This window comes from Rhizophagus irregularis, chromosome 25 (genome assembly GCF_026210795.1).
Source record: "Rhizophagus irregularis chromosome 25, complete sequence".
Lineage (NCBI taxonomy): Eukaryota > Fungi > Glomeromycota > Glomeromycetes > Glomerales > Glomeraceae > Rhizophagus > Rhizophagus irregularis.
In genome coordinates, this window is record NC_089453.1 from 3256806 (window position 1) to 3394394 (window position 137589).

At 26.7% G+C, this 137589-nt stretch overlaps 16 protein-coding genes across 16 annotated transcripts; 7 read left to right on the forward strand and 9 right to left on the reverse strand.

The window, feature by feature from the left end:
- Nucleotides 1-290: 290 nt before the first annotated feature.
- Nucleotides 291-1362, reverse strand: OCT59_017118 (uncharacterized protein; the record flags this gene model as incomplete). Its single annotated transcript, XM_066146150.1, has 3 exons — nucleotides 291-329; nucleotides 418-545; nucleotides 1149-1362. The coding sequence occupies 3 exons, from the start codon at nucleotides 1360-1362 to the stop codon at nucleotides 291-293; spliced, it is 381 nt and encodes a 126-aa protein (XP_066003871.1).
- Nucleotides 1363-25527: 24165 nt separating this feature from the next.
- Nucleotides 25528-27217, reverse strand: OCT59_017119 (uncharacterized protein; the record flags this gene model as incomplete). Its single annotated transcript, XM_025320133.2, has 3 exons — nucleotides 25528-25972; nucleotides 26153-26271; nucleotides 26345-27217. The coding sequence occupies 3 exons, from the start codon at nucleotides 27215-27217 to the stop codon at nucleotides 25528-25530; spliced, it is 1437 nt and encodes a 478-aa protein (XP_025172105.2).
- A 5669-nt stretch (nucleotides 27218-32886) lies between these two features.
- Nucleotides 32887-45580, forward strand: OCT59_017120 (uncharacterized protein; the record flags this gene model as incomplete). The annotated part of the gene is made up of 13 exons (XM_066146151.1): nucleotides 32887-33273; nucleotides 33595-33780; nucleotides 34171-34673; nucleotides 34745-36505; nucleotides 36621-38502; nucleotides 38578-39742; nucleotides 39834-39990; nucleotides 40055-40589; nucleotides 40675-40729; nucleotides 40826-40931; nucleotides 41012-42091; nucleotides 42180-45405; nucleotides 45479-45580. The coding sequence occupies 13 exons, from the start codon at nucleotides 32887-32889 to the stop codon at nucleotides 45578-45580; spliced, it is 11145 nt and encodes a 3714-aa protein (XP_066003872.1).
- An 8044-nt stretch (nucleotides 45581-53624) lies between these two features.
- Nucleotides 53625-54421, forward strand: OCT59_017121 (uncharacterized protein; the record flags this gene model as incomplete). The annotated part of the gene is made up of 3 exons (XM_066146152.1): nucleotides 53625-53669; nucleotides 53795-53846; nucleotides 53931-54421. The coding sequence occupies 3 exons, from the start codon at nucleotides 53625-53627 to the stop codon at nucleotides 54419-54421; spliced, it is 588 nt and encodes a 195-aa protein (XP_066003873.1).
- Nucleotides 54422-59276: 4855 nt separating this feature from the next.
- On the reverse strand, nucleotides 59277-59522 carry OCT59_017122 (uncharacterized protein; the record flags this gene model as incomplete). The annotated part of the gene is made up of 1 exon (XM_066146153.1): nucleotides 59277-59522. The coding sequence occupies one exon, from the start codon at nucleotides 59520-59522 to the stop codon at nucleotides 59277-59279; it is 246 nt and encodes an 81-aa protein (XP_066003874.1).
- Nucleotides 59523-61217: 1695 nt separating this feature from the next.
- Nucleotides 61218-62696, forward strand: OCT59_017123 (uncharacterized protein; the record flags this gene model as incomplete). Its single annotated transcript, XM_066146154.1, has 2 exons — nucleotides 61218-61964; nucleotides 62106-62696. The coding sequence occupies 2 exons, from the start codon at nucleotides 61218-61220 to the stop codon at nucleotides 62694-62696; spliced, it is 1338 nt and encodes a 445-aa protein (XP_066003875.1).
- Nucleotides 62697-66526: 3830 nt separating this feature from the next.
- OCT59_017124 (uncharacterized protein) lies at nucleotides 66527-68059 on the reverse strand (the record flags this gene model as incomplete). The annotated part of the gene is made up of 7 exons (XM_066146155.1): nucleotides 66527-66702; nucleotides 66770-66877; nucleotides 66959-67190; nucleotides 67256-67455; nucleotides 67532-67631; nucleotides 67697-67809; nucleotides 68020-68059. The coding sequence occupies 7 exons, from the start codon at nucleotides 68057-68059 to the stop codon at nucleotides 66527-66529; spliced, it is 969 nt and encodes a 322-aa protein (XP_066003876.1).
- A 254-nt stretch (nucleotides 68060-68313) lies between these two features.
- Nucleotides 68314-70219, reverse strand: OCT59_017125 (uncharacterized protein; the record flags this gene model as incomplete). Its single annotated transcript, XM_025308412.2, has 6 exons — nucleotides 68314-68966; nucleotides 69048-69098; nucleotides 69224-69617; nucleotides 69698-69802; nucleotides 69883-69936; nucleotides 70025-70219. 6 exons carry the CDS (start codon nucleotides 70217-70219, stop codon nucleotides 68314-68316), a joined length of 1452 nt encoding a protein of 483 aa, XP_025164236.1.
- Nucleotides 70220-80545: 10326 nt separating this feature from the next.
- Nucleotides 80546-80896, forward strand: OCT59_017126 (uncharacterized protein; the record flags this gene model as incomplete). The annotated part of the gene is made up of 1 exon (XM_066146156.1): nucleotides 80546-80896. The coding sequence occupies one exon, from the start codon at nucleotides 80546-80548 to the stop codon at nucleotides 80894-80896; it is 351 nt and encodes a 116-aa protein (XP_066003877.1).
- A 2754-nt stretch (nucleotides 80897-83650) lies between these two features.
- Nucleotides 83651-84611, forward strand: OCT59_017127 (uncharacterized protein; the record flags this gene model as incomplete). The annotated part of the gene is made up of 8 exons (XM_066146157.1): nucleotides 83651-83789; nucleotides 83878-83889; nucleotides 83976-84017; nucleotides 84088-84153; nucleotides 84222-84275; nucleotides 84354-84389; nucleotides 84458-84526; nucleotides 84601-84611. The coding sequence occupies 8 exons, from the start codon at nucleotides 83651-83653 to the stop codon at nucleotides 84609-84611; spliced, it is 429 nt and encodes a 142-aa protein (XP_066003878.1).
- Nucleotides 84612-85279: 668 nt separating this feature from the next.
- Nucleotides 85280-86806, forward strand: OCT59_017128 (uncharacterized protein; the record flags this gene model as incomplete). The annotated part of the gene is made up of 1 exon (XM_066146158.1): nucleotides 85280-86806. The coding sequence occupies one exon, from the start codon at nucleotides 85280-85282 to the stop codon at nucleotides 86732-86734; it is 1455 nt and encodes a 484-aa protein (XP_066003879.1). The 3' UTR covers nucleotides 86735-86806.
- A 2125-nt stretch (nucleotides 86807-88931) lies between these two features.
- Nucleotides 88932-89345, reverse strand: OCT59_017129 (uncharacterized protein; the record flags this gene model as incomplete). Its single annotated transcript, XM_025330870.2, has 1 exon — nucleotides 88932-89345. The coding sequence occupies one exon, from the start codon at nucleotides 89343-89345 to the stop codon at nucleotides 88932-88934; it is 414 nt and encodes a 137-aa protein (XP_025167178.1).
- An 11124-nt stretch (nucleotides 89346-100469) lies between these two features.
- OCT59_017130 (uncharacterized protein) lies at nucleotides 100470-113205 on the reverse strand (the record flags this gene model as incomplete). Its single annotated transcript, XM_066146159.1, has 13 exons — nucleotides 100470-100568; nucleotides 100636-103867; nucleotides 103946-105025; nucleotides 105113-105218; nucleotides 105319-105373; nucleotides 105462-105993; nucleotides 106068-106224; nucleotides 106316-107483; nucleotides 107556-109506; nucleotides 109579-111345; nucleotides 111439-111989; nucleotides 112312-112421; nucleotides 112785-113205. The coding sequence occupies 13 exons, from the start codon at nucleotides 113203-113205 to the stop codon at nucleotides 100470-100472; spliced, it is 11229 nt and encodes a 3742-aa protein (XP_066003880.1).
- A 5147-nt stretch (nucleotides 113206-118352) lies between these two features.
- Nucleotides 118353-131002, reverse strand: OCT59_017131 (uncharacterized protein; the record flags this gene model as incomplete). Its single annotated transcript, XM_066146160.1, has 13 exons — nucleotides 118353-118448; nucleotides 118519-121783; nucleotides 121863-122945; nucleotides 123023-123128; nucleotides 123223-123277; nucleotides 123357-123891; nucleotides 123952-124102; nucleotides 124186-125314; nucleotides 125443-127243; nucleotides 127364-129130; nucleotides 129212-129759; nucleotides 130115-130257; nucleotides 130585-131002. 13 exons carry the CDS (start codon nucleotides 131000-131002, stop codon nucleotides 118353-118355), a joined length of 11097 nt encoding a protein of 3698 aa, XP_066003881.1.
- A 4711-nt stretch (nucleotides 131003-135713) lies between these two features.
- On the reverse strand, nucleotides 135714-136244 carry OCT59_017132 (uncharacterized protein; the record flags this gene model as incomplete). The annotated part of the gene is made up of 2 exons (XM_066146161.1): nucleotides 135714-135949; nucleotides 136115-136244. The coding sequence occupies 2 exons, from the start codon at nucleotides 136242-136244 to the stop codon at nucleotides 135714-135716; spliced, it is 366 nt and encodes a 121-aa protein (XP_066003882.1).
- A 63-nt stretch (nucleotides 136245-136307) lies between these two features.
- OCT59_017133 (uncharacterized protein) lies at nucleotides 136308-136532 on the forward strand (the record flags this gene model as incomplete). The annotated part of the gene is made up of 1 exon (XM_066146162.1): nucleotides 136308-136532. One exon carries the CDS (start codon nucleotides 136308-136310, stop codon nucleotides 136530-136532), a length of 225 nt encoding a protein of 74 aa, XP_066003883.1.
- Between the last annotated feature and the right edge of the window lie 1057 nt (nucleotides 136533-137589).

Below are 137589 nucleotides of genomic sequence, written 5' to 3' on the forward strand. Positions count from 1 at the left end.
TTAATATAAGAATAATGAATATTAATAATATGGAATCAAAACTCTGATTTTCTTTTGTTTAGTTGCTAGTTTCACCCCGGCAGAATTTGGTTGAAAATTTTCATAATCAAATATGAAAATCCCTAAAAGTATGCATGGATAGTAGAGAACATTTGATAATAATATCGATAAAAAAAATTCGTAAGTAATCGTTATGATCTATAATGCTCTTTTTGTCAAAGGTTGCAAAAGCCAAGATTTTATTTATTCATTTACTTACTTTTTATTAGGAAGTAAAAAGAAAGAATCTACTAAATCAGTTTAATAAAATTAAGACACAATAATTGTTTCTAAACCATGGTAAAATGAGAATTTTCCTATTAGAAAATAAACTTCATAAGGATAGCATAGTCATTTACAGCAAAAATCAATACTCACATATTGATAACAGGGGATCGACGCACTTTCTAATTTCTCAACTTCCGCGCTGGCCTGAGTTTTAGTTTTCGTTCCCAAAGTGCAATCCGCCTCTCTCCTAGCTCGATTTGCGATATTTTCTAACTCTACTTAAGCACTGGCTTTACATAAATTGACTCTCAAATACATAGATTATGAATACTAAAATTTAATGATCTATTTATTGTGCGATCCTCGCTCTCTATCATCAGTTCTATACGTTTCGGTATAGATTTTACTAAATTAAGACATAAATTCCCATAAATTCCCATAAATGGCCTCCCATTACCTTGCTATTGTTGACATATAAACCACTTGGGTTGATGGGATGTTCATAAATTTTCGATAGTCAGTCAAGAAGGTTAAGTTTAGCTTGGTGCTTGGATGTTGAAATATCCACACGAGTTTGCTCAAATAAATTTTGAGTCAAAATGTCACGACAAAGTCCACCATTTATATTTTTAGTTAAACATGTGAAAACCAACAGCTCCTTTTTCTCTACACATGAACTTTAAAGGGTGTTTTGCTGTTTCACGAGCTGGCCTTAGTTTCCACTTCTATAGCGAACTTGAGTTGTATTACAAAACATTTGTTTCGTCAGAAAATATAGCTTTATTTCACCTTTTTCTTTGATGAGCTTTTTGCCCAGTAAGAATAGGAACTGGACGAAAAATACAAACTTTATATTCAAGTTTCTGATGATTTTCTCTTACTGTTCGTGGTGCAACGTGGTGCAATATTAAGACTAGGATAAGAATTTTCAGGAACTTCAACACTTGACGCATCTCTGTATGATTTTGTGGCACGACCAAGGTAATAACATTTATTAGGGGATATGACGCTTTGGATGACCTGAATGATTTCTTGCTTTAAGTCATATAACGTCTTTTGAAGGATTGTTTTGGTGATACAGAAAAACTGGATCATCCGACCAATTTTTTTTCTAAAAAAAGTAAATGAGTCTTGGACTTATAATTAATTCTGAAGAGAGTTGTTTTTCTTCTTGTAAAGGGATTAAAGATGTATTCCTTTCCATGACATCTTTTTATGAAGTGATATGTTGCAAAATAATACAATGAATATTAAGTTCGCTATCCTCTTTTTTTTCTTGGAATTTCTTTTCACTATGCGTGATAATAAATGTGTTGTTCAGCACCAAAAATTCAAAAATTAACAAAAAATATTTATTACTATTAAAAATTACCTTGGACTCTTTTAAAAAAGAAAGCAGAAAGAACATTAAAAAATGCTCAAAATTGTTCATCAATATAAAGAAGATAAGTTTTGTTTCTTCCAGTTGAGGATTATCTCATTCGCCTTATTATTTTTCTCTTCACTTGTAACAGTCACATCATTTATCTTCCAGTTTTCTGCGGCACTATTATGAAAGTATTTGTGTTTACAAAAAAAAAATTTTTTTTTTTTTAATAAAAATCTGGTCGCATTTTCAAGATTAAAATAGCTTCTTGTTTATTGGTATTAGAGTTCTAAGTATGAAGAATTCCAGACAAGAGTATGAAAAGAAAAAATAAGATAGCTATTTATTGTTTACATAGTTTACTAATCAAAATTATACGATGTAAATATGACATCAATATTTACTAATCAAATTGTATGATATAATTATGACATCAATATTTACTATTCAAACTGATTTTTTTTAAATAAAATAAAGAATTTATTTGGTTTAAAATTATATGTAAATACATAATAGAAATATAATACTATTTGTGAATATTCAATAAATTTTGTATTTTTCATTAAGTGAAATCTAACCGATTTTGCAAATCAATTCAAGTTAATGCATCAATATTATAATATTGTTAGTAAAGATATTGTTAATAAAGATGAAACTAACCTTTAAATTATTTTTGTTTGCTAAAAAAAGAAATCACTTACCAATTTTAATTTATTCTCCATGATTTTTTTTGTTAAGAAAAAAAAGGTTGATAGTAGTTTTTATTAAAACAAAAATAGACATCACTTTCCATTTTTAATTTATCTTTTTTTTTCTCATCTTGTAAAAAAATATCTTGAAAAATTATTTTTTATTATTCTTTTTACAAAAGAAACAGTCGCATTAAATTTATAGTTACACACTGGAATCAATATAATAAATTGTGCACAAAAATGATTGAATCTAATGATTAAATCATTTTGTTGACAGGATAATCTAACTTTTTTTTTTAATTATATAGATAAATGATATATTATTCATTTATAGTCTAAGTATACAATTCAATTTTATTTTAAAAGATTGTGGCATGACTATACAATAATATTTCAAGTCCAAATTAAAAATTCAATCTTGAATAGTTTTTTTAATAATATCAACGTACACCTCTTTCCTTACTCACATTTTATGAAATACTTCCTATATTTCATTGCTAATATAATTAGTCACAAAATTGTCTCAAATTAATCTTGAAGTTCGTATAAACTTATTATAATTTTGTTAATTTAAAAAAATATTTGTTTTGATTATTGAATTATTTTCATTTACTGACAAAAATCAGATTAGTTATTATACAGTATATCTTCTGTAATTTTAGGTCGTTCTCCATTAAGAATTTTATAAATAAAATTATGAACATGTTTAACATTATCAAAAATATCATTTTTAAATAATTTGTCTTTTTCATTAAACCTCTATACAAACTTTTAGAATGTTTAAAGTATATGATATTTTAAGGGAAAATTTAACTTTAAGTGCTGTGCCACAAAGTATACATTCTGAACATGCCTACATAGATAACACGTGATGATATATGTTATCTCTTAACTTCTAATAAATTTAAACAGCGGCAAACCACAACAGATAAAAAAAAATTATATTCTCATTTTTTACGCAATAAATTTAGGCTTTATTAAAATAAATTAAAGGACTTCGGATTAGAGTATCAACACCCCAACCTATCCCAGTTATTATTTTAAATAATAATATAATAAATTAATAATAAAATTATTTTATGACAAAATCTAAAATATATTATGAAGATGACTTATTATTGCTTGTCACAATCTTGAATATTTACAAGATATACAGTATATACAGTACAAAGAAAAGAAATAAAAATGTATTGGACCACATATAATTCGTTATTATAGTCATGCAAATATGCTTTTAAGTAAAGATTTTTTTTTCAATAATTAGCCTGCCTTTTATACTATAAGCAAAATTGTGCCACTTTTTGATAGTACAAACACAAAATAAACTACTATAATTTCACAAATAATACGATTATTAATAATGTATCCGCTGACAGCTCTTTCAATCTAAGCTGCTAGTACAGCAAATCCGCGAAAAATTTTGATGAAACAATTAATTTCATTAATTTGTGCAAATGAAGTCAACAACATTAGTTAATACACCTGAACTGTTAGATACAGCAGAAAATCCAGGATATGACAATTCCATTTTAACTCTTGAATTATAGAACGATATAGTTAAAGAAACCCAGATTTTGAGGTTGAAATGAAGTTGCGAATAAAGTTACTTGCGATGAGATTTAGAAGAGTTAATAGTAAAAAAATAAAAAAAATAAAAAAATATGAATCTGAAAAATTGCAATAGTCAGTAATTTTAAAATACAAGAGCTAGTATTATTTAAATAGTGTGAGTTGGTATTAAAAATAATCTATTTACACATATCACATGTTATTTATATTTTTTTAATAACCTGACTACTAGCTACCCGATAACAAATTTCTCAAGTGTCCCATCGCTCCTTTTCGTCTCCTATCACTCCTCTTCATATATATATATATTATTTTTTTAATTTTAGTAAAGTGTCCCATATATTTTGAATTTTGCTGTAAAGATTATAGTATACTAGAACAAGTTTAGGGATATAGGAGCGCAAATAATGATGTCATCAAATGATCTATGATCAGCAGAAGATTTGTTACAGAAAGCCAAGGCGGAAAGTAATTTTTTGTTTCAACAACTAAGCAGTTGGTACTCAATGAAAGAATGGCTATCGTTCTTTTTAATAAATAAAGGAAAAATAGTAAAAGAGCCTCAAAAGGATGCCTTTTGATTAATAATTCTTTTCTCAAAATTAGCATTCTCGAGATTTGGCACTGATTAGTTCATGTATCGTTGTAGCATAATAAGTTGTAAAAACATAATTAATACATGGATAACAAAAGAGATATATCTTTAAGCATAAACAAAAACCATGTTTTAGTCATCTCACGTCTAACTGAAATATGTTAAAATATGTTATGTAACGTTCTAATTGAATATAAGAAATATCAGAAACAGTGGCTCTCATTCTAGACGTCACATTAACGCAAGTAAATAATCAAAGTCTCATTTTTAAATAAAAAAATCTCAATTTAATATTTACTATTAATATCGAAAAAGCTCAACATGGAAATAAGATTTTTTTCAGTTTACTATGAAACTCATTCAAATTTTAAATTTTAAATTTTATTTAAATGTAATTAATACAACGAATATATCAAATCTCAAATATAGAAAAATAATAAATATAAGAGGTAATAAAAGTATTGTCTAACTTGTAAACTTCTTAAATTTTTTAATCAAATTTTTTCTTGTGGTTGATGAAGATGCAGATGTAAAACTTTCATTATTTTCTTCTCCCTTCATTGTTTTCTATTTATATTAATTAATAAATATTAAAAATAAATTATTTTAAAAATAAATTCAATAAAATTCTCTTAAATACATACCTCAATTTCACTAACAATAAATGTGTAAGCATTATAAGCATGAGATACTAATAAACAAGTAGGAAACAATTTTTCAATCAATTCTTGCTTAATATCACCAGTCCACAAATCTAAAGTGAAATCCAAAATATATGTATTTAAATTCTGATCTTCAATATTAAAATTAACTAATAAAAATCTATAAATAAATCTTTTTAAAGCAAGAGCCAATGCTTTAGCAGGAATAAGTTGTTGACTTTGACTATTATAACTCACAACCTTATTGATTGAATCCTTCATTTGCTGCATTAATGGAATTTTAAATTTATCATCTATATTGTGAATTATTGAATTAGCAACTTGTTCTTCAATTAATTCATAAAATGCAATAATATGTTTTAAAGAAAACTCTTTAAGTATATCTATAGTTGCTATATTATATCTCGCTAATTTCAACCATTGGTCAACAAAATCTAAAATAGGTATACTATTATTTTGAATTGATAATTCTTTGATAAAACAAAGCATTATTTCAAAAAGAAATAGTAATTCAGATAGATTAGCTGAATTTGTTGAACTATTTAAAATTAATGAAGAATTTGATTGCTGAAAGAATGTCAATATCATTAGAATTTTATCTCCCGGGATAGGTACTTGTAGTAATACTTTTTTAATATCAAAAAGAATTTTTGGAGAGTTATGAAATAATTCATATTTGAATGAAAAGTTTTTTAAATAAAATTGATTATTTTCCATTTTAAAATAAACTTTATCAATAACTAATTTTCTTGCTAATTTCATTTCGATTTTTTGTAAATCAAATATAAAGTTTACATTTCCCTTTATACCCATATTTCTTTGATTATACTTTAAAATCTTATCATTCCATTCATAATTAATAAAATTATTATCTTGTGCTTGTGCTACTGTAGATATAATAAAATACGTTTTAGAATTTAAATAATTCCAAGACAAATTCTTTATAAAGTCAAGGCTTTTACATTCTTCAATTGGAATATTTATAATATCGTCTAAAAATTCATTGTGTAATTTAATTAAAAAGTCTAAAATTGCACATAAGTAAATTCCATTATTTTTTTGTTCAACTAATCCAAAAATTACAGGAAGTTCAAGATTCATATGTGGCTTATTGAGTAATTCTTCAGATTGATATTGATCAATATGGCTGATAATAGAATTCCAACTAATAGCAAATTCTTCAAATAAAGATTTTAAATTAGCATATTCATTATCATCTGCAGATTCTTTTTTAATAAATTCATGAAATGTCATAATTTGAGCTGTTTTTCTAGTTAGATGATATTCAAGTTTAAAGCTTAAAATTTTTACAAATCTAATAATTGGATGAAGGTGTTTAATGAAATTTAAGTTCTTATTATGTTTAAAAAATACTGAAAGTAAAGGATATTTATCCAAATTATTATTATAATATGTATGAAAATCTTTAAAATTCACTTTTATGATTGATTTCCAAAGTTTAGGAGGAAAATACATTTCCATATTGGTAATTGACTCTATATTAGTAAAATTTTTAAAAAATGTAAACTCTTTCTTTAATATTTCGAGTTGCTTTATATCAAAAGAACTTTGTTGATATAAAATTAGCATAAAATAAGATCGTATTGAATGCATAAATAGATTACCACTGATTTTCATAACATTATTAATTTCTTTAATTAATGACTTGGATAAAGAATTATCTTTTTGGAAGTAATTCTTCCAGTATTTATTTATAAATTCTTTTAAAAATGCAATTGAAGTTATTTGTTGTAAAGGCAAATCTTCTTGATTTGTAGATGATTCAATTGAATTCTTAAAATAAGGTAACAATTCATTTAATTCAAATTGATTGAAAATTGATTGAATTATTTCACAGCAAGACTCAGCCATATTTGAGTTGATGTCGTTAATATTATCATTAATAGTTTTCAATCTAATTGAAAGTTGTAAAGCCCTTTCGGAATTTTTAATTAACATGAAAAATATTTGTTTGTTTTGTTGGATTTCAGTAGTAAATATTTTTTTAATTATACCATTATTCATTAGTTTGAAAGAATATTGTGAAAATATATGTTTGTAAAGAGTTAAACGAATTTCTGATTCCAAAGAAATAAGGTTAAGGCTTCTTTTAATAAATGATGTAATAGGAATTTCATTATTGTTATTGTCTAAATTACTAAATACCAAATTGATAATTTCAGTTGTAATAATTTCTTGGTTTTTGGTGGATTTTCCTAAATTAATAATTTCTTTGATTTTTTCTAATGGAATTGTATTAATATTTAATAAATCATTGCATATAAATAATAAGTGCAAGTTTGAAAAATTCTTTGAATCATTAATTTTATAATATATGGATGAAATAAAATCCATATCTTGTTTCCATGGTTTATCATCACATATATTTTGTAAAATCAAATTAATTGATTCTTTGAAAAGGTATCGATCAAGTTTACCATATACAATAAAATCATTCTGAGCTTTTGTAATAAGATCTGGAAATGTTTCAGCCAATTTTAATTGAATTAGAATTTCTGCAGCATATTTCCACCAATGAGTATGAAGAATAAATGGATTTACAATTTTATCATCAGTTATTCCAATTAAATGTCTTAAAATAAAATCCAATTTCGTTGAATAAATTGATAAATTTATTTTAATAAAATCATTATAATACAACTCTGAATATTTTTGCAAATATTCAAAATTTGGATATATAGAAATCAAATTGTTCTTAAAATCTTCAAGATGATTTTCAATTAATCCATCATCATTTTCTAAAACTTGCTTTAAAATATCTAGTTCCTCATAATATACCCTTTTATAAGAATCAATTTGATCAAAGAAATAATATGAAAAAGGAAATTCGAGATCATTAATAATTAAGTGAGATATTTTATATATAGAAGGTTTTGGTTCACATAAACTATTAATATTGATTATTGTATTATCCATAAAGAAATGTTTCCATAAATCGGATAATTCATTTTTTATTTTAGATTCCTTATTGTTATAATTGAAAAATGTAGCTACTGCTGATAAATTTTCAAGTGAATATATAATTTTAGCAACAGTCTGCTTAATAATTATTCTTATATAATCTTGTAAAGCCAGTGATAAGCAAGTAAATTTTGATAAATACGTTTTATCTAAAACTATTTCATATTGCCAATTTTTGCAATTTTCTAAAACCCATTCAAAAGTTTTAGTTTTAATACAATTTACAAAAATCGAATTGCTTAAAATTTGATTACCCAACGTACTACAAAAATGAAATTTATACAATAAATTAGTAATGTTATAAATAATCTTCTTTAGTAAGACATAAAGCTACCATACCTGATATAATTTACATTGGAATGTTGATATTTTATACATGATAAACACCATAATAATTCATTTTTAAGAATTTTTTCAAATGGCATTGTTGAATCAACTATTTTTTCAAAAAGCTCCGAATTAATTGTTTTATATAATGACTTATCCAAAAAATTCGCTAACGGTGCCTCTGATGATTTTAACGATTCAATAGTAATTTGTTTCCAGCCGCAAATAAAACTAGATTTTATTAAATTTGATTCATAGTCTCGTCGAATATGAAATATTATACATGCATGCTTAATAGTCGTATTTATTTCACATGTTTCTTTTTTGGCCAAAAACTCGCTTCGAAACTGTTCAATAATATACTTCACTAATTTGACACATTTAATATTAATAGTATTAATATCACACTGAAGAATTAAAACTTGATCTATTGATTCAAAAAAGAAATCTTTTACAATTTTCGATATTTGAACTTCGGTCTTAATGGTCGACAAATTATGTACTTGATATCTTAAATAATCTTGTAAACAAGATTTAAAATCTACTGTTATCTTAGAAAATGTGTTTATAATCACTAATTGTCCCTTAGGATCTGAACACAATTTATCTTGATCAAATAAGGCGTCAAAATAATTGGAAAGGCCATTATGATGTTGTTGATTGAAATAAACATGTTTCCACCGATCAACTTCATCTTGTTCTAAAATTGATAATCCTGCTCTTATAATTCCATCAGCAGATGCTATTGCAATTAATGATTCTTTACATTTTTCTAAAATCTCATTATCATTAGCTTCGAGATTATTCTTTGTAATGTAAAACATTAAACTTTGTAAAGTTTCATCTTTATTAAATCCAATGAATAAATCCCTTCGGGTGAATCTATTATTTAAGTCAATCCCTGAATTAGTTTTAACCAAAGTTGACATTTGCTTTATCCAATTGTCTAAATATTCAATAAGTAATTTTTGTTTATCGTCAAGCATATCATTTATTGACAATTTTTGCTTTTCAAATCGATTAAAAAGTGAGGGGTTAACCGAAGTTAAATTACTCTCATCCATAACAACAATGCATTTAAAATACTGCGAAACGTAACTAATAAAAATATAGATTAGAAGTTTTCTTTTGAATATGTATTTAAAACTCATAATGTAAATCATAATTTCAATGACTACTCACAGCATAGGATTAGCATACGCCCCAAGTGCCACTCGTGTAAAGTATTTAGGATTATCCTTGTCTCCTACTACAATATAACTTTGATTCCATAAATCATAAAGGTTTCCTATTAAGCAAAAAAACAAATAAAACAAATTTATTTCTTTGATTAATGAATTCACATTGGATATTTCATATCTGAAATGTTAGTAAAATTTAGAAATTACCATAAATTATTTCTAAGTCTGTTAGAATCAATGGTCTACCTGCTTCTACACACATCTGAAATAATAGTATACATCAATACATACGTGTACAACAAATAGATTAAAAAAAAATAAATTACAGTGGAAAAATAAATAATTATTTACCATTATTCTACTTAAAACACTGTAAGAATAATCATCCTGATCGTCAGGAAACTGTGATCCTAAAATTACAACGGGATCCAAATCTCTTCGTTTTAACTGATAAGTTAATAAATTTACGATCGAGTCACTTTTACCAATAACCATTAAATGACGTGCATCAGAATCATCTAAATTTGAATTGATCAATTTTTTAACAGAAATTTGTTTATAAAACCATGGTTTATGATTATTAAATGTCTTAAGTACGCCTCCAAAATATTTTTCGTATAATTTGTTATTTTCTGTTCCTCCAAAATTGCGAGCCAATGCCACTTGTATATTCTCTGGAGTCATTTCATCTAATGAAAGCTGTTTGACCAATGCGTAATAGTCGCGAAGACCATGAAAGTTAGGCAAAGCTTGGCCATTTTTTTCGTAATCCATATATGCTTTAGCTAAAGGTTCCAAAGCGTCTCTTTGTCCATAACCAATAACCCTTGTATTTAATAAGCGCTCAGTAGTATCAACTAAATCATCTAAACTAAATTGTGGCCTATAAAAAAATATAAATGTTATATAAGAAAATCTTGCAAAATTTTATGAATTAAACTGATATAATAATACCTCTGAACGAGTAATGCGCGGCTACTTTTACTATTATCTAAACGCCAACTAGATATTCCTATCACTGAAACAGTTGGTCCTGTGGCCGGATAGCTCGGCTCAAGCAGAGAATGAAGTACTTTTAATGGATTAAAAGGACTTGTTTCAGCCAAACCAACTAATAAAATAAATTCGGTCAACTTCAATTAAAAACCCAACAAAATAATGCAATAAAGATCGCAAGGGAAATGAAAATTACCTTCATCAAGTAAAACAACACTGATAACAGGAAATTGTTTAGAAGTCGTTTCTTGATATTCATTTGCCTTAACAAAAACTTTTATTAAACCGTCAGAAGTTGAAGATGAAGATCCTTGATATGGAATCATGTAAATCTGTGGTAACTTTCTGAAATATTTATCATTTGAATCAGATCCGCGTAAATTCGAACTTATAAGACGAATTGCCAAAGATTTTGAAGAGCCAGTGGTCCCTATAAGAAACAGTGGGATTCGTGTCAAAATGCATACAATCATAGCAAAAACATTCTCTAATAAAGCTTCATTATATGCCGTATTAAGTGGACATTGCATCCTGTTAATATAATCTTCTTGTTCTTCGCGAATAATTTTGGCAAACATATGCTCCCCTATATAATCTTCATGATTTTGTAATATTTGTCCCATTTCGCGACGATATTGTTTGCGTAAATTTTGATCATATAATCGAGAATGGTAACAGAGACTAAGTGCTAAAACATAAGATCTAGTTGTTATAGTTGGATTTCCAGGTGGTGGATATTTGTGACCCTTCTTGTAAACCGGACGATTTTCAATAGAATTATAAAAGAATTTCACCAACGTTATAGCTCGTTTAACATCACGTAAGCTAACACTATATGGTTCTTCAACCTTTCGAATAAATTTTTGAGAAACAAATAAAAGTTCGGCAAATACCGGATGTCCTAATTTTTTTAATTCTTTTTCAACCATGATTTCAATATACTTTAATTCGTCTTTTGGTCTTAATACACCATAGTCCCATACATAATCCATAATTTGATCGGGAAGTGGTTTGACTTGATAAACAAGATTGCTATGTTCTTCATACCTTTTCACCTTATTTGTCAAACCAGCTTCACTTTGAATTCTTGTATGATTACGATATGGATTGCAGGCAGAGAATAGACGAATATTCGGATGTATAGGTTTGCCCTTAAGCATTCGATGAGATATTAAATCTGCAAGTAAACCTATATGATTGCAAGTATTGATCTCATCAAAGAATAACCAAATTTCTCCTTTTTCTGCTTTTTTCAAAGCATCATTCATAAACCTCATAATAATTCCTTCATCAATTCCAGCATGAAGATTAAGAGCTAAGAATTGAACTTCGACCATCATAGCCAAATAGGTAATTAAGCTTGTCTATGTATGAATTATGAAATTGTTAATAACAGAATAGATAAAAAAATTAGATTAAAATAGATTTTTTTTACCTTGCCACACCCTACTTCACCACAAACTATGACCGGAATGTTTGCACGTGTTCTTAGAAGAATTAAAGCCATCTTTATTAAATTATCACCAGACAAAGCATATTCAGGAAGTTCTAATTTTTCCGTCGATCTTCGTGCCAAATATTCCAACCTTACGAAGAGGGCATTTGTGGACATCGAATTATAATCATCTAGTTCCCATTTTGTTTGATCGCCAATTATTTGACTTTTTAGTAAAACCTTAACATTATCATGAACCTTTTTTCTGTCACGATATAAAGCTGAGATGGTATTTAGTTTTTGAGAATTGAAGAATCCTAGAATATGGTTCGAATCATCCCATTGAACAATTGTACTAAGACGGGCATTGTTAGCATCTGCAGCTATAGATTCTAATTGTGCCACTTTGGTCTTAACCGATCTGGTCGCGAAATCTTTTGAAACATCTATTAAGCTTTTTACTATTAAAGTTTTAATATTAGTTTCTTTTACCATTAATGTAAGATTGTCTACAGTAAAGAATTGACTTGATGATAGGCGAAGCAATTGATCAGCAAGTACATTAATAAATATTTCAACAAATCTAAATGAAGAAATATCTGCAGCATTTTTGTTATTAAAGAAATATTTTGCAATAAGATTTTGACAGCGTTCTATTGGTAATGGGTTTTTGATTGTCTTATCTATCCGGAAAAGAGTTTCTTTTGTATCTATTTCATTACGATCTAATAAATTCAAGTAACTACAAGCAACCTGCATTGGACTGTTGATTTCTTGAGAAACTCTCAAATTCTTAATATTCCATGACAAATGATTGAATAGTAAGTAACTTGCCATAGGAAGAGAATTAAGTAAATGTTGCTTTGTTGTTGAAGCTATTTCAATAAATATATATGTGGGCGTTTCCGAAGGAGGTAAGCAGGCTATATCAACATTAGTAAAAACTATACCCAAAGTTAATAACTCAAATAAGAACATGTTAACATCCTCAGGATGGTCTGATGATACTATATTAATATGTAAGCTTTCTACGGGTCGGAGTTTACATTTTTTGAATTGACGTACAAGTCTACCGAACTCCATATCATCACTTATTAATATGCTACGAGGAATTTTCTTTTTAGCGAAACTAGCTTCTTTAATCCATTCAGTTTTACCTTGTCCTGATAAGTCGGAAGAAACACGTATAACATTCTGACACAATTCTCTATAAATTTGGCTCATTGTATCAGTAATTAAACCATTGGTTGCATGAACATCCAATGAAAATTGATCTAAAATATGATGATGCATTCCAGTTTCCCTACAACAAATAAGCGCCAAAAGATATTCCTTATCTTGATCATGTATTCTTTGCATTGATCTAATTTGGTTAACTAAATTATATTGTAGTTCAAATTCCAATAGTTCCAAATTTGCAATACAAAATAAGTGATTTTCATATCCATTTTTTGATGCATAAAAACTTCTTTTAATGAAAATAGTAAGTTCTTCCATTGTAGTTATGGAAGTACATATGAGGAGTTGCCACGGCTCGGGATAATATCCATGATTAGTATACAATGACATAATAACATTTGAAACTCTTGATTTGTCAGTACAAGCCGCAACAAATAATTTTCCCTTTGTAACAATATCTGACATTACGCGTTGCCCAGCAGCTTTAGGTTTACGAGATTGTTTTGGAACGTTTCTAGAAATTCTTTCTAATTCATTTCCAATTTCGGTAAGAATTTCAAGATAATTTTTAGATCCACGTAAAATTTTTTGTATATCCTTACGAGTTGTCGGTAATTGGGCTTTACTATTTACAAATCTAATCAATATTTTGCATTCTTCTTCATTATCCTTATCTAATTTTTCTGACGTGAAATAATCATAGAATGCTAAAATGTGGCGAGCGAAAAAGAATGTCAAATAATAACATCTTTGTTGTGCACGATCTACTATACTTTGCCTTAAATTTGTAAAAATTACAAACTCGTTAATTTTCTTACAATAAAGAATAACAAAGCAATAATATCAAAAAAATAATTGAAATTCACCATTCTTTAAGTTCTTCCTTTAAAAATTTCAGGTAATCTTTCATATTATCCGTTCCTTGTAATTTATTTTCGAATTTTCTATAACCAAAATGCCCCATTAGTATTAACATGGACACTATGTTAATTATTTCTTGAACAATATCAACTTGGGCAACAAATTTATCCATAACATCTTTGGACATTTCTGCCTCTTCGTTATTTATTATATCCGAATTTTTTTGGTTTGCAATCAAAAGAGCCCGTCCACGTAAATCTAATATTTCGTTTAGATTATATTTCACATTAGATTTAGAGGGATATTGTAAAGAAACTAAGCATTTGTCTTCTTTTTGGTTAAGTGTAAATGTGAAGGTCCCATTAATTACGGCATTCTTGATTTTTTCTTTAGTAACTTCTCCACGATTTTGAATATTATTGTACATATTTTGCAGCGCCATATTGCTACTATTACATAATGCAATCTTTTCTCCTAAGGTATAGTTCTTCTTAATGACATTTAATAGTTCTTTCAACAAATCAGAAATAGCTTCCATATTTTTATTCATAAGAGGAAATAAAAATTGTTTAACTTGGATGAGTGATGAAACAGTATCTTCTTGAATCAATCTTTCCTCCGAATGATCATACACACCATTAATCAGATTTTTAATATCATGTTCGGCAATTTTTTTTAAGAAACTTAAAAATTCTTCAGCGCTTGATAACTCTTTTATCAATTTCCAACAATCTTGATTAACATTAGAAAGATTCCTATCAAGGTAATCGAAAAAATTATTAATTTGCCCAAGGTGCATGGAATCATCTTTTAAAATACGAATTGCTTTTGATAGCCAATCATCTTCATTGTGTGGTACTTTGAAGATTTCCATTTCCACGACCTTTTCTAGCTCTTCGAGTCGTTGGGCCCAATGAGGAATTTTTGAAAGATAATCAAGAGTCTGCACAAACCTTTGACTTTTAGAGATTATACAGCCTTCCATCAAATCAAGCTCCGAACTAACATCTGTAACATTTTTCCAAAGCAAAGATGCTTCTGAGCATTTGAACTTTTCCCAATCCTTAAGTTGTATACACATAGCATTATACTTTTCAAAGACAATTGGAATTAATTTTTGAGCGATGTATTCTACGTTTATTGCAGCAGCGTCTTCCTTAATACAAAAATCGAAGATATTTCGAAAAGCTTGAGATCGATTAAATTTGTAGCAATTTCTTGCACTGTCCATAGTTTTCTCATGGAATGCCCAATGATCTGATAAGAGCACTTGTTTCACCTTTGTTTTATCTGAATTTTGCAAATGTTGTTTTAAATCTCGAATATAATCAGCTACATCTGTTACTTTATCGTTTGGACAAAATCCGTTATAAAATTTGGAAAGTACATCGAGTTGATTTTGATAATTATTACATATCTTTCTAAGTTTTGCAATTTCATCTCGAGAAACGATTACGTCTCCTAATGCTTTCTTCTCAGCAACAGCCGCATCAAAATGTCGAAATAGATATTCGTCATTAAATTCTAAAATTTTTTGCAATAATTGGACATCAATAGTTTTTTCAAGAAGAAATCCAGCAAGTTCATTAATAGACATTTTAATAATTTTAACAAATGGGTTTGAGTTAAGTTTTGCGACGTTTCCAATAGCGCGTAATATAATATTCCAAAATTTACTAGCCTTTAAAATATTCAAATAATGTTCTGAAGCGCTGGATACAGTCGATTGGCTTTGCAATATAGTCATAATATGATACAAAATATCTTCGCTTATCCTAACGATTTTTTAATAACAATAAAAAAAAAAATATTAAAGCATTAACATATTTAAGAGACAAAAAATTATTACAAAAAAACTTACATGTTTGGAACGTCCAGAATCTCGGCTGTTTCGCAATCGCAAATAATGCGTATCTTATTCAACAGCTGATCATAAGTTTGTTGAGTAGACTTATTTAACATGTCTTTTACCATCTCTAAAAATAATACTTCAACATTATCTTGCTTTATTTGTACTATTAATTTTGTTGCAGCAAAGATTCGGTCTTCTGAACAATTCTTCACTCTATCTATGGCAATTGTTGTCAAATCTCGCCAAATATTAATCCTTTGGCAAAGCAAAGGATGCATAAGTTCTAATTGTTGAAATACCAAAAAAATAAAATTGCTCTCGTTTTTATTACTTGTGCTTGTATCGAGTTTGGAGAGAAGATTTTTAAACCAAATTACACAAATTTTTGGTATCTTTTTCTCTTTGGTATCTGAAAAATCACTACGGAACCAATCGTCTAAAATTTCAGGAAATATTTTTAATAATTCCAAAGTATGTGACTGAGATATTAGCTCTAATGATTGAATAACTTCATCTCTGTGCCAAACCAGACTATTATCATGTAATAATTTTTTAATAGCATCGATATTTTCATATGTCCACTTTTTATTAGGACTTTCAAGTAAAGATATAACTTGATTTCGGACGATTCCTGAAACACGGTCTCGATAATCTTTCGAAAGGCTTCTAAAGTAGCATTCTAAGGCAACAGCATCACCATGAGATCGAATTTGTCCAATAAAACACTCAAAAAGATTACAATCAATTTCGTTGTTATGAACAAGAACATCATTCCAAATTTTTAAAAGAGAGTCAATATTGTGACATAATTGGAGTAACCACTAAAAATTTAAAAAATGAGTAATTAAAATCAAATCAAATCAGAATTTAAAAATTTTTATCCAAAATTTACCTTTGCGATTTCAACATAAGATTCTAATTTAATATTCTCAGTATAAGTTTTAATGATTTTATATCTTTCAATAAATTTTGTTAAATTTTCATTAGAATACTTTAAGCCTTTTAAGTGATTAATGAAGGTATAATTGGGATCAACGTTAGTCGCAATTGAAAAGATAATAAGCCACTCGAATTTCATCTGAAAAGCATTATGCTGGATTAAAGCTAAAATAGCAGTGTACATTTGATCTTTGGCGTCTAAAGGCAAACTTTCTTGTTTATAATTCTCAAGCGCGTTAAGTAATAAGTTAGATGGGAAATTATCCGGAAGTTCATAGGACAAGCCTTCTCTTTTTGAAATATAATACCCTAAGAGAATACATAAGAACAGTCGTTTTTCTGTAATATTGTCATCAATTCGATCGATAATAAATTTGGGATTTGATGCATGAATGGTAAGATCACTGTGGAGGGTCAATAAGTGTTGATAGTCTAAAACTTTATCTCTAAGGTTATTAATTTCGATAGAATTATAAATATAATCTATAAAAGAAAAATCATCACGTATTTTCCATATATCAAATTGATCGTTTCTCTGAACATCCAACGTACGATTATCTCCAGCATCAATTTCATTAAATCCTTCAAATTCAAAATTTTCTCTTCTGGATGTAGGATCAGATTTAGGTATATGAATAGCATATTTGTATTGAATACTAGATATAATAGATATCGAAACAGGATCAGATTTCCAATAAGTTCGATTTTGTTGACGAAGTTTTACAATAGGCCTTCCCCACGCTCCTAGTTCGTCTGCATCACCAAGAACTACGGGCTGCCCAATTTTTTCAATATTTTCTGGCAAGTAAACGTGAAAATTAAATGTTTTTTTTCTTTCCATTAAAATTAAAGTTTACATGAAATGCATGAAAAGCATGAAAAGAAAAATAAAAAAAGTGAGCAGCGATTTTTATTATTAAATATGTTACACGAATAACCTGTGCCACATTTTCATATGACGAATCCATGATGATTAATAAATAATTTTCAGTAGCACAAAATCCGAAATGATTAATAAATGAGATAATAAAATTTAAAACAAAGTTTAAAAAGGGAAATCCAAAATTATCTTAACCCAACGGATTAGCAGTATGTCTGTATATGAAAAATGAATTCATAGAGAAGACTCGATCGAATAAACAAGTGATCCTAGAAAAAAAACTTTGTGACATAATTCTCTTGCTATGTATTAATATCATTTCGTAGTTCATCTGGCGATCAATCGCCCGAATTTGAATGCTTTATTGTTGTTTCGCTTTTAAATAGCAACTGGGATTTCGATTGTAACACGTAAAATATTTGTCAATATATTTCGAGTATATAACACTTAATGAAGGCAGTGGAAAAGAATTATTTTATTATCGAGCAATCACAAAAAGGTATTTCGCAATAACAAATTCCAACAAGACCAAATATAATTTGTTCGTATTATGCTCATTGCCATGTTTCATTCAGATATATTAATATCTTGTCTATATTAACTTTCGTCTTTCCTTTCTCTTGTCTTATTTTTGTTATTTTCGTTATTTTTTTATTTTGTTATTTTTTTTTATTTTAAAAAAAATTTTCTTTCTTTTCTTCGTCACCCCCCTTTAAAAAAAAAATTTTTTTTCGTACCTCCCTTTAAAAAAAAATTTTTTTCGTCACTCTCCTTTAAAAAAAAATTTTTTTTTGATTTTAATCTTTTATTCTCCACTCGCCACCCTTTCTTTTTTTTTTAAAAAAAATTCTTCTTTCTATTTCCTCTTTATAAAAAATTTTTTATTTCCCCAACCCTGACGTTCTTCCTTTTAAAATAAAAAATTTTTTTTAACTTTCCTAACTTTGTCACCCCTCTTTTTTTAAAGAAAAATATTTTTTTTTTGATTTATTATTTTATTCCTCACTCGCTACTCTTTCTTTTTTATTTATATTATTCCTTTTTTTATTTCATAGGCCAGCAGATTTTTTTTTGTGGGAAGATTCGGTTTCTTTTTTCTTTCTTGTAGATTAGTTTGGGAGTCCTTTTCTTTTTGTAGGATGGGGATTTTTTCTTTTTTTTTGATAAGTTGGGTTCAGATTCTTCTCTTTTATGTAGGTTAGACATTCTGGAGTTCTCTTTCTTTTTGTAGGAATGCTGACACTTGGTAACTTGGACGATTGCAGATACTACATGGGGGTTTTGGTTTCCAATTAAGTTAGACGTTCTTATGTTTCTTTTTTTTTTTTGTTTTTTAGGTTGTTTGACTCTGAATGAACCTGAACTTATAGATAACTTTGGTTGCAATAGGTGGTTTTGATAAGGGACGGAATTTTATAATGTATTTGTATTTTGTTTTTTATTTTTATTTAATTTAATAAAGTAGAATTAAATTTATGTAAGTACAACTATAATAAACTGTAATATAAATAGTAAATTCAGTGCCACATCCGGCACATCGTATATGATAAAATCGGTGATCAAATCATGTAAATTCCATACGAATCCTATATTTTTATTTTCAACGGACTATTATGATACGTTATTTCTAAGGTAAAAAACGTATCCAATTTTTTTATAGGGTTTCTAATTTCTATAGCAAATTTTATGTTCCATATAAAAATTACATTTTGTTTGGCCAGTACTAATTAGAATGCCCTTTTTATAGCTAATTATATAATTAAATAAAATTCGTTATTTCTTTTTACCTTTACATTGTTGATCGTACCATACCAATTACATCATATCGTACCGTACTAATTTACTATATACTCTTTCTAATAAAACAATATTAATAAATGAAATGAGATATATGTTTCATTGTTTCACCACACCACACTGACCAAATTTGATGCTATTGTGATTGATGCAACCTATGGAACTAATAATTTGTAATGGGAATTGTATGCAATCATGGGTGTAATTGATGGCATTGGATTTCATCTCAGCTATCTCTTAATTTCAGCTGGAAAAAATAGAAATATAACTAACGGCCATTTTATGACTTTCCCAGCGTAACCTGAAAAAAATGTCATGAAATCACGTGATGTTTTTTTGCCACAACCGTCACACCCCACCGCGTTGTCATTTTCTATAAGTATCTGAGGGACTTAGTTTTTTCGAGTAGGTAAAAACTTATTCGTCACACATTATTCGTCACATGTGTGCCACACTTAATTTCAGTCAAGTTGCGTAATGCCGGCCATTTCGTGACATTTTTTCCAGGTTACGCTAGGGAAGTCCCATTTTATTAGCTGCGGCAAGTATTACAAGAGTTAAAATTATAAACTTATACTATAAATAAACTAACATCCCACGATAAGCCACTTTAGGCCGTTTTTACTATATCCTAATGTAGGGTGGGAAATGGGAGGGTAGTGTGATTATACTTGTCCTACGTTAATCATTGATTTTAAAATGCATTTCGTAGAACTCATACATTTTATAAAATCAATATCATAACTTCGGATTAAGTATAATCACGTGCTACTGCGGAGATTAACTAAATATCCATCGCATCAAACTCGTTTTTGTTTTATCATGACATCAATTGTTTTTTCATACGAGTAAACAGTTGTTTATATAGGCTTCAGAAAATTGGATAATGATGTTCGCTCGTCATAATCCGAATTGCTAAAAAAAATTGTTGCCACATATTTTGTTAGAATTTTTTAACCATAAACAAATAAATTACGTCCTATTTTTTTAAATGTATCCAATAAACACAAATTCATGTTTATTTATGAATATACATTGTATTATTTTTGGTCAGATTGAAGGCCTCGGTAAGTTCCACTAATACTAATAAATAATAGAGTAAAGTTTTTTTGTTTTCAATTATATTTAATAAAAATGAAAAATAGCGATTAATTTAAAACATAAATAAAAATTGCGATTTTAGTTACATTTAAATAAAAAATTGTGCTAATTGTGTTTTTATGTTTTAAAATATTAATTATTATTTGAATGTCAATTAAATAATACTAATAATTTACTTTTTTGTATTTGATTTTGGATTGACCGGATAAATTAATGGATGATCTTCTCTAATTAACCGGCTGATCAACTTTTTTTCGTCATAATAAATGAAAATTTTATTAAAAAGGATTTAAATGATAATTTTTTTATCGCGCTTTTCAAAATTCTGCTACCCCCATACAAATCACCTAATAAAAAGGTTTATCAGATTATCAAATGATCAGAGATTATAGCCAATAAGCGTCTACGGGGTAGCAGAATTCTGAAAAGCGCGATAAAATAAAATTTTTTAAATAAAATATTAATATTTTTTATTCGTAATTATAAATATTCTTTGATAAAAATGGATCTACCAAATAATCTGACGTAATTAACTGGGCGATTTGATTTTTAATAAAAAGCATTTTTTTTTAAAAAAAATTAAATATTAATAATTTTTTCTTATTTTTTAAGTGGAATTACAGATATTTAGATTCAAAACACTTGCAAATCACAAATTAAATTTTGATTACAAAAGAAAATTTCTGTAAAAATAATATATAAGCATCAAGCATGTTTAATACATATCTTAAAAATTAATATACTTTAATTTGTAAATCTGTAAATTAATTTATATTTAATTTGTATAATTTGAGCAGTAGTAGATGAAATGAACGTATTTCTTACAGCTAAGTCTGAAAATGAAATTGATTCATTATTTGATAAGATTCAAACAGCTGAAGAAAATATGTCTGGTTTGTAAATTTTTGTAGTTTTTTAATATAATTTTATGACAATATTATTTAATTTTTTTTATTAGATTGGATTTCATTTTATCGGCAAAAGTGGGTGATCGGATCTTAGATATGAGATTTGGATAAACACTCCTAACAGCACCAATGCTGCAGAAGCTGCGCATGCACCAAGTAATCATAGAGAAAGAATCTCAAATTAGTTACAGCAATTTTTCAGTATGTAGATATTTTTATTATAGCAAAAAACAAATATAATAATATATATATTTTTTTATTATTAATTATAGAGGAAGAAAATTAGATAAGGAAAGATTTACTACTATTCATGTTCATAAAAAATTTAATGTATTACACATGACTCTCAGAATCATCATTCAACTCTTCATTATAACTAAATATTCTTACAAATTTCTTGTGGGACATCTATAAATTAAAAGGGATGGTTAGTTTTCACTAAGTATTAATTTCATCCCACCATCTGGTAGTGACGTGAGGCAGTATCCTTCTAAAGTATCAAGTTTCATAACGAAGCAGTTCGGATCTTCTTCCTATATATTAGTGTCGATATTTTCACCGTCCGTTCCTGAAAATTGCACAATAAAAGGTAAAGCTACGAGTATCTGTTTGAAAGAACTTACAAAAACACAGCTTTAGGTTATTGTGTCCTTTCACTGACATCTCTCCTGGACACACAAAAAATTGTTATCATCCAGAAATTCTGAAAACAGAGAAGGACGTTCACAGTAAAACTGTGGCCACGAAGCGCTTCCAGTTCTCTGAATCCAAAAGTCCTCAATGAGAACAAATCAATTGCATGAGTCAAAGTTGAGGAAGACACATAACTATTCCTCATTGCGGAACAGTAGACCTCAACACTGAGAAGATCTTATTCGTATCTCAGCCAGGTCCGTCAGTTAACAGAGTTATCATAGATAGACCTGCCAGCTCACAAGGTTGCCATAACTTCCTTGATCATTGCATCCACTTGTTCACCTTACCAGAAATGAGGGCAGGCAAAGCCCACTCTCTTTGACTTTATGAAAACAGTTCAACATACCTTTATACATCTGAAAGTCTAAAAGAAGTAAAGGAAAAGCTAACAGAACTGGTCTGCTGACTCCATCACAAAGTTCGAGGCAGAAGTTGGTGACACTATTGGAAAAGGCCAGAGAAAAGAAGGTCCGGAAGAGGGACAACAATGAGAAATAATGCAGTCGTTGCACCCAGTCTCGAAGTCACGTGATTTCGCATAAAAATTTTTCCGATAACAAATTGTTTTTGGGTGCAACGAGTGCTAAGGGTTTGTTGAGTTCTTGGGATACTGGGCTGGACGACTCCTCCCAAACCAATGGTGTTTAACTTTGCGGGATAGTGAGGATCCTTTCTAAAAATCATTAAAGTCTTTTTAATATATTTGATCTTTTTAATAAAAAAAATATATATATAAATAATATCAAGGAAATTGATGATAATATTTTTCATGAAATTATACCTTCTTTAATATACTAACAAGTGTACTAAAATAACAATAGAAAGTCTTGATTAATTTGACCAAATTTTTTTATCGTATCATCACACCTTGGTACGTATATTAGAGAGCTCTTTGCTGTAGGTCACGTAACTTTTAAGTTCGTGCCTCTAGATATTTCTAAAATTAATATATATACTCGTTTCTTAAAAAATATATATTTATATTTCCTTAGACAAACAGTGAAAAGAAAAATTATAAAAATCGACTATGGGCTAGAGGAAGGGGAAGAGACTAGTGGGAAAAGGTGAGAGAGAGAAGAGAAAGAAAGTGAGGATAGAGGGTTTTTATATTTACATCATAAAATTTTTCCATAAAAGATGACTCATAATTATATTCGCGTCGTGTATAATTATAATTAGGAAATTGTAACTGATCAAAATCACAATTTGAGGTTCCGATTTCCGCAGTTTTAGATATATTAGTATTTGTAGTATTTGTTTAACAAAATTAATATTTGGTATACATTGTACTAATTGTAGTATAAACAAAGCTTGTATAAAACACAATAAAGGTGGCTGATTTCGGGTTGTCAAAAAGAATTGGATTGGCGTCCAAACAATTAAATCTATTTGGAATAATTCCTTACGTCGATCCAAAATTTTTTAGTAAACGAAAAAATAATAAAAATTCAACACAATTATTCTCATATAATGAAAAGAGTGACATATTTAGTATTGGTGTATTGCTATGGGAGATGTCTAGCGGGAAATCTCCCTTTTCTACCGAAGAATATGAACAATCTGCAAAACAAGGATTTCAAAGTGCTCAAAATAGATTGAAAAACTTAAAAAAATAATTCATGTAATATAAGAGTTAATTTATATATTTGTTTTGTATTTTATAATATTTTTATTACAATCATATGTGTCTAAATTGTAAGTTTAAAATATGATTACAGTTTTTTGTTTGAACTATATATGATCCAATTCAACGATTAACCTTTCTACATTTTAGTGACATAATGTTAATTTAGATCTATCAAATGTTTCGAATTGGATTTATTCTAACCTATAGTATAATATATTCGGCTTTCTCCGTTTCCTTCAGAAAATTCGCGAAACGAAGGAACCAAAACCTTGCTTTCGATTTATTTATATCCAGTTCCTTCATATTATTCGAATTTTAAAAATCGGATTTAAATCCGAAGGTCGAATATAGGTTCCAAACCCTATCTAACAAACAATTTTTTCCAAGCTTCATAATTGATATTAAAGATTTTGTTGCAGTTCCTTTTAGAATAAAATGCTGTAGATTCTGCAATTAAATGACCTTTTAAAATATAAAATTATTTATATATTATCGTTATACATAAATACGTTACACTTTTTTGAGCTTTTATTATCAATTTACTAAAAGGGCAAGTCCTAATTAGAATTAAGAAAGAATTTAATCAGAAAGATAAAACCTTAAATGATAAAATAGAAAGTGGAAGATGCAAAGCGACTTGTATTTGCTTGTTTTTCTTAATTAATAAAAATTCTTTTTTTTTTAAAAAAAATTTTGCTGTTACATTATTATCCTAAATTTCCCATATTTCGTCATCTGGTCTGGTCATTAGTTCAGTTTAATTCTTTATGATAATACTATTAGCAAATTTCATCATGATGAAAGAATATTGTTGAAAAGGTTTCATAATAAAAAAAAAATAGAAGATCTTTGATGGATAATTTTAATGACGTTTGATCAAGTTAATTGTAAAATTCGCTATAAAAAAAATTCATGTAAAGGCGGGCTATAATATTAAGACACAATCTACAATTAATGTAATATCACGCTATAGACGGACCCGTCTTAGTTTTTTTTAGTTACTCTTATATCTATTATAATAAAAAATTATTTTCTTTTTTATTCCATTAATAATTGCTTTTAACAAAATAAGTTATTTAAAATTTATTTTATTTTTAATTTCCATGTAATGAATTTAAAATAATATAAAATACTTTTACCAACAGATTCGATGAGCGGTCACATGATTAATATTGAATAATTTCATGAAATTAATTTTAAATTTCACAGTCTTAAGAAACGAGTACATCTAAAGCTTTCTTTTTAGAAATAACTGAATCAAAATGTTTGTTTGAAATGGATATTAATGTTATGAGTTAACCATGTCAAATACTGCGTCAATAACCATATTGTCATGCATGATATCTTCATCTCCATTCAATATATTTTCAATAATTAATATAAATTAATGGGTATAAAACTATAAATCGTTAAATGGAATATTTATTATTTAGATTTATAACGTAATATAATATCCTAGCCCAAATAAATTAATAAATTTCGGAAGAATTATTGAACTTATGATCTATTCATATGATACAAATATTTTCGTTCATTTTAAGTTATTATTTTAATAAAAAAAATTTAAGCACTAAAAATATTTATTGTGTTTCTGCTAATATAATTGCATATTCAGCTAATCATTTTTTGGATAGTGTTTGTTTAATATTTCTTTTACCGTGTCTAAAAATAATTTTTTAACGTCATTTTGTTTAATTTGTACTACTACTAATTTTATTGCATCAAAGATTTGATTTTCTTGACATTTCTTTGTTCTTTCTATAACAATATCTGATAAATTTTGCCAAACATTAATCCTTTGACTAAGAAATGGATGCACAAGTTCTAATCGTTGAAACATTAAAAAAATCAAGTCGCTTTCGTTTGATGAGTTGAGCTTGTCTATAAAGTTTTTAAACCAAACTAGGCAACATTCTGATATTTTTTTCTCTTTAGTATCTGTAAGATCACTACGGAAACAATCATTTAAAATTTCTGGAAATAAATTCAATATCTCCAAAGTATGTGACTGAGATATTAACTCTAATAATTGAATAACTTCATCTTTACTCCAATGCAGACTATCATTATTTAGAAGGTTTACAATGGCAGTAATATTTTCATTCGTCCATTTCCTGTTTGAACCTTCAAGTAAGAACAAAGTATGAGATCGAAAAACTTCGGACACATCATATCGAAAATCTCCTGGAAGTCTCTTAAAATGGTATTCCAAGGCAACAGCATCATCATGGGAGACACACTTTCGAATTTGGTCAATAAAATGCTTAAAGATGGTTCTATCAATTTCGTTATTATGAAAAAGCACATCATTCCAAAGTTTTAAGAGAGAGTCCATATTGTGACATAATTGGATTAACCACTAAAAAAAAAAAAATTAAAAAAACTTTAATACGATTTAATTAAAATCAATTAAGTCAAATTTAAATTACTACCTTTGTAATCTTGATGTAAGATTCAAATTTAATGTTTTCATTATAAGGTTTAATAGTTTTACATTTTTCAACGAATTTTGCCAAGTTTTCATCAGAATATTTTAAGGATTTTAAACGATCAATGAAGGTATAATTGGGATCAATTTCATTCGCAATTATAAAAATAATGAGCCAATCAAATTTCAATTGAAAAGCGTTATGATGAACTAGAATCATAATAGCGGCATACATTTGATCTTCTGTGTCTAAAGGCAAAGCTTCTTTTTTATGATCTTCAAACGCATTAAGTAATGATCCAGATGGAAATTTATTATCCAGTACATCATTTGTTCTCTGAATGTCATATCCCAAGAGAAGACATAAAAATTGTCGCTTTTCTTTAAGTTGATCATCACTATGACGTAAAATGAAATGGCGCCGTGATGCGATAATAGTAAAATTATTGTAGAGAGTTAACAAATGTTGATATTCCAAAATTTTATCTTTAAGGTTATCAGAATTGAGGGAATCATAAATATAATCTACAAAAGAAAATCTATTTATTTTCCATATAGCAAATTGGCTGCTTCTATTAAAATCTAACGTGCGATTGTCTAGATCGCTAGTTCCTTCGTATATAATAACTTCTTTTTTAAGTGACGACTTAGGTACATAAATAGCATATTTGTAGTAAATATTTCTTTTATCAACAATATTTATAGTGACAGGATCAGATTGCCAGTAAGTTGGATCATGAGGATATGGTTGACGAAGTTTTACAATGGGGGTTCTCCACATCCCCAATTCTACTACACCACCAACAACTACAGGTTGTTCAATTTTTTCAATATTCTCTGGTAAATGAACGTTAAATATAAATTTATTATTTTCCATCATTAAGACGAAATGGAAAATATATAATAAAAAAATATGTAATGTGGTTACACATGTTTGCGTAACATTATTACGATAAATAATATGAATCATATCCAGACTAAACCTGCGATGGATGATCTACGTAATGAGGTGATCCAAATTCAAAAGAAAACTTTAATATAACGCGGAAATTATTTTTTTTTTTTTCCAAAAATAATACTGGCATGGTGAACTGTGGGGTCTCCTCGATTTGGTAATGTAAATATTACAATTTAATAAAAAATTTTTAATGAAAAATTAATAAATTATTTATTTTATATCATATTTATTTTTTGAAAATTGCTAGGCGATTATCGCCTGGGACCTCGATCACGTGACAGAATTAATATTTTGATTGGCCAGATTGGCCACATGATCGCGTCATGTTTGTTTATCGAATCTCGTTTTTAGTATAGGTTCGTTTCCTCAGTTTTTTCGGTCTCAGTTTTTTTCGGTCTCAAGGTATTTTTCTTTTCTTTTATTTTTATTTCTAACTTACATTCTGCTTACACTTTGTTTCTTACTACTCTATTTCATTATTTTTAGGTCCTTTAGTCCTTCCGGTTCTGCAATTAAGGTTCAGTTGTTTTTCACTTTACGTTTCGTTTCTTTATTTTTTTATTATTTTTATTTTGTTACTGTTTCATATTTCGGTTTTCAATAATTTTATTTCATTTTTTTTTAGATATTTTAGTTCTTTCGGTTCTACAATTAATAAAGGTATGTTTTTTTATTTTTTATTTTATTTTTTTTATTTCGTTTCTATCTTATATTTCGTTCCTTACTAACTTCAATTTTTTTTACTTTATGGTTTTATTTTTTACTTGGTTTCCTATCATTACCCAACCTCCTATCATCATCATTTTTTTATTTTTTGTATTACTTCTCATTATTCCATCCTTTCGTCTCCCATTATTTTCTATTACAACTTTTCATTTTCTATTATCTCTTTTTCTCTCCTGTTTACTTCCCATCATTTCCTTTTGCCTCTCATCACTCCTTTTCGTCTTCCATCAACTCCTCTTCATCTTCCCATCACTTCTTTTCGTCCCTCATCACTCCGTATCGTCTCCCCTTACTCCTCTTCATCTTCCCATCACTTCTTTTCGTCTCCAATCGCTCCTTTTCGTCTCCCATCACTAATATTCGTCTCCCATCACTTCTTTTTGTTTCTAATCACTCCTTATCGTCTCCCATCACTCCTCTTCGTCTCCCAACGCTTCTCTTCATCTTCCTATCACATCTTTTCGTCTCCCATCACCCCTTTTTACCTTTAATCACTCTTCTTCGTCTCCCATCACTTCTTTTTGTCTCTCATCACTCCTTATCGTCTCCATCACTTCTTCTCATCTTCCATCACTCCTCTTCATCTTCCCATCACTTCTTTTCGTCTTCCATCACTCCTTTTAATCTCTCATCATGTCCTATTTCTCCTTTTTGTTTCCTATCACTTCTCATTACTCTTTTTCATCTTCTATTACTTTCCATTACTCCATTGTTGTTTCATTTTTTTTATTAGCATCTTTCTTCTTGATCATTGTAATTTACTTATCTTTTTTATTTATTGTTATTGTTTTTTTTATTTGTATTGCTTCATTAAAAATAAATACGGTGATTTTTTTCTTTAAAATCGTAAATGTGTGACTTAAATTTTAATATTTGCAAATAAAAATAAAATTTCATTAAAATAAGATTTATTTTGAATAAATGTGTTTGCAAAAAATTTTTTTAAAAAATATCTTCGCAATAAAATTTTAAGTTTAACCGATCAAAAGTTAAAAAAATCAGCCATCAGCCGATTTACTATATATTGTACATCATGTGACATATTTGAAAAAAAAAACCCAGATGATCGCCCAGGCGACAATCACCCAGGCGAGGTTAGCAATTCCCTTATTTTTTTACAGTTGAATATCAAAATTGGAGAGTACATATGCTATAAAGACAATAATGGAAGAAATTGGGACGTCTTTTAGTTATTTTGAATGATGATAATAGCTATAAATTAAAGGTACAACGTATACTAACTTATAATGAACTTCCAAGACAATTTCAAAGCAATTTTTCCATTACTTAGTGCTAACTTACTCATGAATTCAATTGGCATAGTACCATCCCAATTCTATTTAAACATCTAAATGACATTGGATAAAAATTGAAGTTTCTGCAAAGTATGAACTGTTTTATTAGGCTTTCATAATAGGTATTTTTTAACAAATCTCTTATTTAATCAGTCAACTCTTGAAAAATATTGATTAGTCTCGAATTATTATTTCTTTTTTTTCAAATCACGTGGGTAGCTTACAGGTATATGTTGCGCAGATACGTCATTGAAATTAAGTGACGTTTGCTGATAAATCCGGCTTCTATTGCGAAGAGTCTTCATGGTATTGCAAATAAAAAACTAAGTGACCCGAGCAATGTAGTCAAATATTTTTCTCGTGGCGGTTGGTACAATCTTTTAGACCGTACATGCTGATGTTTTATTGCTCGAGCGTATATGCATGTTAATACAGGGTAATTTAAGAAATCTGGATCGGCAAATTATTGAGCTAGCAATATGATTGCCAGCGGGACTTTTATTCTCGCATATTCTCAAAATTATTACGTATATTATTGTCCTTAATGATCTTTATATATGGATAGCAGTCCCGTTGATCAGATTTTCGTGATGCGATCATATTAACGTAATCCCCCGAAAGCGTAAAACAAAATCGATCCTGTGAATTATATAAAAAGGTGATGCCTGGTTAGTGAATCCTTTTATCCCCCTTGTGCAAGTAAAACGAAAAAATCAAGCGAAACAATATTATTTACATCATTAATATTATCATTCAAACGAACGAGTATACTCCGCAAAGTAATAATAAAGTAAGTTGGCTTATTGCTCGGCTAGTTTCTTTAAACATGTCATCACGATGTTAATCGATTTTCCCGCCTCTTAGATGTTCCAAAATAAACCAAGACATATTACTTCCTCCGGTTCCTCTTATATATCGGCATTTTGATCTTCGCTGAAAAAATCCTTGATCACCTTCACGCGTATAATAAGCGCAGTGAAATAATTAGCTGTATCACGAAAATATAAAATTGCTGTGGCTTTCCATCATCTGATTTCTAGCATCAACAAAATTTGGCACAGTATATCATCCGGCAATGGCATCGATGTTTGGCGCAGTATCGAACTGACGATAAAAAAATCAAAATATTATGAGGTGGTATGGAATGTTATTAAAATAGTGGTAAGCGTGAATTGGAAGCCCTCACCTTGCTTTATTCTTCCTATAGGTTCGAAATCATTTCATCTCGGGGAAGTTCTCTTGTGGGAAATAATCTATTACATAGTCTATGAGTGGGAGTGATTTAGATAGACGAAAATTCTGTATATATAAGTGGTGTAACTTATTTCGAAATTCTAGTGCAGAGAAAGATTTCGCTGAATATTATCTGAAAAATATAAAAACGTTAATAAAGTTTGCTTCTTAACTTTTGTAAGCATATATGTTAAGCGAATAAATTCATTTTTGCGAATCGCTATTGCAATTGAAATTTGAATAACAGAAATCTTTGTAGAAATCGAAAGAGTCGGTTCACGATAGCAATATGGCACCACACTGTGGAACAGTACAGCAACCCATCACCATTTTTGCGAAACGAATTACGTCGTGAGCCCGCTCCTTAGCACAACACCTACGAGCAGTCTGGGGAGCGAACATCCCAGTCCCCGCAGGTCTTACAAGGCCAGGATACGCCTGTAGAAAAGCAGGTAGACTGAACACACATAATCATAAAAAACACTTTCCTCCTGAAAGTATCGTTTTACTATTGTCAAGATAGGGACTTCTTATCGAGCTGTTACAAATAAATCAATTAACCGTTCACTAGTGCCGAAGAAAAGCCCCGAGTTCGGACTATCAATGACGAAAATTAATAACGTAAGTTCATCTACATGTAACGCATTTTAAAGCTTTTACTTTAGATAATACATATTTATTACTTAATCGATTAAATGAATATACTTTTAAAGGATCACAAGAGGAAATGAAAGGTGAATATTTAATGTTTGATGAAACTAAGAATAAAAAACACAACAACATTCGGAATAGGAAGATATAAATGTTGTGCCTCAGATTGATTCTTGCCTCAGATTAAAACTCACGCTGCGTGAGATCAACACCAGATCACGTGCATTACATATATGGTAATTTTACTATGTAGAATGTAGATCATCACGTGTATATACATAATTCGTCACATCCTATTGGTAGTTTTAATCTGAGGCAAGAAATCAATGAGGCACAACATAAACAACCTTAATGCAAAAACTAAAACTTATTTCATAATATAACACGTAAGTTATTTTTTGATCCTATTATTATAATAATTGCATATTTTAGTGATGACCCAATACCATTCCCGCTAATTAAGATTTAAATTAGTTACTTTTTTTAATAGATTAAATTTTTTTTCTTTATTAATTTATTTAATAAATAATCTATTTAGTACATAATTAGTTTTAGATTACTCCTTTTTAATTTAGTGGATAATATACTTTTAACAGACTCTTGATCAGTGGCTTGTTATTACGCGATAAATAGATGAAAATAAGATTTAATTTAATGATAAACATTGCCATATACTGTATAGTATTACAATCTCTGGATTTTCAAATTTTGTAACAGGTAACAATTTAAAGGTTAAGTTCGCTTATCTGATTATCTTACAATATACAATTGCAGATAGAGAAGCTAAGTAATAATTTTTTAGAATTTTAATGATATTCGAAATTATATGAAAATATAGTATAAAAAATAATAAAAATAGTATAAATATTAAATTCAAAGTTACAAGCTGCACCGCTGCGTTCGAGATGCATCTTCTTTCACGTGATTGAATACAAAGTGATTGAAAAAAAAAAATAATATCACAATAAGCGGAATCAAAAATTCTGATAATGACGACTGCGGCTTAAATAGTATTGTCCACATTCAAATATTAATTTATCAGTTAATAATTATCGCTTTATTAAAAAAAAAATTGGTCAATATATATGTTGAGACAACTAAAGTCAAGAAATTATAATCTGTTATTACTCGCTATTAAATTATTGGTATCGAAGGAGTTTGATTTTAATTTTTCTATTCTTCTTTTTTTTAATTTCCCTTTTCTTTTCTTTTTTTCATTTTTTTTCTTCTTTTTTAGGTTTGTCTCTTGACTTACCTTAAAATTATTTGTAGTTCAACAAGGTGAAAGTACTCCTTTGAAATAGTGAGAACGAGCACGTACAATTACCGAATGAGCACGAAATTATTTTCATCGACTTGAATCAGCATCATTTAAGGAAAGATATTGGAATAGGATAATGATGTCATTTTAAGAATAAAGAGATTACAAATGGAAAAAAGTTTTTCATTGAATGATTTATTATTGTTTATTGTGAAACTTAACTAGTATTTAAAAATTATTGATCGATGAGTTTTTACTGTATATAGTGAACTGCGTATGATCAGCAGCAGGCCTATCCTATGTTTGTATTGTACAAGATTCTCAGCCTTTGTGAAACTAAGTATAGTATATTTAATCATTTTTTGTTTTTAATTTATCTTATTTTATTTTTTTTTTACGTTCTCATAACGAAGGAAGGTCGTATGGAAAATAATACATTATCATTCACATTTCATATTCTTTTGCCAGAGAACATTGAAGAAAATGGTCAGCCCGTAGTTCTTGGCAATGTAAAAGAATTAGGATCTTGGAATAATCCTATCGTAAAACTTCGTCAACCATTCCCTCAAAATCCAACATATTGGAAATCCGATCCAGTTGCTATTTCGGTATCAAATTTTGGAAATGTTCAATATAATTATGCTATTCATACACCTAAATTCACGTTATTTGGAAGAGAAGGAAAAATTATATTTGAAGGAATTGATGTTCAAGATAGGCGCACATTGAATATTAAGATAACTGATCAATTTGATATATGGAGAATACGCGGATTTGCCTTTGTAGATTATATTTACGATTCTACTGAGGTTAATAATTTTAAAGATAAAGTTGTGGAATATCAACGTTTATTAATTCTTCATAATGATCTAACGATACGCGCGTCAAATCCCAAATTTATTATCAATCGAATCGATAATAACCTTAAAGGAAAACGATTATTTTTATGTATTCTCTTAGGGTATTATATATCAAAAAGAGAAGGTTCTCCTTATGTATTACTTGATAATTTCCCATCTAACTTATTACTTAATGCTTTTGAGGATTATAAACAAGAAATTTTACCTAAAGACTCCAAAGATCAAATGTATACTGCTATCTTAACTTTAATCAAGCATAATGCTTTTCAGATGAAATTTGATTGGCTCATTATTTTTACAATCGCTTCTGAAGTTGATCCTGATTACACCTTCATTGATCATTTAAAAGCCTTAAAATATTCTGATGAAAATTTAACAAAATTTATTAAAAGTTGTAAAATGATTAAATCTTATATTGAAAACATTAAATTAGAATCTTACGTTAAAATTGCAAAGGTAAATTTAGTTTAAAATTTTTTGTCAAATTTTGATTCAATTTGATTTTAATTAAACATTTATATATATATATTTTAGTGGTTAATCCCATTATGTCACAATATAGACTCTCTTTTAAAAATTTGGAATGATATTCTTTTTCATAACAACGAAATTGATGATAGTCTTTTTAAGTGTTTTATTGACCGAATTCAAAAATTTATTTCTAATGATGAAGCTGTTGACTTAGAATACCACTTTAAAAGCCTTTCAAAAGATCATCGAAACCGTAGTTCGGGAGTTTTCCGTGATCAAGTTATATTTTTACTTAAAAATCCAAATAGAAAGTGGACATATGAAAATATCGATGCTATTAAAAAATTATTACATGATAATAGTCTAAATTGGCAGAGAGATGAAATTATTCAAACATTAGAGTTAATATCTCAGTCACGTACTTTGAAATTATTAAATATATTTCCAGAAATTTTAGACGATTGGTTCCGTAGTGATTTTTCTGATACCAAAGAAGAAAAGATACCAAAAATTTGTGCAATTTGGTTTAAAAATCTTCTCTCCAAACTCAATACAATTACAAACAATAAAAATGATAGCAATTTTATTTTTTCGGTATTTCAACAATTAGATTTTATGTATCCTTTGCTCGGTCAAAGAATTAATATTTGGCGAGATTTAACAGCAATTGCCATAGATAGAGTAAAGGATTGTTCAGAAGATCAAATATTTTCTGCAACAAAATTAATAGTACAAATAAAGCAAGACAATGTTAAAGAACTATTTTTAGAGATGGTAAAGGATATATTAACTATTCAACAAACTTATGATCAGTTGTTAAACAAGATACGCATTATTTGCGATTGCAAAACAACCATGACTTTAGACGTTCCAAACATGTAAGTTTTTTGTAATAATTTTTTGCTTTTAATATGTTATTGTTTTAATATTTTTTTTTTATAATTGTTAGGATAAGCGAAGACATTTTATATTATATAATGACTTATTTACAAAAAGCATCTAAGACTTCGGGACACCATAATACTATTTTAAAATACAGCAACTTTTGGAATATTATATTACGCGCTACTGGAAGCGTCACAAAACTCAACTCAAACCCATTTATGAAAAATATTAAAACGTCTATTAACGAACTCGCTGGATTACTTATTGAAAGGACGATTGACCTAAAATTATTACAACAAATTTTAAAATATGATGACGAATATCTTTTTCGACATTTTGATTCGGCTGTTCCAAAAAAGAAAGCTTTAGGAGATGTAGTTGTTTCTAGAGATGAAATTGAAACACTTAGAAAGGTATATGATTATTATCAAATTAAACTCGATATGCTTTCCAAGTTTTATAGCAGATTTTGTCCATCCGAGAAGGTAAAAGATGTAACGAATTATATTCGAGATGTAAAACAGAATCTGCAAAGTTTAGATAAAATAAAGGCGAAACAAGTGTTCTTATCGGATCATTGGGCATTTCATGAGAAAACTTTAGACAGTGCAAGAAATTGTTATAGATTTAATCGATCTCAAACTTTTCGAAATATCTTCGATTCTTGTATTAAAAAAGATGCTGCCGCAGTAAACGTAGAATACATAGCACAAAAATTAATTCCAAACGTTTTTATAAAGTACAATGCTATTTGTAAACAACTTAAAGATTGGGAAAAGCTCAAATGCTCAGAAGCAACTTTGTTTTGGAAAAATGTTATGGATATTAATGTAGAACTTGATTTGATAAAAGACTACAAAATCTCTAGAAGTCAAAAATTTATGCAAACCCTTGATTATGTTATAAAAATTCCTCATTGGATCCAACGACTTGAAGAGCTAGAAAAAGTTGTGGAAATGAAAGTTTTCAAAATACCACATGATGATGATGATTGGTTATCAAAAGCAATTAGTAATTTAAAAGGTGATTCCATGAAGCTTGGGCAAATAAATAATTTCTTCGATTGCCTTAGTAAAAATCTTTCAGATATCAATCATGATTGTTGGAAATTGATAAAAGAATTGTCAAGAGCTGAAGAATTTTTTAGTTTCATAAAGAAAATTGCCGAACATGATATTAAAAATTTGATTAATGGAGTGGATGATAATTTGGATGGAAGATTGATTCAAGAGAATACTATTTCATCTCTTATTGAAGTTAAACAATTTTTATTTCCTCTTATGAATAAAAATATGGAATCTATTTCTGATTTGTTAAAAGAATTACTAAATATCATTAAGAAGAACCATACATTAGGAGAAAAGATTGCATTATGTAATGGTAACAATATGGCATTACAAAATATTTACAATAATATTCAAAATCGTGAAGAAGTAACTAAAGAAAAAATCAAAAATGCTGTACTTAATGGAACCTTTACATTTACACGTGACCGAAAAGAAGACAAATGTTTAGTTTCTTTACAATATCCCTCTAAATTTAACGTGAAGTATAATTTAAAGGAAATTTTAGATTTACGTGGACGAGCTCTTTTGATTGTTTCAAAACCAAAAAATACTGTTGTGATAAATAACAAAGAGACAGAAATGTTTAAAGATGTTATAGATAGATTCGTTACCCAAGTTGATGTTGCACTAGAAATAATTAGCACTGTATCCATGTTAATACAAATTGGACATTTTGATTTTATAAAATTTGAAATTAAATTACAAGGAACTGATATGAAAGATTATCTGGAATTTTTAAAAGAAGAAATTAAGAATTGGTAAATTTTCTATTTTCAATTTTTTAAACGTTACGAAACTTTTTTTAAATTTTTGTAATTGCTTTTGTATTCTTCCAAGTAAATTGATATAGTTTAATTTTTGCAAATTTTATAGGCAAGATGTAATAGATCGTGCGCAGGAAAATTGTTACTATTTAACGTTCTTTACTGCTCGTCATGTATTGTCATTTTATGATTATTTCACATCGGAAAAATCAGATGAAGAAAATGAAGAGGAATGCAAAACATTGATTAGATTTGTAAACAGCAAAGCTCAATTGCCATCTCATAAGGATATTCAAGGAATTTCACGCGAATCTAAAGATTATTTCAAAGTTCTTTGCGAAATTGGAAATGGATTAGAAAAAATTTTTACGAGTATTCCAAAACAATCACGTAAACTTAAAGCGACTGGACAAGGCATAATTATAGATCTAGTTAGGAAGGGTGAATTATTTGTCGCTTCTTATACTGACAAAACACGAACTCCAAATATTATCATGTCATTATATGCTAATTATGGATCTTATCCCGAACCGTGGCAACTTTTGATATGTACTACTTCAACTACGATGGAAGAATTAGCAAATTTCATAAGAAGAAGTTTATTCGCATCGAATAATGGATATGAAAATCGTTTATTTTGTATTGCAAATTTGGAATCGTTAGATATTGAATTACAATATTATTTTGTAGACTATGTTAAAAAAATGCAATTGAAATATACAAATGAAAGTTACCTTTTGGCATTTCTATGTTGTCAACAAACTGGAAGATCTACTAATTATATTTTAGATCATTATTCTTTAGAAGTTCGAGAGATTGACGAATTAAATGTAGCAACATTGCAAGAAGTTTATCAGGAATTGTTTTCAAATATAACATGTGTTTCTTCCGATTTATCCGGCCAAGGGAAAACTGAATGGATTAGAGAAGTTAGCCATTCTAAACTAAAAATTCCACTTTTCTTAATCAGCGATAATATGGATTTTAAATATCTTGCAAATAAACTTAAAAAATGCAGCCTCTCACAGGAACAAAGTTTACATATCAATATTTTATCAGCTGATTGTCCTGAAGATGTGAATTTATTTTTATTTGAATTATTGACTTTTAAAATAATTTTACATGATAATGTAATAGTCTCAATTCCTGCTGAAACTTTTATTTTTATTGAAATAGCTTCTTCAATAAAACATAATTTGCTTAATATTCATCCTTTTATAAGTTATTTACCTTTTAAGCATTTATCTTGGAATATTAAAGACTTTAAAGTGTCTCAAATAATAACAAGTCCGATTCAAGTTGTTTGTTACTTTTTGAATTTATATGATAATGGAAAAGTTGATACAGAAGAAATTTTCTCTGAAGGAACAGAATTTATCGAAGATCCTTTATCAGAAGAAGTATGCCAAAATCTTATTATAAAATATTTTTTGAGTGAAAGTGGCAAAACTAAATTGTCTTTTAAATATATTGAGATTTTTGTCAATATTTTAGCGGATCAATTAATTAGATTCTCATCAAATAAGGATTTCACACTAAACAATTTGATAGGAGAAACTAGCGCCAATATCGCTAATTCCAGATCAACAATAATTAAGTTATTATTATACACCTCAAAAGATTTAGTAATCCAAACTATTAAAGCAAAGTCAGACCAACTTAAATTTTTAACTATTAAATATGAAGATGAGATTGTTCGATCTTATGATTCAAACGATTTCACATCATTTTTTGATTATCAAAATTCTCTCTCATTATTTTATCATTGTAAAGATAAAGTTCCCGATAACATTAAATTATTGCTAAAACTTCAGTCACCTGGTGATGGGGAATTGGCTGATTTTAGTACAAATATAGAATTAGAAACAATATTAAAGGAACTTCCTAATTATGCTGTGACTATGGATAATCAGATGAAGATGGCCTTAATTCGTTTAAGAGTAAAAGCAAACATTCCAGTTGTGATTTGTGGTGATGCAGGATGTGGCAAGGCAAGTTTCACTTATATTACAATTTGAGATTAAAAACAATTTTGATATTAATAAGATTTTTGTTGGGTTATTTAGACAAGTTTAATTGCCTATTTGGCATTGGTTGTTGAAGCTCAATTCTTGACTCTTAATCTTCATGCTGGAATTGATGAAGAAACTATTATGATATTTATGAATGATGCTTTGAAAAAAGCAGAAAAAGATGAAACGTGGATATTATTTGATGAAATAAATACATGTAATCATTTAGGATTACTTGCAGAGTTATTATCTAATAAAAAATTTAAGGATAAACCTATACATTCAAATGTTCGATTATTTGCTACATGTAATCCATACCGTCTTTGTACAGGAATTCAAAGTGAGGCAAGTAAAGATAAAAGATATGATGAAAATCAAATTAATCTTGTTTATCAAGTTAAACCACTTCCTGATCAAATTTTGAATTATGTTTGGGATTTTGGTATTATAAAATCAAATTATGAACGTAGATACATTCAAATTATTGTTGAAATGGAATTAACAAATAATTTAGCACATCCCGTATTTTCTGAACTCTTATTTGCTTCTCAAAATTTTATACGAAAAGTAGAGGAACCATATAGTGTTAGTTTACGTGATATTAAACGAGCTATAACGTTGGTGAAATTCTTTTATAATTCCCTTGGGAATCGTCCGGCTTACGAAGAGGAACATAAATATCCACCACTTGGAAATCCAACAATAATAATTAGATCTTATATTTTAGCACTTAGTATTTGTTATCATTCTCGATTATATAATCAAGACTTACGTAAACAATATCGTTGTGAAATGGAACAAATATTACGAAATCACGAAATTTATATAGAAGAAAATATGTTTTCTAAAATTATTTGTGAAGAACAAGAGGATTACATTAATAGAATGCAATGTCCACCTGATGTGGCAAATAATGAAGCTTTATTAGAGAATGTTTTGGCTACGATTGTATGCATTTTGACACGTATCCCTTTGTTTCTTATAGGGGCTCCTGGTTCTTCAAAATCTTTGGCAATTCGCTTAATAAATTCGAATTTACGTGGATCTGGTTCGAATGATAAATATTTTAGAACGTTACCACAGATTTACTTAATTCCATATCAATGCACTTTATCTTCAACTTCAGATGGTATAATGAAAATTTTTGATAAGGCAAATAGATATCAAAAAACGGCCTCCAAACAATTTCCCATTGCTAGTGTTGTTTTACTTGATAATGGTTATTGTCACTTTAGTTAATCTTTTTTTTGTTATTGTTTTTTTTAATTGAAATTAACCAAATTTGTTCGTTATGATTTTTAATTTATTAGTCGATTTGGCTGAAGAAAGTCCTTTTAATCCATTAAAAGTACTTCATTCTCTACTTGAACCAAGCTACCCGGCTACAGAACAAGCTGTTTCGGTGATTGGAATATCTAATTGGCGTCTAGATATTAGTAAAAGTAGTCGCGCATTAATTGTTCAAAGGTATCTTTGTAATTTGTTTATTTTTTTTGCAAAATTTTCTTATTAACAATTTTTTTTTATATAGGCCACAAATTAATTTAGATGATTTAGTCGATACTGCTGAATGTTTATTAAATACAAGAGCTATTGGACATGGACAGAAAGTTGCATTAGAACCTTTAGCTAAGGCATATTCAAATTTTGAAAAATATGATCAAGCTTTGTCTAACTTCCACGGACTTCGTGATTATTATGCACTGGTTAAACGGCTTTCAATAAACGAAATGACTCCAGAAAATATTCAAATGGCATTGGCCCGTAATTTTGGAGGGACACAAAATCATGTCAAATTATGCGAAAAATATTTTGGAAATGTTCTAGAATTATTTAATAATCATAATTCATGGTCATATAAACAAATTCCAATCGAAAAATTAATTGATTCAAATTTAAATGATTCAGATGCACGTCATTTAATGATTATTGGTAAAAGTGATTCAATTGTAAATTTGTTAACTTATCATTTAAGAAAAAGAAATTTGGATTCAGTTGTAATTTTAGGATCACAATTTCCTAATGATCGGAATGATTACTCTTATAATGTTTTAAATAGAATAATGGTACGTAAATAATTTCAATTATTTTTCATCTTATTCATTATATTTTTAATCATACATATTTATATTATTTATATTCTTTTTTTAGATGTGTGTCGAAACAGGCAAATTATTGATATTAACAGATTTAGAAATTATTTATGGTAATTTTTTGATTTTATAATAATTTTATTAATAATTTTACAGCAATGAAACTATTATTAATCAAAGAAATAAAATCTATTTAAACTTAATATTAGGTAATCTTTATGATTTATGGAATCAAAATTGTATTGGAGTAAGAGATAAGGAAAAGATTAATTACTTTACACGTGTTGCGCTTGGAGCCTATGCTTATCCTATGTTGTAAGTAATATTTGAAAACTCAAATAATGATTTTTTAAAATATTTTCAAAAGAAAACTTCTAATTTATGTTTTGTTATAGTTATGTTTCGCCAAATTTTAAATGCATTGTTGTTATGGATGAGAATAATTTAGCATCAGTCGATCCTTCGCTTCTTAATCGATTTGAAAAACAAAAATTATCGATAAATGACATGCTTGATGATAGACAAAAGTTGCTTGTAAAATATTTATACAATTGGACAAATCAAATTACAACTTTGGTTAAAGCTAATTCGATGACTGGCTTACATAATAAATTCGCCCAAGAGGATTTATTCATTGGATTTGATAAAAATGAAACTTTACAAAGTTTAATATTTAACATTACAATGAATAACCCTGAAGCTAATGATAATGAGATTTTAGAAAAATGCAAAGAATCACTAATTGCAATAGCGTCTCCTGATGGAATTATAAGAGCAGAATTATCAATTTTGGATCAAGATGAAGTTGATCGATGGAAATATGTTTATTTCAAACATCATCATCACAATGGCCTTTTCAATTATTTTGACGCTTTATTTGATCAAGAAAAATTATCTGCGGATTCCAAAGGACAATTAGTAATTATAAACACATTTTCTAAGATAAATATAAAATTTAAATCTTGTTTACAAGATTATTTAAAATGCCAAGTATATAATTTATCGACCATTAAGACCGAAGTTCAAATAACAAATGTAGTGAAAAATTTCTTTTTTGAATCAAATGATAAGGTTTTAATTCTTCAATGCGATATTAATACTATTAATACTAAATGTATCAAGTTAGTAAAGTATATTATTGAACAGTTTCGAAATGAATTTTTGGCTGAGAAAGAGAAGTGTGAATCAAATATGCCTATTAAATACGCATGTATAATATTTCATATTCAACGAGATTATGAACCAAGTTTGATAAAATCTAACTTTATTTGCGGATGGAATAGAATTACTATTGAATCTTTAGAACCACCGGAAATACCATTAATAGATCTACTGGACAAATCTTTACATGATATAATTAATTCGGAACTTTTTGATAAGATAGTTAATTCAACGATGCCGTTTGAAAGAATTTTAGAGGAATTATTATTGCAAGAACATTATCATTCTAATGAAAGTCATATGGACCCTATTAGGTATAATTAATTTATTTTTCTTTGCTTCATTTCGTATTATTTCAATTAATTTAATACATGATATTATTAATTTCTATAAAATATTAAGGAAAGAAATTTTAAATGACTCTCATATCATGAAATGTATAAAAACAAAAACGTTCGAATGGATATTAGGGAATTACAAAAATTGGCAATGTGGAGCAGCTCTAAATAAAAAGGATTTATCAATGTTTACTTGTTTTTCAATAGTACTACAAAATTATATAAAAAAAATTATCAAGCATACAATTTATAAGATCTTATATTCAATTGAAAAATTACCGGAAATTGAAAGAATTTTCAAAAATGAAAGTAATGAAAAAGAAGTCGTTCATCTATGGAAACAATCCTTTATAGATAAAATAGTTAAAATCAATTATTTATTTGAGCAAAGGTTATCAGTAGTTCCATCTGAAATGATTGAATTTCCTTTTTCATATTATTTTCTAATTAATTATTATAAAAGGTATTATTATGAAGAATTGGATATATTAACACAAGACTCCGAAAATATTCAGGAATTAATTGAAGATCATATCGGAGATTTTAGAAATAACTTGATTTTTATTCATCCAAATTTTGACAATCTACAAAAATGCTCAGAATTATATTATGATGATTTTATTAGAATTATTTTATCAACTTATTCTATAAAATCAGCTAGTAAAGAAAAATTGGATTTTATTTTTAGGTATTTAATTGGAGATAAATTTGCTGATGATCCATTTATTCTTCATATTTATTGGTGGAAGTATGCAACAGAAATTTTAATTCAATTGAAATTAGTTGAAACATTTCCAGATCTTATTATTAAGGCTCAAAATGATTTCATTGTATATGGTAAACTTGATCGATTTCTTTTCAAAGAATCAATTAACTTGATTTTACAAAATATATGTGATGATAAACCATGGAAACAAGATATGGATGTCATTTTATCAATAAATAATTGTAAAATTGAAAATTTAAAGAATTTTTCAAATTTGAACCTATTATTAATATGTAATGATTTATTAAAAATTAATTCAATCCCATTAGAAAAAATCAAAGAAATTATTTATTTGGGAAAATCCGCTAATAAGCAAGAATTTATTACAACTGATATTATTAATTTAGTATTTAGTGATTTAGATAATAACAATAATATAATTCCTATTACATCATTTATTACAAGAAGTCTTAAACTTATTTCTTTGGAATCAGAAATTCGTGGAACTCTTTATAGAAATATATTTTCACAATATTCTTTCAAACTGATGAACGATTGTATAATTGAAAAAATATTTGAAACCGAAATCCAACAAAACGAACAAATATTTTTCATGATAATTAAGAATCCTGAAGAAGCTTTACAACTTTCAATTAGATTAAAAACTATCAATGATAATATTAAATACATCAACTCGAATATGGCTGAGTTTTGCTGTGAAATAATTCAAAAGATTTTCAGTAAATTTAAACTAAATGAATTGTTACCTTATTTCAAGAATTCAATTGATTCACTTATGAAACAAGAAAATTTGCCTTTGCAACAAATAACTTCAATTGCATTTCTAAAAGAATTTATAAATAAATACTGGAAAAATTACTTCCAAGAAGATAATTCTTTATCTAAATCGTTAATTAAAGAAATTAATGATATTATGAAGATTAGTGATGTCCAATCAATAAATTCTTATTTCATACTAGATTTGTATAAAAAAAATTCTTTTAATATAAAGCAATTTGAAATATTAAAGAAAGAATTTATATGTTTTGAAAACCAAAAGTTTATTGATATAGAAACAAATACCAACACGGAAATGAATTTACTTCCCAAACTTTGGAAACCAGTTAGAAAAGTAGATTTTAAAGATTTATATACTTTTTATATTGCAAACTTAAATGAATATCCGTTTCTTTCATTATTTTTTAAACATTATAATAGATTAAAACTCATCAAGTATCTATATCCAATTATCAGATTTGTGAAAATTCTAAACTCTAAACTTGAATACCATTTAACTAGAGAAGCAGCTCAAATTATGTCATTTCATGAATTTATTAAAAAAGAATCAGTAGATGAAAAAGAATATATTAATTTGAAATCTTTATTTGAAGAATTTGCTTTTGGCTGGAATTCTGTTATTAGTCATATTAATCAATATCAATCCGAAGTTGACAAACCATTTATGACTCTTGATCTTCCTGTGATATTTGGATTGGTTGAACAAAAAGATGGTGGAGTTTATTTATGTGCAATTGTGGAATTTTTAATTAAATTACATAATGAATTTTTAAATGATGTTATGGCTATTCCAATTGAAAAATGTAAAAGTTTTAACTTTATAAAAGATTTTTCTTGGAATTGTTTGAATTCTAAAATATATTTCACTACATCAACAGTAACACAAACACAAGAAAAGAATTTTATTAATTATGAATGGAGTGATAAAATTTTAAAGTATAATCAAAGAAATCAAAGAAATCTGAACATTGAAGATAATGTAGACTTTATATTTGATTTACAAAAAATTGAGATAAAATTGGCAAGAAAATTGATTCTCTATAAAATTTATTTTGAAATGGAAAATAATCAGTTCTATTTAAAAAATTTTTCATTTATGCATGAATTATTTCATAATTCTTCAAGTATTCTTTTTAATATTAAAAGGTTCTTGCCACAAGAACCTATCTTGGCAGATAAAATGAAAATTGTATCTTCAATGTTTCAGAAATCAATAATTTTAAATAATCCATCCAATTCGATTAATTTATCTGAATTATTGTTACTTTTTGAAATTATTCTTTGTTTCGTTAAAGAATTATCGATTAAAAATAATAATATTCTTATCTTAAATTTAGTTAATCAATGGCTAAAATTAGCAAGATATAATGTAACATACACAGATATATTTAAGGAATTTTCCTTAAAACATATTATTGCATTTTATGAACTAATTGAAGAACATGTGGCTAATTCTGTAATTTGTGACATTGATGATAAATTTAAAATTCCATTAACACAATATATAATGGATTCAATTAATAATATTATAGATTATCATAATTCAGAAAATCAACAACTTATTCCTGCTAAAGCATTTGTTCTTGCTTTAAAAAGATTTATTTATAGATATTTATTGATTGATTCAAATATTGAAAATATGAGCTTACATATATATTTCTTGGATTTTACATTAAATCTATGGATTAGTAATATAAAAGAAGAATTAATTAAAGAATTATTTCCTACTTGTTTGTTAGTATCTCATGCTTATAATAGTTATGTATATTTACTTGATGAGATTGAGGTATGTACTATACACTATATAATTATTTAATTCTTTTTTTAATAATAATCTAAGATTAATTTATTAATTTTAGAAAGCATCAAATGAAAGGCAAAATAGCAGAAGCTTTGCATATACATCATTAACAACAACTAGGAAAACATTAATTAAAAAATATAAAAAATTTACTGATTAACTTTTATTTACTTTATCTTTTAAATTAGAAGACATTAAAAAGTTGTATCTATTGTTGTTTTTTTATTTTAAATAAATTTTTGTTATTTTATGAATATTATGCTACTAAAAACTAAAAATTTATGTCTATCCTAATTTAAAAATTTATAAATGATATTAATTATATATTAATACTTGATTTTGGCATAATGAAATTTGTAAATTGGAATTAATTTGTAATTCTTTGTAATTATATATCAGTATAAATGTATAATCTAAAATTATTATTAAAAATATTATTATATACATCATATACTTTGCAGAAACCTTGAATTTTTGCAAGGTATCGTTATATTGTTACTAAAACATACATAAAATATATTTAGTGATGATCCTTTTTTTTTAATGAATTGTTCCGACATTAATCCAGTATCGCAATGGGATTTCACATGACATTTAGGCTGTACCAAAACAATTCTTTTTATAATATTGTTAATTCATCAAAAATATATAAAAAAAAAGCATATTATAGGTAGGGATCGAAAAAGATTTGATTAAAATCAAAACTATCAAAAATTGATAAGAATCGATTTTAAATCGAATCTTGAATAAAAATCGAATCTACTTATTGTGGCGCAGTTTTGTTAATTAATGACTGTAAATTATTATTTGTTCATAATAGTTTATAAAGGTGGATCCCTTAATTTTAGCCAAATTCATAATTCTGGCCATGAATCACATGACAGAACACAAACTTCCTAAAAAGAAAATTTTATCTCAATAAAATTCAAGTTGCTATCGCACAAGGTTGTACAAATTTCCAAAAAAGGAAATTTGTTCATCAATCACAGTTAATTTTGTAATCACGTGATATGTGTTTAAACACCTCTATTATAAATAGTATAAAAAAAAATTGGTGATTAATCATGATTAAATCGAATTCTAATAATAGGAATCAATTCCAATTCCTAATTATAGGTATTGTCACAGTATTTTAAAAATATCAAAAATATCTTAAAATTTTGGGAAAAGCTCCTAGTATTTATATATCATGTGATATGCCACCAGTTTGATCTTTTTTTAATATGAACTATTTTTTAAATTTTTTTTTTAACTTCTTTCACTCGCTTTTTTCTTTTTAAAATAAACTTTTTTTAACTTTCTTTATCTCCCTTTCACTTGGTCTTTTTAAAATATTTTTTTTTAACTTTTTAACTTTCCTTTCACTCGCTTTTTTCTTTTTAAAATAAACTTTTTTTTAACTTTCTTTATCTCTCCTTTCACTTGGTCTTTTTAAAATAATTTTTTTAATTTTTTAACTCCCCTTTCATTCGCTTTTTTCTTTTTAAAATAAACTTTTTTTAACTTTCTTTATCTCCCTTTCACTTGGTCTTTTTAAAATATTTTTTTTTTACTTTTTAACTCCCCTTTCACTCGCTTTTTTCTTTTTAAAATAAACTTTTTTTAACTTTCTTTATCTCCCCTTTCACTTGGTCTTTTTAAATAATTTTTTTTAACCTTTTAACTCCCCTTTCACTCACTTTTTTCTTTTTAAAATAAACTTTTTTTAACTTTCTTTATCTCCCCTTCCACTTGGTCTTTTTAAAACAAATTTTTTTAACTTTTTAACTCCTCTTTCACTTGCTTTTTTCTTTTTAAATTTTTTTTTTAACTCACTTTTTCCCTCCATTATTTCTATTTTACTTCCTTTATTTTTCCCTTTGTTCCTTGTACTCTTTTCTTTCCTTTTTTCATATTTTGTTTGATAAAGAGTTGGAAAGTACCCATAAAAAAAATCAAATTCTATAACATTATAAAGTTTTATTTTTATTTTTTTTTAGGTGGCTTCTGGACGTGACATTTCATAAGTTTTTAAAGAACTCTTTTTTCTTAAACATTATTTCATAGATTTTCTACTTTTTTTATTTTAATTATTATTTTGATCAAACGTTCAAACATTTATTACACTTCTTGCTTCTCTTCTCTTTAGACAGATTGTGTTTCAGTATTTGGTTGCATGAAATCCTTTTTTTGAATATTTCAGTTTGCTTTCTTTTAGATGGGTCTAGGCACACGGAATTTAGTTGGATTATTTTGTTTTTAGGCAGCCAGTTTTTTGATCCCTGGATCTTCTTAGACATGTTGGTTTTTGGGTAATATTTTGTTCTTTTTTAATTTGTTTATATTAACAAACAGGTATTCATACTTCATTATTTTTTTCTTAGATAGCCTCTTCTGGTTTCTTTTTACAGGATTTGGGAAGTTTTTTTTTCATTTTTCTTTAATATTATTGATGTCTAAATGAAATAAAATGAAGAATGGTAAAGGCGAAACAAAGTAGTAACTGCACAAAGAAAGAAGAAGAAACTTGGTTGCAAGGAAGAGAAAGAAGAGAGTAGTGCAATAAGTTTATGATAAGTGAAGTCCTTAGTAAGATTGGAAGCATATTTTGTTAAACTACTACTAAAAAATAGAAGTAGGGGAATAGCAGGAAGAAAGTAGAGAAAAGAGAAAAGAGGTAGTAATATAATAATGGATACATCTATTTGAAGGAAGCAAAAATAAATTAATAACTTCAATTCTTTATCTGCAGGCATATCTAAAGAGATCAATCAGGTGATACTTTTGTCCAAATCAGGTTCCCATCTTGTTATAGTTGTGTCACCAGGAGTGCTATGTCAACGGAAATTTAGTATGTTGATCACTTAAAAATCTGTGGCTATCCAATTATAACAAGAGGAAAGAAAAATAATGGTAATTGTATAGTGATGGGATTAATTTTTACATTAGATAATATATTTATAATGTTGGTGCTGTATTTGACACCATATACAGATCACACTATATAGTTAACGATATTAGGTGATCTTCATTTTAATAGTGATAGTCCTTGTAATTGGTTGTTATGCTAATCGTGCTATCCTGGAAAGGAAGGAAAATTTTACTAATTTGGTTAGCTCTTATGCGCTAAGTATAGGGTACGTTTTTATATTATTGATATTGATATTGATATTGATATTGTATTGAATTGATATTGAATTGATATTGATATTGATATTGAGTTGATATTGAGTTCAATATTACGAACAATGGTCGTTTATATAAAAAAAAAAAAATTAATCATGATCTGCAGCATGATCCGAATTGGTTGATCAAAAATCAAGAGCTAACCATATATTGACATCAAGGAATTATGAATTGTCAATTTGGCTGGCCAAAAATCTGGGAGCTAACTACATATTAACATCAAGGAAATATTTATTATTCGTACAGTATACATTGTTCAGGAGGCTAATTTTTGGGATTAATTATAATAGGAATTGAAGGAAATTAAATATATAAAGCGAATAACATTCTTAAATGAACCTGATCAAATATAAAAAAAAATATGTCTGAATTTTATTAAAATATACATATATCCAAATTATATAAAAAATATATATATCCAAAAATATATATATATCTGAATTTTATTTTATTAAAAAAAAATACATCTGAATTTTATTAAAAATAATATATATACCCGAATTTATTAAAAAAAAATATATACCCGAATTTATTAAATTTATTCATTAAAAAACATTATACGAGTTTATTTATTAAAAAGCATTATACAAATTTAATTATTAAAATATATATTACATGAATTGATTTATTAAGAAAAATTATATATCCGAATTTATTAAATTTATTTATTAAAAAAATATTTATTAGTAAAAAATATAATTAAAAATATAATACAAACTTAATTATTAAAAACATTATATGAATTTAATTATTAAAGAAAAATTATATGAATTTTCTTATTAAAATATATATTCCATGAATTGATTTATAAAAAAATTATATATTACATGAATTGATTTATTAAAAACATAATATGTGGACATAGAATCGTCCAAATTTGATTTGAAATATCCTACAATATTAAGTTTTAATCATGTGAAATAAATTTTATTAAATTATTTTATTTTGGTTAGAAAGTAGAAACGAAAAAAATTTTTTTAAAAAATTGTTTTTTATAAATTCTTCTTTTAAGGCCAATTACAAGATTATTAAATCAAAACGTAAAAAACAAATTAAAATATTTTAGATGAAAAAAAAAATAAAATAAATTATTTATTTATTTCAAATTATATCTTATCAATACTTTTGTTTCTGCAAATAAGTGTTAAAATTTATGGTATATATCATACTCTTAGAAAGGGCCGGTCACCGGCCCTAGGGTATGACTCTAGTTTATATAATAAATATATATGTTAATAACAATTATGATAACAATGTAGCATTAATTTTACAATACAGCATTAAATTCTCAACAATCATAATACGATGTCTTTAAGATTCATATAATAATATAGTAATGACACTCAATGATGTGCATTATTTTTACCGTTACTTAATGGTAAGTGTTTCGTGATATATCATTATAGGAATATAAACTGGTTAACATCAGGAAAAATTTTATAGTTTCTGCAAAGTACAGTATAACACTTTTGATTGATTTAACGTCAAAAAATTTTCTTGGTATGCTAACAATGAAATCAGTATTCCTTTAATTTTAAAAGGTCTAACAGAAACTTCATATGAAAGGGGTTGATTAACATGTTGGAGGGAACTTGGAATATATATGAAAAGGTTAAAGGCAGCCAAAAAATTTTACTATTAGTTTCACTCAAAATTACTACTATCCAAAGCAAAAGTATAGTAACTATAGCAATATCTGTCCTTTACTAATATTAATTTACTTTAAATTTACCAGCACTGAAGCTTTTGACCAGATATTATGAAGTTAAAGAATTCATTTGTAATAATAATATTTTTTTTAACTGACCAGGTGATAAATTTGTAACAAAAAGTTTCATAATTGATATTATTGATAAATTTGTTTAATTTTGAGATATAGATTTTTTAAAAATTGTGTAACAATAATATAAAAATCTGAATTTTCATTATCATCTGAAAATTTAAAATGCAATATAAATTGTAACAAATTGGATAGCTTGAATTTTAATAAGCAATAAATATTATTAATAAATACCCTAATGCAAAAACATATACCAGTATGTAAGAATGAAAATAATGAAAATTAATATATTTTAATTTAATTATTGGTCAATTTAAAGGCCATTTTTTATAATTCGTAATGAAGAAAATTTATTTTTTAAAAACAAGATCAGCCAGTTAACCTAAGATTTATTTATTAGAAATACACTTGTTTATTGAAAATTATTTAAAAGGCATTTTTTAAAAAAAAGGTTAAAAAAATCAGCCAATTGATGGTGATTAGAAATCCATTTTTTATTTTTTTTTAAAAAAAAAATACAAAATAAAAAAGCTTATTTTTAATTGTAAAAACATTTTTATTATAAAGCATTAAAAGCTATTATTTGCATAATTAACACCATTATTCTTATTTTTTTGATCAGTTCATTGTAAACAGTCAAATATCAAGTATGAAAAGATGATAAAATTCATCACCAAATATAATTGCCAAATATTAAGAACGAACAAATTGATTGTGAATTGGCATAGATGGATAAATGATTAGCCGAAAAGGATAAACATTTAGGAAGAGTAATGATCTACATGATGTAATATTTATCGAATGATTAACAAAGAACCAATAGAATAATTAGAGTTGATCAATTGCGGCTTAGCAATCTTTAACAATAAGAACAATTAGAAAGAATAATTATAAGCCACAAAAAATGGATTATAAGCAAAACACATAAAGTGGGAAGATAGCGAATTAAAAGAATATATAAAATAATGTCAGAAAGATCAAAGAACATAAAATAATATAAAAAAAGATAATATAAAGATAATATAAAAAGATAATATAAAAGATAATATAAAGATGGAACATAAAAGATAACATATTAAAAAGAACATATATAAAAAGATAACATATTAAAATAGAAGATACATGCATATTAAAAGATAGCGTATTTAAAATATAGATAGCATAAAGATAGTTCAAAGATAATATGTAAAAAGAATATAAAAGATAGTATATAGATAGCACATATTAGAATAGAAAGTATCATAAAATTTGTTTAAATAGAGAGCGGAATTCAAAGCGAATTCCACAGTTAGTCAATTAGTTTCGAAATAACTCAATAAAAATATAAGTTAAATTTAATTATTTGTTAATAAAGTATAATATTAATTAAAGGTAATAGGTTCGCCCTAAACTTTAATTAATGTTCGCTTAATTAATTTTAATTGAATAAAATAAAAATTTTAAGATGAATTAAATATACCCTTTTGAAAAGTAATAATCCGTAGTGAGAGCTATCAAAGTTTGAAATTAAAGGTAAAAGTGGATAGAATTTGGGAAAAATTTAGAGAAGTTAAATTTAATTTTATGTTGCTTGATGTTTTATATTACTAACGTTATTTATGTTGTGAACCAAGAATGTTGTTGTATGTTGTTGCATGTTGTTCGTTGATTATGTTGTTTGTAAATTATGTTGTTGATTATTTGTTTGTTCATTTATTTGTTCGTTCGTTCGTTTATTCATTTGTTTGACCATGAGAATGCCTATTCGACATGGCAACTCTGTAAATTGATGACAGAGGAAATAGGGGGATCTTATCGTGTTGCACACTGGATGTTACAATGATCCAAATTTTAATGATAGTAATAGGCCCATCTTGGATGGTCAATTCGAGCAAATCAATCCTAATTATAAAAGCATTAGTAATAATTTTATATGAAGAAAAATTTTGTTATTATTATTTTTTTTTTGATACCCAGTCCTGTGGTGTAAAAATTTATTATTAAATCCACAATTATGTAATTATAATTTAAAATAAAAAAAAAAGTTTATTTGGTTAAATATAGCGATATTTAAAGGTATTTATTTATAATTATACCTTCTAAAAATAATCATTATAAAACATTTTAAACTATATAGCTCAAATAAAATAAAATATTAAACGAGGCTTAGGAAAATTGAGGCTTAGAAATATCAATAGATGAAGAAAATGCTAAAGAGCAAATTTCAAGGCTTCCACCTCAGGGTTCTGATTTAGGCAAAGTTTTTCAATGTTATCATTTATATATTCTAGTGAATAAGGTTGCTGGAGAAACTAGGGGTTTTGGCAAGTTGGTGAAATGCCAAAATAGCAAAACTTTGCCAAAACTATATGAAAGTCTTATTGAAAAGTTAGCGAAACTTTAGAGAAAAGCGAAACCTGACGAAACTTATTATAAATGCCGAAACTGCCAAAATCTTGCTGAAACTATAATAAAACTATAGTAAAATCTTGGAGAAACTAATCATAAAATTTTGGAAAGGTTTAGGCAAGCAACCTTACTAGTGAATAGCATAGTGTCCATAAAATAAAATAAAATAAAATATTAAATGAGGCTTAGGAAAATTGAGGCTTAGAAAATATCAATGAATGAAAAAAATGCTGAATAATAGTATAAATAAGAGTGAATTTCAATCAAGGAATAATAACCCTTTTTACCCTTACTATTATATTTCGATTTTTTTTGCCTTTTTCTTATAATGAAAAAGTGCTTCCTTAATAAACTTAAGGATTGATAGAATGTCTTTATGATAGAGTAATATTACAAGTATGAAATTATTATATAGTATATTTTATTATTGAATAAAGGAATAGAATTTGGTAACAACTCAATGTGGTTACAATCACACCACAGGATTGAACGTTACAGCATGATTTGTTACAAATGTACGAAGTCAAAAATTGAATCTTAAAAATCCTAAAAAAAAAGATTAATAACATAAAAAAAATAATAGATTACTAATAAATCCTAAAAATTTTTATTTTTTTTTGTATTTGTAAATATAAAATTTATGAACAATTTTATTATTCTTTCATTATTATTATTATTATTTTTTTTTTGATAAAATGCAAAAAATTTTTTTGTGCTATTCTTTTTTCTTTTGAAAAAATGTAAATCTCTTTTTTTCATTATTTATTTAGATCATCATGATAATCTACTTTTTTCACCTTAAAATTTTTCTTACAAAAAAAAAAAAAATTTCCATTCAAAAAATTCTTTTTCTCAATACTTTCTTTATACAATGACTTCTACTCTTATAGTTATTGGTCTTATTACTTGTTTAAAAGTATCTGACAAAACTTTATTTGGTGAAGCAATTTACAGAGAGAAGATTTCATCACAAAATTATACTTTTGAAATAAAACAATTTACAAATGCTTAAAATGAGTACAATGAAGTATTTAGTGAAAGAGATCTTGTTCTTCTTGGTGGAAAATTTACATTAGATGGTCAGCAAGTAATGGTAAGTACTTGTTAAAAGTCAATATCTTAATGATATAGCATATATTAATAGTAATTTTTTATATATATTTGTTTAAACAATTAGCTGTGAAGATGGCCTGCATTTTGGATCCCAAAATAGATTCAAATGGTCAACATTTAGAATGGGATCCTGCAACAATTCCTTCTACTAAACCCTTTATGCATATTTGTACTACTTTTGTACCACTCCATATGACATCATTTGAGGATATGAATTTTGTAAAAACACGATCTTCAATTTTTTCATCTTTTCACAAAGATACTCATTCTGTTCACTTTGAAATTGGATACTCTAAAAGCTCCAAATGGTTTGAATCCATTAAGGATAAGTGGAACAAATACACAAATTTCTACATTGGAGAGTTTTTAGAAGCTGTTTATTTATCCAGTGAAAAAAATACTGAAACAACCTATGCACAAGTTGACGTGAAAATTATTGATTTTGATGTCAAATCTTCTCAACAAAATACCTCAACTTTTAGTCCACAATCAACATCTATGAAATCAGTTAATAACACATTTACAAAAAGAAGATTTCAAATTCTCAATCCTTGACCAGTTCACCAGTAAAATCATCCACTTCTAAATACAAAGATTCTAACAAGTAACATTAATAATAATTTAGTAATCACAATAGATGATCACAAAAATGATGATCCTCCTAAAGATTCAGTTAATTGTTCAGATAATGAATTAACTATGCAATTACCAAAATGCACTAGATCAAAAAAACAATTATCTGAAAATCAGATTAAGATGACAATCATAATCAAGAAGAAAAACCAAATGATAAATAAAAACAGCCTTATAAGAAGCTGAAACGTACTTATAAAAAAAATAAATTATACTTATATGATGAAAATACTTTATTATTCTGCAGTGATCTATTTTTTTATAGGGCATTGCTAAATTCCATCGCAGGTGATTTTCACCACACCATCATTAGCAGATGAAAGTATATATTATGTATATATAATATTGTTAGCTGACGAAAAAAAAGATAATGAAAAAAAAAGAGGGGTAGCAATTTATAATATCTCAAAATATGATATAACAATAACAAGAATAGTTTTTTTTTTGAACATTTTTTAAATGTATACAAATATATACAGTATAAATAAAGTTTCATATTTTATATAAAATTTTCAATTTTACTATTTCTTTTTTCTAAAGTCTTTAGATGAACAAAATTGGTAAGTTTGTCCAACTTTAATAATAAAAAAAAAAATATTTTTCTTAATAATATATGATTTTTTTTTCCTTCATTGCCAAAATATTAGTTATATAAAATGATGTCAGTAAAATTCATGTTAATCATTAAAATTGTTGAAATTGGTAATTTTATATTAATTTATTAATAAAAAATTAATTAAATAAAACTGGATTGAAAATGTATTGAAAATGATATGTTAACGTTAACTGAATTTTTACCACCAAAATGTTATGCAACTTTTTTTCGTTAAATTAAACAAATTACTGAAAAAAATAATTTTGTTGATTGATATATTTTCAATGTAAAATTTTTTTTAAAAAATTTACTGTATTTTATTTAATTAACTAGTTATTATTAGAAAAGATCTGATTGAAAAAAAAGACTGAAAAAAATATTATTATTAAAAAAAAGATCTAATCTTAAAAAAAGAAAAGATCTGGTTTAAAAAAGACTGATAAAAAAAAATGATCCAGTCGATTAAAAGTTAAGCTTTTACAAAACTCTGCAGAGCTCTGAATCTGTCTTGACAGAGTAGCATGATATGATTGTTATCTTCGTACTAACTCCAATCTTATAAAAGTAACTGAAATTGCGAGAAATTATGTATCAATCACACAGAGTGAAATCCCGCCTGATAAAGATGGGCCCTTTACGATTAATTATCAAGAAAGTGAAAAAGAGGAGGCTTATATATGTTGTACAAAAAAATATGAAGACTAAGACTCTATAGCTAAGTGTAGTAAGTATACAATTTTTCAATGTTTGTATAATGTTCATTTGTCCTCGTGGCTTTCGCTTTAACTTTTTATAATACTAATCATTCTATTAATTTTTTCTGTAGCTTTTGACCATCCCAAGATAGTATATAACGAGGAGGTAGCAACATGAGATGGTCGTAAAATAACTTGCAATTTTTACTTTCCTTCAAAATTTATTGTTCAAAATTTATCTACAAGAAATTACGTTATGTTATTACACTGAGAGCCTATTAGGGAATTGCTAATGTTGCCCTATAACCATTTCAGTAATGAGATGTTGTTAAAGAATATTGATTTTTGGAATGAATTGTTGAATCAATGGTGACGCTTGACTTTCTATTTAATAGCACTTAATTATGGTTAATGGGAAATAAAGCATTTCTGGGACAAATACGTCCAGTCATGCATGCCATGCACATGTACATCTATATTTTGATAAAGAAGCTTGGAATGATGTAAAAAAGTTAGTAAAAGACCATGAGATAATAGTAAAGATGAATGCCCGAGATTATCCTGGGAAAAACTACTTACTTGAAAATTGTATATATGGAGCTGGAATAGCAACGTTTACTATTGGCTAAGCATCAGTACATGTTAAATATTAATAAGTCACTCGTTAAGATGATTGCACAACTTTCAGAAGATTTGAAATATAATAATAATTCACTCATTACTACAATTACAGATACTTGTTGGTACTAAGGTTGCCTGCCTAAACCTCTCCAAAATTCTAATATTAGTTTCTCTAAGATTTTACTATAGTTTTATTATAGTTTCAGCAAGGTTTCAGCAGTTTTGGCATTTATAATACACAGGTTGAAAAGTGAAAAATCAGGCACCAATCGGTCACCAATCAGGTAGTTGATTGGTGACTGATTGGTGCCTGATTGATGCCTGATTTTTCACTTTTCAACTTGTGATAAGTTTTGTCAGGTTTCGTTTTTCTCCAGAGTTTCGCCAACTTTTTAATAAGACTTTCATATAGTTTCAGCAAAGTTTTGCTATTTTGACATTTCGCCAACTTGCCAAAATCCCTTAGTTTTTCCAGCAACCTTAATTAGTGCAATTACAAATCTTTCAGAAAACATTGGGAATTCAGTTACTCCTAGAAGTTATCATAAAAAGGAGGGACTTTTTGTTTATCAAAATGAACAATTTTTTCTATTATCTGTTACACACTCTGATATTCTATAGTAGTAGAAGGGAAAAAATTATTTTTATAACATATATAAAAAAAGGTAATAATGATATTCAAGTAGAATTTAGTATAGAAAAACATAATAATAATTTGTACTTATTTTTCATGTTATTCACGCTATAATGTAATAATAAAAAACTGCTATAAATTGCATTTTTAAAAGTCTCTTTTCAAAAGCAAATTATTTCAAACAGTTATAATAAATGAAGCTTCATATATTGGTGGCAAGATGGATGTGGGCCATATTCTATCCTACTTTATTTTTAGAGGATCTATTAATAAATCCGTTGGTTACTTTCATCGTAAATTTTAATTGTACATGCAACAGGTTCGTGACATTCTGAGCATAAAAGTGATTCACAAATTCTTCCAGTTAAAATATCCTACATGAAAGTACCTATATCAGGCCAGGACTCTCTAAAAGCATTAAATGTAGTACATATAATATGATCCATGAAATTATTTTATTTATATTATGTGTTTAAGTAATAAAATTGCAATACTCCAAGAAAATTTTTTATTAATACATGTGAAAATAAATACATTGTTTGGGATTGCACCTGTAATACATATTATTTTTTGATAATTTTTTTGATCCTAGCCCTCTTACTAGTTGGAGAACTATTTACACTAACCTTATCCTTTAACAGCCCAACAATTATACCTATTACCCTTTTAACATCGTTTTGAAGTAAATTGGGATTTTTTTTGACAGAAGATTTTGTTAAATTGATTTGATATTTGCTTCCACTCGTAGAATATATACCATCAGGAGTATATATGATAAAATGCCACTCATACCCATAGTCATAATACCATAGATATAGTCAAAATAGTTATTCCCAAATGCTTGATCCGCAGTCCATTTCTTTTTATTTGTCTGAAACGCACTTTCAAGCTGTGCCAGATTCTAAGAGATAAAATACATCACCATTTAGTCTTGTTTCAAAGCTAATAGACTGAGAAGACAAACAGTCTTACCTGGGCATATCCAATCTTAATATTACGCAGTTTTCCTTCAGTAATACAAAGGAGATCTTCCAAACTTTTGATTACGTAGTCTACACGACCTGTCGCATCCTTACTGGAAACATCCTTTTGAAATACTATAAATATATCTTGGTAGGTAAGTTTTTTAACTATAGTGATGGATGCATAGAGAATTGATGAAATAAATTCACAGCGCGTCACCTCATTGGCATCAGTCATAGTTTCTACATTCAAAAGTTTTAAGATAATGTCCTCCATGCAGTGTTGTGTTCAAATGCCTTATCATCATCATTAATCTCCTCGAAGACTAAAGAGAAAAATAAAGTTAATATAGCTATCTAGTCAATTTGAAAATTAATTAATTATTTACCAGGAGTAAACTGCTTGATGTTTGTTATATCTTCCCTGTTCACCTTATTTTTATGTAACATTTTCTTTAAGTTGTTGAGAATTTTAAGCGAGGAATAGTTTTGTAGCTTCTGGCTGAGACCTTCGATAAATTTTGCAAGTATTGTTGCTGGTCTAATGTAAAACCAATACTGCAAAATTTTTCTTCTGTTAACTCAAGGAAGGCAAGACCAGATATTTTCTCTTTACAAAGAATTTTAATATCATCTTCATCAAGTTTCAAGTCTTTCCTTCCCAAATAATCGATAAGCTCCTGTGTATTAAAATCTTTAACCACGTCCGACATTGTTCTAGTGGAAATTTCTTCTGTTATTGAGATGGGTGAAGCAGGTGAAGAAGCTTGTGAAGACATGGTTTTTATATGTATGTGTTTGTACTTGCAAAAAAAATATGCACTTGACTGCAGTTACAGGTAAAGCTGGTTTATGGATATAAAAGTATTTTTTGTTTCAGTGCTTGGAGAGAAATGATTAATTTTTTTTTTGTATCGATTCATAATGCTTTTGCTATTACCAAAAACAACTGCTAAAAAAAAACACCTGCCACAACACCTGCTGTGATCAGGCGTGTATCTGCTGCTGAACCTGCTGCACCAATATATATGCAATTAAGGTGTAGTACAGAATTATCAGACGATTATATTACATCATTACACATGACATTTTCAAGATTTACAACAAGAACATAACTTACATTACATAAAAATTACAAATATATCGCTACATGATACAGAAATTATTTGGGATAAACAGTGAAATGGAAGTGCTCTGCTTTAGGTTCCTCAGTAAAAATATTGATAAAATCATCATGCATGTCCATTTCCATTTCAATAATGCTTCCAGCTCAAATTATACAAATTTTGAGAGGAATTTTATTAAATGGTGCCCCTAATCTACTTTGAATTGCAGTCTCAAGATTACTATAATGACCACCTCTGTGAATTGTAATCGATTGCATTACTTTAATGCATAGAATATTCATAAGTTTGCCTATAGGAGCGATAAGACAATTGATAGTAATGTTGTTATCATCCATTTTGACTCCTAAATGCAAGAATCCAATAGTGAGAAAATTGCTTGGCCTACTCATATTAAAGAATATATACTACATACCTTATTTTGCATTATTTTTTACGGAATGTTTTTTGCGAAAAATATTTTGGAAATGTTCTAGTCACTTCTAGAATTATTTAATAATCATAATTCATGGTCATATAAACAAATTCTAATTGAAAAATTAAATGATTCAAATTTAAATGATTCAGATGCATGTCATTTAATGATTATTGGTAAAAGTGATTCAATTGTAAATTTATTAACTTATCATTTAAGAAAAAGAAATTTGGATTCAGTTGTAATTTTAGGATCACAATTTCCTAATGATCGGAATGATTACTCTTATAATGTTTTAAATAGAAGAATGGTATGTAAATCTTTCAATCATTTTTCATTTTATTCATCATATTATTAATCATACATATTTATATTATTTATATTATCTTTTTAGATGTGTGTCAAAACAGGCAGGTTATTGATATTAACAGATTTAGAAATTATTTATGGTAATTTTTTAATTTTATACGTCTCATCAAAACGAGTCAAATGGTGGTTAGTTCATGTCTCTAGCATCGATAGTTCACGTGATAATTGCTAAAACGTCCAAATTTTTTTAAATTAAAAATTCTGGCTGGAACACATTTATGACTTTATCTCGCCATCTAGTGATTCAAATCTGACGATTAAAGACTCATTGGATTTGTCTCATTGAGACAAATCTAATAACGACTAGTTAATGTCTCCAGGTTCGATGGATGCGGAGATATATTTAAAAACAAGTTTTGGGCTTTTTTGCAATTACATCGTGTCCTATTGTGCTAGAAGTGCGAGCTGACCACCATTCGATTCCTCTTGATGAAACGAATTCCAATGAGTCTTTACTCATCAAATTTGAATCACTGGATGACGAGATAATCACAAATGTCCGGATAATTTTGGCCACCCTCTGTAGTACTCTTTTTTGATAATTAAAATTATTACACTTTGGACCAACAACATTACCAGGGCTTGGCAAAAATGTGCACTTTTTTCTCATAAATGATTGAAAAGTTGGTATTATTATACAACAAAGCTTTCTCACACCACCAATTTACTATGTTAACTATACTATATGTTTTGCATCTAGGGTAATTGGAATTGGTCTGCAATGATCTAAGACGTAACATTAGCAAATAAAATTACGTATATCGTAAAACCATCAAATTCCCATGAGAAGAAGAAAAGAATGACGTGATGATAAGTGGATACTATTAGAGAAACAACTAGGTCTTTAAGATGGTGACAGGAGCAAAGAAAGTAACGTTCTGCTCATTGTCATAATTGGTGCATGTTTATTTTAGTTACTTGTAATTGTATTAAGGTTAATATACAGTATATACCCAATTGTGTGATTAAAATAGTTTGAAGGATATCATCCAAGAAAATTATTATTAATATATAACTTTTTGTAAATATTGAGATCTAAATAACTCGCGTCTAACTTAGGTGCAGAAGGTTGACTCCTTACATGAATCCCAACCACCTTTGGTGTATTGAAGCCAAGAGATATTTCTGGTTCAAAGTCACAATCAAACGCGTCCCCCAGTGTAGGTATTTACCATATATATTTTGGTGAAACATTATCAATCAGCATCATGGTTGTACAGTACATCGGAGTTTCATATAATATTGATTTTATTTATTTGTTCTTTTTATCCTATTATTTATTCCTTTTCTTCAAAAAAAAAAAATGTCTAAATTTAATAAAGATATTCTTTTCTTAATATTTGAGAAATTACAAAATAATTCAAAAAATTCAAAATTTCTCTTTTCATGTCTAATGGTTAATAGAATTTGGTGTGAAACCATGATTCCAATTTTATGGAAGAATCCTTGGTGCTATTCTATTAATTATTGTAATAAAAATTCTTTATACTCCATTATTACTTCTTATTTATCCAATGATATTATAGAATCCTTAACAAAAAAAGAAATTCTAATTTCAAACCAATCACTTGCATTTGATTATTTGTCTTTCTGTAGAAGTATTGATACAAAAATTATAGACGTTATCATTTCCATTGGATCATCATCAGAATATGATCAATTTCTTTTACAAGAGGAAATTTACAGTTTATTTATAAAGAAATGTCCAGAAATAAAGTATTTGAACATACGTGGTACCTATGAGATAGTATATCTTCCGGAAGCAAAGTTCCGTCTTGAATCACTTTGTGAATTAACTTGTGATACATTGATTGATCCTAGGTACTTTTACAGATTAGCACATATCTGTCAACAAATACAAAGAATCATCATTATTAATAAAAACTTAAAAGCTAATTATGGAACTATTAAGTTAATAGAACTTCAAAAAAATTTAAAATATTTTAAATGGAAAGATGAAGAATATTTATCAGAACTACTATTGGAAGACCCTTATAAAGACATTTTTAATATATTAAAAAAACATGCAAATACCCTTAATCATTTTGAAGTAAAGCTTCAATATTATTGCGGTCGTCACATTAATTTCTATGATATTTACGATGATTTTGATTATACATTTCTACAATATACACTCTGAGAACTTCATAATTTAAAAATATTGGATATTAATTCTCCAATATTTTTAAAGAATAATGATTTTAATGAAAAATTAGAAAAGGTGGCTTATCGTGATCTTGAGATCCTAAAGATAGATTTTATAGAAATTTATCAAGTTAATTACATAATTAAAAATAGCTTATATCTTAAAGAATTATTAATCAACGATTATCATTGGGATGAAGATAGTTTTAATGATGACTCTATTAATTTTATACGTACAATTTATGAAAATTGTTTTTTAATTGAATGTTTATCAATCCCTATATTTCCATTATTGGAGAATCATTTTATCGAATTTGAAAAATTACTTAAAAGATGTCAAAATTTGCGATCATTATATTTTAAGGATACATATTATAAAGCGAGAGAGTTAGAATATGGAGATTATTTGTCAAATTCGTTAGTTAAAGAAGCATCAATTAATTTAAGAGTAATTAGAATTTCTTATGACATTAGATTTTCTTTAAAAGCTTTTGAGACATTCTTTGAAAAGTGGAAAGGACGACCTGCAGTGTCCATACATTTCGATGATTATTATTTTTATCATAAAAATGGTTTATATATGAATCTTATCAGTAAATATAAAATTGAAGGAGTAATTAAAGACATAGGCGTGTAATTACTCGTTTTAGTATTAATTATACATTTTATGTATTATGGTTTATGAAGGCAAATTCAATAAAAGATTTTCATTTTGCAATTAAATGTATCTCAGTTTCTGATTTATAATATAAATACTGTAAGGTATGTTTAAAATTAATTTATTTTGAATTTAGAATATTTTATTTGATTTTCTACTTTAAGTACAATTATTATAATAACCTTTATTTATTATTGCATTAAGAGTTATATGTGATCGCTTTAGACGCAATAATTTATTCAAATATGTTAGACGACAAAAATGATGATTTTTCGATATTAATGTAATTGTCATCAATTATGATATAAGCGATTTACTTAAATAATAATTTTCATTGAACGAATCTATATAACAAATTACAAATTTTATGACTTTATGATAATGAAAGGGCTTCAAAATAAACCATACAATTCATTTAAATACTCAATTGTGGATCAAAGATTAAGAATTATAATATTTTTTAAACTCTATTTATTTTTATTCATATGAAAATTCAAGTTTCCTATTAACATGATACTATTATCCGAAATCACATGTAACCGGCATGTTGTAACACTTTTCGGTGGGCGATGCTAGGTCGTTTGATCGCGCCAATAAGTCACGTGGAAAATTTGGAAGATGATTTTTCGATGAATGGAATTTTGATAAGAAAACTTGATAAAAAATATAAAAGATGTGATATTTTGATAGATTTTATTTCGCGTGATATATTGTATATTATATGATTTTATATTAAAAAAGAAATATTTTTTATATTTGAGAATATTTTCATCAATCCTAAAATTAATTGTTTTTTTCTCTATACTACAGTAAGTCTAATTACTAATGTACTCAATATGTTTTCAATTTTCTTAATAAAGAAATAAAAGGATGGAAGACATTATGTTTTTAATTAGCAAATTGTTAAAATGGAATGGTTGAATTTAAAAATCATCTAATCACCCCATTCGCCTGATCGGCAAAGGATATAACCTTATCCATCGTGTCTCAAATGCATAGGTTATATCCTCCATGGAAACCACGGTTTTTATTGGCCAATACTAAGCAGTGATCATGTGACCTTATAAGTGTAGACATTTTATCCTCGTAACTTAAGGACATAATTGTCTTAATAAATTTGAGGACATTTTTGTCCTCATAATTTTGAGGGACATATTTGTCCTTGTAAATTTTGAGGACATTGTTGTCCTTGTAAATTTTGAGGACATATTTGTCCTCGTGATCTTGAAGACACTGTTGTCCTTATAATTTTTGAGGACATGTTTGTCCTCGTAATTTTGAGGGCATTGTTGTCCTTGTAAATTTTGAGGACATTTTTGTCCTCATAATCTTGAGGACATTGCTGTCCTTGTAAATTTTGAGGACATGTTTGTCCTCATAATCTTGAGGGACATTGTTGTCTTTGTAAATTTTGAGGACATATTTGTCCTCGTGATCTTGAAGACACTGTTGTCCTTATAATTTTTGAGGACATCTTTGTCCTCGTAATTTTGAGGGCATTGTTGTCCTTGTAAATTTTGAGGACATTTTTGTCCTCGTAATGTTGAGGACATTGTTGTCCTTGTAGATTTTGAGGACATGTTTGTCCTTGTAATCTTGAGGACATTGTTGTCCTTGTAAATTTTGAGGACATTGCTGTCCTTGTAAATTTTGAGGACATTGCTGTCCTTGTAAATTTTGAGGACATGTTTGTCCTTGTAATGTTGAGGACATTTTTGTCCTCGTAATAATCTTGAGGACATTTCTGTCCTTGTAAATTTTGAGGACATGTTTGTCCTCATAATCTTGAAGGACATTGTTGTCCTTGTAAATTTTGAGGACATGTTTGTCCTTGTAATCTTGAGGATATTGCTGTCCTTGTAAATTTTGAGGACATTGCTGTTTTTGTAAATTTTGAGGACATGTTTGTCCTTGTAAATTGTAATGTTGAGGACATTTTTGTCCTCGTAATAATCTTGAGGACATTTCTGTCCTTGTAAATTTTGAGGACATGTTTGTCCTCATAATCTTGAAGGACATTGTTGTCCTTGTAAATTTTGAGGACATGTTTGTCCTTGTAATCTTGAGGACATTGTTGTCCTTGTAAATTTTGAGGACATGTTTGTCCTTGTAATCTTGAGGACATTGCTGTCCTTGTAGATTTTGAGGACATGTTTGTCCTTGTAATCTTGAAGACATTGCTGTCCTTGTAAATTTTGAGGACATGTTTGTCCTTGTAATGTTGAGGGCATTGTTGTCCTTGTAAATTTTGAGGACATGTTTGTCCTTGTAATGTTGAGGGCATTGTTGTCCTTGTAATGTTGAGGGCATTGTTGTCCTTGTAAATTTTGAGGACATGTTTGTCCTTGTAAATTTTGAGGACATGTTTGTCCTTGTAATCTTGAGGACATTGTTATTCTTGTAAATTTTGAGAAATTTTGAAATTGTGATTCTCGTAATTTTGATGATATTGCTATTCTCATAATTTTGATTGTTCTTGTAAATTTTGAGGACACTATATCCTTATAAATTTAAGGACATTTTTGTCCTTATAATTTGAAAACATTTTTGTTCTTGTAATTTGAGAACATTATTGTCCCTATAATTTGAGAATATTTTTGTCCTCATAATTTCGAGGACATTTTTGACCTCATAGTTTGATGATATTGTTATACTTGTAATTTGAGCTTGTAAATTTGAGACCATTTTTGTTCTTGTAATTTTAATTATATTGCTGTCCTCATAATTTGAGGACATTTTTGTCCTCATAATTTTGATGATATTGTTGCCCTCGTAAATTTAAGGATATTATTGTCCTTATAATTTTACAGACATTTTTGTACTCGTAATTTTGATGGTATTGCTGTCCTCATAATTTAAGGATGTTTTTGTCCTTGTAATTTGAGGACATTTTTGTCCTTGTAATTTTGATTATATTGCTGTCCTCATAAGTTGAGGACATTTTTGTCCTCGTAATTTTAATGATATTGTTATCCTCATAATTTGAGGACATTATTGTCCTTGTAGTCTTGCCCTATAAAAAAATTTTGTGCTTTATTTGTGCCAAATGGGTTAATCATATGATATTTATTTAGAATTTGTTTGAATTTTATATAATTTTTAGTACAAATTTCGAATAAATATTGCATGATTAGCCCATTTGGCACAAATTTAGCACAAACCTTTTTTATAGGGCTGATGATCATTGTTGTCCTTGTAAATTTTAGGACATTAGTAAATTTGAGACATTTTTTTATGTCCTCATGATTCATATTTTTTGTATAGTGGTAATTTAAAATTAACTTTTATTTCATTATTTAAAATGTTAAAATGTATTAATATTATTCCCAGTAAATAGTTTTTGTATTAATTTGTACCAAATGGGCTCATCCATATATAATTTGGCTTAAATTTGGATTATTTTTTGCATAAATTTGAGCTAATTTCGAGCCAATGAGCCCGTTTGGTATAAATTTATACAAAAACTATTTACTGGGATTTAATGGACATATCACATATATATACACATATATATATGAAAAGCTCTAAATATTACATAAAAATAAGACTTTATAAATGCAAAAAAATTTGTTCTTATAAACAACCTGTAATGTAAGAAATGCGGAAATCAATTTTATGATTATTTAATCAATCTTTAAGATTATTATTTCTCTTCATCTGTTTATTAATGAAAAATTAATTAATTCAAATGTATTGATTAAATTATAATATAGCAACAGATTTGATTACATGAATTAAACTTGTTGAGTATTTTATTTATTATTGATTAATATTATTATTCTTATTGCACTAATTAGTTCACTAATATCCTATTCATTTTGTTCAAATCTAATGTTATAAAGTGAATCCAGAACTTTAATTCTTTCTTCTTCTTTAAGATTAGAATAATCCTGAAATTCAACATCTAATGGCCATCCTATAACTTTATATGAAGTTTGTGTTTTCCATCTTTTATATGGTATATTATTACCTTTTACATCTTGTTCTATAATATAATTACAGTAAATGTTATTTTTAAATTAAACTTGAATTAAAATTAATTGAATACTTACCAAACTTTTGCCGCAAAATAAATCTTACTTTATTTCTTGTTTCAATGCTATTAGGTTTTGAAATATTGATAGCAGATAGATTAAAAGTATGTCCAGTTTCAGATTCATCTGGCAAAATTTCAGATGACTTAGTTTCAGCAACAGATTTGATTACTCCTTCATTTTCTTATATACAGAATAAATACATACAGGTTGTTGTTAAAAAATCAAATGTAATATATAATAATATATGAACATTATATCCCTTTTTTTTTAAAATAGAGAAACAACGAAATGGAATGATTGCATCACTTAAGTTGCTATAAGTCTGATAAAATTCTTCACCAATATTTGATCCAAACCAATGACTTCTAAGCTCATCATAATTGGATACAGCCAATGTAATAAACTCCATGCCACAAGTGACATGTAAAGTTCGAAACTACAAGTTGTAATTTATTATTATTACAAAATTAGATTGATACTACCAAGATAATATTAATTTACCATTTTTCGGATATCTTGAATTCCATTATTTAGTTGTGTTTTTCGTGATTTTGCATTTGTAATAAATGAGTTTTGCTCTTTAACACGTAAATTTGCAGCATTTTTAGCTTCTTCTTCATAATATTTACGTGTATCATTATTTAATGCATTCCATGCATCTGCACAGAGTTTTTGGGACCCTTTATCTTTAATATTTAAGCCTTTAAAATAAAGTAAAATTGTTAAAACATTGAAATTTAAATTTTAAGTAATATAAATCAGTTTATATATACACACCTTTTCCATGTGTTGCCCACCAATTAGATTGCCAAATATTAAATCCACTGATTTTTCTTTGTTTTCTAATAGCAGGTTCTCTATAATCTTTCATTACACTCTAATATAAAATGAGCATTTTAAATATCAAATTTTTAAGGATTAAACATTATTAAGTTTGCCTACCTTAATAAAATATGAATGCACATTAAGTTCATTAGCTAATAATTCAATTTCAGAATCATGCTGTTGCTGCAAATTTTTAATTTTTGCAAATGCTTCTACATTTAATTCTGAAACTATAAATTGTTAAATTATTAGTATTTATTCCTTTTTTAAAAAAAATTACTAAATAAAATATTTTATTAAATTAAATTTATAAAATTTGCATTTAATAAAATCTAGTATATCAACCCATTATACTGTTTAGCCAAAAATATATTTTAGTTTTTTTATTCTATTTTTCTATTCTTTGTTAGCATATATTCTTGTATTTTATAAATATTTACCACTTAAGTCAGAATCTAAGTCAAAGTTATTATTTTCCATCTCAATGAACGAAGCCAAGAATAACGCGTAACAATGCGTCATAATATAACATATATATATTTGCCGATCAGTCAGGTGATAAAACGTTATTTCAAAAAATTATATATCTTAATGTAAATTTACAATCTAAACAAATTTATTGTATTATCTCATAGTAAATCCACCAAATTTTATTGATTTTATTTAATAACAAGATAGAATAAAACAAAAAGAGAAAGTACATGTAAAAAAGTAAATAATAATGTCTAACTACTTTAATTTGCAACATTGCTTTCGTTACTTTCACTATCTTCCGTATCTAGATCCATATTATCTTGCATATTAGGATTTTGAAATAAAATTTTGATCGTTCCTAGTTTTAAATCAGTCAAAAATATATCGTAATAATAATCTGTAACTTCAAAATTTGAAATGTTAAGACCAGTATTTACTAACTGATCAAGCGTAATCCCAATATTAATTAATTTATATATTCTAAAAGCACTTTTCTTTTGTCGCCGTTCAGTTCTAGTATGAATACCTAATTGGGTGCACATAAAGTTTCGTTCAAATCTTCTTTGTTCTCTCTCATCATTTGGATGTTTTTCCACTGAAATGATATGTAAATCATTGTAAATATAAACAAGTGACATTCGATGATAAAGCTTATAAGCTTTAGTAGCAAGCTCAACTTGTTTAGAATGATTTTTTTGATCGACCCATTGCGTAATTCTTTCCTTAGCAGACTCTTCATCTGTAATTTGAATTGGTTCTGAAGTCATAACTTTTAAAGCCTGGTTAAAATTTGTGCGAATTTGGTAGTCTTTAATTTCTACTAAAGTCTTGTTCTCAATGGTTTTTACTACCAAACTATTTAGACTTTTTCCAAAATTAGAATATTTTTTTTTCTTTTCACTTTCTTGTGATTCTGTTATTTAATTTAAAAAATTCAATCAAATTATAAAAATTAAAATAAATTTAGAATTATCAATATTTTAATGTCATTTACCTTTGCTAGCAATAACTTTTTTCTCAAAATTTTCAACTACCATATTACGACCTTTTTTAATATAAGAATATAGATTGATTAATTATGGTAAATTTATAATATCAATATATTTTAATAAAACAAATAAATTAATATAAGCCATATAAATAAATATTATTGCTACTTGAAATTCTTACCTTCTTCCTTTTTTTTCATAAGAGTTATATTAACTTTATTAATCCAAAGTTCAACAAGTAAATAATATTGATTAAATTTATCCCAAATTGTATAAGAAGGTAATGTTTTTTCTGCCCATCGTAATTCTTCTATATCAGTTGATTCTTTAATAAGTTCTTCAAAACCAAATTTTTCATGACAACGTTTATTTAGTGACTCCCAAACATCATCTGGATTGCTTTCTATCGTAAATCCCATTTGATGTAAATCATTTACAAGTATATTAATATGGTCATTATTTCTTTGTAGTGAAGTATTATCCTCATCTTCACTATCTGAACTAGAAACTATTGTTGAAGAGCTTTTTGACATATTAATTTGGTCGGATTTTCTTCTGAACTTATTGATTTTTTTCTATTTGCAATTAAGAATTTCATTAAATTGAATTAATCTTTAAAACGTAAAAACTAAATTTAATATGCATTTACATTTACCTCAAGATTATGATTATAAATTTGCAATGAATTTAACTCATCATTAAGTTGCTTATTTTTTATTTTTAATTTTTCATAAGTTTTTTCGGCAATTAGCAACTTTTCCTAATATAAAATTAAATTATAAAGATAAGCTGCTTAAATTAACGTTAATAAACAAGGTTTATTATATATGTAAACCTTACTTGCAATTGATCTATTTTCTTTACATGCTCAACATCGCAATTTTTTTCAGAATCCTAGAAGTTAAATTATTAAAATGATTACCATTTAATACTTTTATTAAAAAATTACAATATATATAATTAAAATATTAATTATATGAACCTGATCGGTTATAATATAATTGGAATCTTCAAGGTTAACTGTTATCCTGTCAATACGTTTACCATAAGAAATATTTGCAATATTATCTGTTATAGTAACATTACGTAACCGATATTTAGTTCTTCTCCAAATTAGTGATAATGCCTTGCTAATTTGAGTTATGTCATCTTCACTTAAGGTAAATATTTCTGCCATATTTTTGTTATCAATAATACAGACTTGCTTATAATACTCTTAAGAAAAAATAAGGTCATAGTATTTCCTTTTAAAAATTTTTGGTTTTATGTATATAATGCATATCCACAATACAAAATATAAAGCTTACCAGTTTAGCTTTTATTTTGAACTTTTAATCAAATAGAGCATAGAGCAAAAAAAATAGACGTGATGTTTATGGTCAAATAGAGCAAAAAAAAAAATAGACGTGATGTTTATGGTCAAATAGAGCAAAAAAAATAGACGTGATGTTTATTTTATATTCTTAAATGTTTCACAAAATGATACATATTCTGAAGCATTACGCACCTGTGATAAAAATAGTTTGCTATTTTTAGTATTGAAAAACGCGTTTAACTCAATAAACATTTAAGATAATACTAAAAATAGTTTACTATTTTAGTATTGTAAAAACGCGTTTAACTCAATAAACGTTTACTATTTTAGTATTGAAAAACGCGTTTAACTCAATAAACATTTAAGATAATACTAAAAATAGTTTACTATTTTAATATTGAAAAACGCGTTTAACTCAATAAACGTTTGAGATAATACTAAAAATAGTTTACTATTTTAGTATTGAAAAACGCGTTTAACTCAATAAACATTTAAGATACTACTAAAAATAGTTTACTATTTTAATATTGAAAAAACGCGTTTAATTCAATAATGAGATAATACTAAAAACAGTTTACTATTTTAATATTGAAAAACGCGTTTAACTCAATAAACATTTGAGACTATTTTTATATTTTTAGTATTGAAAAAACATGTTTAATTAGATATCAGACAATAAACTTGTCCCAGATTTATTAGATTTATTTGAGATGATACTAAAATTAGTAAACTATTTTTATTACAGGTGTAAAATTATTTACTCCATATTCCAATCTGCAAACATGGTAAATTTTTTGTAGACATTTGTACAGCTTTTTAAATGATTATTTTAACAAAATATTGCTAATGTTTCTTTTTTTCTAGATTTTAGGTATTTCTTTAGATGGAATATTGACATTTTGAAAGAATTTATACTAAAATATTTTTTTTTGTTGCTTCTTTTAATAGAATGTCAAATAACATTTTATTTTATATTTGAACATTTCTATATATGTATTTCTACATTTCAAAGGTATATACCAAAATGTTTTTTTGTTTTTGAATGAAAAGTTAGCTAATGTTTGTAGGACTACAGAATTTAAGCATGTGAATTTTATTGTTCTTTTACCTTTTAGACATAATTACTTTTTAATCTTGTTATTTTTTATCTTTGGAATGTGATTTTTGTTGTTCTTCATCTTTGGGAGTAATCATTTTTTTTTTAATATTACATTAAAAAAATATAATTTGACCAGTACTCTAAATTATCTCTAAATAAATGTTTATCAAAATGTAAATGCATGAATGAATTACTGAAATAGCTATAATATTAGTGTCTATATCATTGATTTACCTTATCACTATTTTCGCATTTTTTATTAATTAAAATATTTGTATTTTTAATAAAATTTCGCTCAAAAACATATAAAAAATTTTAACACAAAAAAATTTTTTTCTGGGGTCTGAAGACCCCCCAGACCCCCTCCTTAGGCCTTTTTTTTTTTATCATTTATTAATTTTTTTCTCAAATTTATTATTATTATTTTTAATTTTTTATTATTTATTTACATTTCTTATTCATTGTAAAACGTGAAAGCTACAATAAAATAAAAATAAGTAATAATATTATTAGTATAGTAATATTATTCATATATACAGTTTTTAAAAAAAGTAATCAGAACTATAAAAAATGCAAAAAATAAAGAATCATAATTAGAATACCTTTAAATTTTGCAAATTTGTTAAAATTTTAAAAAATACTTAAATACTTACTTAAATATTGTCAATCTGCCTATATTTTTATTAAAAAAACTATAAACATAAAGGGTTAATTTATTGAAAAATTTGTTTTGCTAGTTTTTTATTAAATTAAAATTAAAATTGACTCAAAATTTAAATTTTTAAAATTAAGATAAATTTAAATATATTAAACTTAAATTAATATTTTTTTTATTTATTTATTTTGAAAATTATTGATTAAAACTAAATATAAATGTTGATCATCATGATTAATTTTAATATATTAAACTTAAATTAATAATTTTTTTTTTATTTATTTTGAAAATTATTGATTAAAACTAAATATAAATGTTGATCATCATGATATTTTCAATAACTATCAAATAATAAAGTGTTAAACTTTTTTTAATAAAATTGATAGTATAAATCAAAATTTTAATTATTCAATTTTTAATAAACTGGCAAATTGAATGCTTTATAAAAATTTAATATTTTTCATAGCTTAAATTTTTAACAAATTTTTTTTCAAGATAGAAGGTTGAAATTTTATACACATAAAGTTTGTAACTTTGTATATTTAATAACAAATTTATAAAATTTGAAGAAGCCCTAATCACCAGTTTTTTATTTTTTTGCATTTTTTTTTGTAATTCTAATTTCTAAATACTTTTTTTGAGGAATGTAAATAGGTTTTTGTTAATTGTATATTTATAAAATGTATTGCATATTATTATACATTACTGTACATCATCATACATTGGTCACTATATAATGCATATTTTCTTTATGCTTAAAATAGACAACATTAATACTAATGCATATGATTATAAGTTTTCTAGTCAATCCTTTTTAAAAAATTTTAACCAGGCTTTTATTTTTTTTAATAAGTATTAGGGTAGTATGGTTTTGTTTAATAAATTTGTTAGAGAATTTTTTTAAGAATTATTTCATTGGAATTTTTTTTAGGAATTTGTTTTACTAATAGTTCTTTTGTCAGAAGATAAATTTTATAATTTGAATAAATTTATAATTTTAATTATTGTTTTAATAAATATTAAAAAATAAATTACTAATATGTGAAAAAATCAAAAAAAGGATACAAATTTAAAAACAGTTTGTAATGAGTAAAAAAAAATGCTTTTTATAGCAATTATTGTTATACTTCTAATCTTTTTAAAGGTTTCTGCTATCTATTTTGTAATTGATATCTTTATATACCACAATAAAAAAAGCAAAGACAAATTGTCTATTGTCCATATAGCTTATTTATTAGAATTCTATTTTAGCTTAAATTCTTTTAATTTTATCTTTAGTTAATCTGTTATGTAATTTAATTTTATTTTCATTATCTATTTCAGATTTTTTTTAATTTTATTTCATAATAATATTTTTTAATTTATCTTTAATTAATTATTAATAACCTTTTTTGTATTATTTAGTTTCAGATTTTTTTTAATTTTACTAATTTTATTATATTTGTAATTTATTATTTTCTTAAATTTATAGTTAATTTACCTGAATAATTCTTTTAAATTATTTTAGCATTTTTATTTTTATTTTTATGACACTTTTATTTTATTTTTTTAACTCCATTTATTTAATTTTATTTAATTAAATTTATTTACTGTTTAATAATTTTAAAAATACTAATATCTTCATAATAAAAAAATCAACATTAAAGGAAAAAAAATTAGTATTTTAAATTTGAATATTAGGAATTTAAATGCATATTATTTAGTGTGTTAAAAGCATATTTTTCATACAATAATTACTAGTAATTTAATCAGTTGATAATTATTATTTAATAAATAGATAAAAGTTTATTAAATATATCTAAATTTGAGTTTTATAGCAAGTTTACTTTTTTTGTTATCTAAAATATGGCTGCTTTAGCTTGGATGCAAAAGTATTGATCTTGACCAATCAGATGGTATTTTCTTGACACATCAAGGAATTTCTTATAATTCCTAGTACCCATTAAAATTTAAAACCTTGATCTTTTATTTTTATTAATTAAAAAAGGCATTTGAATGCCATCATTTAAAAAAATAAATTATACAGATATATCATTAAATAAATTTTTTTCTAAGTATTTTTTAACAAATAATAATAAATAACAATGAGTTCACATAATAATAATCATTATTGAAATTTTTTTTAATTTTTTTTCTAATAGTATAAACTGGTATGCAAGAAAAATTCATACAAAATTTTCTTTTTTTATAATATATAATACAATAATATGTATAAATTTATTGTTGTGTATACTATGCTAAATATTCAAATAAATCACAAAATGAAAAAGTAAAAATGTCCAACTGAGGTAAAAGTTCTGGTATCCACCTCTTTCAATATTTTTATAATCATTATATTATTACTTCTTTCTGTTCTTTAATTTTATCTTAATCTTCATTTTCCTCTTCTTTATTTTCTTTTTCTTCACTCTCCTCTTCTTCACTCTCCTCTTCTTCATTTTCTTCTTCCTTATCCTCTACTTCCTCATTCTCTTCTTCATATCTTTCTTCTTCATCTTCCTCAATAAAGTTAAAATCCTCATCATAAATAATATTTTGATTATTATCATCGTCTCCAAAAATCTTATTTTTCATATTTTTAGCTATTTCTAAATTTAATGATATCTTATCTAACTCTTTCATTAAATTGCAATATATTCCATCCTAAAATAATAAAATTTATTAATTTATTAATAAAGTAATTCAATCATATAAATTTATTTACCTTTTTTTCCTGAAATTTAATAGCTTTTTCAATGAGTTCCTTTTGTTCTAACCAAAAAATAACAAGTCTTGTAATTTCAGATTTGACAAGTTCTTGCTCTTCTTTACTTCTATTAAGGTTATTGAAATTTTGTATTGCATTGTACATAATAATTCGTGGTATATTGCAATTTTCATCTAAAATAATATCTAGTGATATCCAAAAATTAGATTGATTATCTAAAACATTCTTGATTGATGCTGTTAGATATTTTTTCTTTTGTGTAGACGATAAAAATTCTCTTGTTTGATTATAATTTTCAATTGTCTTATTTATATTGGTTAATGCATTAGCATTCAAATTTTTAATTTTTGATGCTAACTTTTGACCTTTTAAAAATAATATTATAATTAATATATAATTAACAATTTATACATTACATATAAAAAAATTTTATTACCTTTGTGAAATTCATTATATAAATAAGATGAATTGAATAAATATTCATTTCTTTCTTTTCTCAATCCATCAATAAATTTAGATAGTTGATTAATACAATAAAATTCAAGATATGCACTATATTTTGAATCCATAGGATCCCACCGATGTGTTTTAGGTATACTTAATGATATTTCATAATTTTCAATTTTTTTAAGTATATTATCATGTTTTTTTCTTAAAAGTTCTTTCTTCTTTATATTATTAATCTTTGTAGTTTCAATGCTAATAGTAGAATTATAAAATTTTAGTATTCTATTAATAATTGCAAATTATTACAATATATAATGCAATACACTAACTTAATACTTCTTAATTCCATTAATAATTCAAAGTATGCATGTTCTCCTTCTAAATGATGCTTAAATGCTAATGGTAAAAAAATATTAGTTATATACAATCTAACATATTTTAATAATAATATTTATACTGTACCATATTCAGAAGTCTTTTGTTTTTCTATTGTTTCTTCAATTAACTTGAAATCTATATTATGTTGTTGATTTAGAAGACTTAATTTTTCTAATGATTCATGTTCTACTTTTTTTGCATTTTTGTATCTCTTGAACAGATTATTTGCTATAATAAATAAATAATAATTAGTAATTTACTTTTAGAAAATAATTATAATCGATAATATACATTTCAAACCTAATTTTTCTACAGATTTTTGATAATGAAATTCAAGTGCTGTTCCTATAATATCCAATCTATGACCAAATTTCATATATTTAGTAGTTTTGGCAAATTTACCAAGGTAAGACCACAATCTCTCCAGTGATTCACCATCAGTAAGACCTACTGATTTAATTACCCTTGGATGGTATTTTTGTTGGCATTTTGATGTATGGGCATATGCATGAAATATAGAAACTGCCCATGTAAATCTTTCACGATAAGGGTAAAGGATATTGTTTGGATTGGCAATATGAGCATCAAGAAAACAAGCAATATCATATAAAAATATAAATTTCTGATTTGATTTTGAAAATTGCTGTTGAAAATGATCAATTAAACATTCTGCTAGAACATATCTAATTAAATTATTTAATAATTATTAAATTAATATGAATAATAATATTATAATAGTCAAATTTATTTATTACCTTTCACCCATATTACGCAAATTTAAAAATTTTAAGGGAATTCCATGCCGACATGTACTTCCAAATATTCCTGTATCATCTAAATGTTTAAATTTTTGAAGAGATTTTATTTGGTTAGTGGCCTTAAAATTGGATTCACATGATGTTGGCCCGGTCTATTTTTTTAAAATAAATAAATAAATAAATAAATAAAAATTAAAAATCTGATATATGTTAATAAATATATTAACAACTTATATAGCTTATAAATAAATTAATATTTACCTCGGATTTATTGTTATTATTCATTAAGTGAATATTAGTAGTTGAAGCTTGATTATTTGATAACAACCAACATCTAAAATTATCTTCAGAAATAATAAATCTATCATTAACTAATCGATTTTCAACATCATTTCCCGCACTTTTTAATCTTTTTAGCTGAAAGTTTCCATCAAATGCTATAATAGTATTTGAATTTTCTTCATTTGGCTAAATAAAAGTTGTAAAAATATTATAGTTAGCTTTTATTAATTATATTGATTAATGTTTTAATAAAATATTGGTCTAAAGAATGAATATAATATTTTTATACTATAAATATGAATTATTTATTTTGTTATAAATAAGTAAAAATAAAAATATACTTGTGGACATGCAGGACATCCAAACTCATTATCATTATTTTTATAAGCTTTTCTAAAATTAGTCTGAATTCTTGATTTCAATCCAAGATATTGATGAAATGAAGAAATAAATGAATGATATATATTCTACAAATTATATAAAATTAGAATTATTACAATAAAATTTTAATATATAAAGCTGAAAAACTTACTTGTGTTATAATTTGTTTACTTTGTAATGCTTCTAAAACTTTGCAAAATGCCAAATATGGCACATGTGCTTCAAAAAGTAATTTATAATAAAGTTCAAATACTTCAAAATCAAAAGCAAGTGAAGGGTTGCAAGGTGTTGCAGGAAATAATCCATTTTTGATTAATGAATTTACATTTCCATCACATGCTGGAAGCTGAATATAAAACCATCCTAAAATATAAACAATTAGAATTATAAATTATTAAATAACTGAAGTTTAGAAAAATTAAAGTTACTTTAGTTACCTTTTAATGTAATTGTTAAAATTCTAATTATAGAATGCTCACAATTTCCTTCACATAATTGTGGCAATTTTACATCATTTGATTGAATTTGAAAATTTTCAAATATAAGAGTACGATGAAATAAATTGACCTTGTGATGAAAAATATTAAAACATGAATTACAATAAAATATTTTTGTTCCACAATCCAAGCACCTTAATACAGCCAAATTATTACAATTAATGCAAGTTGCATTGCTTGGAATTGCTTCATTTTCTAACATAATATTATAAATATCATCCATCCCCATTTTCCAATTTGTTGAAAGTGTAATTTGTCTTTGTTGATAACTAATATTTTTGTGATTGGATTTATTATCAGCAAATTCTATTTCACCAGTATTTTCATATTCATCATTCTTTGCTTCTAAAATTTGCTTAACTTGAAGTTTTGTATAACTGGATGCTTTATACTTATTTATTCCTTTAGAAAATTTATTGTTTATAACTCTTCCAGCATCTTTATTATTAAAGGAAACTCTATAAGGTCTATAAAATTTTGGTCCTTTAAATGTAAAATAAAGCGGAAAATTGTTATTACATCTTAAAAAATTTAAACTTTAATTATATTGACTGACCTTTTTTTGTTTTAGTATTAAGAGTATTTTTCTCAAAATTCATAGAATTTATCTCTTTAACCTTAAATTTAATAAATAAAGATGTTTATATTAGTATTCATAAATTATTTTTAACATTATTAAAACATACTTTGTTGAAATCTGACATTTTATTAATTAAAAAAAATCGAAAAAGATCAATTATTAAGATAATCTCTTTATATGATATTAATGAATGATCGGCAAACAAAAATGCAAATCCAACTGTTACCTACGTAAATGATCATAAGATTAATATGAATTATGGAAAATGATATATGAATGTAGTCTATTTAATTAAGATACAACATATAGATAAAAATAATCTCTAATAATTAAATCCAAAAATGTGAGGCAACTCAAGTAATGAAGACAAAATGTTTTTAAAATTATGAAAACACAAGTTACAAGGATACAATATCTTCAAATTATTACAAGGATAAAAATATCCTCAAAATTATGAGGATAGCAATATCATTAAAATTACAAGGACAAAAATGGCCTCAAATTTACAAGTACAGCAATGTATATTCTCAAAATCTACAAGTACAACAATGTTCTCAAAATTATAAGGATAGCAATATTATCAAAATTATAAAGACAAAAATGTCCTCAAAATTATGAGGACAGCAATATCATCAAAATTATGAGAACAATAATATATATTATCAAAATTATGAGGACTAAAATGTTCTCATTACAAGGACATCAAATTTATAAGGACAACAATGTCTCAAAATTATGGGGACAGCAATATCATTAAAATTATAAGAACAAAAACATTCTCAAATTACAAGGATAAAAATGTCCTCAAATTATGAGAATAGCAATAACATTAATATTATGAGGACAATAATATCATCAAAATTATGAGGACAAAAATGTCCTCAAAATTATAAGGACAAAAATGTCCTCAAAATTATGAGGATATATAGCAATATCATCAAAATTATGAGAACAATAATATATATTATCAAAATTATGAGGACTAAAATGTCCTTAAATTGCAAGGACATCAAATTTATAAGGACAACAATGTATGTTCTAAATCTACAAAAACAACAATGTCTCAAAATTATGGGGACAGCAATATCATTAAAATTATATGGACAAAAACATCCTCAAATTACAAGGATAAAAATGTCCTCAAATTATGAGAATAGCAATAACATTAATATTATGAGGACAATAATATCATCAAAATTATGAGGACAAAAATGTCCTCAAAATTATAAGGACAAAAATGTCCTCAAAATTATAAGGACAAAAATGTCCTCAAAATTATGAGGATAGCAATATCATCAAAATTATGAGAACAATAATATATATTATCAAAATTATGAGGACTAAAATGTCCTTAAATTGCAAGGACATCAAATTTATAAGGACAGCAATGTATGTTCTAAATCTACAAAAACAACAATGTCTCAAAATTATGGGGACAGCAATATCATTAAAATTATAAGGACAACAACATCCTCAAATTACAAGGACAAAAATGTCCTCAAATTATGAGAACAGCAATAACATTAATATTATGAGGACAATAATATCATCAAAATTATGAGGACAAAAATGTCCTAAAAATTATGAGGATAGCAATATCATCAAAATTATGAGGACAAAAATGTCCTCAAAATTATGAGGATAGCAATATCATCAAAATTATGAGGACAAAAATGTCCTCAAAATTATGAGGATAGCAATATCATCAAAATTATGAGAACAATAATATATATTATCAAAATTATGAGGACTAAAATGTCCTTAAATTGCAAGGACATCAAATTTATAAGGACAACAATGTATGTTCTAAATCTACAAAAACAACAATGTCTCAAAATTATGGGGACAGCAATATCATTAAAATTATATGGACAACAACATCCTCAAATTACAAGGACAAAAATGTCCTCAAATTATGAGAACAGCAATAACATTAATATTATGAGGAAAATAATATCATCAAAATTATGAGGACAAAAATGTCCTCAAAATTATGAGGACAACAATATCATCCAAATTATGAGGACAAAAATATCATCAAAATTATGAGGACAAAATATCATGAGAACAAAAATGTTCTCAAATTTACAAGGACAACAATGTATGTATGTTCTCAAAATTTACAAGGACAACAATGTTCTCAAAATTATAAGAATAGCAATATTATCAAAATTACAAGGACAAAAATGTCCTCAAACTTATAAGAACAGTAGAGGACAGCAATATCATTAAAATTACGAGAACAATAATATTATCAAAATTATGAGGACAAATATGTCAGGACATCAAATTTATAAGGACAACAATGCATGTTCTCAAAATCCACAAAGACAACAATGTCCTGAGGACAGCAAAATCTTCAAAATTATAAGGACAAGAATGTCCTCAAATTACAAGAACAAAAATGTCCTCAAATTTACAAGGGCAATGGTATTCTCAAAATTTACAAGGACAACAGTGTCCTCAATATTTACAAGGACAACTATGTCCTCAATATTATGAGGTCAAACATGTCCTCAACTTACGAAGACAACAATGTCCTCAAGATTATGAGGACAAACATGTCCTCAAAATTTACAAGGACAACAATGTTCTCGGACAAATATGTCCTCAAAATTTACAAGGACAGCAATGTCCTCAAGATTACGAGGACAAAAATGTCCTCAAAATTTACAAGGACAGCAATGTCCTCAAGATTATGAGGACAAAAATCTCTTCAAAATTTACAAGGACAACAATGCCCTCAAAATTATGAGGACAAAAATGTCCTCAAATTTATTAAGACAATAATGTCCTTAAGTTACGAAGATAAAATGTCTACACTTATAAGGTCACATGATCACTGCTTAGTATTGGCCAATAAAAACCGTGGTTTCCATGGAGGATATAACCTATGCATTTGAGACATGATGGATAAGGTTATATCCTTTGCCGATCAGGCGAATGGGGTGCATCTAATAATCAATTCATCAATGTAATATATGAAAATCCCTGCGCCTGATCTATTCCTTATTTATCTGTTATTATTACACTAAATTGCTAAGTACCACACAGAATGTAATTTATGATGTAATAATTTCTTTCATTTATTTTTTTTTATTAACCATTACCCATATATTTTGTTCAAACTTATATTACTTATATTTGCGATCATTATTATAATTCTACAGAAATTCTTCTCTTAGATATGACTTTTTTTTGTAGAAATAATAAGTTGAATGATTTCTTAATCTTTCACGCTCGTTACTCACCAATTATTTAAAATAAATTCAAATTAAAAAAATTGACCTTTCATCAATCATGTTCATATTAATTTTTAAGTAAGATTTAAAAATAACAATAAATTAATAGTCTATTAAATAACAACCATTGATTTTGTTTATCAAATTATTTGAAATATTAATCAATAACAAGGATACTCATTTCATTAAGTATGACAATCAAATTTGTTAAACATAAATTGTATTCGCTGAAAAAAAAAAAATAAATAAAGTAAAATTTTAATTTTAAGTTATACTAAATATAGAAAGTACAATAATAAATCGTAGTATATTTTTCTTTTATTGGTTATGAGGCGAACTACCCCAGTGGCACCGACAAAAATTTAGCGATCACGTGACCAATTTTGTCGATCTTTCCCAAAAATGGTAAGCAGATTTAACGAAAAAATTTATTGTTATTATTTTTTTTGAATAAAGCTTACTACAGACATTTTCTAATTTTAAAATTCGTACACTATACCTAAATTTGCTTGATCTGCAAGTTTACATAGGCAATAAAGGTAGGTTTTGAATACAGAAATTTGTAAAATTAATTATTTACGAATTATTATATAAAAAGTCAAAAATTTATATTTAAAATGTATTTTTATCGTCTAGGTAAATTTGTAGAGCGTTCAAAAATACACATACCATGTAAGTTTAAAAAATTTATGGCATTTATATTGTGTTTTATTCTTATTTTTTTATTTTTTCGTTAAATCTGCTTACCATTTTTGGGAATGATCTACAAAATTGATCACGTGATCGCTAAATTTTTGTCGGTGCCACTGGGGTAGTTTATGAGGCGTAAAATACTACGCCTCAAGGTCACAAGGGCACAACATGAGTTTGATCAACAATTTGCATTTCACTAATTTATCTCGGAGTAACGAACTTAAAAATAATTATTTCTTTCTTTCTCATTATGTTCACTCTTCGATATGAGTTAATTTATGCAACAAAAAATAGAGCAACAACGTTAACAGATACTAATATTTATAATGATATACACAAACAATTTGAATTTAAAAAACAAACAGTCCTTGCTGATAAAATTCTTACAAATGATGAAAAAACTTATGCAATAAGATTATTAGTTGAAAATTATGATCGAAATAAAGTTAGAAATAATTCAGGAACAAAAAGAATTTGTGAAAATTGTAACCAAGAATGTTTAGCCACATTATATTGTGAATATTGTGTTCGAAATTATTTACAAGAAAATTTTCCAAATTGGACATCCGGGAATGATGATATTGATAATTTAATACAGAAATGTCAAATGGAATCTCTTGGACCAGAGAATATAGTTGAATGGATCCCATATAGTAATTTAGAAAATATTAAATATTTAACAAAAGGTGGATTCTCAGAAATTTATACAGCAGATTGGATTAATGGAAAGTATAAAGAATGGGATTCTGAAAAAAAACAATTAAAAAGATTTGGAAATTTCAAAGTAATATTAAAAAAATTAGAAAATGTTGAAAGTGCAAATCAAAGTTGGTTTGAAGAGGTTTGTATAATTATATTCTAAATTTATTGCATGAAATTATGCACACTTTGTATTAATATAAGCATTTTTACAAATTATTGTTTTTTAGGCTAAATCACATTTAACTATAAGTAATAAATGGGCAGATGTTGTTCGATGTTATGGTTTAACACAAGATCCATCAAATGGAAATTATATGCTTGTAATGATGAAAATGGATATAGATTTAAGAAAATATTTACAACAAAATCATAATCAACTTACATGGAAAAAAAGAATTAATATTACTTATGAAATAATCAATGCAATTCTTTTTATTCATAAAGAGAAAGCAATTCATAGAGATTTACATTCTGGAAATATATTATTTTCACAATATAATAATTCTTGGTGTGTTAGTGATCTTGGATTTTGTGGGCCTGCTGATAAATCTTCAACAAGTATATATGGAAATCTTCCTTACATAGCACCCGAAGTTATTGTTGGAAGAGAATATACTTTTGCATCTGATATTTATAGTATTGCAATTCTTATGTGGGAAATTTCATCTGGACAACCACCATTTATAAATTATGAACATGAAAATGATATTGTAATGAATATTATTAACGGTATAAGACCAAAAATTGTGCCAGGAACTCCATTAGAATATAAAAATTTAATGAAAGAATGTTGGGATGCTGATCCATTAAAAAGACCTGACGCTAATACACTTTGGGAAAGAATGCAAAGATTTAATTTAGATTATCAAAATATGTCTGATGAATTATTCAAATCAGAAATGGATAATTTAGAAATGAATAAAGCAGAAGAAAATTATACGAGTAGCAGATTATTTACAAGTAAAATTCACAACTTTGGAAATCTACCTGAACCAAGAAATGCAACAGAAGGTATAAGTGTATAATATTTATTAATGAATGTATTTATTTTAAAATATATTATTAATATTATCTTTTTTTTGAATTTATATTATAATAGAAGAACAAGAAGGTATAACCATATAAATAATGATTTCTACAATTTTTTATAATAATGCAGTTTTTAAAATACTTAATACTTTAATTTACTACTTATAGTGTTTCATAGTAAATTGTATGATTTTAACATTCCTAACAATAGTAAGTAATTATTAACATTACAGCGTTGGATTATTACATAATGAAGTTTAATAATTGTTATTTATTTTAGTTAATAATTTTAATAAATCAAATAAGCGAAATAGCAAATCATCAAAAGTAATTTCTATTTTTAGAGGTAATGTATTTTAATTATTGCCAAATCGAGATTGATTTATATATTAAATCTAATATCTTAATTTTTAGATAGTAATAAAAAATTATCTAAATTATTTAAAAAGTTGCAAATAAAATCAAATAGTAAGTAAATAACTAACAAAATAAAATCATCCATTTTATCAAATTTATTTATTAAATGCGACTTTATTTAAAATTTAGATGATGAAAAGGTAATAACTCAACAACATGTCGATGGTAGGTGAAAATTTTACGTAATAACAAACAATTTTTATACTATTTTAAGTATGTTTATTTTCTTATAGATGAAGACGAAGTATATAATAATCCAAATCTTCATTCGGAAGAACAAGATGAACTGGAAATTCCTGATGGTAAGTTCTTAAATAAATTAAATTTCTTTTTAAAGCAAATAATTAATTAATAATTTTTTATTTTTTAACTTTAGATGGATTTTGAATCATTTATTAATGTTTTGTTATATTTTAAATTATTATCAATTATTTATTTATCTATCTATTTATTTATTTTGGGTTATTTAAACACTAAGGCTAGAGTAGTAAATGTTTTACAAAATTCTTAGTTTGTAATTTAAATAATTTTAATAAATTTATTCAAATTAGTAAATGTATTTACTATCGTATATTGATTTAAAATTAAGTAACTTAACGTAAATTTATGTCATAAACCACGATAGATTATTCCATTCGTTATACATGAATTTATTAAAACAAGTTCTTTAACCTCATGAAAGTATGACAAGAAGCGACGTAAATATTGTGCACACGTTCTTTATTTATAATAAATAATTTAGATTGTACAATAACAACTTGTTTAAACTTATAAGTTTCTTAATAATTTAACGTATAATCAATATTTATAAGTTAGTTAACATCAAAATAAAATTATAATCCTTAGTTATTTGATGGTATGCAAAATAATTCACATAACAAGTATCGAAACATTTTTTTTATGAAAATCACATCTAAACTAACAATTTTTAACGCGGTTTTTTACATCGGTGAAACATTGTCGATCAACATAATGGTCGTACACCGGAATTTATATAAATATGTATTCTATTTGTTTATTTCCCCCCCCCCTATTTTTTTTTTTTTCAAAGAAAAATGTCCAAACTTAATAAAGATATTCTTTTCTTAATATTTGAGGAATTACGAGATAATCCAAAATTCCTCTTTTCATGCTTAATGGTTAATAGAGTTTGGTGTGAAACCATGATTCCAATTTTATGGAGGAACCCCTGGCACTATTCTATTAATTATTATAATAAAAATTCTTTATATTATATTCTTACTTCTTACTTGTCCAATGATATTAAAGAATTCTTCACAAAGAAAAAATTCAACATTCCAGGTCAATCACTTGCATTTGATTATTTGTCTTTCTGTAGGAGCATTAATATAGAAATTATAGATGTTATAATTTCCATTGGATCATTAGAATATAATCGATTTCTTTTACAAGAGGAAATTTATAGTTTCTTGATGAAGAAATGTCCAGAAATAAAGTATTTAAATATATGTGGCACCTATGATATACTACACTTTCCAGAAGCAAAGTTCCGCCTTGAATCACTTTGTGAATTAACGTGTCACACATTGATTAATCCCAAGTATTTTTACAGATTAGCACATATCTGTCAACAAATACAAAGAATCATCATTATTAATAAAAACTTAAAAGCTAATCCTGGAACTACTAGATTAATCGAATTTCAAAAAAATTTGAAATATTTTGAATGGGTAGATGAATTTGAAGTAGAAAATGACATGTATTATTGGGAAATGTTGGAAGATCCTTATACAGAAATTTTTAATGCATTAAAGAAGCATGTAAATACTCTTAATCATTTTCAGTTTGATAATTCATTAGATAATTACCATGATGATGGTGATTATACATTTCTACAAGACGCACTCCTAGGACTTCATAATATAAAAATATTGAAAATCAGTTCTCCTCTATTGTCAAATAATGATGATTTTAATAAAAAATTGGAAATGATGGCTTATCGTAACCTTGAGTTTATAGAAATAGATTTTATATATATTTACCAAGTTAATTACATAATTAAAAATAGCTTATTTCTTAGAGAATTAAGGATCAATCATTTTTGCGTAGAAAAAGATTCTTTTATTGATGATTCTCTTAATTTTATTCGTACAATTTATGAAAATTGTTTTTTAATTGAATATTTAACAATTCCTATGTTTCCATTATTGGAAAATTACTTTATTGAATTTGAAATATTACTTAAAAAATGTCAGAATTTACGATCTTTATATTTTAAAGAAAAATATGAAAAGGGGAAAGATTTAGAATATGGGGATTACTTATCAAATGTGTTAATTAAAGAAGCATCAACAAATCTAAGAAAAATAGGGATTCCTCATGGTATTAGGTTTTCTTTAGAAACTTTAGAGGCATTCTTTGAAAAATGGAAAGGACGACAAGCAATTTCCATTCATTTATTTGAGTATTATATTTATCAAACTGATTCATATATGAAACTGGTCGATAAATATAAGATTGAAGGAGTAATTAAAGATATAAACATATAGATAATTCAATTGTATTATTGAGGGAATTACTACTCATTTTAAATAAAGACTACAAATTTCGCGATAATCGAATAAATCTCAGTTTCTATTCTTATGAATAATATATTTTTTTAATATTCTAGTCCTTTTTTATATTGACTTATCATACTAAGGCTGATAAGTATAAATTGATCGCTTATCGATTACAGTAAATAAGGTTAATGCGGAAAATGTTTTCAATAAACGTTTTTTTATATTATTTTATTGTAGGGAATCGGTTATATTATATTATGAATATATCCCTTAATTACTGTTTAACTAGATTAGGTTGATATGCGGCGTCTTCGTCGCTGCCTTTTTCCATATAAAAAAAGAAGAAATAAAACGCTTGTAAGTGTTTCATTAAAAAAAATGGTTTAAAAAAAAAATGCTCAAGTTCCCACCTTCAAACTCATCTAGAAAAAAATTCCTGAGTCAAGTAGTATTTTAGCCGACTATCCAAAATCCCACATCCTGTTTCTTCTTATCTTTGTTTCATAATCTTTTCAAAAACTTCTTGATATTTCCTGTGAATATAAGGGTTAGGTGACTAGGATATATATCTAAGGCTAAGTAGTAAAGCTGATTTTTCACCAAATCCCCATGTGTCTAGACTGTCTAAAAAAGAAAGTTCAAACTGTTAATAAATATTTCGTTACTGTAAAAATAAAAAAAAAATAAGGAAACCTAATAACCTACCCACTAAATTCCAACACGCTTAAAGGCCAAAATGAGACAAACTCTAAAAAAAATGAATTAGTACTAAAGACGAAAAAAATAAATTAAAACCCCCAAATTTACTTACAATTTCATAAGAGATCGCTAAAACTAAAATGTACCTATCTATAATTTTTTCACGTTAAGAAAAGTGGTTAATTTAGGTAAAAGTGAAGGATGAAAAGAGGAAGAGAGGAATAAAAAGAGAGGGAGAGAACAAAAAAAGGAAAAAGGAAAAAATGGGAGAGGAAAGGAAAATAAAAGACAGGTAAAAGGGGAAGAACGAAAAAAAAAGAAAAAGAAAAAGAAAGAGAGGGGGGGAAAATGAAAGAAAAGTTTTGTTAAAAAAAAAAAAGTTAGATCAAACATTAGTATTAAATCACGTGATACGCGTGATACATAATTTCGAATCCTGAATGTAAAATAAAATTTCTATTTTTGTGCAAAAAATTAAAATTAATGGTTAATTTCCATTTTTTTGCACCACTTACACATGAAACTGTGCTGCTTAAAAATGAAATATATGAACAAAATTCGGTTATATGCATACGTGTTAAATGAATATATTCTTTACAAAGAAGTCTTACATCAATTTTTTATAATATAATCCATTATCCGCAGCGGCATGTACATTATAATTGTAACTCATAAAAAATTTTCTTATTATAGTATACAGTATTTCAGCGCATGGACAAAATTATCCTTTATACATTAATCAAAAAAAAAGAGGAAACCATTGAATTTGAGTTAATAACATTTAGAGTTTCATTTATAATTTTGATGGTATGTTTTTCTTCAACTACCATAGGATATATTTTCCAATTACAATTGGGATACGTCTTTTGTGGGGCTAATCGTAGGAATATCAGCAAAGTAGTAATGGAATCGACATTAGTGATATTGGAAAATCAACTGGAAATTTAAGAATAACTGGGAAAATAAATCTATTTTAGAAAAATTCTTCGCCTTTGCGTGGTTTTCTGAATATTCATTTGGTGCTGACCTTCTCAATGATAAATCTTAAAATTTGATGCAAGAATTATACTTCATTTATTTAAAATATTACTCACGCATTTGATTCATAATTTTTTAAAAAATTATTATATCGCTTTTAAATATTTATGTACCGTATTATTTGCAATAATGTTCAGAACATTCGACCAACTTAAATCAATGATTCTTATGTATTTTAGTATCTTTATTAGAGTTTTTAAGAGCTAAATAGTAAAATAGAGGAAGCTACCAATTATTCTACTATAGCTTATAAATAAATAATATTTAATTCACAAAATCATCAACCTTACTTTCATCGTCAATATCTATAGTACCTCTTAATTGTATTGAATTAGATACTTCCAGTCGATTAATTGAGAGCCACAAACTATTGAAACAATAAAGTTAATAAAGTTAATAATTATTTAAGTAAAAATAAAATTTTTAAATAAAATATAAAATACCTTCATTATTGACATATGAAGTAATAATGGGGTTTTGGTAATACATTGCCAAATATAAACGCTCTACTAGTATATACAGCATCAGAATTCTTTTCATACGAAGTTGAGATGTTTGGTATTTTCTTATCAACTTCTTCAAATGCTGCTTTAATTTCTTTTCTTTTATAACCAAATTTTTCTACTTTACCATAACTACTACCTCCAATAGAAACATCCCAAAAATCAAATATATTTCTTAATTCTTTGGTTGTTGGTCTTTCATTTGGATTAGCATCCATGCATTTATAAGCTAATTTCTTATAAAATTCAGGAGTTCCTTTTCCAAATTCTGGTCTGAGTCCATTACATATGGCTAATGTTAAACTTAAATCATGTTTTTTATTGTAAAAAGGTGGTTTTCCTGATGATAATTCAGCCATAAGTTATGGCTGAATTAGCCCATAACTACACCTACACTATATATATCGGATGATTATGTAATCTCTAATTCTTGAAATTCCGATGTCATTGTCACAATGATCATTATTACGCAGTACGCAGTTCCGAAGTTCATTGTATCATTTGATCTACAATTCCTTTGTCACAATCACTTCCCCTTTGTGATAATCATGTCGATCTTATTACCATTGTTCACAATCACAGTGATCTACAAATTCCATTCATTGGTTCCTAAATTTGATATTCTAATTTTCAAAGGTCACAGTTTAACGTCATTTGCGGACGTAATTACTCCTGTAAATTTGCGTCGAAAAAAAATTTGAACAGTAAAAATAAATATCAATTTTTTTTCTTCAGATTTATGATCTTTCACAAATTGTGCATTTGTATTGGTTATTAACACGTGATTATGATCGAGAAAACGGCAATTTATTTTTAATTGTTTGATCGGTGTGGCTTAGAAATTTTATAAACGACCAAAAAGGTATTCAAAGAAAAGAGTTCTTATATTTCTCGTATACCAAAATTTTTAAATATCATTTTTATACGTTTTTTTTATAGGCTTTACATATATTTAATTAACAAAATAATCTTTAGAACAAAAATAATCACAATAATGTCATGGTTTATTTCTTTCATATGATTGATTTTTTTAGTCCATGCACTTTGATATATAAATCTGTACAGTATGATGAGCCAAAAATATTATTAAATTTGAAATGCTGCATAAAATCGAATCATCACACTTTTGGTGTCGTACATTCTGTAAAACTACTGTTTTTTATTCTAAAAAAAAAGAATGATCTAAAAATAGCTTTTTTATAATCGCAATAAACTGAATAGAATTATCACCACTAAAAGAAGGTAAATTAATTAAGTTTAAGTTCGTATAATTGTATAAAGATCTGAATGTGTATATTATTTTTGTGTGATAAATGTTGCTTTTTTTCCTATTAAGATATAAATTATACAATAATGAAAATAAATTATTAACTGTTAAATAAATTAAATTTGGTATCAGGTTATTTATACTTAAACTAGAGGCCTCCAGTCTGACCTGAATTTAAATATATGACTTGGCTTGGTTTGAACCTGCTAGTATTACTTTTTTGTGAATATAATTTGATTATATTTATCTCGATTTAAACCGATTGACCGGTTACAATTAGTAAATTTGTTTTGTTGGCATTTTTCTTTTATTATATTTCTTTGCTTAAAATTAAGCAAACAACTGACCTAGGTTCAGGCAGCACTAAAGCTTTTGACCGGATGTTGAATTCATTTGCAATAATAATATTTTTTAACTGACCAGGTGATAAATTTGTAACAAAAGCTTCAAAATTGATATTACTGATAAATTTGTTTAATTTTGCGATATAGATTTTTTAAAAATTGTGTAACAATAATATAAAAAACTGAATTTTCATTATCATCTGAAAGTTTAAAATGTAATACAAATTGTAACAAATTGGATAGCTTGAGTTTTAATGAGTAATAAATATTGTTAACAAATATCTTATGCAACCGGTATGTAAGAATGAAATAATGAAAATGAATATATTATAATTTAATCATTGGTCAATTAAAAGGCCATTTTTTATAATTTGTAATGAAGAAAAAATATTTTTTAAAAACAAGATCGGCCAGTTAATCTAAGATTTATTTATAAGAAAAACACTTGTTTATTAAAAATTATTTAAAAAGCATTTTTAAAAAAAAAGTTCAAAAGAATCAGCCGTTTTTTTTTTAAAAAAAAAAATACATAAAATAAAAAAGCTTATTTTTAATTGTAAAAACATTTTTATTATAAAGTATTAAAGGCTATAATTTGCGTAATTAACACCAGCATGTTACAATGATCCGAATTTTGACGATAGTGTTGTAACTGAAATTGAAATTTGACTGAATTTAAAATTCAGATACGGGAATTTCTGGGAAAGCCGATTGAAATTTAAATTCAGATATGATCTTCAATAAATTTCAGTTAAATTGGGATTTCAGATACGAGGTTAACTGAAATTAAAATGTCTAAATTTCAAATTCAGATACAATTGGAATTTCAAATACAAAGTTGTCTGAAATTAAAATATCTGAATTTCAAATTCAGATAAAATTGGAATTTCAGATACAGGGTTAACTGAAATTAAAATGTCTGAATTTCAAATTCAGATAAAATTGGAATTTCAATTACAGGGTTATCTGAAATTAAGATGTCTGAATTTTAATTTCAGATAAAATTCCAATGTCTGAATTTAAAATTCAGTCAACTTTTCCAGAAATTCCCATATCTGAATTTTAAATTCAGTTAAATTTCAATTTCAGTCACAACAAGTGTAATAGGCCCATCTCGGTTGGTCAATTCGAGCAAATCAAACAATAGAAAATTCTAATTATAAAAGCATTAGTAATAATTTTATATTGAAGAAAAATTTTGTTATCATTATTTTTTGATGTCCAGTCCCGTGGTGTAAAAATTTATTATTAAATCCACAATTATGTAATTATAATTGTAAAATAAAAAAAAAGTTTATTTGGTTAAATATAGCGATATTTAAAGGTATTTATTTATAATTATACCTTCCAAAAATAATCATTATAAAACATTCTAAACCATATAGCTCAACCTACATCTATTTCTATTTAAAAAAGCATAACGATAAAATCAAAACATAAGAAACTTCTAATTTTTAATTTAATTCTTTAAAAATTATTACCGGTGGTGACACATTCACGTCTAATTAGCCTTCTCTAGTCAACATATGTAATTAAACCTTATCATTAAAACATTATTAATTATTTTTTTTTTAACTTCTCATGCAATACCGCGGCACTGCAGCTAATAATAGACAACTGTTAATACTAGTAATGTTAATCAGAGAATAAGATGCATAAAATACTTTAAACTGGTTTGTTTTCGTTACCTTACATACTAATACATACTAAAATTTACAATTTTGACTATTTAATCAAAACTTTCTGTCAATTATGATTATACAATATGTTTATAATATGAAATTATGTGATACTAAAATACAAGAAGCTATTGTTAAGGAACATTTAACGAGTCAACTGCAGACGATCTGCAGAAAATGGGAATCTGGCGTGGCGTAAAATAAAGTAAAAAATCGTGAAAAAATATTGTAAAAAACAAACTATTGAAACTTTAGATAAATATTATGTATTAATATATGTTGGTATTGAATGGGTTCACATAAAGAGCATTATTTAAGGAATGAAAATCGGGTATCAGTTGACTCACGGATCACTAATTAAACTATTACGAACACATTTTAGCAACATTCACGAATTTGACACGGAAGCTTTAAAAAAGTGTACCATACAAATTGGAAATTTTAGAAAACCAATTTGCGCTAAAATCTTTATTATTAATCTTAACAATGTCACTATAGAAGAAATTGTTTAGAGATGATTTAGTATTCTATACATTTTTTTTTTGTCAATAATTTTAATGTTTGAATTATTTAGTTAAAACTAACTGTAGCCTGTTGCGTTGCAACAGGATGAGTTTAAATCAATATAACAATAGAATTTTTGTTTTATATTTATATGAATTAGATTTTATATAATATTAGCAAGTTTTTTATTTTCTAAGTAAAAAAAAATACACTTAATCTAACTAAAAAATCACACATAGGATATTTATTTATTCAATAAAAAGTATTTATTATCGAAAAAATAGAAAAAATAAATTAGTAAATATTAAGAAAAAAATTATTGAAAATAAAAAATCATGTACACAGCAATCCAATAGATCCGATCACCGATCTAGAGACGACGATGATAAAATATGTATAAAAATAAATAAATAAATTACACAAAAAAAACACAGTATTAGTATAGATTATATAGAGAAAAAAAGCAGGATGAAAATATTAAAAATTCAGTCTTAAAAAAAATTGAAAAAAAATTATTAAATCTTGGTTAAAAAATTCCGGTAGGTAGCAAGTAAGTAACGGAAATTGGCTAAGTAAGTAACATAAAATTACTATTTTGGGCCAATTTACGTTACTCTCCAGTCTCTCCTTATATAAGGCACGGAACGTAAAGTCAATTATATTTACTTTACGTTACTCCCCTTACTAATATAAACTTTGATTTATAAAATGCCTTGTGGCGCCTCAACCCTTTTGTATCTCAAAATGGGTTATATAAAGTACTAAATATCATCTGGGTTTTTCCAAATATGTCACATGATGTACAATATTTATTAACCGGCTGATGTTTGATTTTTTAACTTAGCTAATTTTTGATCGGCTAAACTTAAAATTTTATTGCGAAGATATTTTTTTTAAAATTTTTTTTGCAAACATATTTATTCAAAATAATCTTATTTAATGAGATTTTATTTGCAAATATTAAAATTTAAGTCCCACATTTTCGATTTTAAAGAAAAAATTTACTGTATTTATTTTTAATGAATTGATACAAATAAAAAATAATAACATTAAATAAAAAAAGATAAGTAAATTACAATGATCAAGGAGAAAGATGCTAATAAAAAAATGAAATAACAATGGAGTAATGGAAAGTAATAGAGGAAGAAAGGGAGTAAAAAGAGTAATGAGAAGTGATAGAAAACAAAAAGGAGAAATAGGATATGATGGATGATGAAAAGAGTGATGGGAGACGAAAAGAAGTGGTGGGAAGATGAAGAGGAGTGATGGGAGACGAAAAGAAGTGATAGAGACGAAGAGGAGTGATGGGAGACGAAGAGGAGTAATGGGAGACGAAGAGGAGTGATGGGAGACGAAGCCCTATAAAAAAAGAAAATTCGGAATTTGTCCTGAAAAGTATGGAAAATGTCCGGAAATTTTCCGTGCGTCCGGAAAACATTCGGAAACGGTCATGTTTTGGAACATTTTCCGGACGCTCGATTCTGGACAAATTCCGGACAAATTCTAGAGTGTCAAGAAAATGTCTGGAATTTGTGCGTCCGGAAAATGTTCCAAAACGTGACCGTTTCCGAATGTTTTCCGGACGCACGGAAAATTTCTGGACATTTTCCATACTTTTCAGGACAAATTCCGAATTTTCTTTTTTTATAGGGAAGAGGAGTGATGGGAGACGAAGAGGAGTGATGGGAGACGAAGAGGAGTGATGGGAGACAAAAAGGAGTGATGTGAGACGAAAAGAAGTGATGGGAGACAAAAAAAAATGATGGGAGACGAAAAGAAGTGATGGGAGACGAAAAGAAGTGATGGGAGACGAAAAGGAGTGATGGGAGACGAAAAAAAGTGATGGAGACAAAAAGAAATGGGAGACGATGAGAGACGAAAGGAAGTGATGAGAGACAAAAAGAAATGATGGGAAGTAAACAGGAGAGATGGAAAATGAAAAGATGTAATAGAAATAATGAGAGATGAATAATGAGAAGTAATATGAGGTGAAAAATGATGAGAGACAAAAAATAAAAAAAAGATCATGATAGGAGGTTGGGTAATGATAAGAAACCAAGTAAAAAATAAAAAACAAACAATAAAGTAAAAAAAAATGAAATTAGTAAGAAACGAAATATAAGATAAAAACGAAATAAAAATTAAATAAAAAATAAAAAAAAGCATACCTTCATTAATTTCAGAACTGAAAGAACTAAAATATCTAAAAAAAAACGAAATAAAATTAGTGAAAACCGAAATATGAAACAGAAACAAAATAAAAAATAATAAAAGATGAGTAAGAAACGAAACAACTGAACCTCCGGAAGAAACCAAGGAAATGAACCTATACTGAAAACGAGATTCGATAAACAAATAAACATGACGCGATCATGTGGCAAATATAAGGAGTAACGTAAAGTATTTACCAAAAAAAATTACGCTCCGTACCTTATATAAGAGAAGTAACATAATAGATCATGTGACTTTACGTTACTTACTTTGCCAATTTCTATTACTTACTTTCTATATATTCTATAGTATTTTTTTTTATAAAACTTAGTAACCATCAATTAGAATGTGTCTGATAAGTAATAATGTTATTATTTTAGCTTATATACGTTTTCAATTTCATAATTTATCAGTACTGAAATAAGAAATAATGGAACAAAAACTGCACGTTAATTTCATAAATTTCTTCTGCTGGAATTGGGCATTTGTATATAATTAATATTGTTACCATCGATTTTTGATGATTATTTAGGTAGTAACAGAAGAATGATTAAGGATCGGTTAACAACTGGTAAGGTAATAGTAGAGTGTGTATATGATAAATAGCTGATAATCGAAAATAAATCGTGTAAAAATAGGCAAATGATGTATAACAAAGGTTAACAATTGATAATGAACACTGTGATAAATAAGACGAATTGTTTATCTATAAGAAATCGGAAACAAATCAGCAGGGTTTATTCATTAACAAATAAAATACAATATTACTGCTAGAGTTTGGAACCGGATGCACCATCCGGTTTTAAATCCGGTTCTACCCGTTTTTTTAATGATTCGGTTTAATCCGGATTTATGTTATAAAAACCGGTTTGCATTTAAAACGAGTGCAACCGGATGCCCAAACCGATTTGATATTAATGAAAATTTATGCTTAATATATCCGATCATTTTTATATAGATTTTAAAAATTAGATTAGCAAATTTGCAAATTTTACAAATAATATGTATATTTAATGGAAAAAAATAATGAAAAATAAAAATTTAATTATTAAATCATTTTACTATATAAATACAATTATTTTTCGCAAATAACTGAATGAATGATTTTAAGTGCTGATTATTTGCGCAACAAAAATATCACTTTATTATTTAATAAGCAAAATTTATACAGAAACCTAAGTTACATATAGCTACTAGGCTAATTTAATGGAGGAAAAATATCAAAAATATCACTATTTCTCTTTAAAAACAACATTTTGTTTACCAACTCTGGAGATAATCGGGTCCGCCTAGCAGATATGTGATTGCCAGCATCAGAGAATAGACGCTCACTAGGTACTGATGCTGCAGGGATGGATAAATACTTTCTTGCAATTTGAGCTAAAATTGGTAAAGTAATCTCATTAACTGACCACCACTTTAATGGATCATCCTTCAATCTGACTTGTTTTTGTTGCAAATAAAGCATCACTTCATCATCATCTTGCACTCTTTCCTTATTAACTTTTAGTGCTTTAAAAATATCATCATCATCATCTGAAGAGCTTATAATACTATTGATACTATTTCGAGGTAGAAAGTCCTTTTTTGCATTATACAATTCTTGAACTAATTGTTTAGCTTCATCCTTACCATTACCATTACACCAATCAAAGTTTTTGAAGCGGGGATCCAGAAATGTTGCAACAAGCATAATATTAGATGGCACTGTCCAAAGCTCATCTAAAGATAAGAAAATGGCAGCACGAACTTTTTGCAATAAACCTTCTGTATTTACTGGCTGTAAATATTCTACAGTATTTATATCATCCAAATTTGATTCAACTGGATGAGATGTGGATGCACCACCCCTTCTACGACCTCGACCTTGACTCTGACCTCTATTTTGTGTATTTCCACGTCTTTGGTGGTGAAATTGATGATGTGAATGCTGCCAATATTGTCTTGTTCCACCTGATGGAATATATTCATCATCACTAGCCACATCAGAATCCTCTTCTTCACCATTAGATCCATAAATTAAACTAAGATAGGTATCTAAGGTTTCATTTTCTTCCTCATTTGGTGCAAAATTATTTTTAAGTAAATACATATATGGAACAACAAGACTTAATGTTGGATATTTTGCACCACTAATTTTACGTGTTATAGTTTCAAAAGGTTCCAAAGTGACAATCATTTTCTGGAGAAATCTATTATTAAAAATATATAAACATTAATGAAAGAATTTAATTTGTCTAAAAAAAATAAATAAATTTACATTTTTTCATCTGGACTTAAGCATAATCGTTCTAGCTTTTCACCTTCTTTTTGAGATGCTCAGTCAGATTTTGAGAGTAAATCTGTAGATACATTTCTCATGAAATTATGTAACTCAAGAATTCGTTTCCACGCTAAGTATGTAGAATTCCACCTAGTTTTGACATCTGTCAAAACTTCTAGTGGATTCATATATTCATTTTCAGATAAATTTATTTGGAAATTTTGTTGTTGTGCTGAATGAAGTCTTTCAGCCTATTTAGGTAAGCGAAAAAAGGTCTGTAAACTTTTTATTCGACGATGGAATGCTTTACATTGCTTTAAACCTTCCATTACTAAAAGTTGCAAAGTGTGTGCAACACAAGACTGGTGTTGAATTTGGTCAAGATAATTTTCTTTTAATAAACGAACTGCTTTTACCATATTCATTCCATTATCAGTTGCTACTGTAAAAGCTGTTGATTTCAGATTCCAACTTTCTAATATTTGAAATAATTCTTCACAAATAACCTCACCAGTGTGAGGATAAGGAAGGTGGTTGCATGATAATAGAGCTTCTTGAAACTCAAAGTCCGCAGTTAACCATGTTGCAGTCACACCAAGGTAACCATGTCGGGATTTAGATGTCCAAAGATCAGTCGTCAGGTGTACTGTTACTGCTGTATCTTGTAATAAGGATTGAAGTTGTTTTTTACTCCATGTGTATGCTAAAAAAAGCATTTGTTTAATAGATTTATCACAGGGAATTTTATAACCCGGTTCACATGTTAATACAAGATCTTGAAATGCTTGATTTTGTAATACAAATAAAGGTTGAACATTTTTGATAATAAAAGCAGTAACTTTTCTGGTGATTAATTCTTGTCATTTAGGAGAACATGTTGTCGAAGGATGATTTGCGAGTTCAGCAATTGGCTAATAGATAATATTTATAGTTTATAAAAAATTTTTGTACGACATAATCACATGACTTAATTAAAAAATGAAATACCTCTTCGTGTTCATCCAGATATTCTGAATAATTATCCTTAGTTATATTATGTTTATCTCTTAAGTGTGCTATGAGATTAGTTGTATTCCCACCTTTCCGACTATAGCCATAAGCTCTTTTATTTGTGTTGGCAAAATTTGATTCACAAATTTTACAATAGGCAAAATCACCATCTACGCGAAAAAAAAATATTGTATGGCTGCGGTTTTTTCGTGTTGAGGAAATTTGCTGATGTTGATTTTGTATAATGGTATTACTCTCACTTATCGTGGAATTAGTATCATCAATCGTTTCAGAGTCAGAAAATGTGTATGGTGAACTTGACATTTTAATAGCAAAAAAAGAATGTCTACAAGTTTTTAGAGAATGCGGTGATTTAAACAACTACGTGTGAGAATTATTTTATGAATTCATTGTGAATTTTCATGAATTCATGGAATTCATGTGAGAACTATTTTGATTATGATGTAGTTTGTTTGGAAAAAATTAGCCGCAGCCTAATCCCGATCTGGTTTAGATACAGATCATTGTATAATTTCATAAGGAACGTGCAGCTCATTATTTATTCGTTATAGTAAAATGAAATGATCTACATCACGTGATCATTAAGCTGTTTATTTTGTTTAAAAAAAATGATATGTAATTGATAATTAAATAAATATAAACCGGGTGTATAAATCGGTTTCAACCGATTTTGCAAAAACCGATTTAAAAAGGGTCCAACCGGTTGCACCCGTTTTAAATTTGGTTTTCAAAAATGCAACCGGTTCCAAACTCTAATTACTGCCTCTATCGGAGCTCTGTAATATTCATGTATCTGTCTCTTTATAAAATAAAACCACACACCTTCCCAAATCCTACACAAATCGATTCTTATATATCGTTCAAAATCCGGTACAAATTTATCTATCGATCAAATTCACCGTCCGGCCAATTTTGCCCTCCGGTCAAATTCACCGATCGGACAATTTTAGCCACTCCTAGTATCTTAGCCATCACCTCTTATAAACTATACACTATATATATATATATATAATAAACTATAAATGTAGCCTAAAACTAATAATAACCTATATATGGGCATGCATCAGTTAAAAAGGGGAAATCTACGTTTTCATCATTTTGAGAAAAATGAAATTAACTTATTTGCAAGAAAAAACATTTTGCTTTTGTGCGTCAGTTAAAAGAGGGGAATTTGGTGGCTAAACTTTTATCCATATCATGTGACTTCACCTTCATCATTTACGTCATGCTATTGCTAAATAAGGAGGTCGTCTAAAGCAGGGCAAATCACGTGACTTCGAAAAAAATTGTTTTCATAAATAAAACTTTTTACCATATATTCAACCATTCTAAACACACATTTTAAATGCATTTTTGCCTGCTCTGCAAGTTTACTTAGAGCGCAGAGTAGGGTTTTGAATGCTGTTTTTGATTTATTTGACTTTTTCAATTTCGTTATCCATTTTTGGATATGATCGGCAAAGTTTCGTTCATTCATATGTAAAGTCAAAAACAATATTCATAATCCACTTTTTTCCTTAAGTAAACTTGCAAAGCAGATAAAAATACGCTTATATTATGATTTTAAAGTTTCTATTAATCTTTCTTTATAAAAAATTAATCTAATTAAAATTACACCGAATCACGTGATTTGCCCCCGCTTTAGACGACCTCTAAATAAGTCAATGATCGTCAAATAATCAAATGATCGTCCCTATCCCTTAAATGATAGCTATTGTTCTAAATTCCGCGGAATTTTTAGGATTTCCGCAGAGGATTCCATGGAATTTCATTGTATTACAGTTTAGATCGGCACATGAGTAGTGGTAAATCGCAGCCAAATTTAGCTGCAAAACGCTTTAAGGGATAACATATTTCAGTTATTTGATTTTATTTCGATAATTTATTATGCTTATCGGCATACAATATTAAGTGAAAATAGTGTACATTGATGGTTTACACAATATAAGCCAAAAACCTCAAATTTGGTTTTGAGGTAGATTTCCCCTTTTTAACTGACGCACGCCCATATATATAAAAAAAAATATCCCATAATAATATCATTTATAAATTTAAATTGAAATAGATAGACAAACTGAAATTTTTAGAATCTTGTTAAGGTAATAGGTCAAAATACAATAAACAATTTATTTAAAGTAAAAAAAAATAATATATAGATACAGCTTTTTAATGTTTTTTATTTTAAAAGCTAAAACTAATAATATTTAATCTGTAAATTTTTTATATTTTTTAATTAATATTTTCCTAGTTGATGATGATGATGTAGATGCAAAGCTTTTATTTTGCCTTTCAATTGTTGCTTTCTAAAAATTAACAAATTGATTTTAGATTATTAGTAAAAAAACATTAAATTATATAACATACACATACCTCAATCTCATTAAGCAAATATACATAACTACTATAAGCATGAGACACTAACAAACAGGTAGGAAATAATTTTTTAACTAATTCTCTCTTCATATCACTAGTCCACAAATTTAATGTAAAATCTAAGAAATATATATATAAGCCCATATTTTCAATACCTGAATCAATCAATAAAAATCTATAAATGAATCTTTTTAAAGCAAGAACAAATGCTTTAGCAGGAATAAGTCGTTGACTTTGATTTTCTGAATCATCATAATCTATAATATTATTAATTGAATCCATTATCTGCTGTGTTAGAGAAATTTTAAATTTTTCATCAATATCATGAATTACAGAATTAGCAGCTTGTTCTTCAATTAATTCATAAAATGCAATAATATGTTTTAAGGAAAATTCTTTAAATATATCTGTATATGTTATATTATATCTTGCTAACTTTAACCATTGATTAACTAAATCTAAAATGAGTATATTATTATTTCTAATCAATAATTCTTTAATGAAACAAAGAATGATTTCACAAAGTAACAGTAATTCAGATAAATTAATTGAATTTGATGAACTATTTAAAATTATTGATTGTTGAAACATTGCTGATATGATTAACATTTTATCTGCCAAAATAGATTCTTGAGATAAGATTTTTTTGACATCAAAAAGAATTCTTGGAGAATTATGAAATAATTCATGTTTGAATGAAAATTTTTTTAAGTAAAACTGATTATTTTCCATTTCAAAATAGACTTTGTTAAAAACCAATTTTTTTGATAATTTCATTTCAATTTTTTGTAAATCAAATATAAAATCTACATCTTTTTTCATATCCAGATTTCTTTGATTATACCTTAAAATTTTATCATTCCATTCATAATTGATAAAGTTATTATCTAGTGCTTGTACTACTGTTAATACATTAAAATATGTTTTAGAATTCAAATAATTCCAAGAAAAATCTTTTATAAAGTTAAGACTTTTACATTTTTCAATTGGAATAGTCATAACATTATTTAAAAATTCATTATGTAATTTAATTAAAAATTCTACAATTGCACATAAATAAATTCCACTATCTTTTTGCTCAACCAATCCAAAAATCACAGGAAGATCAAGAGTCATATATGGCTTGTCAAAAAATTCCTTAGATTGATATTGATTAATATGACTAATAACAGAATTCCAGCTAAAAGCAAATTCTTCAAATAAAGATTTTAAATTAATATATTCACTATTATCAACTGATTCTTTCTTAATAAATTCATGAAATGTCATAATTTGAGCTGCTTTTCTAGTTAAATGATATTCAAGTTTAGAATTCAAAATTTTCACAAACTTAATAATTGGATAGAGATATTTAATGAATTTCAAGCTTTCATAATGTTTAAAGAATACTGAAAGAAATGGATATTCATTTAAGTTATTACTAATATAAAAAGTATAAAAATCTTCAAAATTTACTTTTCTAACTGGTTTCCAAAGTTTAGGAAGAAAGGTATTTATTTCTATATCAGCAATAATACTTTCAAAACATGAAAATTCTTTCTTTAATATTTCAAGTTGTTCTATATCAAAAGAACTTTGTTTATACAAATCTAGCATAAAATAAGACTTTATTGACTGGATAAATAGATGTCCACTAATTTTCATAATATCATTAATTTCATTAACTAATGATTTAGATATAGAATTATTTTCTTGAAAGTAATTTTTCCAGTATTTATTTATAAATTCTTTTAAAAATGCAATTGAAGTTATTTGTTGTAAAGGCAAATATTCTTGTTTCATAAGTGATTTAATTGAATTCTTGAAATAAGGTAACATTTCATTCATTTCAAATCTATTGAAAATAGATTGAATTATTTCACAGCAAAACTCAGCCATATTTGAGTTAATATCATTAATATTATCATTGATAGTTTTCAATCTAATTGAAAGTTGTAAAGCTTCTTCAGGATTCTTAATTAATGTAAAGAATATTTGTTCATTCTGTTGAATTTCATTATTAAATATTTTTTCAATTATACCATTATTCATCAGTTTGAAAGAATATTGTGAAAATATATTTTTATAAAGAGTTAAACGAATTTCTGATTCCAAAGAAATAAGTTTAAGACTTCTTGTAATAAATGATGTAATAGGAATTTTATCATTTTTATTATCTAAATTACTAAATACTAAATTGATAATTTCATTTGTAATAAATTCTTGCTTTTTGGCGGATTTTCCTAAATAAATAATTTCTTTGATTTTTTCTAATGGAACTGAATTAATATTTAATAAATCATTACATAATAATAATAAATGCAAATTCGAAAAATTCTTTGAATCATTAATTCTACAATTATTTATTGATAAAATAACATCCATATCTTGCTTCCATGGTTTATCATCACATAAATTTTGTAAAATCAAGTTAATTGATTCATTGAAAAGAAATCGATCAAGTTTACCATATACAATGAAATCATTCTGAGCTTTTGTAATAAGATCTGGAAATGTTTCAACTAATTTCAATTGAGTTAAAATTTCTGTTGCATATTTCCACCAATAAATATGAAGAATAAATGGATCATCGGCAAATTTATCTCCAATTAAGTACCTAAAAATAAAATCCAATTTTTCTTTACTAGCCAATTTTATAATTCTAATAAAATCATTGTAGTATAATTCTGAACATTTTTGTAATTTATCAAAATTTGGATGAATAAAAATTAAGCTATTTCTAAAATCTTCAATATGATCCTCAATTAATTCATTAATATTTTCAGAGTCTTGTGTTAATATATCCAATTCTTCAAAATAATATCTTTTATAATAATTAATTTGAAAATGATATGAAAAAGGATATTCAAGGTCACTAATTATTTCGGACAGAACTATAGATAATCTTAGCTCAAATAAATCATCAACATTAACTATTTTATCTATAAAGGATTGTTTCCATAGATGAACTCCCTTTTCCATTTTAAATTCATTGCTTTCATTTTTGAAAATCCTTGTAATTTCCGGCAATTTTTCAATTGAATATAAAACTTTATAAGCCGTTTGTTTGATAATTTTTTCAATATAATTTTGTAGTGTTAATGAAAAGCAAATAAACATTGATAAATCCTTTTTATTTAGAGCTGCTTCACATTGCCAATTTTTGTGATTCTCTAAAATCCACTCAAATGTTTTTGTTTTTATACATTGTATGATATACGAATCATTTAAAATTTCTTTTCTTAATGTTCTGTAAAAATTAATAATATTAACGTATTAAATTAATTCCAATGATACGAATGTAATAATGAAAAATAAATTATTATACCTAACATATTCCACATGACTTTCATTAGAATGATAATGATCTTCCAATAATAGCTCTTGTAAAATTTTTTCAACCGGCATCGTTGAATTCATTATCTTATCACAAAGTTCCGAATTAATTATATCATATAAAGATTTGTCCAGTAGATCTATTAATGGTATTTCCGATGGTGCTAAGGATTCAATAGTAATTCGCCTCCATCCGCAAATAAAGTTAGATGTTATTGAACTTGATTCATAATCTCGCTGAATATGAAATATTATACATGTGTATTTAATATGCATATTTGATTCACACTTCTCTTTCTTAGCCAAAAATTCATTACGAAACTGTTCAACAATGTACTTTACTAATTTGATACATTTTGTATTAATAGTATTATTATCGTATTGAAGAATTAAAACCTTATCGTTTGATTCAAAAAAGAAATTTTTCACTATACTTGTTAATTGAAATTCGGTCTTAATGGTCGATAAATTATAAACTTGGCATCTTAAATAATCTTGTAAACAATACTTGATATCTATAGTTATCTTAGAAAATGTGTTTATAATCACTAATTGTTCTTTGGGATCTGCACACAATTTTTCTTGATAAAATAATACGTCAAAATAATTAGCAAGGCTATTGTGATGTTGTTGGTTGAAATAAACATACTTCCATCGATCAACCTCATCTTGTTCTAAAATTGATGATTTTGCTCTTATAATTCCATCAGGAGATGCTATTGCAATTAACGATTCTTTGCATTTTTCTAAAATCTCATTATCGTTAGCTTCGGGATTATTCCTTGTAATGTCAAAAACTAAACTTTGTAAAGTTTCATCTACATCAAATCCGATGAACAAATCCTTTTGAGTGAACCCATTATATAATTGAGTCACTGAATTAGCCCCAATCAAAGTTAACATTTGCTTTGTCCAACTGTCTAAATACTTTACAAGTAAATTTTGCCTATCATTGAGTATACCATTTATTGGCAATTTTTGTTTTTCAAATCGATTAAGAAGTGAGGGGTTAGCCGAAGCTAAATTACTCTCATCCATAACAACAATGCATCTAAAATTTGGTGAAACGTAACTAACAAAAATATAGATTAGAAATTTTCTTTTGAAAATGTATTTAAAACTCATACAATGTAAATCATAATTTCCAATAACTACTTACAGCATAGGATTAGCATATGCCCCAAGAGCAACTCGTGTAAAGTACTTAGGATTCTCCTTGTCTCCTACTACAATATAATTTTGATTCCATAAATCATAAAGGTTTCCTATTAAACAAAAAAACAAACAAAACAAATTTATTTCTTTGATTAATAAATTTATATTAGATTTTTCATATCTGAAATGTTAGTAAAATTTAGAAATTACCATAAAGTATTTCTAAGTCTGTTAGAATCAATGGTCTACCTGCTTCTACACACATCTGAAATAATAGTATACATCAATTCATACGTGTACAACAAATAGATTAAAAAAAAAAATTACAGTGGAAAGATAAACAAATTATTTACCATGATTCTACTTAAAACACTGTAAGAATAATCATCCCGATCGTCAGGAAACTGTGATCCTAAAATTACAACGGGATCCAAATCTCTTCGTTTTAACTTTTCAGTTAATAAATTTACGATCAAGTCACTTTTACCAATAACCACTAAATGACGTGCATCAGGATCATCTAAATTTGAATCGATCAATTTTTCGACAGGAATTTGTTTATAAAACCATGGTTTATGATTATTAAATGTCTTAAGTACATTTCCAAAATATTTTTCGCATAATTTGTTATTTTCCGTTCCTCCAAAATTGCGAGCCAATGCCATTTGAATATTCTCTGGAGTCATTTCATCTAATGAAAGCCGCTTGACCAATGCGTAATAGTCACGAAAACCATGAAAGTTAGGCAAAGCTTGACCATTTTTTTCGTAATCCATATATGATTTAGCTAAAGGTTCTAAAGCGCCTCTTTGTCCATAATCAATAACCCTTGTATTTAATAAGCGCTCAGCAGTACAAACTAAATCATCTAAACTAAATTGTGGCCTATAAAAAAAATATTAATGTATACTATATAAGAAAATCTTGCAAAATTTTATAAATTATACTGATAATAATACCTCTGAACGAGTAATGCGCGGCTACTTTTACTGTTATCTAAGCGCCAATTAGATATTCCTATCACTGAAACAGCTGGTCCTGTGGCCGGATAGCTTGGCTCAAGCAGAGAATGAAGTACCTTTAATGGATTAAAAGGACTTGTTTCAGCCAAATCAACTAATAAATTTAAAATCATAACGAATAAATTCGGTTAATTTCAATCATAAAAGGATAACACAAAACAAATCATATGGAAAGTGAAAATCACCATTATCAAGTAAGACCACACCAATGACAGGAAATTGTTTGGAAGTTGTTTCTTGATATTTATTTGCCTTATCAAAAACCTTTATTATACCATCAGAAGTTGAAAAATGACTGCCTTGATGTGGGATTAAGTAAATCTGTGGCAACATTCTGAAATATCTATCATTTGAATCAGATCCGCGTAAATTCGAACTTATAAGACGAATTGCCAAAGATTTTGAAGAGCCAGTGTTACCTATAAGAAACAGTGGGATTCGTGTCAAAATGCATGCAATCATAGCAAAAACATTCTCTAATAAAGCTTCATTATATGCCGTATTAGGTGGATACTGCATCCTGTTAATATAATCCTCTTGTTCTTCGCGTATAATTTTAGAAAACATATTTTCTTCTACATAAATTTCGTGATTTCGTAATATTTGTTCCATCTCACAGCGATATTGTTTACGTAAATCTTGTTCATATAACCGAGAATGGTAACAAAGACTAAGTGCTAAAACATAAGATCTAGTTGTTATAGTTGGATTTCCAGGTGGTGGATATCTATGTCCCTTTCTGTAGATTGGACGATTTTCGAGAGATTTATAAAAGAATTTCACTAACGTTATAGCGCGTTTAACATCACGCAAGCTAACACTATATGATTCTTCAACCTTTCGAATAAATCTTTGAGAAGCAAATAAAAGTTCGGCAAATACGGGATGTCCTAATTTTTTTAATTCTTTTTCAATCATGATTTCAATATACTTTAATTCGTCTTTTGGTCTTAAAACACCATAGTCCCATACATAATCCAAAAGTTGATCGGGAAGTGGTTTGACTTGATAAACAAGATGACTCCGTTCTTCGTACATTTTAGCCTTATTTGTCAAACGAGTTTCGCTTTGAGTTCTTGTACGAATACGATATGGATTGCAGGCAGAGAATAAACGAATATTTGGATGTATAGGTTTGCCATTAAGCATTCGACGAGATATTAAATCTGCAAGTAAACCTATATGATTACAAGTATTGATCTCATCAAAGAATAGCCAAATTTCTCCCTTTTCTGCTTTTTTCAAAGCATCATTCATAAATAACATAATAATTCTTTCATCAACTCCAGCATGCATATTAAGAGCCATGAATTGAACTTCAGCAATCAAGGCCAAATAGGCAATTAAGCTTGTCTATGTATTGAAATAAAAACTGCTGTTAATAACGGAACAAACAAAAATTATCTAAAAAGATTTTTTTTTTACCTTGCCACACCCTGCTTCACCACAAACTATAACTGGAATGTTTGCACGTACTCTTAAAAGAATTAAAGCCATTTTTATTAAATTATCACCAGACAAAGCATATTCAGGAAGTTCTAATTTTTCCACTGATCTTCTTGCCAAATATTCTAACTTCAAGAAAAGAGCTTCTGGAGACGTCGAACTATAATCATCTAATTCCCATTTTGTTTGATCACCAATTACTTGACTTTTTAGCAAAGTCTTTATATTTTCATGAACTTTATTTCTGTCTCGATACAAAACAGATATTGTATCAGGAGTCTGAGAATTGAAAAATACTATAAGATGATTTGAGTCGTCCCATTGAACAATTGTACCACGATGAGCTTTTACAACATCAGCATCTATAGCACTTGTAGATTTCAGCTGTGCCTCTTTTGTTTTAATAGAATTGGTTGCAAAATCTCTTGAAACATCTATTAAGTTTCTTAATATAAGAATTCTAATGTTATATTCTTCTATTAATTTAAGTTTATCTACGGGAAAGAATTGGCTTGATGAAAATCGAACCAATTGATCTGCAAGTACATTAATAAATATTTCAACAAATCTAAATGAAGGAAGGTCTTTAGTAATTTTATTAAATAAATATTTCTCAATGATATTTTGACAACGTTCTACTGATAATGGTTCTTTAATTGCCTTATGTACTATCTTGAAAAGGTTTTCTTTCGTATCTATTTCATTACTATCCAATAAATTCAGATAATTACAAGCAACTTGAATTGGACTATGAATTTCTTGAGAAACTCTCAAATTTTTAATATTCCAAGTTAAATGATTGAACAATAAATATCCTGCCATGGGAAGAGAATTAAGTAAATGCTGTTCTTTATTTGAGGCTACTTCTAAATAAATATATGTAGGTGTTTCTGATAAAGGCAAGCAAACTATATCGACATTAGTTGAAACTATACCCAAAGTTAATAACTCAAATAAAAACATGTTAACGTCTTCAGGATAGTCAGATGAAATTATATTGATATGTAAACTTTCTACAGGTTGGAGTTTATATTCCTTGAATTGACGTACAAGCCTGCTAAAATCCATACCATCGCTTATTAAAAAACTACATGCAAATCTCTCTTTACTTAAACTATCTTCTTTAATCCAATCAGTTTTACCTTGCCCAGGTAATTCAGAAGAGACACGTATAACATTTTGACATAACTCCTTATAAATTTGTCTCATAGTATCAGTGTTTAAGCCATTAGTCACATAAGCATCTGAAGAGAATTGATCCAAAATAGGGTGATGCATTTCAATTTCTCTACAACAAATAAGTGCCAAAAAATAATCATCTTGATCTCGTGTTGATTTAATTTGGTTAATTAAATTAAATTGTAACTCAAAGTCTAATAATTCCAAATGTGCAATACAAAATAAGCGATTTTCATATCCATTATTCGATGCGAATAAACTTCTTTTTATGAAGTTTGTTATTTCCTCCATCGTAGTTGAAGTAGTACATATCAAGAGTTGCCACGGTTCGGGGTAATATCCTTGATTAGCATATAATGACATGATAATATTTGGAATTCGTGTTTTGTCAGTACAAGAAGCGACGAATATTTCGCCCTTTCTAACTAGATCTGTAATTATGCGTTGTCCAGTCGCTTTAAGTTTACGTGATTGTTTTGAGACGTTTTTAAAAATTCTTTCTAATTCATTTCCAATTTCGGTAAGAATTTCAAGATAATTTTTAGATCCACGTAAACTTTTTTGTATATCTTTACGAGTTGACGGTAATTGGGCTTTACTGTTTACAAATCTAATCAATATTTTGCATTCTTCTTCGTTATCCTTATCTAATTTTTCCGACGTGAAATAATCATAGAATGCTAAAATGTGGCGAGCGAAAAAGAATGTTAAATAATAACATCTTTGTTGTGCACTATCTACTATACTTTGCCTTAAATTTGTAAAAATTACAAACTCGTTAATTTCTTACAAGAAAGAATAAAAAAAAAAAAATGAAATTCACCATTCTTTAAGTTCTTCCTTTAAAAATTCCAAGTAAGCTTTCATATTATCCGTTCCTTGTAATTTATTTTCGAATTTTCTATAACCAAAATGCCCCATTTGTATTAACATGGACACTATACTAATTATTTTTTGTGCTATATCGACTTGGACAACAAATTTATCTATAACATCCTTGGACATTTCTGCCTCTTTGTTATTTATCATAACCGAATTTTTTGGTTTTGCAATTAAAAGAGCCCGTCCACGTAAATCTAATATTTCGTTTAGATTATATTTCACATTGGATTTAGAGGGATATTGTAAAGAAACTAAGCATTTGTCTTCTTTTTGGTCACGTGTAAACGTAAAAGTTCCGTTAAGTACAGCATACTTAATCTTTTCCTTAGTAACTTCTCCACGATTTTGAATATTATTGTACATATTTTGCAGCGCCATATTTCTACTATTACATAAGGCAATCTTTTCCCCTAAAGTAGGATTCTCGTCTATAACATCTGATAACGAATCTAAAAAGCCTACAATAGTTTCCTTTTTATTAATGTTCATAAAAGGTAATAAAAATCGCTTTACTTGAATAAGCGATACAAAAGTATCCTCTTGAATCAATCCTTCATCCGGATGGACATCCACACTATTAAACAAATTTCTAATATCATGCTCGGCGATTATCTTTAAAAAGCTTATAAAATCATCTGCATTTGATAACTCTTTTATTAATTTCCAACATTCATTATTAACGTTGGAAATATATCTATCAAGATAAGCGAAAAAATAATTTATTTGACTAAGTTTCATAGAATCATCTTTTAAAATATCAATAGATGATTTTAGCCAATCATCGTTACTACGTGCTATATTAAAAAGTTGTAAAACCGTTTCTAACTCTTCAAATCGTTCAATCCAGTGAGGAATTCTTGAAAGATGCTCAAGGGTTTGTACGAATTTGTGACTTATGTAACTTTTATAACCTTTTATTAAATCAAGTTCCGCATTAACATTTGTAACATTTCTACAAAACAAAGTCGCATCTGAAATTTTAAGTTTTTCCCATTCCTTAAATTGTTTACAAATAGTATTATATCTTTCAAAAACAGCTGGTATCAGTCTTTGCGCTATATTTTCCACGTTTGTGGCCGTAGTATCTTCCCGGATACAAACTTCAAAGATATTTCGAAAAGACCGAGACTGATTATATTTGTAGCAACGTATTGCACTTTCTAAAGTTTTTTTATGGAATGCCCAATAATCTAATGTCATTGCCTCTTTCAACATCACTTTATTTGAATTTGTCATAAGTTGTTTTACATCTTGGATGTAATCATCCACATCATCTACTTGGGAAGCTGGACAAAAGTTGGTATAAAACTTAAAAAGGACTTCAAGTTGAGTTTGAAAGTTGTTACAAAGCTTTCTAAGTTCCGCGATTTCGTCTCGCGAAACAATCACATCACCTATATTTTTCTTTTTGGAAACAGCTGCATTAAAATGCTGAAATAATTTTTCATTTTTATATTCCAAAAGCTGTTGCAATAATTGTATGTTAACCGTCTTTTCACGGAGTAATACACCGAGTTCATTAATAGATGCTTTAACACGTTTAACAACTGGATTGCAATGAAGTTTTGTAACATCACCAGTAGCACTTAATATAATTCTCCAAAATTCACTAGCTCCTAGAATATTTAAATGAAATTCCGAAGGATTTGATGCAGTAAACTGACTTTGCAATCTATTCATGATATGACACAAAATTTCTTCGCTCATCCTAATAAATTATTTTATAAAAAAATAGTTAATAGTTAATTAAATAAATACGATTTTTTTTTTTGAAGCAAAAAAATTCTACATCAAAACTCACGAGTTTTGAACCATCAAAAGCTTTGTTTTACAATCGCATATTATATATATTTTATTTATTAGTTGATCGTTAATTTGTTGAACAGACTTATTTAGCATTTCTTTAACCATATCTATAAACAATGTCTTGATTTCTTGTTCTATCGGAATTAAAAATTTTGTTGCGGCAAATATTCGAGATTCCGAGCACACTTTAACCCTTTCTACAGCAATGGTTGTCAAATTTTGCCAAAAATTTTTTCGATGACCAAGTAAGGGGTATATACGTTCTAACTGTGAAAATATTAAAACCACAATGTTATCCTTTTTATTGCTTGCGTTTGTATCAAGTTTGAGTAAAAGATTTTTAAACCAAACTACACAAATCTTTAATATCTTCTTCTCCTTATCAAAAAAATCATTACGGAACCACTCATCTAAAATTTCTGGAAATATGTTTAATAATTCTAAAGTGTTAGACTGAGATACCAGATCTAATGATAAAATAACATCTTCTCTAGTCCAATATAGTTCATCATTATGAAAAAGGTTTGTAATAGCAATGATATTTTCCTTTGTCCAATTTCTGTTCAAATCTTCAAGTAAAAATAAAGCATGAGATCGGAAAACTTTAGATAAATCATATCGATAATTTGCTGGTACTCTCTTAAAATGATATTCTAAAGTAACGGCATCATCATGAACGATACATTCTTGAATTTGTTCAATAAAACACTTATTAATAACATCATCAATTTTGTTATTATGAAGAAGGATATCATTCCAAAGATTAAATAGAGAATCCATATAATTACATAATTGAATTAACCACTATAAAAAAATTAAATCTTTTTAAAAATTAATCATAAGCTTTTGAAAACATAATAAAATTTACCTTTGCAATTTCGATGTATGATCCAAATTCAATGTTCTCAATATAAGGTTTAATGAGTCCACATCCTACAATAAATCTTGTTAAGTCATGATTATTAGAATATTTTAAGCCTTTTAAATGGTTAATGAAGGTGTAATCGGGATCAACTTCAGAAGCGATTGTAAAAATAATGAGCCAATCAAATTTCATCTGAAAAGCATTATGCTTGATTAAAGTTATGATAGCAGTATACATTTGATCTTTAGTGTCTAAAGGTAAAATTTCTTGCTTATAATCCTCAAGTGCGTCAAGCAATAAGTAAGATGGGAAATTATTTGGTAATTCATGAGGAGAGCCCTCTCTTTTTGAAATATAATACCCTAAGAGAATACATAAGAATAACCGTTTTTCTTTAAGGTTATTATTAATTCGATTGATAATAAATTTGGGATTTGAAGTGCGTATCGTTAGATCATTATGAAGAGTTAATAAACGTTGATATTCCACAACTTTGTCTTTAAAGTTATTAGCCTCGATAGAATCATAAATATAATCTACAAAAGCAAATCCACGTATTTTCCATATATCAAATTGATCATTTATCCCAATATTCAATGTGCGATTATCTTCAGTATCGATTCCTTCAAATTCAATTTTTTCTTCTCCAAATAACGTAGGTTTAGATGTATGAATAGCATATTTGTATTGAATTTTTTCAAAATTTGATACCGAAATAGTAACTGGATCAGATTTCCAATATGTTGGATTTTGAGGAAATGGTTGACGAAGTTTTACGATAGGATTTTTCCAGGATCCTAATTCTTTTACATCGCCAAGAACTACGGGCTGTCCATTTCTTTCAATGTTCTCCGGCAAAAGAATATGAAATGTAAATGACAATGTATTATTTTCCATATGACTTTTCTGAAAAAAATAAATAAATAAATAAATAACCTTTATGGTTATATATAAAATACGAAGTTTCACAAAGGCTGAAATTTTGTACTGCACAAACATAAGATAGACTTTCTGTACAATCTACTCAGGTGCAAATCACACGCAGATCACTATATACAGTAAAAATGGCGCATGAAACATCGATCATCACCATTTACTTCTTAGTGATAAACCTTCTTGAAATGACATCAGTTATTTTAAATGATGCTTATAATTATAATATTATTATTGAAGTCGGAGAAAACGAAAATAAAAAAGGATTTGCGCTACATTCAGTAATTTTGCTCATTCTCTTTATTTCAGAGGAGCATTTTCATTTTGTTTATTAAAAAAACAAAATGTCACGATCATTTTTAATAAACCAAATATTGGTTCAAATATTTTTTAATAATTTTATGATAGTAAGAATAATAAATAATTCATTTTTTTTTTAATAAGAACATTGCTAATCATAACGCAAGTGATGTCACCACAATATAGTCACGTGATTTGATAATGATGTTGCCTGCGGTTATACTTAGTTTTTCTTTTAATAATTAAGTAATAGTTATTTCACGGGGAACTGTGGATATCAATGATTTTCACGGCGCAGCCGTGAAAATCATGATATTCCAGTGACTCCGTGAAATAACTGATTTATCCCACGGTTCCGTCCTTTTCTCCTGTGAGTTTATTTGATACTAGTTTATTTTTAACTATTATAAATAGTATTTGTCTAACTATTATTAAACTTTACTGCTTTCTTCTTTATTCCACTTATTCAAACCATAATGGTTAAAAAAAATAAAAAAACTTTACACAAATTCCCAAGTATACCTATATTTCAAAATTGTACCTTTTCAAATGTTTCTTTTTATATACAAAAATAGTTTCGATTTTATAATTCTTTATGTATAAATGCAAATAATATAATATCATTTTTATTTTCAATAGTATAATAATAAGTTTAACAATAAAAAGTATAATTTATTATGTGATATAAACATGTTGATCAGTTACCGTGAAAATATCAGTAAAAAAAGTTACAGAAATTGATTAGGAACCGTGGGATAAACTAGATTATTTAATGATAATAATATTACTAATATATATTTATTTACATTGGTGAAATTGATTTGACTGAACTATCCTGTAAATATATTCTTAAAATACAAATCATACTAATCGCATCAGACGAATTACTCATTGGAGATTATTTAATCATGCTCAATCAAGATTACATAACTGATAACCAATAGGCTGGTTTCGACGAAAATTTCCGTGCGTACTGCATTACTAGTTGTTAACTGGATTAATAAATAAGAATTCCGAGCTACTACTTTTCACAATAAGTCCAATGTTATTTATTATCGCGGTAGTATTGGTGGTATTAGTAACGAAAAATTTAAAAGTAAATGTAAAGGTCAAATGAATTAATTAAGGTCAAACAATCAAATAAAAACTTTGGTGGCTATCATCAATTGGGAATGATGTCACAAATTATGATTTATATTCAACGTCATTTTTTTCAGTGAAGATACTCAAAACATGAAAATAAGTCGTGTGATAAATTAATTAAATTATGGTACTATATATAATTGTTTAATATTGGATATGATTTTTGGTTTATAACTCGTTTTGTATAAAAATCAATATTTACATGTGATATTGGATCATGAAAATAATTTAAATACAAATGAAATTTACGATATTGAAGAAATTGAAACATTTATTATTAATTAATAAGTAAAATATAATATATATATACTGTACTGTAATTACTGTGTTGAATTTTTTTCACGTGCCATTTATAAGGTCGGTGATTAACATAAGCATAAGATAAAAAATTCCATCTTACATTCCTATTTCAAGTGGCATATGTAGAATTATGCTGTACACTAGATACCGTTCAATAAGAAGGTTGAAAAAAATAATAATATCATGATAAACGTAATCAAAAATTCCGATAATGACTGCTGCGGTTTGTTATTTTTTTTTTAATTTGTCATTCAATATTAATTTATCAAATAACTACCGCTTTTTTTTTTATAAAAAATCTTGTTAACATATAGAAAGATTAAATAATATTCATTGTAATTAATCTCAATGAGGTTTGGACAACTGCACTATAGAATTGGTAGTATAATTAACTGAACATTAATGGAATAAAATTCTCACCAATTATATCGATATCATACCATAAAATCTCTTAGTAAAATCTGCTTCAATAAATACGGTTGATATTCGAAGGGCGTTGAACTATTTAGTCATTTTAGCTTTTCTATTAATTGATATCGATCAATAATGACAATTGCATCAATCTCATATAAATTGTTTAAATTTCATTTTTCAAATATTTTTTTCAAAGAGATGTGATGTTTAAATCTCATTTAATTGATTTTCTTGCACCCCTGAAAAAACACTTCTCTTAATTTTTTCTTTGGAAACGAATTTCTTTAAGGTCATCTTTGAGGAAATCTTTTAATATTCACATGAAAACAAAAAAGCACAATTTATCAAGTTTTTAAAGATTTCGGAAATTTTAGTGGGAAAATGATTATTTAAAAATTAGATCTAAAACACATCCTAATATTGCCCAAAGAAACAAAACTAATATTTTCATTTCATTAAGCAAAAAGGTTTGTTCAAGGCGGAAATTTTTTTGGTGAGAAAAAAGAAAGGTGTTATGTGAAAGGGATGATGACAACATCCCGATGACCTATTGATTCCCTTAAATGATGATATACCATTTATCTTGATAAAAATGAACAAGGTTTGGTAACTGTAACGTAATTTTTTTAAATTTTAGAAAATTTGTATAACTTTAATCTTTTAGATTCCGCAAAGTCTAAAACGACGCAACCAAAACGAACAATGAAAACAAGGAGTAAAAGTGATGAAGAGGAGGAGGAAGAGGATTAAAAAAAATATTATATGATTAAATTATTTTATTACTTTTATAATAGTACATTTAAAAATTAGTGCTTTTGCACTTTATTATAATAAAATCAATTTTAATATGCAAATCAACAACCATTATTTTTAATTAAATTGGTTCAAATACATGTAAAAATATACAAATTACTTCATAAATATTCAAACTAGCATGAAATTAATATTTAAGCAACTCTACACCTGCTGAATGACTTGACTTTTATCTCCAAAGGCTTGTTTTATCTAAAAATACGCTGTAATGAATATTAAAGTTGGCTTGATAAAAATTAATAATTAATTCCACATTGTCCACAACTTTTCATTTATCAAAAGCACTGATAAAATCATTAGTCACCCTAACTGAAGTGTTATAATTTAATATCATAATGTCTGTAAAAAAAATACGTTTATTGTAAACAAAAATAGTTTACAGTTTAATACAGATATTCCTTCAAGAATATTTGATTTCTTTATCATTTAATATGAAAAAAAAAGAGTAACAAGTAATGATCGATTTCTGTGTGAGCACGTGACAATCGTGATCTGCGTAAGGTGAGGTCGTTACGTACTACCTTATATTATTACTCATTTACCCAATTTACGTTACCGACTCACTTTCTATATACTTTAAAAATATAAATTAATGGATTAATTGAATTGAAGAAGCCATTGTTAAAGAACACTAATACAACCAATTTAGCAACGTTCACGAAATTGGCACAGATTGAAAAATTTAAAAAAATTTTCGTTTTAAACTTCTTAACAATATCACCGTAAAAGAAATTATTTAGAGATAATTTAATATTCAATATTTAATAATTTTAGTCTATATAATCATATTTTATGTATCAATATTTGAACTTATTTAGTTAAAATTCAATGTAAAATTGATTTCCATGGTAACATTATTCGTCGCGGAATATCAAAATTGAATCGAAAATCATATTAGTAAAAATTATATGTTGCTAATGGATATTGCTGACGGTAGTAGTCTCCGAAATTATTTGAAGAACAGTTTTTTTAACATTGCTGATAATTTTTTAAAATTAGCTTAATAGTATGTAATAAATTTGATTAATTTGTATTTTTAATTTTTAAATAAAAAAATGAAATGAAATGAAATGAAAGTTTGTTACATTATAATATAGTATCATTTTTATAAAATTTTTCATTACACGTTATCATTATCCATGCATACATTTTAAATCCGGGCAGGCACCTAATTTAAATCGTTAATTAAATATACACTTGGGTTGGACTATCTGATATTAATCTTATTAATCTGAAAAATAACCTGATTAATAAAATACACAGTCAGACCAGCCAAACCTCTATACAATAATACAAACTTATTTACTAATTTACCATTTATATATCCTATAATATACATATTATAAATTATTATAAATTATTAATAGTTTATCTACTACTACTTAGTAGTAATAATTGGCCATAGAAATACAAGTTGTAGCATTCTTTACCTATTTATTTTGGAAAATAATCTTCATTATTTGATTACCATTAAGACAAACTGAATCACTATACGACATGCGTTGTTTAAAAACTCAAACATGTCAGTTTATCCTTTTCACATGAAGTTCTCGTTAGAAGTTAGAACTTTCAAAATTAAAAAATACTGATTAAATTTTTTTCGATCTTTCATTCACTTCAAAAAAATTTAACGTGATTCACGTGTAATTTATCGTTATTTGATAATTTGATATAATATATAATTCGATCAATCATTATACTTTAACATCAATTTGATTTTACATCCATACTAAAGTATATTGCTTTATAATCAACTTGATAACATACAGATTCGTCGATAAATTGATCAAATACGTTGTCACTATATTTATATCATGTATGTAATAGAATTATTATTTTATTTATATATGTTTTTAATTTACTATACAGAAATAAGAAATAAAAAATCCATCAGATGATAACTCAGATTCACTAAATATGAACAAGAACTACACATTAATTTTATAAATTTCATTGCTAGAATTGAGCATTTATATATATAATTCATAAATTTTAAATTGGAACAGACAAATAAACTGAAACTTCTAGTAATAATAGGTCATAATATAATAAACAATTTATTTAGAACAATAATAATAACAATAATAATAATAGATACAGCTTTTTAATATTTTTATTTTAAAAGCTAAAACTAATAATATTTAATCTGTAAATTTTTTATATTTCTTAATTAATGTTTTCCTAGTTGTTGAAGATGTGGATGCAAAGCTTTTCTTTTGCCTTTTATTTGTTGTTTTCTATAAATAAACAAAATAATTTTAATTTATTAATTATTAATAAACATTAAATTATATAAAATATACATACCTCATTATTATGTAAATATACATAACTATTATAAGCATGAGATACTAATAAGCAAGTAGGAAATAATTTTTTAATTAATTCCCTATTTATATCACTAGTCCATAAATTTAATGTAAAATCTAAAAAATATATATACAAGATCATATTTTCAATATTTGAATCAATTAATAAAAATCTATAAATGAATCTTTTTAAAGCAAGAATAAATGCTTTAGCAGGAATAAGTTGTTGATTTTGATCTTCTGAATTATCATAATCTATGATATTATTAATTGAATCCATTAATTGTTGTGTTAATGGAATTTTAAATTTATCATCAATATCATGAATTACAGAATTAGCAATTTGTTCTTCAATTAATTCATAAAATGCAATAATATGCTTTAAAGAAAATTCCTCAAGTATATTTATAGATGTTATATTATATTTGGCTAATTTTAACCATTGATTAACGAAATCTAAAATAAGTATATTATTATTTTTAACCAATAATTCTTTAATAAAACAAAGAATAATTTCAAAAAGTAATAGTAATTCAAATAAATTAATTGAATTTGATGAACTATTTAAAATTATTGATTGTTGAAACATTGCAGATATAACTAACATTTTATCTGCCAAAATAGGTTCCTGTGGTAAGATTTTTTTGATATCAAAAAGAATTCCTGGAAAATTATAAAATAATTCATGCTTGAATGAAAAATTTTTCAAGTAAGACTGATTATTCTCCATTTCAAAATAAACTTTGTTAAAAACCAATTTTTTTGCTAATTTCATTTCAATTTTTTGTAAATCAAATATGTAATTAATATCGTTTTTTAAATCCAGATTTTTTTGATTATACTTTAAAATTTTATCATTCCATTTATAATTAATAAAATTAATATCTAGTGCTTGCACTACTGTTGAAATAATAAAATGTGTTTTAGAATTCAAATAATTCAAAGAATAATCTTTTATAAAGTTAAGACTTTTACATTTTTCAATTGGAATAGCCATAACATCATTTAAGAATTCATTATGTAATTTAATTAAAAATTCCACAATTACACATAAATAAATTCCACTATTTTTTTGTTCAACCAATCCAAAAATTACAGGAACGTCAAGAGTCATAAATGGTTTATCTAAAAGAAATTCTTTAGATTGATATTGATTAATATGACTAATAACAGAATTCCAGCTAAAAGCAAATTCTTCAAATAAAGATTTTAAATTAATATATTCACTATCATCAACTGATTCTTTCTTAATAAATTCATGAAATGTCATAATTTGAGCTGCTTTTCTAGTTAAATGATATTCAAGTTTAGAGTTTAGAATTTTCACAAATCTGATAATTGGATATAGATACTTAATCAGTTTTAATCTATTATAATGTTTAAAAAATACTGAAAGAAATGGATATTCATTTAAGTTTGCAATATAAAAAGTATATAAATCTTTAAAATCTACTTTTCTAACTGGCTTCCAAAGTTTAGGAAGTAAATTCATTTTCATATTGATAATTATTTCCATTTCAATAAAACCTTCATTCTCAAGGCATAAAAATTCTTGCATTAATATTTTAAATTGTTTTATATCAAAAGAATTTTGTTTATACAAATTCAGTATAAAATAAGTTTGCATCGATTGGATAAATAAATAGCCACTAATTTTCATAACATCATTAATTTCATTGATTAGTGATTTGGATAAAGAATTATCTTCTTGAAAATAATTCTTCCAGTATTTATTTATAAACTCTTTCAGAAATGCAATTGAAGTTATTTGTTGCAAAGGCAAATTTTCTTGCTTCATAAGTAAATTGATTGAATTCATAAAACATGGAAGAAATTCATTCAATTCAAATTTATTGAAAATTGTTTGAATTATTTCACAGCAAGACTCAGCCATATTCGAGTTGATGTCTTTAATATTATCATTAATAGTTTTCAATCTAAGTGATAGTTGTAAAGCTTTTTCAGGGTTCTTAATTAATATAAAGAATATTTGTCCATTCTGTTGAATTTCATTATTAAATATTTTTTCAATTATACCATTATTCATCAGTTTAAAAGAAAGTTGTGAAAATATATTTCTATAAAGAGTTAACCGAATTTCTGATTCCAAAGAAATAAATTTAAGACTTCTCGTAACGAATGATGTAATAGAAATTACATTATTGTTATTATCTAAATTATTAAATACTAAATTGATAATTTCAGTTGTAATAAATTCTTGCTTTTTGGCGGATTTTCCTAAATTAATAATTTCTTTGATTTTTTCTAATGGAATTAAACCAATTTTTAATAAATCGTTACATAAAAATAATAAGTGCAAATTCGAAGGATTCTTTGAATCATCAATTCTACAATCATATATTGATAAAATGACATTCATATCTTGTTTCCATAGTTTACCATCACATATATTTTGTAAGATCGAGTTAATTGATTCTTTGAAAAGATACTGATAAAGTTTTCCATATACAATGAAATCATTCTGGGCTTTTGTAATAAGATCTGGAAATGTTTCAACTAGTTTCAATTGAATTAAAATTTCTGTTGCATACTTCCACCAATAAATATGAAGAATAAATGGATCATCAGCAAATTTATCTCCAATTAAATATCTAAAAATAAAATCCAATTTTCCTTTACTAGCTAATTTTATAGAATAAGTTGATAAAATAATTCTAATAAATTCATTGTAGTATAATTCTGAGCATTTTTGCAAATTGTCAAAATTTGGATGAATAAAAATCAAGCTATTTCTAAAATCTTCGATATGGTCCTCAATTAATTCTTTAATATTTTCGGAGTCTTGTGTTAATATATCCAATTCTTCAAGATAATACCTTCTATAACAATTAATTAGAAAATAAAATGAAAAAGGAAATTCAAGGTCATTAACTATATCGGATGAAAATATTGATAACCTTAACTCCAATAAATAATCAATATTAACTATTTTATCAATAAAGGATTGTTTCCATATATGAACTACTTTTTCCATTTTAAACTCATTACTTTCATTATCGAAAATTCTTGTAATTTCCGGTAATTTTTCAATTGAATATAAGACCTTATAAATTGTATGCTTGATAATTATTTTTAAATAATTTTGTAGTGCTATTGAAAAACAAGTAAACATTGATGAATCCTTATTATTTAGAGCTGCTTCACATTGCCAATTTTTGTAATTCTTTAAAATCCATTCAAATGTTTTTATTTTAATACATTTTATGATATGTGAGTCATTTAAAATTTCTTTCCTTAATATTCTATAGAAATTAATAATATCATGTATTAAATTAATTGCAATAATACGAAATGAAGTAAAGAAAAATAAATTAATTATACCTAATAGGGTCCATATGACTTTCGTTAGAATGATAATGTTCTTGCAATAATAATTCCTCTAAAATTCTTTCAAATGGCATCGTTGAATTAACTATCTTATCAAAAAGTTCCGAATTAATTATATCATATAAAGATTTGTCAAGTAGATCTATTAATGGTATTTCCGGTGGTTCTAAAGATTCAATAGTAATTCTATTCCATCCGCAAATAAAGTTAGATGTTATCAAGCTTGGTTCATGATCTCGTTGAATATGAAATATTATACATGTGTATTTAATATGCATATTTGATTCACACTTCTCTTTCTTAGCCAAAAATTCATTTCGAAACTGTTCAATAATGTACTTTAATAATTTGATACATTTGGTATCAATAATATTAATATCGCATTGAAGAATTAAAACCTTATCGTTTGATTCAAAAAAGAAATTTTTCACTATATTTGTTATTTGAACTTCGGTCTTAATGGTCGATAAATTATACACTTGGCATCTTAAATAATCTTGTAAACAAGATTTAAAATTTATATTTATCTTAGAAAATGTGTTTATAATTACTAATTGTCCTATAGGATCCGCAGATAATTTTTCTTGATCAAATAAAGCGTCAAAATAATTGGAAAGGCCATTGTGATGATGTTGTTTGAAATAAACATATTTCCATCGATCAACTTCATCTTGATCTAAAATTGATAATTCTGCTCTTATAATTCCATCAGGAGATGCTATTGCAATTAGTGTTTCTTTGCATTTTTCTAAAATCTCATTATCATTAGCTTCAGGGTTATTAATAGTAATATGAAATATTAAACTTTGTAAAGTTTCATCTTTATCAAATCCAATGAATAAATCCTCTTGAGTGAATCTATTATGTAAGCCAGTCATCGAATTATTAGCTTTAACCAAAGTTGTAATTTGATTTGTCCAATTGTATAAATATTTTACAAGCAACTTTTGTCTATCATCAAGCATGTCATTCATCGATAATTTTTGTTTTTCAAATCGATTAAGAAGCGAAGGATCGACTGATGCCAAATTATTCTCATCCATAACAACAATGCATTTAAAATTTGGCGAAACATAACTATAACAAAACATAAATTAGAAGTTTTTTTTGAAAATGTATTTAAAAAATCATTTGAGTTTTCATATATTACTTACAACATAGGATAAGCATAGGCTCCAAGTGCAACACGTGTAAAGTAATTAATCTTTTCCTTCTCTTTTACTTCAATATAATTTTGATTCCATAAATCATAAAGATTACCTAGTATTAAGTTTAAATAGATTTTATTTCTTTGATTAATAATAGTTTAATTACTGTAAAATTATTAACAAAACTAATAAAATTAAAAAATTACCATAAATAATTTCTAAATCTGTTGATATCAATAATCTGCCTGTTTCGACACACATCTAAAAAAAGATAATATAAATAATGTATGATTAATAATATAATGAATAAGATGAAAAATGATTGAAATTATTTACGTACTATTATTCTATTTAAAACATTATAAGAGTAATCATCCCGATCATTAGGAAATTGTGATCCTAAAATTACAACTGAATCCAAATTTCTTTTTCTTAAATGATAAGTTAACAAATCTACAATTGAACCACTTTTACCAATAACCATTAAATGACGTGCATCTGAATCATTTAAATTTGAATCAATTAGTTGTTTGATTGGAATTTGTTTATATGGCCATGAATTATGATTATTAAGTATTTCTAGGACATTTCCAAAATATTTTTCGCATAATTTGACGTGATTTTGTGTTCCTCCAAAATTACGGGCTAATGCCATTTGAATATTTTCCGGAGTCATTTCGTTTATTGAAAGCCGTTTAACCAATGCATAATAATCACAAAGTCCGTGGAAGCTAGACAAAGCTTGATCATATTTTTCAAAATTTGAATATGCCTTAGCTAAAAATTCTAATGCAACTTTCTGTCCATGTCCAATAACTCTTGTATTTAATAAACATTCAGCAGTATCGACTAAATCATCTAAATTAGTTTGTGGCCTATAAAAAAAAAATCATTAATAAGAAAATTTAGCACATATAAACAAATTATAAAGATACCTTTGAACAATTAATGCGCGACTACTTTTAATATTATTTAGACGCCAATTACTAGATATCCCAATCACCGAAACAGTTGGTGAGTGGCTTGGTTCAAGCAGAGAATGAAGTACTTTTAATGGATTAAAAGGACTTGTTTCGGCCAAACCAACTAATAAAATAAATTCGGTCAACTTCAAATAAAAAAAAACCAACAAAATAATGTAATAAAGATCGTAAGGAAAATGAAATCACCATTATCAAGTAAAACAACACTAGCAACGGGAAATTGCTTGGAAGTCGTTTCTTGATATTTATTTGCCTTATCAAAAACTTTCATTATACCATCTGAAGTTGAAGACGAAGTGCATTGATATGGAATTAAGTAAATCTGTGGTAACGTTCTAAAATATTTATCATTCGAATCAGATCCACGTAAATTCGAATTTATTAGGCGAATTGCCAAAGACTTTGAAGAGCCAGATGCTCCTATAAGAAACAAGGGGATTTTTGTCAAAATGCACACGATCATGACTAAAACATTTTCTAATAAAGCTTCATTATGTGCCGTATTAGGCAGACATTGAATCCTGTTAATATAGTCCTCCTGTTCTTCACGTATAATTTTAGAAAACATATTTTCTTCAATATAAATTTCGTGATTTCGCAATATTTGTTCCATTTCATAACAATATTGTTTACGTAAATCTTGCTCATATAACCGAGAATGATAGCAAAGACTGAGTGCCAAAACATAAGATCTAGTCATTATTGTTGGATTACCAGGTGGTGGATAAGTATGTCCTTTCCTGTAAACAGGACGATTCTGAAGAGAATTATAAAAGAATTTCACCAATATAATAGCTCGTTCAGCATCATGTAAGCTCACACTATATCGTCCCTTAACTTTGCGGATGAATTTTTGAGAGGCAAATATAAGTTTTACAAATACATTTAATTCATCATAAACCATACCGGCAATGAATACGGTTTCATCTTGTAGATTCTGAATACCATAGTCGCAAACATAATCAAATATTTGATCAGGAAGTCGTTTAACTTGGTTTTCATCATATCTTTTGTCTTTACTTTCCTCACTTTGAATTCCTGTACGAAAACGGCATGGATTACAAGTAGCGAATAACCGAATATTTGGATGTATAGGCTTATCCTTAAATTTTTTATTAGATATTAAGTCTGCAAGTAATCCTAAATGATTACATGTATTTATTTCATCAAATAATATCCAAGTTTCACCTTTTTCTGCTCTCTTCAAAGCATCATTCATAAATTTCACAATGGTTTCTTCTTCAATTCCAGCATGAAGATTAAGAAACAAGAATTGAACTTGAACTTTACAATCAAATTTGGCAATAAAACTTGTCTAAATGATACAGTAAAAATTTGTCAATTACATTACTAATATTCAAATTGTAAATGATTTAAACAATTAAAACTTGCCTTTACACATCCCGCTTCACCACAAATTACAACCGGAATGTTTGCACTTACTCTTAAAAGAATTGAGATCACTTTCTTTATATAGTAATCAACAACAAAATAATTATCTAGAGATTCCAGATCTTCCGGAGGTACCTGACTTTCTAGCAATAATTTAATGTTATCAGGAACTTTATTCTTGTCATAATATAATATTAAGGGGAATTCTTGAGAATTAAAAAAAAACATATAAATGTTCGATTTATCAAGTTGAATAATCTCATTTTCATATTCAAAGGTTAAAGATTTAAGCTGATCATTTGCTTTAATAGATTGGATTACCAAATCTTTTAAGGTATTTAATAATATCTCAATTAATGTTGATCTGATATTAGCGATATAAGCGTTATTAGCGTCAGTCTCTCCCAACTTTTTTAATAATTCCGAATTGTTTATTGTGAGATTTGATGAGAATTTAATTAATTGATCCGCTAAAATATTGACACAAATCTCAATATGCCTAAACGACAATTTGATTCTGTCACTTCCACTCAAAATATATTTCATAATAAGATTTTGACATACTTCTTCTGATAAAGGATCTTTGATAAATTCTAATCCTTGAGAGAAAATTTCTTCAGTATCAATTTTTCTATTATCATATAAATTCAAAAAGTGGCAAACAACTTGAATCGAACTTGCTATTTCTTGAGATACTTTAAAGTCTTTGATATTCCAAGATAAATGTTTAAAAGGTAAATAACTTACAATAGCAAGAATATTAAGCAAATTATGCTTTATTGAAGAAGCTATTTCAATAAAAATAAAAGTTTCAGGAATTGAAACTATTACACTATCATGTAAAACTACTTTAAATGCCAATAATTCAAATAAAAATAAATTCACATCTTCAGGACAGTCGGTTGATAAAATATTGATATGTAAGCTTTGTGCATGTGTAAGATTGCATTTTTTAAGTTTATTTACAAGATATCTAAAGTCCATATTATCGCAAATTAAAAAACTAAACGGAATTTTTTGTTTAGAATAGCTAGATTCTTTAATCCATTCGGTTTTCCCTTGGCCGGACAAATCGGAAGAAACACACGTTATATTTGAAATTAATTCCTGATAAACTTTCCGCAATGTTGCTGCATTTAATTCGTTAATCTCTTGAACTTCTAAAGAACAATGATCTAAAATATAATTGGAACTTCCAGTTTGTTGACAACATAGAAGTGCCAATAGGTAACTTTCATTTGTATATTTCAATTGCATTTCTTTAACATAGTCTACTAAATAATATTGTAATTCAATATCTAACGATTCCAAATTTGCAATACAAAATAAACAATTTTCATATCCATTATTCGATGCGAATAAACTTCTTCTTATGAAATTTGCTAATTCTTCCATCGTAGTTGAAGTAGTACATATCAAAAGTTGCCACGGTTCGGGATAAGATCCATAATTAGCATATAATGACATGATAATATTTGGAGTTCGTGTTTTGTCAGTATAAGAAGCAACAAATAATTCACCCTTCCTAACTAGATCTATAATTATGCCTTGTCCAGTCGCTTTAAGTTTACGTGATTGTTTTGGAATACTCGTAAAAATTTTTTCTAATCCATTTCCAATTTCGCAAAGAACTTTGAAATAATCTTTAGATTCGCGTGAAATTCCTTGAATATCCTTATGAGATGGCAATTGAGCTTTGCTGTTTACAAATCTAATCAATATTTTGCATTCCTCTTCATTTTCTTCATCTGATTTTTCCGATGTGAAATAATCATAAAATGACAATACATGACGAGCAGTAAAGAACGTTAAATAATAACAAATTTCCTGCGCACGATCTATTATATCTTGCCTATAAAATTTGTAAAAATTAAATTATATCAATTTACTTGGAAGAATATAAAAGCAATTAAAAAAAAATTAAAAAAAGTTTCGTAACGTTTGTTAAAAAAATTGAAAATAGAAAATTTACCAATTTTTAAATTCTTCTTTTAACAGTTTCAGATAATCTTTCATATAATCTATCCCTTGCAATTTAATTTCAAATTTTATATAATCAAAATGTCCCACTTGTATTAGCAAGGTTACTAAGTTAATTATTTCTAGTGCAATATCAGCTTGGGCAATAAATTTATCCATAACGTCTTTGGACATTTCTGCTTCTTTGCTATTTATCATAACCATATTTTTCTGTTTTGCAATCAAAAGGGCCCGTCCACGTAAATTTAAAATTTCGTTTAAATTATATTTCAAATTAGATTTAGAGGGATATCGTAAAGAAACTAAGCATTTGTCTTCTTTTTGGTCACGTGTAAATGTAAAAGTTCCGTTAAGTACAGCATTCTTAATCTTTTCCTTAGTAACTTCTCCACGATTTTGAATATTATTGTACATATTTTGCAGCGCCATATTGCTACTGTTACATAATGCAATCTTCTCTCCTAAGGTATGGTTCTTCTTAATAACATTTAATAATTCTTTCAACAAATCAGAAATAGCTTCCATATTTTTATTCATAAGAGGAAATAAAAATTGTTTAACTTGGATGAGTGATGAAACAGTGTCCTCTTGAATTAATTTTTCATCCGAATGATCATCCACACCATTAATCAGATTTTTAATATCATGTTCAGCAATTTTCTTTAAGAAACTCAAAAATTCTTTAGCGCTTGACAACTCTTTTATCAATTTCCAACAATCTTGATCGACATTAGAAAGATTCCTATCAAGATGATCGAAAAAATTATTCATGGAGTCAAGTTTCAAGGAACCATCTTTTAAAATACGAATTGATTTTGATAGCCAATCGTCATCATTATATGGTACTTTGAAAATTTCCATGACTCTTTCTAGTTCTTCAAGTCGTTGGACCCAACGAGAAATTTTTGAAAGATGATCAAGGGTCTGCACAAATCTTTGACTTTTAGAGAATTCATGACCTTCCATCAAATCAAGCTCTGCACTAACATCAGTAACATTATTCCAAAGCAAAGATACTTCTGAACATTTGAGCTTTTCCCAATCCTTAAGTTGTTTACACATAGCATTATATTTTTCAAAAACGATTGGAATTAAATTTTGTGCTATGTACTCTACGTTTATTGCTGCAGCGTCTTTCTCAATACAAGAATCGAAGATATTTCGAAAAGTTTGGGATCGATTAAATTTGTAGCAATTTCTTGCACTGTCCATAGCTTTCTCATGGATTGCCAAATGATCTGATAAAAGCACTTGTTTCACCTTTGTTTTATCTAAATTTTGCAAATGTTGTTTTACATCTCGAATATAATCAGCTACATCTGTTACTTTATCGTTTGGACAAAATCCGTTATAAAATTTGGAAAGAATATCGAGTTGAATTTGATAATTATTACATATCTTTCTAAATTTTGCAATTTCATCTCGAGAAATGAACACATGATCTCCTAATGCTTTCTTCTTAGCAACAGCCGCATCAAAATGTCGAAATAGATATTCGTCATCATATTCTAAAATTTGTTGCAATAATTGGATATCAATAGTTTTCTCATGAAGAAATCCAGCAAGTTCGTTAATAGACGTTTTAATATTTTTAACAAATGGATTTGAGTTAAGTTTTGCGACGCTTCCAGTAGCGCGTAATATAATATTCCAAAATTTACTAGCCTTTAAAATATTCAAATAATGTTCTTTAGCGCTGGATACGGTCGATTGATTTTGTAATCTATTCATAATATAATATAAAATATCTTCGCTCATCCTAATGATTTATTAACAAACGATAAAAAAATTTAAAGCATTACACATATTTAGGAGAGAAAAATTATTACAAACAACTTACATATTTGGAACGCCTAGATTCTTGGTTATTTTGCAATCGCAAATAATGTGTATCTTGTTTAACAACTGATCATGAGTTTGTAGAGTAGACTTATTTAATATGTCTTTTACTATCTCTAAAAATAACACTTTAACATCATCTTTCTTTATTTGTACTATTAATTTTGTTGCAGAAAAGATTTGATTTTCTAAACAATTCTTCACTCTATCTTTTGCAATTGCTGTTAAATCTCGCCAAATATTAATCCTTTGACCAAGCAATGGATGCATAATTTCTAATTGTTGAAATACCGAAAAAATAAAATTGCTATTATTTGTCAATTTTTTATTGCTTGTGTTTGCATCAAGCTTTCGTAAAAGATTTTTAAACCAAATTGCACAAACTTTTGGTATCTTTTTCTCTTTGATATCTGAAAAATCACTACGGAACCAATCGTCTAAAATTTCTGGAAATATATTCAATAATTCCAAAGTATGTGACTGAGATATTAGCTCTAATGACTGAATAAATTCATCTCTGTGCCAATTCAGACTATTGTCATGAAGTAACTTTTTAATAGCATTGATGTTTTCGTATGTCCACTTTCTATTTGGACTTTCAAGTAAAAATATAACTTGATCTCGGAAAATTTCAGAGACACGGTCTCTATAATCTTTCGGAAGCCTTTTAAAGTGGCGTTCTAAAGCAACAGCTTCATCATGAGAAATATTTGCTCGAACACGTTCTGTAAAACATTTAGAAACACTTTCATCAAATTCATTATTATGTAAAAAAATATCATCCCAAAGTTTAAAAAGAGAGTCCATATTATGACATAACTGGATCAACCACTAAAAAATATAAAAATGTTTAATCAAAATCAAATTAGACCAAAATTTGAAAAAAATTTTGCATCAAATTTACCTTTGCAATTTCAACGTAAGATTCTAATTTAATGTTTTTAATATAAGGTTTAATGATTTTACATTCTTCAATAAATTTTGCTAAATTTTCATCAGAATATTTTAAAACTTTCAAATGCTTAATAAAAGTACAATTGGGATCAACTTCAATCATAATTTTAAAAATAATGAGCCAATCAAATTTCATCTGAAAAGCATTATGCTTGATTAAAGTTATGATAGCAGTATACATTTGATCTTTAGTGTCTAAAGGTAAAATTTCTTGCTTATAATTCTCAAGTGTATTAAGTAATAAGTTGGATGGGAAATTATTTGGTAATTTATAAGGAGAGCCCTCTCTTTTTGAAATATAATACCCTAAGAGAATACATAAGAATAACCGTTTTTCTTTAAGGTTATTATTAATTCGATTGATAATAAATTCTGGATTTGACGTGCGTATCGTTAGATCATTGTGAAGAGTTAATAAACGTTGATAGTCCACAACTTTGTCTTTAAAGTTATTAGCCTCGATAGAATCATAAATATAGTCTACAAAAGCAAATTCACGTATTTTCCATATATCAAAGTGATCATTTATCCCAATATTCAATGTGCGATTGTCTTGAGCATCAATTCCTTCAAATTCAATTTTTTCTTCTCCTCCAAATAACTTAGATTTAGACGTATAAATAGCATACTTATATTGAATTTTTTCAAAATTTGATACCAAAATGGTAACTGGATCGGATTTCCAATATGTTAGATTTTGAGGAAATAGTTGACGAAGTTTTACGATAGGATTTTTCCAGTATCCTAATTCTTTTACATTGCCAAGAACTACGGGCTGCCCATTTCTTTCAATGTTCTCTGGCAAAAGAACATGAAATGTAAATGTATTATTTTCCATACGGCTTCTCTTCTATAAGAACGTAAAACCAATAAAATAAAATTAAATTACAAAAATAAAAAAACTTGATTAAATATAAGGCTGAAATCATGTATCGTACAAGACTCGTGCAATCTGCTGTGCAATCTGCTGATTATACGCAGATCACTATATACAGGGAAAATGGCGCTAGATAAGTTTCACAATAACATCTTTTCTTTAATTGTATCAACATCATTCTTAAATGACATCATTATTCTATTTCAATCTCTCAACTTGGCTATACTAATTTCGCCCTACTTCCCAGGTCCGATTGCGAATGATAATAGATGGAGAGTAGAGGAGTTGGATCAAGTATTTAGTATATTTTTTTGAATATATTGTATTTGTATTTTTTATAAATAAATAAAAAGTATGATCCAAAAAAAAAATTAAAAAAAGTTATCTAAATATTAAATTAAATCTATAAAACAGATAATTTGTAACGTTTAGATTACCTTTCAACCTTACTTCCATTGGCCAGTTTATTATGTGACGTTAAACAGGATAATCTTATCACACACCTCGTGACATTTTATGCAAGTGACAAATAGAGATCAGACCACAAAAAATTGTCGCTGAGATAAATATAAACAACGCGTCCGACACCATCACGTGACCAGGTGACAAATCATCACCTGTACTACGCGAGGTGGTGTATACGCCGATCATGCAACGGGTTGATTGTTTAAAAAAAAAGTATCAAATAAAATGAGTCTATCATAAAAATAATTAACATATAATAAAAAAAAAATAAATATGAAAATAAAAATAATAATTAAAAAATGTATCATTAAAATTATTTAGATTCGTATGTAGATTTAATATTTTATCATCATTTTACTAATGAGATTTTTTATAAATTTGATGTACGGCGTTATATATTTTTTAAGTACTTTCAATTTTTCATTTATCTTAAATTTAAATAATGCTTCAAAAAAAAAAATGGGATAAAGGATCAAAAGGATCATCAAGAAACTTCCAAAATAGTATTAGATACTATTGTTTTGTATTACGAATAAAATATGAATGTTCATTCTTAAAATGAAAAAAAAACTCCACACTCCTTGTTAATACCTACTTACCAATCCCTATAAAAAAAATCCATAAGAGATGTTAGTTATTTTATCGTTAGGTTTTAAAAAATTTGATCAACATGCATGATCGGCATCAATTTCGTATTACAGATCTTGAAATTTCACTTTATTAAAAAAGTTCAATATACTGAATCAAAATATTTTAATCATTAAATTTTTTTGCAAATATTTTTTTAATGATGATATTTTTATAAAAAAATTACACAAACAATTTTTTTGTTAATATCATGCATAAAATGATTTAAATTTTATGAAAATAGACAATTTACAATAAATTTTTATGACGATAAACTGTGATTTAAAAATGGTCAAGATTTTTTTTTAAAAAAAAAACTATAATGAATATGCTAAAAAAGAGGATATTTTGATAAAAATTTTTTTTCTATGAAAAAATAGATTTTTATTTACGTTTATTATGCAGAATTATTATGCAGCCAAATAGGATCATGTTGTTTTTAACATACTATCATTGCGTAAATATCTTTGATATTTTTGACGCATTACGTCATATAGATTATTATCACACATTTACTATGCTTTTCATATGGAACATGATCTTGGACGTCTGCATAATAACACAGTTATTAGGTAGGGGGGTTAAAATATCATCCGAACTGCTTCGCAGTTCGGTGATATTTCAACCCCCTACCCAATAACTATTATATATCATTCATATGCCTATGCTGTTAAACATAAAATTACTCCAAAAAAGTTAAGCAACATTTTTCGGCATTCTCTAATGATGTAATTTTTTGCCGAAGTTGGTGAAACAAAAATATAAAAGTTATGTGTGACATGAGGATGTAATAACCGCGTAATCTTTACCTAAATAAGTTAATCAGACATTGTTCATATGCAATTTTATGCATTGGGTAGATTATTTTTAATAAACCAAATATTAGTCCAAATAATGAGAACCAATATTAATGAATTTACTCAATTTTATTATCTAATTATACGTTAGCAATATTTATTATCGATATATATATAAAAAATAAATGGGTAACTCATCAAAATTTATAAAGGCACTTGGAAAGTTGGAATGACTGATAGTTCCGCAAAGCGAATGAAGCAAAAAATCTATCCGATCTTATTCTCTGATTCTAAAATTCTTCCGATAAAATATTTAATTAAGACAAATATCTTGTTTATTATTTATTCTACCTAATGCTAATTTCATCTGATTAAACATCGGATCAGGTAAATTTCATCATAAAAAGGACAAGTTTCTTTCATCATTAATTATTGAACAAATTAATACCAAGTTTCATTTAAATTAAATATTCAAATATAATACTTACTTTGATCAATATTTAATTCTTTGGTAAAATAAATTGAATATTGTTGGAAATTATACTCGATGATTGTACATTTTCCTATAAAATTAATAATCTACTCAATAATATGATTTGTAATACGCGTATAATTTTTCTGCGCAATAGTACAAGTGTTTGATAGTCGATAAATCAAAAAAAAAATCTTTTTCGTTCCAATATTATCTTCGCTCACCCAAAGAAATATTATCTCCCTTATAAAAAAAGAATGTCCGGAAATTGTTATCGAAAATGTCCAGAAAATGTCTGGTGTCTAGAAAGTGTCCGGAATATTGCAATTTTCCGGACATTTTCGGTGACAATTTCTGGACATTCTTTTTTTATAGGGCTCCTTATTTCCTACTTATAAAAGTTATTAAAATATTATCCCTGCTCATTGTTTCACGCAAAATACATTATCTCACGAGAGGATCTTATTTAGGTACTATTTTTATGTGAATATTTAGAGTAATCAAAGATAATAATAATAAAAATATTAGAAAATATTTAAATATTTTTATAGGCGAAGAAGTCAATATGATAATAATAAAGAGAATATGTTGGCTTTAAAGCCTAAATAGTTTGAGTATCGGGAAAAAGATTTAACATTAAAAGAACGTGAATTTGCCTTAAGGGAATTTGAAGCAAAAATTCGTGTAACGGAATTGTCTAATTGTGAAAAAGAGCGTCAATTGAAATTGACCAATTTGGAAATAGTATTAATTAAAAATACCTTACACAATAAAAATTTTCTGTTTATACTCTTCAATTTTAAGTTTTATGGCAGTTGAGTATGAAATTTTATATAAATACAATACTTTTTTCATTCGATGATATACAGTTGAGTGAAATATACTATACTTTTTTTGGTTAACCCGACACCACTCCTTTTCGTCTTATCGAGAATGACATGCGCATTAGGTTTGCAAATTATACAATGATGTATGTATAATAAAAAAAATCACTGTGTTATATGTGTAATACAAATAATAAATCAGTCGGTTGTAAATTAACCATAAATATACTATATATGATTTTTGTCAAATCTGGCCAAATTTCTTCTTAATTCCGGCCAAAATTTAACTTATCATTCAAAGATCAATGCTGCGTCACAAAATTTTTAGTTTAACTGTGCATTTTAGATTTCTTTCAATATGTTTTGACATTTTTTTTTATTAGTATATAATATACCAACTGTATGCATTTTTTTGTTTTTCATTAATAATAAATAAATAAGTTTTCGTAACATCACAATTTTTATGTATTCAATTTAAATTACAGCATAAACACTATAAAAATAATTTTACGAATTTTATAAATTTCTTTCTTTATTTTTAAATGTTTAATTTACATTTGCCGAAAATTTCTTTAAAGATTTATACTATTACTATTACGCGACATTGCGGCGGATTTATGAAATTAAGCAAATATTTGGTCACCAAATTTACAGAAATGAACCTTAAAAAACTTTTGTGTATCCCAGAACTTGCGTCTAACCAATTTTTCCAATTTTTTCCTCTGTGGGTGGTGCTTCAAATTTGACACATTAATACTAGAGTATACATTCGACCAGCAAATTGTTTATATTCATACCAATACAATAATGGCCGATGATAAGACTGGCGATAATTTATGTTCTTTTTATAATAATAAAAGATTTAAAAATATCCCTTGTAATAAGTGCGGTTCATGGGGGTAATTTAAAGTCTATTTCCTTATTTCCTTCATTTCATGTACTTATGAAATTAATTTAGAATTTTTATTTATATACGACTAATACTTTTTTTTTGTTTTTTAAATGGTATTTGTTACCGATTTATTAGTATAAGATGCAGTACTTACACCGGCAAATGAGTATAGCCTACATTTATGTATAGATGCCACTCCTGCCATACCAAACCTTTGTTACTACGAACAAAGTTACTGACCTACTCCTTTAGTTCGGCTATTATATTGCTAACAGCTACACCTTTTTTACTAAAAATTAAATTAACTACATCGTGGTACTTACGTACATTTGCTGTAAAAGAAAAAATTTCACTATCTACGATATCTAGCAAAAAATCCATATTCACGAAGACTATCCTAAAAACTTAGCACCCTATTCACACCTGATAATACTAAACCTTTTCGTTATCAGTTGCCCTGATCTTCTTTGGCCTATCCACAGGCTTTTCTATTTCCACTCTTTTTATCTTGTCTTCCTTTGCCAGACGTTTAGCCATTTCTTTATTGTTAGCGTCAAACTCCTCAACCTCTTCTTTGCTAGGGACCCAGTTAGAATTATACGGCTTGAACTGTGAAACCATCTTTATCTCCACAATTTCGTTTATCACCAAGTGATGCGTGATCTGATTCACCTACTTCCATTCCCTTGTACTGAAGCTCCCTATATTCATTAATGAAATCAACCATGTCTTCCTCTGTTACCATTTCTTTGTTGACAAGACGTTCAATACATTCTTCTTTTTTTTTAGTATCGTCCGTCTCCTCTGGCTGATATGATTGAAAGTCTATCCCTAAGGTCTTTAATAACGTCCACTACTTCCTCAGGTTTGACGGAAGTATGTATCACCTCTTTACTCATGTTCATCTCCTTTTCCAAGAGCCTATCCAAGCCCCACTCATGACGACCTTGAACATTATCCGAGCCCACTGATCCAAATGATAATTTTCGTTCTTACCATTCGAATAACGCCTGTCTTCCGTTCTTTCTGCTCTTTGGTCTACTTGATCTTTCACTCCGCTGAATGTGTAAAACGTCCATTTTGTTCCATCCCCTTTTTCTGCCGCATTCGAAAGTGTATCCTCCATGTCCTTTTGCGACTTAAAATAAGTCAGTATTTTCCAGGACCGGACTTTATTACCTTCGAAAAAATGATCTTAGGATATGATGCCGTAAGAGCCTTAAGGAATTTCACCTCTCCTCCGCCACTTCTATTCTTTCTTTCTCAGATACCTTCTTCCATAACTGCCACTTATCTCGTTCCCGTCTTTCTTTCACCATTGATTTCCCCTTGTACTGTACCACCGTATAAAGCATCCACTAACAATGATTCCAAAATTTCCACTCAAAAACGATCTATCAAAACGGTCATGTAATTTTATCTTTATTTTTATCTTTTGATATTTGTACTGTTTCTTGATCGAGATTGACTATACCTTATCACTTATTTTCTTTACCATGTCTTCAACTTGAACTTCGTTCCATCTCTTCGGTATGTCGTACAAGAATATATCTCGAACATGAACTGCTTTTACGTCATCGTCAGGTGGGAGCACTGGTAGATCGATAGGAGATTCTTTTTCTTGATTTTTTTGTACTTCTGATTGGTATTATCGTTGTTCGACGTTATCTCTGCTATTATTCGTTCTTTTTCCTTAACCTCCAATTCCCTTTTTCGCCTTATCATTTTTTTCCGCTTGCCGCAGCCATCCTCCAAACGAAGCATTATTTTTCCAAAGCGAGTGTTATCCTTTTCATAGCTTTCATAAGCTATATCACCACAAACCTTTATATTAGCTCCGTTATTTCCGCTCTCGTGTTAGTTTTTTTCCTAAATCTTCGAAAAGACTTTCTTTTACTATTGTATTATCGAAGTTACAGCTTATTTTGTCATAGGCTTCTCTTGTACTTTTTCTACCTATGTTTCTATATTTTGACAAAGCGTAACTTATCGCCTTGTAGAACCTTTTAAAAACTCTTTCTTTTTAATATTGTTTCCATATTACGTCTGTTGATGAAAACAAAAACTTTTAACTACAAAAAAAATTTTTTTCTTTTTACTGCAGATTTATAGTAAAAAAAAATATGAGTTTATCATAAGCAGTGCTTAATTAATATCACATGCTGATCAATTGAATTGACTAAGCTTTTTTATATATATACTTAAAATCAATTGAAATGACGGACAACTTTTGATAAATCCACTAATCCACCATGATTTTTATTTTTATTTACTAAAAAATTAAATTTAATTTTTAAGAATACTAAATATTAAAAAATAACAAAACTTTAGACAGTTAAAATGTGTAAAAAAAAGAACCCCGAGCAAGGCCGGATATCAAAATATGGCCAAATATCAATTTTTTCTTAAGAGCACCTATATTTCCCGTTGTCAAATTTGAAAGTCTAAAGTGTTAATTTCAAAGTTTTATG